The sequence below is a fragment of the Gorilla gorilla genome, chromosome 12 (assembly GCF_029281585.2).
Source record: "Gorilla gorilla gorilla isolate KB3781 chromosome 12, NHGRI_mGorGor1-v2.1_pri, whole genome shotgun sequence".
In the NCBI taxonomy this organism is placed as follows: domain Eukaryota; kingdom Metazoa; phylum Chordata; class Mammalia; order Primates; family Hominidae; genus Gorilla; species Gorilla gorilla.
Window position 1 is genome coordinate 123,634,969 of NC_073236.2, and position 144,179 is coordinate 123,779,147.

Consider the following 144,179-nt stretch of genomic DNA (forward strand, 5'->3'; position numbering starts at 1 on the left):
TGCTGGACCAGTCCAGCCAGTCCCCTGACCTCTGTCTAGGGGAAATAGCCCCAGAATCCCTAAGGGGCCACTAATCTAGAACACATTTTACAGAGACTGAACTTTTGGGGCCATCTTTTAGAACAGCAGTGATGAAAAGACAGATATTACCTACAAGCGTGGGGGGAAACTGACTCCCATCCCTTCACATCCAATACTCAACTATTCATTCATGGGTTTCTGTGCCTCTACCCACACCTGTGCCAGGAATGCTCGCTGAATGCTCCCTGCCATTACAACTTGCTGATAATGCTGCACCCTCATTCAACACCCAGCCTGGCTCCTATTATGCAGTCAGAGAAATGATCCCTGAGGAGGAGTCTGTCATGCACATCTGCGCTGCTGCAACACATCACTCACAGTGGGCTGTTTATGGGGGTCATGAAGGGTACAGATGCTGGACTGCTGGGCTCCCACTCTGATTCACCACCTGCTAGCTCGCGTAGCCATAGGCAAGCAATTTCATCCTCCAGGACTTCTGTTTCCTCCATGATTAATTGAAGATAATGGTGGTCTACTTTACAACCCATGTAACATACTTATAGTAGCTAGTTTGTAGCACTTAATAAATTTTAATGAAGATTATCGGTGTTTCTTGTATGCATTCATTTGACATTTGTAGTTTGCCTACTACGTGCAGAAGCCATTGAGATCCTTCAACCTCAGGAACAAGAGCTGTGGCTTCCACACTGGAGGACTGAGGAGGAAACAAGACAGGCCAGTGTAGACACTAAGCGAAGGTGACCCGCTCCTTCTCCCTTATCCCTGTCAGAATGCTTCTCAGACTTTCAGTGCTCCACATATGGGGAACATTTGTGAGGTCATCGTAGTTTGTCCTTGGCATTCTCCAGAATCTCCTCTCTGTGCCAACTGCTTCCTCTATTCCCGAAGACACAGAGTCCTCCTGAACCTGCCATGACCAATCTCGTTCTTTGTTCTAGAAAGAATTCTCTTTTATTTCTATCTTGATTTTTTGGGGAAAAAAAAAAAAGAAGGTCTGCCTCAGCTTCCCAAAGTGCTGGGATTATAGGTATGGGTGTGAGCCACCGCACCCAGCTGAATTCTCCTCTTGATTCATGCTTTCAAAAACCCTTAGAGTGTCCCCACTGCATGACAATAGCATGGTAGGTTTTGGAGAAGAAATAGAGATGGCTGACACAGGATCCCTGCCCTTGCCCTTGAAAAGCCAACATCTTACCATACGTTCTTTTCTTTTTTTTTTTTTTTTTGAGATGGAGCCTCACTCTGTCTCCAGGCTGGAGTGCAGTGGCATTACCTCGGCTCATTGCAACCTCCGCCTCCTGGGTTCAAGCGATTCTCATGCCTCAGCCTCCCGAGTAACTGGTATTACAGGCATGCACCACCATGCCCGGCTAATTTTTGTATTTTTAGTAGAGACAGAGTTTCACTATGTTGAGCAGGCTGGTCTTGAACTCCTGACCTCAACTGATCCACCCACCTTGGCCTCTCAAAGTGCTGGGATTACAGGTGTGAGCCACTGTGCCTGGCCCTGCTATACATCCTTTTTTCTCAAAAGGTATTTATTGGACACTTACTAGGTGTCAGGCACATGCATAGTTGTGAACAAGATGGACGGAGTGTCTTTCCTCCTGAAGCTTGCAATCAAGTGGGGAACAATCTGTAAGCAAAGCATGCAATTGTAGTGAGACCAGAATGCAGGGCTTCATGGGAGTGCACAGGAGACAACAGATAATAATGACAAAGAGAGATTAAAGTTGCGGAGAAGGGAGGATGGAGGCTGCTGGAACACGTAGCAAGAGGACAGCTCTTGTTGAGGCCAGGGCTCAGGAAAGCTTCAGAGATAAAAAGAAACAACAAAGCATAGCTGTCAAAATCACAGATCCTAGAATCAGGCATCTGGCTTCAAATACCAGGTTGGACACTCACCTGGCTGATAGAGTTAACTTGGGCAAGGATTTGACCTTTCTAAGCCTCTGTTTTCACATCTGCTAAAATGGGAATAACACCAGTCCTTAAAGTACAGCACTGAGGTGGGGACTGGAGGAGCTGATCCATGGGGAATAAGCAGCACTATGCCTGTTGACACATAGATGGGCTCGATTTGAGTTTGTCCTTGTTGCTCTCACTGAGTGAGATGTGAGCTGGAATTAGGGATTGCCTCGAGGTGATTATGGAGAAAAGCATCTTGTGCTCTGCCCTGAGTGGAGGCCCTGGACATGGACAAGTCATTTCCTTTCCCTGGGCCTTAATTTTCCCATCTATGAAATAAATGGGTCCGATGACTTATCACTGAGTTTTCTTTCCACTGTAAAATGCTATGACTGGGCCAGATGTGACGGCTCATGCCTGTAATCCAGCACTTTGGAAGGCCAAGGTGGGCAGATCACTTGAGGTCAGGAGTTTGAGACCAGCCTGGCCAACATGGTGAAGCCCCGTCTCTACTAAAAATACAAGTTAGCTGAGCATAGTGGTGGGCGCCTGTAATCCCAGCTACTCGGGAGGCTGAGGCAGGAGAATCACTTGAACTCAGGAAGCAGAGGCTTCAGTGAGCCGAAATCACACCACAGCACTCCAGCCTGGGGGGACAGAGGAAGACTCCGTCTCAAAAAAAAAAAAAAAAGAAAAAGAAATGCTATGACTGTTTTGCTCTGACCTTTTGAAGTCTATGACCACATAGAATAATCACCCTTTTACATAGCATCTTAATACCTATATTCAGGCAGACCATGGACAAAACCACATCCTTGGTAATGGCAAGGATGCCAATGTAAAGATGTGACGCAACTTGGAGGTGGTGCTGTATTCTGCATAAGCCAGTCCCCGATGCTGGTGAACTCTCTTGTCTATTTATGTTCAGTCTCAGTCTGAATCTTCACAGCCAACTCATTCACCACTACAACTACAGGTGCCCAACAGAAGTGAAGACAGACTGTCATAACATGTATTCTGATTCAAGAGGCATGTGGTTTCAATATGCCCCATTGTGTTCATGACATTGTGGTTGATACTTTATTGTCTGCCTTTCAACAGAATCCTTTCTCTGGAGTTTGAGCCAAGTGGCCAAAACCACACAAATTCGACTGGATGTTGAATTTTTGCCCTCTGGCTTCTGCATGGTTTTAGGAAAAGGCTTTTCTTTTGTTTTCTATCTTGTTAAATAGCATCAATATCTACCTAAGACAGAACCTGGGAGTCATTCTAGACTTCTGGTCCTCATGTTCAATAGTTAGGCAATAACCTAACACAATAAACTCTACCTCCACGTCATCTTTCAGATGAGTCTAGTGAGTTTTAGCCTCGTTGCTACATCCTGGCTGAGACACTCATCATGTCCTTGCTCAGATTTTTGCAATAAAGTTGATTTACTATTCTCCACTGACTCCAGTGTCTCTCCCTTTTCAGGCAAGAACTTCCTAAAATGCATGTGAATGACCATTTCACTCCACTACCTAACACTTTTCATTTATATTTTTTATTTTTTTTATGAGATGGAGTCTCACTCTGTCTCCCAGGCTGGAGTGCAGTGGCATGATCTCAGCTCACTGCAACCTCTGCCTCCTGGGTTCAAGTGATTCTCCTGCCTCAGCCTCCCGAGTACCTGGGATTACAGGCGTGCACCAAAATATAAATATTTTTTGTATTTTTAGTAGAGATGAGGTTTTGCCATGTTGGCCAGGCTGGTCTTGAACTCTTGACCTCAAGTGATCTGCCCACCTCAGCCTCCCAAAGTGCTGGGATTATAGGCGTGAGCCACCGCGCCCAGCCCTAACACTTTTCAACTAGCTCCGCATGCCCTACACCAGTGGTTTCCAAACTGGAGCGTGCATCAGAGCCATGTGGAGGACTGGTTAAAACACAGATTGGTGAGCCTTACACCCAGAGTTTCTGACTCAGTCAGTCTAGGACGGGGTCTGGAAGTTTGCATTTGTAACAAGTTGCTGGGTGATGCTGATACTGCTTTTCCAGGGACCACCCTTTAAGAACTACTGCACTACCCTACAAGACATAAACCCCTTGGCCTGGCGTGCAAGATTCTTGACAATCTTTACCCAGTAGAATTTTTTTATGTTATTTTAAGTTATGTCACACACTTATGCATCTAATATCTGTGGCTAACAAAGCCAAAAATCCGTGTAGAACAGAGACTTTCTAGTTTGAGCAGAGAATCTAGACTGTAGCTGTAAAGCTCACACCCTTACGAGGCAAGTGGCAGAGATCAGGCAGAATTCAACGGGCAGCCCAGGACTCATCCACCCAGCCAGAGTCTGGCAAGCATTGGCACACAAGTTTTGTAACTGTGCTTCGATGTAGATGCCATCCAAAATGCTGTCTTCATCTGATGCCTTGAATCCATGTGGCAAAATACACACCACAGCCAACTCATGATTTAAGCCAAACATAAACAAGATCTAAAACAAAATAGGGTGGACAGAAGCCACATGGAAAGGTAGTTTAAGGTTATGAAACCTGGCTTGAAAACCACATGTTGTCTGAACTTGTAAACATCAAAGAGCCAGACTGGAAAACTGTAATAATAGAATAATAATTAATAATAATAAAATCATGCCTTCCTCACTGTTACCCCAGGATATAAAACCATTAAAAAAATTAAGATGTGATAGGCCTATTAAGCCATTTACTCTGTCCCCTGCTAGAGAAGATTGGCTCCATTTGTAGGATCTTAAAAACCTTCTGTTCCAGGGAGGACTCCAGATGCCTAGAAGTCTGGGGAAACCTCAGAAAAGGTAACATTACAAAAACCCAGCTAACTGGCTATAGAGCAGCCTTCATTTCTCCTGCTTTGGAATTCTGGGCTGCTGTTATACAAAAACAAGGCCTTTTCCCATCTCCTTGGAAGGAAAAGGGAAGCGCTGATCTCCACCCTTACAGAGTTGTCTTCAGCTGCCACCTCCAGGGGAATTTTGTGGAGGATGGTGACTGTGATCCTGATGACCACACATGGGTTCCCAGAGCAGGACCCCTGAGATGGAGTTGCTAACACTGACCGTCCTTAAAGAATTGACCAGAATTTATCTTGACCATTTGGCCAACTTGTGCGCACTTGCCTGTTTCTTTAAGCGCTCATAATGAAAACAACTTGAAAATTCAGAGTTAATCATGAAATAAATTATTCTTGTATAATCAACGTGATGGCAATACTCAAATCATTCATTCTTTTGAGGCAAATTTTTTAAAAATTGGGTAAATATTAATTTATCTTTATCCTTCTTAGGAATAACTTCCTTCCTGCCCCCCAGAACAACAACAAAAACCATCTGGCAGATGGAATCATTCAATAATGCTTTGGAATAAAGCTGATTTTATAATATTTATTTGATATAAATGTCTATCTTTTCTGCTGTCATAATATGTATTTTCCTATATCATCCCGTGTATCATAGAATGAGCTCTTTGCTGACTCAATCAGTGCTCTGCTGACTTGTGAGAAGGGTTTCTTGCAACTTATATCTTAATCATCTTCACACTTTTTGAGTAGCTATTGGTCAAAGGGATTTATAGCATTTTAAGTTTCTCAGGGAATCATTGTAATTTCTTTTTAGAGCTGTGCCATCCAATATGGTAGTCACTAGCCACACATGGCAATTTAAGCTTAAGTGTAAGTAAAATTAAATAAAGCAAGAAAGGAAATCCCTTAGTCACACACCTAGGGAGATACTAAATATTTCAAAGCCACATGTAGTTAGTGACTACCATATTGGATATTGCAGATGTAGAAAATATTTATTATCACAGAAAGTTATATTCCTCAGCTGTGTTTCAAAAGTTTACCTTCTTCACAAAAGTCATTTTGTTTTTTTACTTAAAAATAAATTTGGTTCATGCCTGTAATCTCAGCACTTTGGGAGGCCGAGGCGGGCGGATCACCTGAGGTCAGGAGTTCGAGACCAGCCTGGCCAACATGGTGAAAACCCCATCTCTACTAAAAATACAAAAATTAGCTGGGCGTAGTGGCGTGCATCTGTAATCCCAGCTACTCGGGAGGCTGAGGCAGGAGAATCACTTGAGCCGAGGAGGCGGAGGTTGCAGTGAGCTGAGATTGTGCCGCTGGACTCCAGCCTGCCGACAGAGCAAGACTCCACCTCAAAAAATAATAATAAATAAATAAATAAATAAATAAATTTGGGTCAGTCACAGTGGCTAATACCTGTAATCTTGGCACTTTGGGAGGCTGAGGCAAGAGAATCACTTGAGCCCATGGGTTCAAGACCAGCCTGGGATATGTGGCAAAACCATCTCTACAAAAAATTTAAAAATTAGTCAGGCATGGTGGCACACACCTGTAATCCCAGCTACTCAGGAGGCTGAGGTGGGAGGATCACTTGAGTCCAGGAAGTCATGGCTGTAGTAAGCCAAGATTGCACCACTGCACTCCAGCCTGGGTGACAGAGTGAGACCCTATCTCAACAACAAAACAAAACAAAACATTTTGTTCTAGTCTGAGGTTTATCCCATGATCCTTGCCTCTCCCATCCCACATCTTTGCTGTCAGAACCCACCTTCCCTATCAACTTCTCATCCTCTCCTCAACAAATACAGCTACTTCTTCACTTACGCCTGTAGACCTGGGCCTATCCAATCCTGAGAACTATCCCTATCCTGGCAATCATACAAAACAGTTGCTAAAATCAATTAACAATTCAGAACCAGACTCAAATTCCAACACTGTAATGATTGGTGTCTTGATCCCATTAATGTTTTTGAACATTTTCTTTCCTTTGTCCTTGGATGCTTTTCTGTCCCCTACTTACCAGAATTTCTATCACCCTGCCTGCTCTGACCTCAAATAGCTCCCAGCTGCAAATCTTTGAGAACTGCTCTATCCTTTAGGCCCATTCTTGGTGTCTGTTGGCCTATGGCTGACCGTGGGTTCAGTGTCACATAGGAAGGTCTGGAAAACGCATATCCAGGCTATGAGTGCTCACTAGTTTTCATCTCAAAGGTCCTATGTCTGCTCAAATTAGAAGATGGCAAAGTAGAAAGGACACTACTTTGGGGTAGAAAAATGGAATTCTGACCCCATTTTTCCATTTCTAGCTCTGTGAATCTGGGGCAAGCTACAAAACATCTCTGAGCCTCCTTGACCTCACCTGGGGGATAATAATAGCAACCATGGGCTTAATTGAGGATTATATGACATAGGATAATAAACAGCCAGCTCAGCGGTGAGTTTATATAAATCTAGATACTCAATAAAATCATTCCCTTTCAATGTTTCTCTTTAAAAATATATGAATTAGTGGTAATAGAATAATGCAGCGGGTAGTTGGTGTTTTCTTTAAGCTGTTAAAAGACACAGCTCTTAAAAGTAACTATTTAATTAACATCTTGCTTTTGTTCATATTACTACAAAAGTCTGTGTTAGCCATGCTCTGCATGGAAAACAATCCTTTAAAAGGCCAGCACTTTCAGAGCTAACTTCAAATTAGTGAGGCACATATACTCTCTGTCCACTCTAAGTTTCTAATCACTAAGGTTATTCCTGTCCCAAACTTCTCCACGAACACAAAAGCAGAACAGGCAGCATGGCGTGGTGAGGAACGAGCCAACTGCCTGAGGCGAAATCTTGACTTGAGCCCTTCCTGGTTGCAGATTAAATAAAATAATACTCTAGAATGGCATCTGGCATCAGGCAGTGCTTTCCTCCCTAAATCTGTGTATGAAATTATTCTCATACTCCAAAGACCATGGGAAACTCACCTGAAATATTGTGATCACCGGGAAAAATATTCAGACACAGGCTTTTGGCAATTCTTACCAATAATGGTAGGGATATATTGATCAGTTGTTTGGGCCAGGCCCTGTGCAAAGTGCTTTAGCTGCATCCTTCCATTTCTTTAAGCTTCAACCTATGAGCCCTTGGGCAAATTCCCCAATGAGCCCAGAGCAAAACCAGAATTCAGTACAGGAAAATCTGACTCTAAAACCCAGACTCTTAACTTTGCAGTGTGTTTCTGCCTCTCCCAGTAGGCACGTGCCGTGCGGAGGCCTCCTGACCTAGGAGTGTTGCTGAAGCCTCACATACTGGGTTCAGTTCTGGTTCCACAGCTTGCTATCTCTGTCAGCTTGCAATTTCATCTGAGTAATCTGTTTCCTAATATGTAAAATAAGGATGATACTACAATGTTGGGGGGGTCCTATGACAATGCAGTGAAATGAAGTGTGCAAAGCACCTAGCCACACAGTAGGCACACAGCAAATAGAAACCGTCTGAACAAAGAACTAGCGTGCCCATGATCTGCAGAGGAAAGTAAATTACTTTTTCACCCCAGGAGCTGACAATGGTCTAAGTTCTCATTGGAGCAGTTAAGTGGGTAATTGCTTTAGCAAAAGGGGGAACTAATTATAAAAGTGGAAGTCCTGGGAAAAGCAGGCTTTGTATGTTGCTGCCTGGCTTGGTGTCATCAGTTGTCTCTGGGCCTCCAGTTTCCAACCTGCTGGGTTCTCTCTGGAGGTTCTGAGGCATTTAAGAGAAAGAGAGGCCATACATGTTTTAAAACTGCTCTTTGTGAACTGCAACTTTTGCAACAACTCAAGTCCCTGAAAATCTTTGTGCTGATATTCCTTGAGGTTGCCTGTTTTGCCAGGATGCCTGCTCTTAAAAGTAAAGTCCCACAAAATGATTTTTATGCTTTCGGCCATATTTTCACTTCCTGGGCTCTGTAATTACTCCAAGTGGTGCCTGAATCTACTCAAAAGGATGCCATAGACCAGGAGACACACCAGAATGTTCCCACCCTACAAGCTGCTCTCCCTCCCTTGGACTTCCACCCTCCAATGTAACTTCCAGAGAAATAGCTCCAGTGATCTTTCCAGACAATCAAATGCCATAAACCCATTGCTTAAGTGGTTCTCCATTGTCTATAGGGTCTATAGTACAGGGTCCAGCTCTTTACATAATCTGGCCCTAACCATGACCTCTCCCACTGATATGGCTCTCAACCCCTCTAGACCTCTTATAATGAACTTCTGTAGTTTCTGAAAAGTTTCATGTTTTCTGCCTGTGTGCTTTGGCCCACAGTCTTCTCTTTGCCTGGACACTCTCCCTTCCCCATTTGCTTCTTGCTAAGTCCAAACAATTAATGCCTTGACTCTCAGCTCAGTACCACCCTGAGGTAGATTGGAGCTTCCTCCTCGGTGATCCCACAGTGACTTGTCCCCTTTTTTATAGCTCTAATGGCACCAACTGTGAATTGATTCTGCCTCCCCAATGAGACTACAAGACCCTCAAAGTTAGGAATCCTGTGTCATATCATAAGTGTAGGGTCATGTGCAGAAAAGGTGCCCAATAAATATTTGGAGAAGGAATGAAGGGAAAGGGAAAGGAGAGGAAGAGAGAGGCGAGGAGGAGGGTGAAGAGAGGAGATGCAAAATATTAATTACAAACAGAAGTCAAAGACTCAACTCTGACATCTTTGGCTTGAGCAGCCCCTCCTGGCTCCTCCTGGCACCAGATGTTTTGGAGCATGGACCCCCAGGACTCACCTGGCGCACATGCAGGTCAGGTTTCCAACTTGACAAGCACAGTCTGGATTCCACTATCTTACCTGTGCTCATACAGCTTTCTGCCTTTTGAAACAAAGTCATGGCTAGAACATCAGCATCCAAATTCCTGGCAACCTGCTCACACCAAGCACAACCGCAGTGGGAGGGGTCACAAGACTGCTGCACCTGTAATCCCATGGACAGCTGGCATTGTCTTCTGAATCTATGGGGTTGAAAATATTCAGGCACCCCAGAAACTTCTTACTGGTTAGTCCTCAATAGACCTTCCCTAAGGATTTACCCTTGCTCTTGTTGCTTTTATTAAGCGCTATCTCTACTCTTTCTCACTCTGTTCCCTGGTGTTCATATCCATTTATCCCCCAAGAATGGCTGTAGATAAGGCCATCTCACCAATTCCATGTTTCCCAGTGTCTCCAAAAAGCCCATGGAATCCTTGTCTTTTGGGAGAATATTAAAGGATGCCTGGCATAGGAAAAAATCGTTAGCTTAGTTGTCAGTAGAACCTGGGTTTGCTTTTGAACTCCCGCAGGTACTGGGCAAGTAACTTGATTGCTCTGAGTCAGTTTCCTTGTGTATAACATGGGAGGGCAGGAGTGTTAAGAGTGCCTCTTTCATAGAACTGCTGTAACGATTGGGTATCATCTGAGCAGAGCTTTTCACACATGGTAGGTACTCAACCAACTGTAGCTAAAACAATAATAATTGTTTAAAATTTTAACCTGAAATAATTTAAAATAATAATTAAATAATTAAGCCCCACTGTACAAACCATAACTAACAAAAATAACCAATGTGAAGAAGTTACAAAGATTCAACAACTCTGACAGTCTGTTTGTAATCACTAGTCTCAAATTTGTCACTACTCCCCAAGAAGGTTTTGAATGCTCTCTTAGCTTGCTATGGTCCTCCTAGATCTTCATCCTCAAATCTCATCAAACCTTCCATCCTCAGTCTCTTATACTTCATTAGGGTTGAAGAACCGCTTCATCCATAGAACTCCCTCTTTCTTGCATATAGTGCTTTAAGATACCACTGAATATATATTTATGCACATACACTCCATTGAGTAAGCTTTTATGTAATTGATATTTGATTTTGCAATAATATTCAAGTCTCTAGTAAATTATAGTGGACCAGATGTTAAAAGCCATATGACGTCTACAGAAAGGGCAAAAGTAAAATGGGGAAGGGAGTAGTATTGTAAGGATATTGAGAAAATCAAAGTTTTTTTTCTATTGTTTCACCCAACAATCAACACAGAATATTTCTCCTCCAGACACCAAATGTGTGGAGATTTCTCCCCACCAGCAACCAATCAATCAATTGTGCAGCAGACGCCAGCCAGGTGTCCTCTAACTCAGTTCAATCCTGACTCTGTTTACCTGGAGATAGCATCAGATCTCACAGCTTGAGGGCTCAATCTCACAAGACCATCCCCCACTTCCAATGACAATTGTAAGACTCAGGTAAGACTCACATTGTGACCTGTGCTTCTGACCGACTGGCTATAATTGAGACTCCCACCCCTTCCTCTTCTTCAATTAATTTGCTAGAGCACAGAACTCAGAGAAACACTTACTTATATATGCTGGTGTAATATAAAGATACAGGTGAAGACACAGATAGGGTGAGGTACGGGAAGGAACTGGGAGCTTCCATGCCCTCCCTAGACACATCACCTGTAAGAGACCTCCTATCAGCTATCAGGAAGTTCTCAAAACCCAATCGTTTTGGGTTCTTATGGAGGCCTGAATTGTGTAGTCTAGATTGATTAAACCATGGCCATCGGCCAATGAATCTCTAGTCTCTCTCCCTTCCCTAGTGGTTGGGGGGTGTGACTGAAAGTCCCAATGCTCTAATCCTGCCTTGGTCTTACCAGTAACCAACCTCTATCCTGAAGCTACCTAGGGGCTGCCACCACCAATCAACTTATTAGCGTACAAAAAGACACTATCACTTTGGAGAGTCGAAGGATTTTAGGAGTTTTAGGCCAGGAAACTGGATGAAGACAAAATAGATATTTTACAATGTCCCAAGAACATAACCACCAAGAAGGCCAGCCAACATTCAGAAAGGAGGGAGGTGAAACACCAGCTATGGAGATAGCACTCTGGAGCCATTTAGCACCAGGGCAAGAGGCAAGACCCCCTCCACACTCACATACCCACACACCACCACCACAAAGATAACAGTAACAGTATACAGCAGCCCAGTGAAATAATTGATGTGTGTGACAACTACCAGGCAGGTGTGGCACATGGCACGTCCAGGCTAATGAGGGTCCTTTGAGTTTCTCAAGTCCAAACTTTCATTGTTCAGTGAACAGATTAAGACCCAGGAAGGTTAACAGACTCTCGTTTTTTCCTTCCAAAAGTAAAATCCCCTAGAAAATGGTAAACTTGGTTTAATTATCTTGCTTATTGTGTATAAGGATGATTGTGATAACATCTACATGTGTTAACTGCTTGCTATAGGCCAGGCTTTGTTCTACTTGCATTAACTTATTTCATATTCAAAATAACCCTTAGAGGTAGGGATGATTATCAGTTCCAGGGAGTGAAACTGTGGCAGAGAGAAGTCAAACAACTCCCCCAAGGTAACATGTCTAATAAGGGATGGCACGTGGAGAGGATGTGTGTTATTGATCCTTAGAATAACTTCTATTAAAAATCTTAAAACATAGATAATATTTGCACTTTTGTTATCTGAAAAATCAATTTATATGATACATCAGTTTCCCTAAAGATAATAATGATATGCTGATCTATTATCCTTCTCTATATTTGATTGATAATCCCTCTCATCAAACCAAACATGTGTTGCTTCTCTGCAGGAGTGAGCCTTCTTGCTCTGCCTAACTCTGCCTGAGCAGCAGTAATTCAGTTTCAATCTGAAATTATTTCCATCCTGTTTAATTCAATAGCCATTAATTCCCTGACTTCACTCCCTAACCCCTGAACATCTGCTTCTTCAAATGCCTGTTTTTAGCTCATTGGTGGGTTTGATGGCCTCTGTTAAGCACTTACTTCTCACATACTTGGCTAAAATCTTTAAAGCAAATGATGATCAGAGGTTTTTTTTTTTTTTCTGAAATCTTAAGACATATTCTCAGCTCACTGGAAAATAGATAACAGGATTTCACTTTAAACTTTTAAGCCAAGAGATAAGGCTGGAGGTTACAAATTTTGATTATTCAATATTCACACCCTTTTGCTGGCTGCCTAATATTCTCTCTTCATCTTTAAAGACTCATTCTGAAAGAGTCACCTCTAATAGGAGGCATCCCAGACTGCCCATTCTGGGTCAGGAGTTCCTCCTTGACTCTTCCACACCCTGTGCCTTATTTTCTGCTATACAGTGGTCTCCCTGTATCCTTGAGAGATGGGTTCTATGACCCCCAGCAGATACCCAAAACCAAAGATGCTCAACTCCCAGATAGAAAGTGGCATAACATTTGCAAAGAAACTAACGCAATGCTCCCCTGTACTTTGTCATCTCTAGATTACTTATAATACCTAAAACATTGTAAATGCTATATAAATAGTTGTCATACTATATTTTTTATTTGTTTTATTTGTGGTCTTATTGTTATTTTTTTTCTAATATTTTCTATCTGCGGTTGGTTGGATTCATGGATGCAGCACCCAGGGAAGGTCTACTGCACTTTTTTTTTTTAAGACCAAACAAGATCGGGCATGGTGGCTCACGCCTGTAATCTCAGCACTTTGTGATGCCAAGACGAGTGGATCGCTTGAGTCCAGGAGTTTAACGCCAGCCTGGGAAACATGATGAAACCCCATCTCTACAAAAAAACATAAAACTTAGCCGGGCAAGGTGGTGCATGCTTGTAGTCCCAGCTACGCAGGAGGCTGAGGTGGGAGGATCAATTAAGCACAGGAGGTCAAGGCTGCAGTGAGCCATGATTGTACTGCATTCTAACCCGGGCAACAAAGTGAGTCAAGTCTCAAAACAAAACAAAACTAAAGACCAAATAGGATCACGACTTACTTATTATTTCACAACTTAATTTTTTAAAATAATCTCAACTTTCATTTTCGATTCGGGGAGTACATATGCAGTTTGTTACCTGGGTATATTGTATGGTTTGGGGACAAGGGTTGAAAAACTACCTATCAGGTACTATGCTCAGTACTTGAGTGTTGGGATCAACCACATGGGATTTACCACACAATTAAATTTTCTTTTTCTTTCTTTTTTTTTTTTTTCTTTTTTTTTGAGACACACTTTTGCTCTTGTCGCCCAGGCTGGAGTGCAATGGTGCAATCTTGGTTCACTACAACCTCTGCCTCCCAGGTACAAGCAATTCTCCTGGCTCAGCCTCCCAAGTAGCTGGGATTACAGGCATGCACCACCACCCCCAGCTAATTTTTGTATTTTTAGTAGAGATAGGGTTTCACCATCTTGGCCAGGCTGGTCTCGAACTCCTGACCTCAAGTGATCCGCCCACCTTGGCCTCCCAAAGTGCTGAGACTACAGGCGTGAGCCACCACACCTGGCTACACTGTTAAATTTTCAATGCGTCTCCCTTGCTAGACTTTAAGCCTCTTAATGACAATGATTATCTATTTTTTTACCTCTTTTTCTCCCAGGCTTAACAAGTGTCTGGCATACAGTTAATATTAAATGTTTATGAGATTTCATGAATTAATAAACTTCAAATTTCAGGAACATAGAATTTGGGTCATAAGCTCCAACTATCCTTCCTGGTTTCCAGCTTCCACCTCTAAATTGTGCATAGTAAGATGCATCATGCAGGCATTGTGGGATATAAGTGCAATCACAAGTATAAAATGCCTTGTAAATGATAAGTTCCATAAAGTAATAACTATTAATGTTAACAGTATTATTTATTGCTCAACAGACTGTGATTGATTAACTGAATTAATTGATTGATCAATTAGTAACTAATTTATTAGAAAACACATGATTTTTACACGTTGGTACCATTTAACCCATTCCCGTGCTTTTCCTTTAAAGTATCCAAGTGAAAGCAAGAAAGTTCCAGCATCCGGAGGTTTCCAAATATCCAAGTGCTGGGCAGTATAAGCCTGTAGGGTTTGGATGTTTGGCTAGGAGCCTCATCTGTCTCTAGGAGGTTTTCCTCCATCTCATCTTGGTTTTTGTAAAGCAGTAGGTTGAGATGCAGAGACAGAGCAAAACTCTGCACATCTGAACACGAGGGTGCAGGCACAGCCCTGTCCTCAGGCAGGAGGGACTCTGAGAAGACTAGATAGCCCAGAGCACCGGCCTGGTTTGACTGCAGCTCCAAAGAAATGGCAGTCACAAGATTGCAGCTCATGGATTTGAAATATGTCTTTGATGTGATCTCACCACAGCCCCTTGCACACCCCCCCTTTAGACTCAGAGTCAGGAAGCAACCACGAAGATACAGGGAGGAACTGGAAGTGTGGAAAGAGCCAGGAGATTTGCATCTTGGGATAACTCTGGCACTCCACGCTGGCATATGTGTAAGCAAGCCATTCCCCTTTCCTCCTTTTTCATCTATAAAATGAGAGCGTGACTCTCTCACCTACAAATGAGAGATCAGAGGTGGCGATGACCAGCATGCATGTATGCTTCCCCTGCTGAGGCCTCTGGGGATAATGGCCAATTCACCTCTCTATTCTTTTCCACTGGCTTTGAGATGTTGGCCTCAGAGTATTCTTCAACACCAAATTCCAGGCAACTGCTCAATCCAGCAAAGTTGTCTTGGGAGATGAAACCTATTGGTCACCTCTGGTCACTAGAAGACTTCTAAGTTTCTTCGAGTTGTAGGATTCAGAGCCTTCTCACGGATAAACATCTAAACCAATCTGTAACGTGTAAAGGTCGTGCAACCTCCTCATGCTTCTTTGTGAGCATAGATGAACCCCATGTCAATCAAATGCTTTCTCTAAGTATTAATATTATGTGCCTTGAAATGCTTACTTGGCAAATCTGCTCTTCCAGGACCCTGGAAACAAGGCCCCCAAATCAATCTCTTGAATGTACCTAGAAATGGGTTTACTTGTGCTTTGTTCTGTGAACACACTCAAAAACAACTACCACTGTAGCAAAGGCTTGGATAGAAAAGGCTATTCCAATTGCCCTGTGTACAGTCGACTCTAAACTTCTTCTAAAAATTTAGTTTGTTAAAAAAAAAAAAAAAATCTGTAAAGACAAATATTTTTCCTAAGAGGAAATATAGAAAACTGATAAACACAAGGACAAAATGTTTTTCTCACTAATAATCAAAGAAAGCAAATTAAAGTTACCCATGAGATATTTCATTACCAAAAAAAGTTACTAAAATTTTTAAGAACTTGATAACCCCCAATGCTGACAAAATTAGGTGAAACTAGTAAACATATACTAGTATTGACATTATAAATTGACTCAACCCTTTTGGAAATAGCATGTAGCAAAAATCACAGAGGTAGTCATGTCTTTTATGACATTTTTTCTTTTCTGAAAGTGTATAGTAAAGATACAATTTATTAAAATTTAGCTACCTTTGGGAAAATAGCAAATATTTTAAATATTTCCCAAACAGAAGTTGGTTATCCATATATATGGATATTGTGAAGCCATCAAAAATAGTAATTTTTAAGCAATCTTAAAGTATTCCTAGTGTAATACTAAGAATAAAAATCAACTCACAAAATGTCACATTTATCATGATTAGAGTTTTGTAAAGGTATGCATATGTATGAACAGAAACCAACATTTTCAAGAAAAATAAAAAATGATTGGGTTAGAGTGGGATTTGTTCTTTTTCTTTTAAAACCCGTTCTTCTATTTTTTTTTTCATTTTTTAACCAAAAAGGTCAGCTAGCTCTATTTGATGTTGCTATGCACTCTCTCCTCTGTCTAAGTGGGGATTGTGAACATCACTGTGAAAGATGCCATCGTGGGAAGCCAAGGATCAGGGTTTCATGCACATGATTGCTGGATGCCTGGACGGAAAGTCTCTGGGTTCGCCTTCAGATGCTTTTTTGCTGTTCAGGGAATTGTGAAGCAAATACCAAAAGTTGCAACACGCCAAGCTGCAAGATAAATATTGTTTTGGACTTGGGGGAAAAAAAAGGGGGGAGGGCAGAAATAATCTTATTTTAGATCTTGTCGGTTCTCAAGGTAACACACAATTGATACACACTTGGCCAGCGGAGAACAGAACACTCATTAAACCTCCACATTTTGGCGCCATCATAAGGCTGGTTTTGACCACCTCGGAGCAAGAGCCTCAGCATTCACAGCAGATAATTCTGACTTGAGGACGGGGTTCTAGACACTCTTTGATTCAAAAACAATAAATAGCAATTAACTGAAGCAATTAATTTGCCAATCTTCCGACCAACTGGAAACTGCGATTTAGAGAGCAATTTGGTATTTCGGTGCAAGTTAACCTTTCGGAGGTGTTTGCCTCCGCCTAACTACTGACCACCCCTCCTTAAAATTCAACTGCATCTCAGGAAACGGGGAACTTTCCAAGCACAGAACTTCCCCCTGGACTCTTATTCACTAGCTTGTCAATCAGATGTTCAACCTTCCTTTAAAGTTTAAGCCTTATTAACCTACACACTGGATTTGACTGGTGATAGGCCATTGCAGACAAAAAGAAACCCCTCTCAGGTTCCAAATCCTGTCGTCCTGGTTCAGCTCCCCACAAATTCCCTGGAAGGGATGAAAGGATCACTCACATGTCTGATCCCTCAAACACAAGCAATGAGAGGACGGTGTTAGAAAAAAAAAGTTTGCGGAGGCCCTGCTGATTGAGACATCTTGGAGAAAAAACAGCTCTGCTCGTAACCAAATTCTGCCCGGAGCAAACGGGAGTACCCAGCCTCAGTCTTCACAGACCCTGTTGCAAGCATGCTGTGCACACCATATGCAAGATCCGAACCAAACATATAGTTGGCAAAGGTACTGGTTTCAGAGACGGGCATGCCAGGGTTGCCCAGATACTGGTACAAAGTCAGCTCCAGAGTTGGGAGTGTCTAGTCGAGAAGATTCTAACTGAAAAGTCAGTAGAATTATTCATGGAGGCAGCTTGGATGTCAAAAATATGGTCTCTATGACTGGGGCAAAGGAAAAGGCAATCGGGGACCTCTCTCATCCTGCCACCATCCCCAGGGATTTCACATCCTTTGATTTCTTTCTCTTTGTTCCATCACAGCAGAACGTTACCTTGGTTCTGAACAGTTTTTTTCATGCATTTCCATAAGGCTTGGCACCTCTGTCACTTTCCACACTCACCAGCTTAAAAACAAAACAATATGCATGTCCCTAATGAGTGGAAACTAACTGGAAGACATTGAAATGTGTGGTGTTATAGACAGGGAAATACAGAAATAAGGATCCATTTGTCACTTTCAGAGCCCTGCTCCTCCCCAAGGCCAGGTGCAGCAAGTGGAGAGGAAGGGCACTCAGACTTTAACTATGTTGTCATGATATTTATTTTACCCGCCTTTTAGAATTTCAGAACCAACTACATTCCTGGGATTCCTAGTTATCCTAGGAATAGGCATGAACTTGGAGGGAGCTATTGGAAGCCTATTCTTGCCACAGACCTACTCACTGGGTCACAGGCACTGGAGCTCTCAGTTGGCAGGCTTGGATGCTCTTCCAGGCAGATGGAACAATGGACGGACCCCTTCTCCCTGAAGGACTTCCAAGGCCTCAGAACTCCACCCCCATGCCAAACCCAGGGCAGGAGGACAGGGGAAAACAGAGCCGCTTGCATTTTATTCTATTCTATTTGTTCCTTCTCTTTGACTCTATTTTAAGTCACATTTATTGGGCAACTACAATTTTTCTTTCTTTTTTTTTTTTTTTTGGACACAGAGTCTTGCTCCGTCACCCAGGCTGGAGTGCAGTCACATGATCTCAGCTCACTGCAACCTCAGCCTCCAGGGTTCAAGCAATCCTCCTGCCTCAGCCTCCTGAGTAGCTGGGACTACAGGCACGTGCCACTGCATCTGGTTAATTTTTGTACTTTTAGTAGGGACAAGGTTTCATTCTTTTGGCCAGGCTGGTCTTGAACTCCTGATCTCAGGTGATCCGCTTGCCTTGGCCTCCAAAAGTGCTCAGATTACAGGCATGAGCCACCTTGACCGGCTCAAAATTTTTTTTAAAAGGTGGCAGTGGCTGGGAGGTGTCAAAAACAAATTCGTGCTGCTGCATCTCCTAACCAGTAGCCTATGAGCATGAATGGCAGCCCGAACCTGATCACACTAAATAGCATCTGTAGCCCTGATGAGCAAGCTGAGGGTACCATGGTGGGAGAGGCCAAGGGCAGCCAAGATGCCCCAGTCTGACAGCACCAGTTATTAACATTGAAATGCCTCAGTACTGAATGGCAATAAATGATGTTGCCCTGGGCCTCCCAAGTCTCTTGATTGGTGGGCGCTAGGTGACACAGATAGTAAAAGATGTATTATATTACTGCTAGTCAAACCTACAGGATCCATCAACTCCCCTAGTTTAGGCCCTGTTTGTTCCTCTCCCCATATAACCAAGGCCCAAGATGCCAAGATAGGGGAGCTTCCTGTGGTTTATGACTGGAAGAAAATCTCCACAATTGCTGGTAATTAACTCTGGAATTGCATGGTGAATCTTTGTTAAACACCCCTCTTCCAAAAGTCAGGAGGTTGAATAAATATTAAACCATTATACTTTTATCAGGCATAAAAAGCAGACTTCATTCTTGTAACCTCTATTGAAGGTGCCATAGTGATTTATTTTTAAGGGGAAAAAAACAACAAAAAACAAGTCACGTTTTCTGTTGCAAGAAACACGGCTTTCAGATAGACTATTAATTAGTTACTCTATAGTCCCTCCCTTTAGTTTTTAAAGTAAATAGTGAAAATGAGCCACAACAAAAGAAAGACTATTATGATTTATTTAGTGCTCATTGAAGGCACAACAGAAATCATGGATTTTTTTTTTCAAAGAGAAGTTTATAAAAAAAGAGGAAGAAAAAATTTTCATTCTAAGGTTGCACATGTCACTAGCTTATGATGTCATTTCCAGACCATGGGGTCACACGAGAATTATTTGTATGGATGATTGGAAAGCCATTAGAGAGAACACAAAGACCAAAGACTTTAAGTAGTTTTTTTCAAAAAGCCCCTGGCACAGCCCCACTTTCTCGCCCGCCCATTCGATGTCCTTTTGAGGTAGCCAAGTCCAAGGAGGCATGAAGGAAAATGATTCCCTAGCTCTGGTGACTCCTCCTGTCCAAAGCCCAGAGCTTGGCATGGTGGGTTGGCATGAGAGCTGCAAGGGCAGTAGGAGCACTGGTGGGAATTACACAGAGCATGTGAAGGTCAAGGCCGCAGCTGTCCTTCCACTCTGCAGGCTCCGTGTTATCAGGGTAATTTACCAGCAGGTGAAATTTCTCACTCTCATCCGGAGCCAGCCATGTTCCTCCAAGGACACCTTTGCAGGAAAGTGTACTGAGTTATGAGCACTCAGGGTCAACACAGGGGAGGTGCTGACATGGCAGAGATGAACTGAGGAGATTAGGTGTGACTTTCTAGGATTAGCTGTTAGTCACTCTCATCGGGAATCTACCCCTGGCGGTATGACCTCTCAGCTTCCACAGTTATATAAACCAACTGCTCAATAGAACAAACTGGGTAATTCAAAATATTGTTGGATAAAGGAGGCAGCCTGATTTAGCAGGAAAAGCAAAAGGTTTTGAAGTCAAACTTAAAAGTCATGAGCTGTCTGACTTTAGATTCTATGAACTTTATTTTATTTACCTGCATAACAGGGACAGTACCTCCCTGAGTGAATAGCTCTGTAACTTTAGAGGTGGACAAGGCCTTTGTAATCACAAAATCAAAGCACTGAAACATAAATGGAAGATGAAGGTGACTGTGCAGTCTTCAAAAAATGTAAAGAAATTAAAAGAAAATGCCAAATTAGAAAAATGTTTGGCAACTTCATATGTACATAATGGATTCATATTTTCAATATAGAGATCACTTGTAAGTCAATAATAAAAACAATAAGCAACAAAAAGTTTCAATGAGCAACAGACATAAAAACACATTCATAAAAGATATATAAATGACCAATAAGCATGTGAGAAAAGTTCAACCTTGCTAAGTATCAAAATATTATAAATTATACCAAAGTAAGAGTCCATATTTGGCCTATCAAATTTAAAAAAAATGTTTTAAATACCAAGGTTAGGCTGGGGTGGAAGAAAATGTATATTATCCTGTACTGTAGGTGGAAGTGTAAATTGGCATAACCTTACTGGGAACTATTTGAAAGTTCTAGAGATGCTCATACTCTTTAACCAAACAGTTCCACTCTTGAGGATTGATCTTAAGGAAATAATTACGGATGTGTTAATGATTTAGCTAAAAGGATGTTTGCTGCAGTGCTGTTTGTAATAGCAAATATTTAGAAACACAACCTAACTATTCAGCATTCATTCAAGTAAGTCATTCAACAAATATTTACCAAGTACTTAGTAAACTGTGGTAGACCAAGTAAACCAAGTAAATCATGGCACTTCAATGTAATAAAATACTCTATAGCATTAAAATGAGATAGAATATTTAATGACAGAAGAAAAGGTGGCCATAATATATTGTTAGCAAAATAAGGTTAAAAAAGGATATATAATATAATTGCATTTGGGGAGAAATATTAATCTATATTTTCATAACACTTTGGAAATAATAATAAGGATTTTTAAAGTGGTTATTGCTGGGTGATGGGATATGGTTGTTTAAATTTCCTGAATTTTACTTTCTCTGCATTACAACTTTTTCTCTTACCATGAATTGTTTTATGATTTTTTTAAAGTCACTAATTTATTAAAAGCATGTACCTTGTGTTTTAAAGATCAAATAAGAAAAGTGTCTGGTACATAATGAGTGCCCCTGCAAACATTTAATTTGTCTATCTATTTATGGATTATTCCAGTACCTTCAGTGACTAACCTGGGAACTAGCTCATTTGGGTCTTAGCTCAAGCTTCCAGTGAGGAATTAGATCTTTGTGAATGACATCCTTGAATACACAGTCTGTGGAGTCATTCAAGCAGTTCACAAATATGCCAGTTCTCTCATTTGTGAAGGACTGCCCTGCTTTGCTGCTCTTTTTGTTCCATTCTTTGTTTTATTGCTAGTGTACTTGTATCTCTGTAATAGCTTTACCTTTTCTCTGTTTCTTTCTTGAGTTCTGCCAGCTTGTTTTTAATCTCCTTGTGTTGACTTTAATCTAGTCTTTCAACTCTCAAGTTTCTTCTTTGAGCTTTAAAAAAATAATAATAAAATGAATATTGTGTATAATGTTTTGGTAACTTTAGGGAGTTGTTTGAACTTTGTTTCCTTAGATCATATGTGTTCTCCATGTGCCTTTTCTGGTACCCTTATCCTCCTTTCTCTTTGCAGTATTTATGCAAGGGTTGTATGTTGGGCTCTTTCTTCACGTCCTTTATCTTTAAATATGGCCAAATACTGACTAAGAGTTTGTGAGAGCGCAATGGAAGTGAACTAAATCAATATGCAGTTTTGCATTAGATTTGCTACCTCTCCATCTGTTCACGAAATCTATGACTTCCTTTACTTTTGGAGAGTCTCTGCCCACGACGTTGGTGCTTAGGAGGTTGGTTCAGCTCACCTAAATGCCCTTTAGGATAGTCCTTCTCAAGGTATAAAATGCATACTAGTCCCCTGGAGACCTTGCTAAGACGTGGGTTCTGATTCATCGGGTCTGAGGTGTGGTCTGAAGTTCTGCATTTCTAACAAGCTCCCAGGCAGGGCTAATGCTGTGGTTCCTCAAAGCACACTTTGAATTAGCAAGGTGTTGACATAGGAATGCGTGCAACTTTAGCTCCTTGGCCTCCGGCATCTGCCTCATCTAGGAGACTGGTAAGAGAGAACGGATTTGCTGTGTCTCTATAGTGTCTTCTTCAGACTCACTTGCCCTGAAGTTTCTAGAGGGATATGTTCCTTGCTCTAGAGGTCTGCCCACTGTCTTAGGCCATGTGGCTGTCATCAGAGAACCACTGGATAAGACTCTTAAGGCCCTGATTGTTACTTCTAGAAAAATGTGTTCTATGCTCATGGTCTGAAAAGAAATGTGAGCATGTCAGATTTGTACCTCATTTTGGTGCAGATTTCACAGTATTTGGCTAGCACACTTCACAGCTTGTGGTTTGCGGTTATAGCTGGGTTTTTTGGGTTTTTTTTTTTGTTTTGTTTTGTTTTTTTGGTCTCAGTGAAAATAAAGTTTTATTTGTTAATTTTTCTGTTTTTCATTCTCTCTTCTGGATTTCAAGGAAGGAAAGGGGGAAAAAAGAAGATTCTGCATCTTTAAGTGGAAATCAGACTGCAACTTTTGGTGAATTTCCCCAGGTAATCAGTTTCATGGAGCCTTGCCAGAAGGCGGCTCTGGAGGGAAGAGTTGAACTAGGCAGGCCTCCCCCTCAGCTGGTCCTTCAGCTGTGCCTGCCAATCCTGTTCTCTGCTTCCCAGCCCCCTCTCCTATTCTTCTCAGCAACTTTCCAACTGTATTGCTTTCCCCAGGCCTCCTCCACCCTTTCTGCATCTTCTCAGAAGACCTTGACTTTTATTTCAAAGAGAAAATGTAGCCTCTCCAGCCCCCACAAGGTCTCTCAATTTTCATTCCCTTCGTGATAAACTTAAACACAGTTGATTCTCATGATTCACAAATTTTATATTTGTAAATTCACCTACTCAGTAAGATTTATTTGTAACCCCTCCAAATAAATACTCACAGTGCTTTTGCAGTCATCCCTGGACACACACAAAGTGGTAAAAAGAATTTGAGTCTCCAACACTCATGTCCACCGCCCCCGCCAGGTGGAGTGACATGGTACTCTGCCTTCTCAAGTGGCTCAGGTTGATGCAAAAGTAATTGCAGTTTCAGACTGTGAGTTTTAAATCATTATAACTAGGCTCAAGCACATCTTTATTAATCAAAATAGGAACCATGACAATCAGCACATTTTTGCCAATGAGAAATAAGTTTGTTTATTCCTGTAGCATAAAAATCTATGCTTCGGGATTCAACAAACACTTGGAAAGCATTTTCTGCATCCTGCTGGTTGTGGAAGTGTTTTCCCTGCAAAAAGTTGTCAAGATGCTTGAAGAAGTGGTAGTCAATTGGCAAGAGGTCAGGTAAATATGGCAGATGAGGCAAAACTTGTACCCCAATTCATTCAACTTTTGAAGCGTTGGTTGAGAGACGTGTGGTCAGGTGTTGTCATGGGGAAGAATTGGGCCCTTTTGGTTGACCAATGCTGGCCGTAGGCATTGCAGTTTTCAGTGTATCTCATCAATTTGCTTAGCATACTTCTCAGATGTAATGGTTTCACCAGGATTCAAAAAGCTACAGTGGATCAGACTGGCAGCAGACCACCAAACAGTGATGATGACTTTTTTTGGTGCAAATTTGCCTTTGGGAAGTGTTTCGGAGCTTCTTCTCTGTCCAGCCACTGAGCTCGTCGTCAACGATTGTTGTATAAAGTCCACTTTTTGTTGCACGTCACGATCTGATTGAGAAATGGTTCACTGTTGCTTAGAATAAGAGAAGATGACACTTCAAAATGAGGATGTTTTTCATTTTTGCTCTGCTTATGAGGCACCCACTTATCAAGCTTTTTCTCCATTTCAATTTGCTTCAAATGTCAAATGATCATAGAAGAGTTGATGTTGAGTTCTTCAGCAACTTCTCACGTAGTTGTGAGAGGATCAGCGTTGATGATTGCTCTCAATTGGTTGTTGTCAACTTCCAATGGTCAGCCACTACACTCCTCATCTTCAAGGCTCTCATATCTTTTGCAAAACTTCTTGAACCATCACCACACTGTACATTCATTAGCAGTTCCTGGACCAAATGCATTATTGATGTTGCAAGTTGTCGCCACTGTTTTACAACCCATTTTGAACTCAAATAAGAAAATGACTCAAATTTGCTTTTTGTCTAACACCATTCCATAGTCTAAAATAAATATAAAATATACAGCAAGTAATAAGTCATTAGTAAAAAAAAAAAGAGAGAATTGCACATTAAAATGATGTATAACATAACCACATTTATTTAAGAATGTATTCCAATAACAAATGGCAAATTTCAGTAATGCAAAAACTGCAATTACATTTACACCCACCTAACACTATAAACACGTGTCGATTTTGTGGGTCATTTAGTATCATGTTTTTTACATTTTTTGTGCTCTTTTTTGGAGATTTCACTGTTTAGAATGGCCTCCAAATACAATGCTGAAGTGTCATCTACTATTTCTAAGCACAAGGGGGCTACCATGTGCCTTATGGAGAAAATGCATGTGTTAGGTAAGTTCATTCAGGCATGAGTCATAGTGCTGTTGGCCCTGAGTTTGATGTTAGCAAATCAACAATATATATTAAATACGGCATCTTTAAACAGCAGCACACATAAAATAAGATTACATATTAATTGATTAACAAAAATGCTGTGACAGAGGCTCATGGGAACCTAATCCTGTGTTTCTCCTAGGAGCAATGATTGCAGTATTTACTAAGTCAGTGTTCTTCAAGGTGACTGTAGAACAAAACTGCTGCAAATAATGAGAATCAGTGATACAGCTTTGACCATTCTCACTTTTTCTCATCTCAAGACTCAGAACCATCCTCTCGCCTGTGTCCTCAACCCCATCCCTTCCTCAAGCCTTCACTCCATCAGTTATCTCCATGTTCCATGTTTTTCACTTCCCTCTCCCCTGTTTCCATCAACTTACATGTCAACTGAAGAATGATGAGGTTCAGGAATTTGGAAAGGAGAGTTTTATTTCTCACAAACAATTGCAGCCTGTAGTGTGGCCATTCTGACAGGCTGGGAAATGTAGCCTCCGGCCAGAAACCAGAAACAATTCAAGGGTAGGAAGAATAAAAAAGGGATTTATGCGGAGTAAAGTGGTCAAATATATATACATATTCAATAAGCTATGGGAGGAGTCATGAGTATTTATGAGAGGAGAAACATGCTCATGCGCAATTGAGCCTCATGCCTCTCCCTCGGGCCCATGTTCAAAAAATGGTGGCACCAGCATGATCTGAGGATAGAGTTTTCAGCCCTCTGATGTCAAAAAGTGAAGCAGAGGACACAAAATCCTCCTTGCACATCCTCCATAGACTGGCCAGACCCACTTCATGGTCATGGTCGGTGGTCTCTTTTCAGGAAGGGATGCTGGGTGTTGTGCTGAAAGGGAGGGGCAGCATCAGGAAGTCAATTGCTATCAGGGGTAGAGTCTTTCCAAAGATTTGATTTCTTTTCCTCCCTTAGGGAAGAACACCTAATGGTGATTAGCCAGGGAGGGAGCATAATGAGGCAGGTTCAACCTCTTTTCCTGTCGCCGCCGGGAACTCAGTTTTTAAAATTTCTCTGGGGTCCCTTCCCTTGGTCAAGAAGGGGTCCATTCAGTCAGTTTGAGGGGGGTAGAATTTTATTCTTATTTCTCACACATATAGGCTGAAGTTCCTCCTATGCTAAAAAACAGTCATTATCAACTTTTATTAACTGTACCCTGCCTTTGACACTGAGCTAAGTGCTTTACATGCTTGATGTCTTTGACTCCTCAGACCCACTCTATAAGGGGAAGATGCAATACCTACTTTACAAAGACAATAAAGTGTGAAGATGTTAAGTAAAAGGTCCAAGGTCGTAGAGCTTTGTAAGTATTGAAGGACACATCCTCCTTTAGTGACTATCCAGATTTCTCTTGTCCTTTTCAAGCAAACTCTATAAAAATAAAATATAATTCATGGCTCTATGTCATTGCCTGACATTCATTTGCCCTCACCACTCTCCTGGAACAGCTCTCACCCATTAGCCAAGACAATCCCTTCCAACAGGTCTCCTTATCTTCGCCAGTCTGGCCCTTGCATTTGATCCTACTGTCATAGCACCACCTTGAAACCATTTCTTTGGTTCCCAGGACACTAGCCTCTTCCTTCTCTCTGCCTATGTTAGAGGTTCCCCTTGTGTCACCATTATGGCCAACATGTCCCAGTATGTCACCTTGTTCACAAGAGTTCCACCCCAGGCCCATTGCTCTTTTTGCCCTATAAAACTGTACCTGGCACAGGCTTCTGCACCTCAGAGAAGGAAAGGTTGAGAGCCCCAGTCTCCACCTGCTGATGAGGAATTTGCAATCTAGCTGGGAAGGCAAGACCCCTGTGGCTGAAAGTGCACTGTTGTAGCCTGCATCAGATTCAGCCCTGACTCCACCTGCTACAGATACCCAGGGGAGGGAGAGATCCCTGAAGACCAGAGCAGCATGGGAAGGCTTCCTGGAAGGGGCATCATGGGCCTTGAAGGATTTGGCTTCACAGAGAATTTGGCTATGAAGATACAAGAAGAGACACACTCCACGAGGAACAGAGAAATTTCAACTCCTTCACTGACATATTCCCCTCCTATGCCACAGTGATGCCTCTCACATCTGAGCCATGGCAGTGTTGGTCACCTGCACCTAATTTGCATGTTGACCCCACAACCTCACTTTATCTTGTACTGCTGTGGCCTGGCACATGGGCCCTGCTCCAGGGGATGGTGAGCACCCTGGGGTGGGGGCAGGGAGCGGGGAACTGGTAGTGTTGGTGTGTGGTTGGCACAAGCCAGAAAGCCAAGAGGGCCTGGTTTTGCATTCCAGTGTGACCACTTAGCAATCTGTGACCAGGAGCCAATTACCTCTCTCAGCCTGTTTCCTCACTCATTTAAAAGTAGCTTTCATAGGGCTCTTGTGAGGACCACATAAGGTAAAGCAAGTCACACATGGTGGCTGATGTGCAAGTCCATGCTGGAGAAATGTCTGACATCATTATTCATCTCTGGATCCGCCCTACATGGACCTCATCTCAGGCCTAGCATATGGAAGTGAATGTGTCTTTTCTTTTGAAACTTGGATTCCCCAATCAGACTATGTCTCACAAGGATGAGGCCACATATTTATCTCAGGATCCCCCACCATGTTAGTACAGCAATCTTCAGAGAGTAAAGGGCAGAGGATAATCAGAGAAATGAGAACTATTTGTGCAGATTGGCTTTGGGCGGTCTTTGTGACTAAATATACTTCTCAAAAGTGTCAAGTGCTTGAGAAATATCTGCCCAGAAGGAAGGGCTTGGAGGAATGCAAGTAGCCTCGGCCCAGCCCAGGGCGGAGCTTTGCAGAATGAAAGAAGGTGCCGGCGGTGGCCCGGGGGCCTCCAACCACAGCACCCTGTGGCTCCAGGAGGCCCATGTCCTCCGCAATGAGCATAAGTAGGATGCCACCAGCGCTGAGGGCCCAGACAGGAGGCACGCCACGTTCTTTCCCAATCAATGGCTTTCAACCCCATTTCATTCTAGGGATTTCTAAGAATGCAGGGGCCCTACCATCATTATTAGCCTGTAAGCAAAAGGGTAAAAGGGAAGAGAAGAAAGAAAAGAACTCCTCAAGAAAATGTTTCCCCTGGAGTATTTTAAAATCTGGTGGAAACACTTTTCTCCAGATGCGTTTTCCCGGCAGGGTGACCCTCCGTGGCGGCAGGCAGTGACGGAGAGGAGTCTTCCCATAGCTCAGCACACAAAGCTGGTGTTGTTGAAATGAGAGCCGTGTAATCAGCTAAAGAATTCCTGAGCAGAACCAAGGGCAGCAGATACCCAAACCTTGAACTTCTTTACCTCCCTGCATTTTTCAAGTGCTTCCTGGAGAAAGGAGCACCCAGGGGCCTGGATTCTCTTCTAACTTAATTAGGGGCATGCAGAAATGGGGCTGACCCTGAGAATTGTCTCTGGAGGCCCAGGGCTCTGAATATTCCTGCTTGGAGACAGCAAGAGCCTTGGTAGGTGTTTGTGTTAAAGGGATGTCATGGACTTTTCCAGTGCCCTGACTCCGGAATGATGGGGAAATGGCAATCTCCTCCCCAACAGGCTATCTGGAGGCCCTCTCCACAGGTTCTCCACAAGAGGCTGACATTTCTCCACTAGTGACTACACCCTCATGGCCCATGGAAATAAATGAAGAGTCAGGAATCAGCATTCATTTTTCAGCTCCTGCCATGTGCCAGGCCCCAGCTGGGGGCTCCGAGTGCAGACAGAGGCAACAAGCACATGCTCTGACACCTGACTGCCTGTGTGGGTCTGAATCCTGGCTCTGCCACTAGCTATGTGGCCTTGGACCCGTCACTTAGCCTCTCTGTGCCTCAGTTTCTTTATTCATACAGTGGGGATAGTAATAATAGCTACTCATAGAAATGTGGTGACAATTACAATGTGATATTTCTAACGTGCTTAGGACAGTACCCAGCAATTAGAAAGTGCCCAGGGAAGGTCAGCTGTTATTATGAATACTTTATTATGGGAGGCAGAGCCCTGAAGAAACAGGTCCACAATCCCACAGGAAATAACTCATGACACTTGTGTTTTAAGCCCACAGGCTCTAGTGCTGTGAAATGGGACACCCTTGGACCTACCTGTGAAGCAAAATTTGATTCAGTTAAATAAATACTGTATAAGATACTACTTAGTCTGTGCCAGACCCGCAGGAGATGGGAGGGGCTCCAGGACCAGACTGGTCCCTGCTCTCTAGCTGCTTTGGGTCTGTGGCAGAGGCTGATGTGTAAATAAGAAACCACAAAACAATGTAACTAGTGATGCAGCTACAGGAATCAAGTCAAGAGAAAGTGAGAGGCTCAGAGAAACTCATCACCCCTGGTTTGTAGCATTTTCCTAGATGAGGCAAGAGGGTTGGAAAGCATGCATTTTTATACTTTATGAACAGGAATTGCTGCTTTGCAAGAGCTCAGGCAGGTTGGCCAATAAATACTTATTGGATTTGTTTTTATAGAATTCCATTTTCCATTGGTACCATTCTCTGGCCGTGTGCTCATCCACCTCAAGAGCTCCCCTGCCATTCCCACTGCTGAGAGTTCTGCCCTTGGGGACTCCTGGGTCTGAACCAGGCTGGCATGGCTCTGCTCTCTGCCTGTCATTCCCTGCGCACTCCTGGTGTCCACGTCTCTGTATGTCTGCGCAGCACGTCACATGGGTAGGGCTCGCTGGGGGGTTGCAGCCTTTTTATGAGGAGTCACCATAGGCAGCTGTTGCTGTAGGTCAATGGCATACACCCTACAAGTAACTGAATTTGAGGACTTGCAGCTCCTTGGAGATAATTACCTCCACGCCCACAACGTAACGGAAAAAACTGAGGCTCAACATGGGAAATAGACCTCTCCAAAGTGGCATCTCAGCAAGTGCCCAGGGGAGCTGGAACTGGAGCCCTGGAATCCTGACACAGCCCCTGCTCCCTCAGTGGCCGGGCTGTCATGTGTCGATGCATCCAGAACACGTAGCCTGTCTATTTCACTGACCCTTGCCTGTCCCTGCCTGGCTCTTCCTGGGGGTCCTCAGGACCCCCTCCACCTCACCTCCACTCTGAAGGGAGTCTCAGATTCTGTCTCCAGGTGTTGCTGTGGGCTGGCTCTGAGGCTGGCCAGGCTGGGCAGGCCAGGGGCAAAGGGAGCTCAAACCAATAAGTCTGAGGCTTGAAGACAGCTGGCCTCCACCTCTGCTTCTGCCTCCAGTGCAGCTGGGGTGCTGAAGGAAGGCTAGTGGAAACCCTGAGTTCCAGCACTGCCCAGACATCACAGACCGAGAGACTCTGGGCCTCAGTTTCTCCACCCATAAGATGAGCAGGCTAGCCGAGCTGCTGGGAGCACTCTCCCAGCTGTGAACATCTGGATCCCCACCTCCCGTAACGACCGCACCCCCCAAAACACACACTCAGTAGCAGTCACAACAACGCATTCCCCTCTCCAAGGTGGATGGGGAAGAGAATATGCAAACATGCCTCATTAGAGCTGGAAGTCAAAACAGCTTCTCTGTGTGATTCACCCAATCCCACAGCATTCTGCGGAAAGCGAAGCAAAGGTAGCTTTCATCGCGTGCCAGATTGAAGCGTGGGCAGCTGAGGTAAAAGAACAATTTCTCTAGTTCCAAACATGTTTTGGGGGTGCCGGCATCCCCTGTCAGCTCACCTTACCGTCTCCCTCCCCATCTCCAGGCACTCGATTACCCCTGCCCCCAGAAGCATTCCTAGTCTTGAACTTTCTAATCATGGCCTGCCTTTGTCTGAGCACTTGGGATCATATGGCATCAATTGAGAACGTAACCCGACTCAGGTTTGGTATTTAACATACCTGCTGCAGAGGAAGTGTCTTTGAAGGCGAGGCCCTGTGCGGTGGCCCCCGACCCTCCCTTCTGCAAGGCCCAACCCTGCACCTCTTAATCAGTCTCCTGAACTCACCACGGAGGTCTCACAATGGAAGGGCAATTATGAGGGCGAGCAGATGAAAGAGGCAGCCCCAATGGTCCAAAAGGTTCTTTTGCTTTTAAATTATCCATGATTTACCTGAATAAAAGGAGAGGAAGTGCCTGAAGATTATTCTAATTGAGCCAGACTTTTCAAATCATGGAAATACCAGCATTTCCAAGGGGAAATCCAATCCGTTCAAATTGCCCCCGTGAGTAACTCATACAAACAGAAGGAAAGAGGGGGCTTTCATTTGCCAATGTGGGTCTGATCAGTGTAAATTGGATAAATGGTGAGGGCCAGAAGGGCATGAAGCTCCCAGAGTCCTCTGCCCATGTTTTCTTAGCCAGGTTTGTAAAAGGGATCATTCTGGAGCAGAGGGCGTTTGAGGAAATTCCTCCATTTCGGCACCAAGCCTCCTCCTCCTGTTATTGAAAACAGGCCAGGCAGAGGGTGTTTTCTCCTGGCTGATGCATGTCCTTCCAACTTCCAGCTTCTCTGCCCTGAAGGTCTGCAGATAACAGGCATCTTTAAAGGGCGGACACGGATTGTCTATGCCTGTATTTCACTTAAAGAGTTCAAGACAAGAAGAAGACAAAAACTTGGCATGACTGCATGGCCTCCCTCCTGGGAGAGGCTGAAAGCCTCTGTATGAATGGACACCTCTGTGAATGGGACAAGCTGAAGAGGAGGAATTTGAGGCAGAGAAATTAAGTACCTTCCATAAGGTCAGAGTTCGAGTCCCTGGGAAAGCTAGGGCAAGACCTTCCTGCTTTTGGGTTCCCTGCTCGCCCCAAGTTGAGACAATGGGCCTTTTCTTCGGAGCACTCAAAGCCATGTATGTTTAGGAACATTTGTATTAAAACTCCATGTGTGTTCACAGGGGCTGCCTATATATTTGAAACTTTGGTTCAAAAATTTCCCTGGGCATCGGAATAAGTACTATTTAGAAATAAGTGGAATATGTATATTCCATGTTGGTAGTTCTCAGTATGCCAAAAGAAGCCTACTTCTATGAGTTCATATATATATAAAATGTGAGTGTGTGTGTTTATATATAAAGCCACATATATTACATATCTATGCATCAGGATCACATTTACCATAATTTAAAAATAAATTGCAGATAACAGCTCTTGATACACAAGGCCACATTTTAGGGTAGAGAGTTCTACTTGTTAAACAATAAAACCTGCCTTTGCTAAGCTAGGATGCTAGAGTATTTTTGTTTTTGCAAAAAAAAAAAAAAAAAAGATATAACCTTAGCTTTGCTCGACCCCGTGACTAAGACTTCTGTTAAACAAACAAAACAAACTGTATGGCACCTTGAAACTCCCAGGGTGCTTTCACACACCTTGTCCAATTATGCAACCTTCACAGCAATGCTGAGAGGAAGTCGGGGTGTTGTTTCTACTCCCATGTTGTAGAGGAAGAAACAGAGCCAGGGAGCTGGGGGAGCCATACCTGCAGACAGCCTCCCAGATCCTCAGCCAGCACTTTGTGATGAAGGTGCTCAAAGTGGCCCAGAATCCCACAGTGAGGCGATTCCAAACCCACCCAGTTTCTCCACCTCCACATCTCCACCCATGCATTGGTGGCTATCTGCAGAGCAAGATGAGCTAGCCAAAGTAGAACTTATTCTCATGCACTTAAGCATGAGAAGCTGAGGTCAAGGATTCTTTGAACTATTTCCAAAACCTCAAGAACATTAAGAAGTGACTCCACAAAGACATGTTGAGATGGTTAAATTTAGCAGTCATGAAAGTCTAGGGATTCAAAGTTTATTTAAAACAGCAGCAACATGTTAGTGGTAGCCCCAGCTCTGCTGTTGGGATGGATATTTATAGGATGTAAATAACTTCTGTCTCCAAGAACATTAATGGAGCTGCTCATGCTCATGCCCATTTGTGTAAGGAGCAACTGCAACAGCTCTGCAAAATCTAGGACACATATCTGTACCCCCTTCTTTTCATGCCAGTTAATTTTATGGAATCCCTCTTTGGGAGTGGAAAGGGAGTGGAAAGAGCTTCACAAGGCACCATTTTGGCTCAATATTTGAGACATGAAGATAAACTGAAAAGAGGCTCAACACACTTAGAGTTGTGGCCTCTGTTTTCAACTTCGCGTCCACTGGGCATCAGTCTTGGGCTGCTCACATCACCTGAGCCCCAGTTTCCATTATCTCATTCCCTTAGGTGAGTGTAATCCCTTCCCAGGCTGCCTCCCACAGCTCCACAAAGATCTAAAGACAGCGTAGCGATGCCCATATGGAGGGACGCCAGCAGGTAAGTCCCATCCACTGATTAAGGGGGCTTCTGTGGGAGAATAGGAAGGGCTCCAAGGGCAGAGTATTTCAGGCTTCCCTCTCATTACCAATATCAATTTGCAGATTCCATCACTGCAAATTCATGTCCTTGGTAAAATGCATCTGTAACCACAACATTAATACCTGCAGCTCTTTCCCTGCTATTTGTGGACACGGGAAGAGCAGTGAAGCAGTTGGGTCACTCATTCAAAGCTGAGGTCAAAAGAGGCCCTACTGTGCCTTCTTTCATTTTTCAAGTTTTTATTTTTTTATTTTTAATAGAGATGGGGGTCTCACTATGTTCCCTAGGCTGGTCTTAAACTCCAGGGCTCAAGTGATCCTCCCACCTCAGCCTTCCAAAGTGCTGGGATTACAGGTGCAAGCCACCATGCCTGGCCCTGATCTGCCTTCTTGTTTCAGCTCTCATGCTATAAACAAGTGTCCCTTTTGCAGTTTATTTAGTGTTACATTTTCCATGTTTTTACACTTTTTGTGGGTGATTTCACTGCTTAAAAATGGCCCCCAAGGAAAGGGCTGAAATGCTGTCTCATTTTCCTCTGTGCAAGACTGTGATGTGCCTTACGGAGAAAACATGTGTTAGGTAAGCTTCGTGTGGACATGAGTTCCAGTGCTGTTGGCAATGAGTTCAATGTGAATGAATCAGTAACATATATTACATAAGGTGTCTTCCAACAGAAACACACAACACACACAATACAAGATTCTGTATTGATAGGCTGACTAAAACATCACGGCCAGAGGCTCACAGGAACCTAAACCTGTGTTTCCTCTAGGAGCCATGGTTCAGCATTGGCTAATTCAATGTTTTCAGTGCCTTTATAGAACATAACTGCCTCAAATAACATGAATCCACTGTACTCATCAAGCGTCTCAATCCTGACAAGAAAGACCAAAATCCCTCAGGCAGGCAGACGAGGTTCTGCCGACCTTGCTCTTGTGCTCTTACTGATGTAGGTGCTGCTGCATGTCTGGTGTACCTGGCCCCAGGTGCCAGGACCTCAGAACCACCCCTGACACCAGCCCTCCCCCTTCCCTGGAGAGGCTTTCCCATGTCTCAGGCTTCAAGCCCCAGCTCCTGGCCACCCTCTCTAAACTCCTCCCAGTCCCTGCAGCCAAACCAATGTCCCCTTCTCTGTGCTCTGGTGTCCCCATATTGTGCCACCATACAATGCTAGATGGCATGTCTCCCAGAAGGCAGAGAGCAGAGTGAGTAGGTGCGCCGTGGTGAGGGTAGTGACTGCACTTGCCCATGAGGGCTGCAGTGACAGTGAACCAGTGTGGGACCCACACAGCATTTAGAACAGTGCTTGTCCTACAGTTAGCACTGAGTTAGTCATATTTTAACCATCTGCTTCCTCCCATAGCCTCCAGGATTCTTGAGGACAAGAATCTCCCCTTCTTACCCTTATGTGCCCAGTAGGTAAGTGTCAGTGAATGAACTAAGTCACTGTCTCCTTCATTATGACGATGGAAAATGTGGGGATTTAAGAAAACAAAAACAGAAAGACACTTTTCTGCAGTGAAGATGCTGAAACATTTCAGAAGTCAGGCTCCGCAGGCAGTAGGGGACACAGTGGAGAGTGATGAAAGGCTTCTTTGACGTTGGTGATGCTTGCAAAATTCACATACGTTGTTGGTTCCCCTGTTTCTGGGACCCCCTCAGGCTGGTAGGTGATAGCGAAGGAAGGGGTGAATTTGGATGGAATGGCAAATAGGCCACAGAAGAGAAGGCTGGAGGGGAAGAAGGAGTGAAGGGAGTTAGAACAGGGACTGTGGATCTGTGGGGAGAAGACTCATCAAGGCAGAGGGCACAGAGGAGAGTGCGTGCCCTAGACTCAGAGGCTGGCTCTGGATGCTCTTGCTGCCTCGCTGGACTGCGGCCTATGGGCAGCTATTCCCACTCCAGGCCACAGCTTATACATCTGGGACAGAGGTCATAATTTCCACCCTTACAATGCTGCCTAGATCAAATGAGATAAGGAGCATGAAGGTCTAAGAGATTTCTGGCACAGACCAGGAGCTCATTACCACTAGTTCCCTTCTTTTCATGGGCTCAGCATTGGTTGAAGAAAGGTGTTTCCTTGGGGTCCCCACAGCTGCCTTGCTGGGAGGTTTCCATAACACTGACAGTGCTGCCTGCCATCAGAGAGAACAGGACCTCCAAACCTCAGCGCCCCCAAGGACACGGGGCCCCCTGTGTTAAGACAGATGGACAGGACAGCAACTCCACTGAATCTCTCCCCTGCTTGGCCTGGCCCAGGCCCCAAAGCAGGACCTCTAGCCCTTCTGACTTGCTCAAGGCATCAGAAGCTCAAGGTAGAAACAGAATCTGAAAGCAGTCAGGCACTGTAAGGCCTTGTAGGCTGCAGTACTCACCTCCCTGGTCCAGTGACCTTTTGGTGTCCCCCGTGGTAACAACACCCTATGATTTTACAGCAACTTTCCCAAAGGAGCTCAAAGTCCGGGGAGATACATGACCTCATTAGTTCTCACTCTGGTGGGGATAAGGCAGTCAGTTCCAGCAGGTCTCATTCATGGTAGGGAAGGTGAGGCCCCATGAGTCACTGGCAGGAGCAGACACAGATTTCTCAGGACCAGAAGCTGCTGAGACCCTTCTCCTCCTCCTTGCCCTTCTCCCACCAGGCCCACGGAGATTTGCTACCAGGTATTCCTGCAGCACCACGTGTGCCCAGTCCTGCCCTGGGGCACCTGGGCTTTAGTTCCAAGTTCTGCTACCACATGCTCCCCAACTTGCTCTGAGCTTGTCCTTTTGGGGTTGAAAATAATTTTCCTTATCCAAACCTGACCTTGCTCTGTTCAAATCAAGGTCTTTTCTCATGGTCAAACCAGATAGACTGTTCTAGACAGCATAGCATTCCTGGAGGCAGGACCTATGGTGATAGGCAAAATAAGAGCGATTTATTACCTGAGAGCTGAAGAAGGTGCTAAGAATAAAAATAAACTAGATCCCTTTTCCAAAATGAAGCACACGCCTTCATAATGGACTGGTTTTCACATCGGGTTTTAAAGATGTGTTTCCATAGTACTCTCACATTCCATGCAAACCCATACCACACAGACGCGTCTGTTCTCTTTACGTGGACACAAACACATGTGTGTACATCCACAGCTTCCCTAATGTGTATTTGCTGACACAGAAGCCCACAGCATGAGCACTCCTGATGCACACCTATGCACTCTGGCCACATGGATGTGTTTGCATGCACTCCCGTGTCACCTGGGGAGACACATACAGACACACGCACTCGCGGGGGACAAGCCATCCCCTCACATCCTCTCTTGCTTAAGTTGCATCTCCCTCTTGCAGACATCTAGAGTAGAGTACATTCCCTGCTCCAAAAATTAACTTCAAGGGTGGTCCTTTCTGGACCCCTGGCCTCTGTTTCCCCAACACAAGACCCCAGCCCCCAATATGTGAGAAAGTGGAGTCTCCTCTGACTCTAAGCCCAGGACTCCCCCATCTGGGACCTCACAGCCCCCTTCTATCTGTCCAGCCAAGCAGCTCCTTGATTCAAGGCCATTGCATTTTCTGAGTATGGCCTGACTGTCCAGCCAGGGCTGCTCTGGACCAGCAGGCACTGTGGACATCATGGCAATAGAGTTCCACCTTGCATGGCAGCCCACTGTGTTGACCAGACAGCCAAGAAAAGAGGGTCACGCTGTCAGGGAAATTAAAGATATAGAATGACAGAAACAGCCCTGGACTGAGAGGCAGAGGCCCCCATCCACTCTCCTGTTCTTTCACACAACCCTGGAGAATTTTCTCCAGTTCCTTAATCTCTTTGGGCTTGTTTTCTTATCTTTAAAGCTATGACAATTATAACAGCCTCAAGAGACTTCTGTGCTGGAAGGATGAAGTGTAGTGTAAGCAAAACCCCTAGCCCTATGTGTGGTCTGTGGAAGGCACCTGACAAATAGAATCCTTTTTCTTCCCTTATAACCAAATCCCCTGCACAGCCAGTGTGGTTGGATCTGTAGGTCTTTGGTCTGTAAAGCCAGAAGAGACAGGGCTTCCAGGTCATATTGTCCAACCTGTTATCCTTCAGATGTGGAAATGAGGGAGGAAGAAGGGCTCATAAGCAAGAAAGAAGGCTCACCAAGGTCACATTGCTGTGAATTTACTGGACTCAATTTGAGATCAAGCTCCAAGTAACAGGCTGGAAACGGTCTTAGAAGCCATTTCTTCACAAGGTTGACAAGATGTTCTGCAAAGCTCAGCTTTGCTTTGTGGGACCCCTTAGGGAGCAAGGGGTGGACTAGCAAGAGATCTCAGCTCTCTACCCCTACCGCAACCATTTCAACACTTCCTAGGAAATGGTGAAATATTGCTGAAGTTGTCCACATCTCTCATGTTATAGCTGAGTAAACCAACATCCATAGAGGGCAAGTGAGGACTCATCACAAACTCGGGTTTCTTGACTACTAGACCAGGGTACTCTTCTGTCTCTATCTTACTAAATAGAACCGGCTCATTACCCACTCCTTGTGAACAGAATTGAGCCACCCTAAAAGCTTGGTTAAGACTTTGTAAACAGAGTAGAATGTGTCTCATCATAATGTAATACACCCACATTCCTATCATTGGTCTGTTCCTGATGTTAACTTTTAAAATACAGTTCAAACACCACCTCCTCCTTGAAGCCTTTTTTAACCACCCCCAGCCAGAGAGAACGGGTGATTTCCTTCATTGTGCCTTGCCCCCTGCTACTCAGATTTTTTCCAGGGTGCCTATAACTCTGCTTTGCACCAAGTCCCTTGCACACTCATCTTCTCTACCAAAATCTTGTGGCTCTTTGTTCCCTGAGAAATGGAGAAACACAAGACCTGGCACAGAATGGAAGTTAGTAAATGTTTGAATGAGTGAACCAATCAATTAAACAATGAATGAATCTGCTCTCCTAATGCATGACCCCCCACCACACCCATCATCTGTCCGGAGTAACCTCTCATCACTCAGCAGCTAAACACAGGGAAGTCATTACTGTCCAGTGCCATTCAGTGCCAACAGGTCCCAAAAAGAACCAGTGCCAAGCCCGGCACCAGTGCTCTGAGCAGTCTGACACTCTCCCCTAGGGTATCCCATGGAATCCCAATACCACCCACACAGAATGAAGAGGGTGCAAATTCTTTGCCCCCATTAATAATGGGCCCATTTCTCATCTGGCTTCAGAGCCTGTGAAGCCAATCCAGGCACAGAAACTTCAAAGGGAGCTTGGAGCTGGAATTGGCCCCAGAGGGCATAGAGCAAGACAAAACACAAGCCACAGTTTTTATACTGTAGTTGGTATATAGGAAGTCATTGTTACCAAGAGCTCGCCCTGCCAAGCCTACCAGATTGAAGGAGCTGAATATCTCCCATCTCTGCATAGCTTAGCAGTTAGTGCACAAACTATTTTGGCTCCAAGGCCCACCAGACTGAAATGGGAATTGCAATGTGGGGTTTTATTCTCTCATGGAAAACTCCTTCCACACCTAAAAAAGAATCAGACTCTAAAATCAAGTCTACCCAACGTGACCTTAAAAACAATGTAGTAAGCCAGAGTTATTTAAAACAAACTAGAATAATCCTAACTGGGTAAGAACCTGCTCCCTCTGGGCTGAGAAGGCCTGATCCCAGAAAGGGACCCCTCCTCCTCCCTAGGCCTTTTGGCCCCATGCTCCAATGGTCTCCTACAAGCCTTGATTTCAATATGAGCAAAGCCAGGTGGAAACTATGAGTTTGAATGAATCTCCCCACTAGACTGTAAGCAACTTGCAGAAAGCACTTTTTTCATCTCCTTACTCCTTTAACACCTTGCAAAGTGCCTGACTCAACACTGTTTAAAATTATCTTTCTTATTTATTGGTTTACTTGTCTATTATCTGTCTTCCCTACCACTAGACTTAAAGAACCATGAAATAAGAAACATGTTCTATTTTGCTTGTCACTATATCCCCAAAGGCTGGAGAAGAGACTAAAACATAGTCAGCACTAATAAATATTTGAAGAACAACTGTCGAATGCTTGGCATATGATCAGGATGGTCTTCAACCAATCCAGTTCTCCCCTGTTTTAGAATGCACTGAGAATCAGCCTGGGCAACATAGCAAGACCCTGTCTCTACAGAAACTTAAAAAAAAAATTAGCCAGGCATGGTGTGCATACCTGTAGTCTCAGCTACCTTGGAGGCGAGGTGGGAGGATTGCGTTAGCCTGGGAGGTCAAGGCTGCAGTGAGCCATCATTGCACCACAGCACTCCAGTCAGGGCAACAGAGTGAGGCCTTATCTCAAAAAAAAAAAAAAATTTAGAATGTGCTGAGAATGCCACATCCTTGAGATAGAGAGGAGCTGGCCGGAATAGCCAGAGCTCTGTCCCAGTCTCCCTCAGAAACAAGATTCCATCAGTGCTTCAGCCCCGCATGTCATGTGACCTTAGGGTATAAAACCCATGGAATGCTGCTTTCCAGGGTCCCTCTGCAGTGCTGCAAATGAAGCGTGTGCAGTTGAAGCTCTATCCACCCCGGGCAGCTTCCCTGAGTCTTGGGGGATGGGTTTACAACAGGCCCTCGGCATCTCTTGTCCCTTGCTATCTATCTGTAAGTAATAAACCCTCTTTATGTAACCTGTGATATGCATGGGTGTTCTGCCTCATGAGACTAGACAAGCTGGTAACTAGTGCATGGTGAACCAGCTGCACAGTATGCACACATGAGTGAAACAGTGAGTGAGTGACCAAATGAAGTGTCCATCCATGTGGATGATACAGATTATGGGAGAATTTGATAAATGGAAAGAAAACCAAATCCAGGTTATTCAGAAAGAAGGGGGGATATTCTGACCAATAAACCTAGGACAAGTGGGAACAGGTTGTTTTCAAAATCCGTGAGGGTCTCCCTGGGGAAAGAGGAATGGGATGTCATGGGCTGCAGGATCTAGAGCAAGACTATGGTTGCAGGTAGTAGAGGAGTGGAGGAAGAGAAGGAACTAACAGTAAAATGTGAGACCTCAGTGGCAGTCCAAGATGACCATCAATCAGCATGGTCCTTAAAAATCATTGCAGCATTTGGGTTTCTTAGCAATGCCCCTATTAACCTATAGGGAACCTTTGTGCAAATTAGGAAAAGGTGTCCCCTTGCATGGATGCAGCCCTAGAGGCACACTCCACAGGTTGGGGGAGTCACACAGAGAAAAAGGAGTCTTTCCCTTGGAGCTTGGACTGGATTTCAGCCCCCATGTGCCTCCTCAGGTGTGTGCAATGCCAAAACTGCACCATTCTGGGTTGCTGCCCTGTTGGAGAGACCAGTGACTGCAGGGGTCCCCAGACATGCTGCCATAGAGATCTGGGAAGATTCTTCGTAAATACAGTCTCCTCCAGAAATGTGGATTCACTTACTCACTCGCTCATTCATTCATTCATTCATTCATTCATTCTGCTGCTGCTGCTGCTGTTGTGGCTTGTTGTTGTTGCTCTGTCTCTGATGCCCACATGATTCCAGTGATCGGTCAGATCTGGGAATGGCTGGGCTGAATGACCTCTGTGAATGCTTTCAATTTCAACATCTTGATTGTTGTTGACACATTGTGGGGACCTCACAGCTCCTCAGAAAGAGGATTTCATTTAGAATCTGACACATCGCTTCTTCTTTTAGCAAAAGTCAATAAAAGCTTTTCAAAGAAAAACTCTCCAAAGCAATACAATTTGAGAGACAAAAACAAAAAAGAGAGAGCTCATTGATTTAAACCAACTTGGAACCCTAGCAAAGATCAGTTCACGGCAAATCAAATCAATTGTTGACTGAATGATGCCAAATACTCATATTTTTAGGGTCTTTTAGATAAAAAGGAAAAGACATTACTTAGACACTTAGTAACTTCTTGTCATATATCCAAAGTCCAACAGGTAAGGAGAGATCTTGATGAATGGCTGCTTTCTTCCCATGTACTCTGCAAATGTACAAGGCTCATAACATACAACTGTAGCCAGGGAATGTTACCACTCTGCAAACCAAAACCTAGTTCTAGAGACAGGGGTGGGGGCACAGGCCTGTAATCTCAGCTACTCTGGAGGCTGAGGCAGTAGAATCACCTGGGCAACATAGCAAACCTCAACTCTGGAAAAAAAAAATTAGTGAAACTTATCTCTGGAAAAAAAAAAAAAGGAAAAGGAAAAAGAATTTTTTTTTAATGAAGTGAAAGTTGATTCTCACCTCCAACTATTTTTTTAAGCCATCTTTGTTCAAGGCCAGCGTCCAAGAGGACAGGCAAGACATTCCCCAGGAATGAAAGGAGAGGGAAGAAGGAGGACAAAAAAAGGAGGTAAATCCAAGTTCCTAGAAGGCCTGCGTTTGATCACACGATACCTATTTTCAGTAACCTTGGGGGCTGCAGACTCCTCAGCCAGGCTGCCTGCCCTCGGGAATTCGACCTGCTCCCGCGAGCTCACCTTCTTCTGCTCTGGTCATGCCAACACCCTCACTCACTGCCTTGGCCCCATGGGATGGCCATTCACCCCTACCTGTGGAGCTTGTTTATAAAGGGCTTAGGAGGTTTAAATATTACCTCTGCCTATTACTAGCCATACCATCCTTTGCTTACATTTTTCTCATCTGTATAATGGGGATCATAAATGTTCCTATTTCAAAGAGAGATAATAAATGTGAGAATTAAATGGGCAAATGCAAGCAAAGCATGAGAACAGGACAGTGTGCATAGTGAGTGTGAGGCGAATGCATGCTCTGGTTATTTTAAATCGCATGATGTTCATGTTTGAAGCCACCCTCCCCACGCTGGCTTTTTTCATCACATGTCTCACTGCGTGGGAATTTTTCCATGACTGTTGCCTGCTCTAGGTGATGTGTTCCCTGTGGGAAGGGTCCACTTAAATATAAATCCCCAGAACTAACACAAGGGTTGGCCCAAAGAGCACTTAACAAATGTTGAGGGAATAAATGAATCAACAGAAAGTCAGTGGTTTAAGGCATTTAGACAACTATGTGAATCTCACAACTACTCCGCGAGATTAGATAAGCAATTATTATCCTTCCCATTTTATGGTTTGAGCAACTAAGGCCCTGAGAGATTAAATGATCTGTTTAAGGCCGGGCAAGGTGGCTGATGCTTGTAATCCCAGCACTTTGGGAAACCGAGACAGGCGGATCACTTGAGCCCAGGAGTTTGAGACCAGCCTGGGCAATATGACTAAACCCCATCTCTACTAAAAATACAAAAATTAGCCAGGTGTCATGGCACATGCCTGTAGTCCCAGCTACTTGGGAGGCTGAGATGGGAGAATCGCTTGAGCCTGGGAGCCAGAGGTGGCAGTGAGCCTCAATCATGCCACTGCACTCAGCCTGAATAACAGAGCCAGACCCTGTTTCAAAAAAAGAGAAAGATCTCTTTAAAGTCCCATGGGTAATAAAGGGGAAATAAGCTTCCTGTGCATTGTCTGACACCATGAGGTTTTTTGCAGGTCTGACTCCATATTCTTACTGGTGGGGAGATATGGATAGTCTTAGAAAGAAGTGCTTTAACTAACTCTTAATGTTAGTGAAGCATTTTCTAGATGGAGAACATAAATAATGATACTCTAGGTAAAGGATGCTGTATGGTCATAGGCAATGGCAAGCATGCAGGGGGAATACAACACTTTTCTACTAGATTCCAAGTTTCTTGAGGCCAGGGGCTTCATTGTTCCCCCAATGATTACCACCACAGAGCTCAAGTGTCTGGCACAGAGCAAGCAAGCAATTGCCTGTTGAGAGAATGGATGGATGGGTGGATGGATGGATGGATGGATAGATGGATGGATGGTTAAATGGGAGGATGGATGAATGGATGGATAGATGGATAAATGGGAGGATAGATGGATGGATGAATGAATGGATGGATGGATGAGTTGGTGGATAAATAGAGGAGAAAATTAGAGAAAAAGAAGCTCCTCTGCTTACAGAAAAGTTGGTTCCTAGAGTGTTCTTAAGTCCAAAGTGGTATTTTACAAGCACCTTCTCATGCCATCTGTTGGTAGTGGTGAGAGTTGATGCATTTAATTCTGGTGCATGACTGTTTTCACTTTATTTTTGTTTTTGTTTGTTTGTTTTTTCTTTTTGAGACAGGGTCTTGCTCTGTCACCCAGGCTGGAGTGCAGTGACATAATCACAGCTCACTGCAGCCTCAACCTCCCAGGCTCAAGTGATCCTCCCACCTCAGCCTCCCAAGTAGCTGGGATTACAGATGTGCACCACCATGCCTGGCTAATTGTTTGAAATTATTTTTTGTAAAGATGGGGTCTCACTATGTTACCCAGGCTGGTCTCAAACTCCTGGGCTCTAGCAATCCTCCCACCTTGGCCTCCCAAAGTGCTAGGATTACAGGAGTGAGCCAACACATCTAACCTGTTTTCATTTTAACTCAAAAGTACACAACAGAAGAAAACTTATACTGGAAAATGAAGCAAGAAAGAAACAATGATCAGCTTATTGAGGGCTTTATGATATTGTGCTTGGACATTAAATCTGGAGGTAGCGAAACCCCAGAGTGTTGGAAGCTAGATTCTGCCTGTGTCTCTCTGGTCCAGAATGATCTCTTAGGTTGCAGTGGAGAGGGTGAACTGTGAGGGAACAGATTAAAGACAGGGGCCCAGGTAAGAAACAGCTGTCATGGAGTAAGATATAGGTGGAAATTGAGTCCTAATATCTTTTCAACCATCTGGGACACCTAGTCTCTCGTATCAGTTTCTACAAAGATGTACAATAGAGGTTGGGTGATGTGATGTCATTTAGGTCCTCTGACAAGCCTTCTCAAGAGCCTGGGAGGTGAGTTGCTCCCATACACATTCTCATCAAGTCATCTTTCTCTCCATCTACCCCCAAGAATGGGAGTTAGACAGCAACAGACAATTCAAACAATGTGAGTATCCAAAATTGACAAAGCAGATTTTTTGGAAGTTTAGCAATTGCCAAGTGAAAAACTTGATGGTTCATTTAATACTTTAAAGCAATGTACCTAATGCCAATTCATGTAGGAAGATTGGAAGTGGATTTTTATGCAAAAATGCCTGGAATGACTTGCATCTGGCCTATGAAACACCATCAACGTCCTCTATCTCCTCACCCCCAAGACTGCTGGTAGCTTCTATTTTTGGCAAAGCAGACCAACCTGCTTCAAGGTGTCCTTTATTTTCCTGGGATTTGGAAGGTTGTGCCATAGCATTTGTGGACAGAACATATTCACAGTAGCAAGACACTGAGAGGAAAGAGGGCATCCGCTGGTATTGCTGACAGTTTTCTGGGAGCTCTCTCACAAGCAGGCAGCCTTGAGATGTCCAGGGTTCGACAGCAACAGATCAGTGACACATTGCTTAGAACCTGCTATTAATTAAAAAGTGATATTACAGGGGGAGGAACCAAGATGGCCGAATAGGAACAGCTCCGGTCTACAGCTCCCAGCGTGAGCGACGCAGAAGACGGGTGATTTCTGCATTTCCATCTGAGGTACCGGGTTCATCTCACTAGGGAGTGCCAGACAGTGGGCGCAGGTCAGTGGGTGCGCGCACCGTGCGCGAGCCAAAGCAGGGTGAGGCATTGCCTCACTTGGGAAGCACAAGGGGTCAGGGAGTTCCCTTTCCTAGTCAAAGAAAGTGGTGACAGAGGGCACCTGGAAAATCGGGTCACTCCCACCCAAATACTGCGCTTTTCCGACGGGCTTAAAAAACCGCGCAGCATGAGATTATATCCTGCACCTGGCTCGGAGGGTCCTACGCCCACGGAGTCTCCCTGATTGCTAGCACAGCAGTCTGAGATCAAACTGCAAGGAGGCAGCGAGGCTGGGGGAGGGGCGCCCGCCATTGCCCAGGCTCCCTTAGGTAAACAAAGCAGCCGGGAAGCTCGAACTGGGTGGAGCCCACCACAGCTCAAGGAGGCCTGCCTGCCTCTGTAGGCTCCACTTCTGTGGGCAGGGCACAGACAAACAAAAAGACAGCAGTAACCTCTGCAGACTTAAATGTCCCTGTCTGACAGCTTTGAAGAGAGCAGTGGTTCTCCCAGTACGCAGCTGGAGATCTGAGAACGGGCAGACTGCCTCCTCAAGTGGGTCCCTGACCCCTGACCCCCGAGCAGCCTAACTGGGAGTCACCCCCCAGCAGGGGCACACTGACACCTCACACGGCAGGGTACTCCATCAGACCTGCAGCTGAGGGTCCTGTCTGTTAGAAGGAAAACTAATAAACAGAAAGGACATCCACACCAAAAACCCATCTGTACATCACCATCATCAAAGACCAAAAGTAGATAAAACCACAAAGATGGGGAAAAAACAGAACAGAAAAACTGGAAACTCTAAAAAGCAGAGCGCCTCTCCTCCTCCAAAGGAACACAGTTCCTCACCAGCAATGGAACAAAGCTGGACGGAGAACGACTTTGCCGAGCTGAGAGAAGAAGGCTTCAGACGATCAAATTACTCTGAGCTACGGGAGGACATTCAAACCACAGGCAAAGAAGTTGAAAACTTTGAAAAAAATTTAGAAGCATGTATAACTAGAATAACCAATACAGAGAAGTGCTTAAAGGAGCTGATGGAGCTGAAAACCAAGGCTCAAGAACTACGTGAACAGTGCAGAAGCCTCAGGAGCTAAAGCGATCAACTGAAAGAAAGGGTATCAGCAATGGAAGATGAAATGAATGAAATGAAGCGAGAAGGGAAGTTTAGAGAAAAAAGAATAAAAAGAAATGAGCAAAGCCTCCAAGAAATATGGGACTATGTGAAAAGACCAAATCTACGTCTGACTGGTGTACCTGAAAGTGACGGGGAGAATGGAACCAAGTTGGAAAACACTCTGCAGGATATTATCCAGGAGAACTTCCCCAATCTAACAAGGCAGGCCAATGTTCAGATTCAGGAAATACAGAGAACGCCACAAAGATACTCCTCGAGAAGAGCAACTCCAAGACACATAACTGTCAGATTCACCAAAGTTGAAATGAAGGAAAAAATGTTAAGGGCAGCCAGAGAGAAAGGTCGGGTTACCCTCAAAGGGAAGCCCATCAGACTAACAGCGGATCTCTCGGCAGAAACCCTACAAGCCAGAAGAGAGTGGGGGCCAATATTCAACATTCTTAAAGAAAAGAATTTTCAACCCAGAATTTCATATCCAGCCAAACTAAGCTTCATAAGTGAAGGAGAAATAAAATACTTTACAGACAAGCAAATGCTGAGAGATTTTGTCACCACCAGGCCTGCCCTAAAAGAGCTCCTGAAGGAAGCGCTAAACATGGAAAGGAACAACTGGTACCAGCCGCTGCAAAATCATGCCAAAATGTAAAGACCATCGAGACTAGGAAGAAACTGCATCAACTAACGAGCAAAATAACCAGCTAACATCATAATGACAGGATCAAATTCACACATAACAATATTAACTTTAAATGTAAATGGACTAAATGCTCCAATTAAAAGACATAGACTGGCAAATTGGATAAAGAGTCAAGACCCATCAGTGTGCTGTATTCAGGAAACCCATCTCATGTGCAGAGACACATATAGGCTCAAAATAAAAGGATGGAGGAAGATCTACCAAGCAAATGGAAAACAAAAAAAGGCAGGGGTTGCAATCCTAGTCTCTGATAACACAGACTTTAAACCAACAAAGATCAAAAGAGACAAATAAGGCCATTACATAATGGTAAAGGGATCAATTCAACAAGAAGAGCTAACTATCCTAAATATATATGCACCCAATACAGGAGCAACCAGATTCATAAAGCAAGTCCTGAGTGACCTACAAAGAGACTTAGACTCCCACACATTAATAATGGGAGACTTTAACACCCCACTGTCAACATTAGACAGATCAACGAGACAGAAAGTCAACAAGGATACCCAGGAATTGAACTCAGCTCAGCACCAAGTGGACCTAATAGACATCTACAGAACTCTCCACCCCAAATCAACAGAATATACATTTTTTTCAGCACCACACCACACCTATTCCAAAATTGACCACATACTTGGAAGTAAAGCTCTCCTCAGCAAATGTAAAAGAACAGAAATTATAACAAACTATCTCTCAGACCACAGTGCAATCAAACTAGAACTCAGGATTAAGAATCTCACTCAAAACCGCTCAACTACATGGAAACTGAACAACCTGCTCCTGAATGACTACTGGGTACATAACGAAATGAAGGCAGAAATACAGATGTTCTTTAAAACCAACGAGAACACAGACACAACATACCAGAATCTCTGGGACACATTCAAAGCAGTGTGTAGAGGGAAATTTATAGCACTAAATGCCCACAAGAGAAAGCAGGAAAGATCCAAAACTGACACCCTAACATCACAATTAAAAGAACTAGAAAAGCAAGAGCAAACACATTCAAAAGCTAGCAGAAGGCAAGAAACAACTAAAATCAGAGCAGAACTGAAGGAAATAGAGACACAAAAAACCCTTCAAAACATTAATGAATCCAGGAGCTGGTTTTTTGAAAGATCAACAAAATTGATAGACCGCTAGCAAGACTAATAAAGAAAAAAAGAGAGAAGAATCAAATAGATGCAATAAAAAATGATAAAGGGGATATCACCACCGATCCCACAGAAATACAAACTACCATCAGAGAATACTACAAACACCTCTACGCAAATAAACTAGAAAATCTAGAAGAAATGCATAAATTCCTCGACACATACACTCTCCCAAGACTAAACCAGGAAGAAGTTGAATCTCTGAATAGACCAATAACAGGATCTGAAATTGTGGCAATAATCAATACCTTACCAACCAAAAAGAGTCCAGGACCGGATGGATTCACAGCCGAATTCTACCAGAGGTACAAGGAGGAACTGGTATCATTCCTTCTGAAACTATTCCAATCAATAGAAAAAGAGGGAATCCTCCCTAACTCATTTTAGGAGGCCAGCATCATTCTGATACCAAAGCCTGGCAGAGACACAACCAAAAAAGAGAATTTTAGACCAATATCCTTGATGAACATTGATGCAAAAATCCTCAATAAAATATTGGCAAAACGAATCCAGCAGCACATCAAAAAGCTTATCCACCATGATCAAGTGGGCTTCATCCCTGGGATGCAAGGCTGGTTCAATATATGCAAATCAATAAATGTAATCCAGCATATAAACAGAGCCAAAGACAAAAACCACATGATTATCTCAATAGATGCAGAAAAGGCCTTTGACAAAATTCAACAACCCTTCATGCTAAAAACTCTCAATAAATTAGGTATTGATGGGACATATTTCAAAATAATAAGAGCTATCTATGACAAACCCACAGCCAATATCATACTGAATGGGCAAAAACTGGAAGCATTCCCTTTGAAAAGTGGCACAAGACAGGGATGCCCTCTCTCACCACTCCTATTCAACATAGTGTTGGAAGTTCTGGCCAGGGCAATTAGGCAGGAGAAGGAAATAAAGGGTATTCAATTAGGAAAAGAGGAAGTCAAATTGTCCCTCTTTGCAGATGACATGATTGTATATCTAGAAAACACCATTGTCTCAGCCCAAAATCAAAGCTGATAAGCAACTTCAGCAAAGTCTCAGGATACAAAATCAATGCACAAAAATCACAAGCATTCTTATACACCAATAACAGGCAAACAGAGAGCCAAATCATGAGTGAACTCCCATTCACAATTGCTTCAAAGAGAATAAAATACCTAGGAATCCAACTTACAAGGGATGTGAAGGACCTCTTCAAGGAGAACTACAAACCACTGCTCAATGAAATAAAAGAGGATACAAACAAATGGAAGAACATTCCATGCTCATGGGTAGGAAGAATCAATATCGTGAAAATGGCCATACTGCCCAAGGTAATTTACAGATTCAATGCCATCCCCATCAAACTACCAATGCCTTTCTTCACAGAATTGGAAAAAACTACTTTAAAGTTCATATGGAACCGAAAAAGAGCCCGCATTGCCAAGTCAATCCTAAGCCAAAAGAACAAAGCTGGAGGCATCACACTACCTGACTTCAAACTATACTACAAGGCTACAGTAACCAAAACAGCATGGTACTGGTACCAAAACAGAGATATAGATCAATGGAACAGAACAGAGCCCTCAGAAATAACGCCGCATATCTACAACTATCTGATCTTTGACAAACCTGAGAAAAACAAGCAATGGGGAAAGGATTCCCTATTTAATAAATGGTGCTGGGAAAACTGGCTAGCCATATGTAGAAAGCTGAAACTGGATCCCTTCCTTACACCTTATACAAAAATCAATTCAAGGTGGATTAAAGACTTAAACGTTAGACCTAAAACCATAAAAACCCTAGAAGAAAACCTAGGCAATACCATTCAGGACATAGGCATGGGCAAGGACTTCATGTCTAAAACACCAAAAGCAATGGCAACAAAAGACAAAATTGACAAATGGGATCTAATTAAACTAAAGAGCTTCTGTACAGCAAAAGAAACTACCATCAGAGTGAACAGGCAACCTACAAAATGGGAGAAAATTTTCGCAACCTACTCATCTGACAAAGGGCTAATATCCAGAATCTACAATGAACTCAAACAAATTTACAAGAAAAAAACAAACAACCCCATCAAAAAGTGGGCAAAGGACATGAACAGACACTTCTCAAAAGAAGACATTTATGCAGCCAAAAAACACATGAAAAAATGCTCATCATCACTGGCCATCAGAGAAATGCAAATCAAAACCACAGTGAGATACCATCTCACACCTGTTAGAATGGCAATCATTAAAAAGTCAGGAAACAATAGGTGCTGGAGAGGATGTGGAGAAATAGGAACACTTTTACACTGTTGGTGGGACTGTAAACTAGTTCAACCACTGTGGAAGTCAGTGTGGCGATTCCTCAGGGATCTAGAACTAGAAATACCATTTGACCCAGCCATCCCATTACTGGGTATATACCCAAACGACTATAAATCATGCTGCTATAAAGACACATGCACACGTATGTTTATTGCGGCACTATTCACAATAGCAAAGACTTGGAACCAACCCAAATGTCCAACAATGATAGATTGGATTAAGAAAATGTGGCACATATACACCATGGAATAGTATGCAGCCATAAAAAATGATGAGTTCATGTCCTTTGTAGGGACATGGATGAAATTGGAAATCATCATTCTCAGTAAACTATCGCAAGAACAAAAAACCAAACACTGCATATTCTCACTCATACGTGGGAATTGAACAATGAGATCACATGGACATAGGAAGGGGAACATCACACTCTGGGGACTGTTGTGGGGTGGGGGGAGGGGGGAGGGATAGCATTGGGAGATATACCTAATGCTAGATGATGAGTCAGTGGGTGCAGCGCACCAGCATGGCACATGTATACATATGTAACTAACCTGCACAATGTGCACATGTACCCTAAAACTTAAAGTATAATAATGAAAGAAAAAAAAGAAAAAAAAAGTGATATTACAGCTATACAAGCCAAAACGACTAAGCTTTATACGTAGAATGGCCATTGTCCAAGCCAGAACACTTTTGAGGTGAAAGAACACACTATTAATAATTGTGGTGGGAAGAGAGAAGTTTACAAGAGAAGTAAACCTGAACTATCCCCTGCGAACAAGGAAAGGTTGTCATATGGCCCTGTCTCACTGCTCTGTTCACCTGTAAAATGAAACACTTCACATAGGTAACTTTTCCAGGTAACTGAAATTTACCTTATATAAGCTTTTATTTGCTTTCCTTTTTGCTATTGTTAATGAAAGCTTTTCTAAAAAGTTAAACTACTAATCAATAACCAATATATTTTATCTTTTTCTCAATGGTTTAGAATCACCTTTTTCCTGACACAGTTGACTTGCAGAGTAGTTGAATGAATCACTAAATTATTATAAACAATTATTATGGTGTACTGTACAATATACCACAAGCACTCACAGGGAATTTGAGTAAGTTATTTTTGCCTTTCTTGACCCAGCTTTCTTATATCTAAAATTGAGAGCTAAAGAGAGAAGGGTCTTGCAGGTCCCTTCAAATTCTAATAGTCTATGTTTGAATTTATTAATTTGCTCCCAGAAGTGATCGTCATTTTAATGAAGCTACCTGTGAAAAATATTTTAAAGTGGAACAGAAGACACAACATGTAATTTGTGAGGAGTCCACGTTGCTCTAAAGTAGCCATTTTCCATTTGGAAAGGACTTAGTTACACTCTTGTGCCTAAAGTAGTGACTTAACAATGAAAAAGAGACAGCATTTTCCCACCTCTGTGGTTCCCTTGCTTTCTCGTGCATCCAACAGTCACTTCCTGCTCACCTGCTTCCTGAGGGGATGCCAGTGTGAATCCACCAAGTCCTGCAGCCCCAAAACGACAGGTTCTAGAAGTGGAGAACCAACATGGATACACACGGCTTTCATCCAAGAGAGAAAGAGTAGCGTCAGAAGAGGAGGCAAAGGATTGCTGTGGGAGTTTGGAGGCTGCGATCAGTTCCAGCTTGGTGGGGTGAGGCGGAGAACTGGGAGAGGCTTCATGAAGGAGGCCTCACTGCAGCTGTGGACAGTTAATAAAAGTGCATGTTCAGAAATGCAGACAGTGTCTTCCAGGTGGAGAAAGTAGTGTATGCAAAAGCATGGAGGTGGAAAAATGTTTCAGCAAGAACAACCAGTCAGATGTATCTGGGATATGCAGTCCTCAAAAGCAAAGACTGCGTCGTATTTATCTACCTTTTTGTCTCCAGAACCTATTGTCTAATAAATCCTCAAAGATGACTGATTGATTGTATGAACGAATGAATGGAAGAAAAGTAATAGGAGTAAGTTTGGGATGGTTGTACTTCGCTTGGTGGAGTGCCTGTCTATCACATGCATACGAGAGGATGCAGAAGAGCTTGACAGGTCTTGAATGCTGGACTAAAAAGCCAGGCTGGATCCGTAGGTAATGGGAGCCACTGAAGATTTCTTTCCAGCAAGGAGACTGTTAAGATGTTAGGATACCTGGAGTGGAGAAAGTCAATGAGCCAGTATGCAAGACACAGAAGGGAGAAAACTGACAGCGGAGCGGGGGGTGGGGCGGGGGGGCTTTTTTTACTCTTAGGCTGAAGAATTTTAAAGTATTTCTCGCAAACATGCTGTGGTAATAAAATGAAAACGATGTACAAAGTGAGGATTTAAAGATTTCATTAGCGGCTACAAAAATTGTTTACCTCGGACACCAAACGTGGCTCTACCTTTTACGTTCTGCCTCAGAAAGTGTGTTGTGGTACATCCGGATTTCTTGAACCGGAAGTTATCGGGCTCAAGTGCTGGTAAGGGAGGAGAACAACATGGGGTGGGGTGGGGCGGGGCGGGGCGGGGGACCCAGGAAGGAGGACTGTCAGTGAGGCACGAACTGAGAGGTGCTGGCGTGTCCCATACCTCTCTCACCTTCAGAACTCCCTGAGGCCTCGTGTTCTTTCTGTCTGTCATCAGAGGCTGAGCAGTACAGCAGTTGAGAGAAGAGGCTCAGGAACCAGGTGACCCGCGTACAAATCTTGGCTCCACCACTTAACTGCATGAGTTTGGAAAAGTTTCTTGTCACCCATTGGCGTCAGGGATCCTGCTTGTGCACTGACGTCGTGACTGCCCCCAGCTCTGTGTTCAGGGACCTCCCATGGGAAGCTGGTACTCGAGTGTGGTAGGAGTGTGGACACCACAGAAAGTGGCAAATGCTGCAATGCTCAGGGCTGGTTTTTTTATATTTTTCCAGAGAGCAATTGTTAACACGGACAGCTCACCACTGTTTATACATACGTTTGCCATCATTAAAGCAGGAATATAAGAATAACAATAATACAGACCTCATGAGGTTATTAGAATCATTAAATTAGTTGATGTGAAGCAAATGCTTAGAACAGTGCCTGCCGCATAGTTGGCACTCAATAAATATTACCCGCCATTATCCCAGGTTTTTGCATAGGTGTCTGTGTTCTGGAAAACAGAGAAGGACTCTGATGCATGTCTCTTAAAGGAGCTGGCTGTTCATCTCCACCTCACCAACCAGCACGCAGCCCAATGCCCAGGCGCAGGAAGTGTGGGCCCAGTTGAAATCATCCCCCCAAAAGGAGGTGAATTTGAGAAGCACCAACGTCCCCTGCAGGGATCAGCATTAGCATTAGGGGACCTTGCTCCTTTAATTAACAAACCAGGCGTAACTTTTACTCCGCAGCCTGTCCTCTCCTGCCTCTCCTTTCTTTTAACTCCAGTTCTTTAACAAATCCCTCTTTTCAGGAATGGGAAGCTGATCTGTTTGGGGACGTGCCAGTGAAGCGGTGTGCGTTGGCACCACCAGCGGCTGTCATTCTCAGGAGACAATGGGATTGGAGCGCCAAGGGGGAGAGTTCTCCATGCAGAATTTCCCTGCTTAATCCGCTCTTGTGCGCTGGCACCAAGTCAACAAAGGAAAGGAACCAAATTACCCGGGCGGCTTTGGCAGGCTGCACCACTGTCAGCGGGCCAGAAGTTAATTCCCTCATCTTCCCCCGTGCCACCAACTCAGGGGGCAGGTCTGGCCAGGCTGGCTTTCTGTGTAAGGCTGTCAGGTGGCGTGAAGGGGAAAGAACAGGCGGGCAGAGGGTGGTCCAATCGCCGGTGCAGCTTCACAGACAGACGGACGGACAGATGTCCTGTAGCAGCCCTGCCCCTCTCCCTGCCCCCAAAGCTTCAGTACCGGGTTCTGTCTGATGCACCAGGGGAAGGAGGAGGAGGGTACCTGATGCACAGCGTCTACCGTCCCCATATAAAAATGGGGAGTGGACCTTAACTTCAGTGGAGACAGGGCATAGGGACCTCAAATAGAGCAATGGGCAGTTCAGCCTGGCACCAAGATGGGCTGTCATGGGGGTAATGGTACCCCATCACTGGGGAAGAGGGGGGACTGGCACCTGGGCTGCCCACCATGAAACACTCCTTCTCCACCACAGTTTGGGTGGGGAAAGGGGTCAGGGAGTGAGTATTTAGTGAGCCTGCTCGGTGCACCAACCCACTTCATATGCTTCATCTCCTGGGACCCTCACAGAGGTCCCGTCAGGCCTGTGACATTAGCCTCACCTAACAGATGTGGAAGCTGAGGTTCAAGAGTGAGCAACTTAGCCAGGGGCCTGGACCAGCCATTTGAACCCCGTTCTGCCCGAGCACAGGGCTGAGTCTATTTCGGAGACTGAAATACCACAGCAGAATTTCCAACATTAATAACCATACAATAAAAATTATTTTGTGTAATATTGCACTATAGGTCTACATATACAAAAGTTTACTAAAATGATGTGCACCTTGCATTGTGCAATGCACTTCATTTTCTATTCTATTGTATACTCCTCTATTTATTTTTTTAATTTAATTTTGTTGGGGATGGAGTCTCACTCTGTCTCCCAGGCTAGAGTGCAATGGCACAATTTCAGCTCACTGCAACCTCTGCCTCCTGGGTTCAGGTGATTCTCCTGCCTCAGCCTCCTGAGTAGCTAGGATTACAGGTGCCTGACACCAAGCCTGGTTAATTTTTGTATTTTTAGTAGAGACGGGGTTTCACCTTTTTGCCCAGGCTGGTCTCGAACTCCTGACCTCAAGTGATCCACCTGCCTTGGCCTCCCAAAGTGCTGGGATTGCAGGTGTGAGCCACCACGCCTGGCCACTCCTCTATATTTTTAAACGCAGAGGTTAATATATCAACTTGACATCAGGACCCACTAATGAGTTACACCCATAGTTGGAAAAACACTATGCTACCAGCCCAGGATATATCCTCTATGGAGGGATACTCTCCCAGCCAGCACTGCAGCCTGGCCCTCTTCTGGCAGGCAGGGTGAGGGCACTCACTGTAATGTAACTGGGTGGCCACTTGTAGGGCTGTATCTAATATCTGAGCCTTGGTAGTGCCTAAAAGCCCTTTCCTTCCCTTTCGCCTGACTTCTCAGGCCCACATGGAGTCCTCCAGCTTCCTCTGATGCTCCTGTTCCCATCAATCCTGCTTTCAGGAAGGATTTGCTGTTCTGTGTGCTCCCCACACATACACCCCTCCAGGGACACTGCCTGCCCCAGATCACTCATGGGGATCTAGAGGTATGTTGTTTGGGGAGCTACCATGTACCCGCCTTAGTCCTGCTTTAATTCTGAACACCAGGCTGTGGCTTGCTGGTAACTGCCCGGGGTAAGTGGAGCGGCACAGGCAAGTTCAAAGGGGCCCCTTTGCATAGACTCCCCTGACAGATAGCCTAGGGGGCGCCATTAAGGTAGAAGGTAGAGCAGGTGCTGACATGCAGCCACCCTGGGTGAAGGAGGATGAGGCTAACTAGACCCCCAGGGAGATCAGCTGGGACCGCACCATCCCCAGAAGTGTGGATCCACCCGAGGGCCACGTGGATCCTCAAGGAGTGAGGAGTAGACCTGAGCCACGTGGGCTTCCAGCAGTTCCCTGGCCCTGCTGGCACCAAGCTGGGCTGTCGTGGGGGTAATGGTACCCCATCACTGGGGAAGGGGGGGACTGGCACCTGGGCTGCCCACCATGAAACACTCCTTCCCCACCACAGCTTGCGTGGGGAAAGGGGTCAGGGAGTGAATATTTGGTGAGCCTGCTTGGTGCACTAACCCACTTCATGTGCTTCATCTCCTGGGACCCTCACAGAGGTCCCGTCAGGCCTGTGACAGGGAGCCCATCTTGGTGCCAGCAGGCCCAGGGAACTGCTAGAAGCCCACGTGGCTCAGGGTCTACTCTCCACTCCTTGAGGATCCACGTGACCCTCGGGTGGATCCACACTTCTGGGGATGGTGCGGTCCCTGCTGATCTCCATGGCTTCCAGCAGTTCCCTAGTTGCCGTGGTCTGGAGAAGGTATTACAGGCTTACAGGTGTGCATTTCTACAGGGGCCAAGGGCAGGGCCAAGGGTCTTGGCAGAAGAGCTCAGCTTCAAGAAAAGGTCAGCCAGGACTTGCTTCAGAGCCCTGCCATAAGCGAGGCTCCCCGGCTGCCTGAAGGATCCCCTGGGAACTCCGCCATCGGTCAGAGCCTCCCATTCACCACCCCAGCACCAAAGACACAAAACCCAGGTGCATTCCTCTCAGAACAGAAGCTACGCTGTGCAGGGCAAGCCCTGAGGCTCTGCCACTCTGGTTGTGTGAGCCTGGGTGAGTCGGCTTTGCCCTTTGAGCCTGTCTCCTCATCTTTTAAATGAGGAGGTTAAATTGATCCCTGTCACTTTAGGATGGGATTAGCACACAGATGCTTTATAAACCCTTGCTTACTATTCGAGCAATTTAAGGCGAGGCTAATACAGAGCAGTGACTGGATAGCAGACATTGTGCTGATTCTCCTTTAATCCCCATAACCCCCATTAATATTCGGATGTGATTGAAGCCCAGAGAGGTAGATGACTCGCCCAGGTCACCAAGCCAACAGCAGCAGGGTGGGACGTAATCCCAGGAGGCTCAGCTCCAGAGCCACAGCCTCTCCCTGCTGTGCGGCTCTGCCTCTGGGCAGCTGTCTGTCTGCACTAGTCACCCTGCCTTATAGCTCTGGTTTCTGTGTCTGTCTCCTTCCCTGGACTCTAAATATCTTAAGGACAATGTCTTATTCATCTTCAAAGGAAGGAGCAGTCGGAGTTGAGCAGTGCATGGCATGTAAGAGGAGCCACCAGCATTTGCTAAATGCCACTGAATTCTTGATGTGCCACTGAATGGTTCATTCAAAAGGAATAATTTTGCCCAGAGATATGAAATATCTTACCAATTTCCCTGCTTTTCTGGAATTTGCTGCTCCCTGAAGAGGTCTCTGTCATTCCTCAGGGACGGGGCTCCTCAACAGGGCCACCATGGAATTCCAGTTTTGTGGACACGTTCTCAAGGAACCTGAGCTGATGCAGCCACACCACTCCACCCCAGAGAGTCCTAGTCTCCCCTCTGCCTGTCAGAAAACAGCCTTCCCTGCCTAGCATATTTGCCTTTCAGAAGCCTTCCAGGAGCAGCTCAGCCCACTCAGACCTCCCCTCTGTTGGAGCCCAGAGCCCTTAATGTCCGTGACTCACTGGGTGAGGACTGCCCTTGCCTGGCACCTCTGCAAGACAGCATGCCCTCCTAGGAGGGACTGCCCTGCCAGGATAGACTGTGGACTGTGGACTGTGATGGAGCGTGACCTGCACAGGCCCCAGATATCTGGACCATCCCGCCCCATGGAGATGTCACATCTGGAGTCTGCCTCCAGATTTTCACTCTCGTTCCCTTCCATGGCCTCTGTCGTCCCCAGCAGGATGACGGGCTCACCCTCTGTTCAGACATCGGGCCTCGTCTCTTCCCCAGGGACTGCTCTGACAATTCCTCCCCCAGACACAAACCTTCTTTCAGCAGCACTGAGACTCTAAGCCCCTCTCCCCTTCAGCCAAGAGCCATTGTATCAGCTGTGATTTATGTAAAGGCTTTTGTTGGACTCCTGGTTTTGACAGTCTCTGTGTTTTCGAATGGTAATAATTACGGGGCCTTTCATCCTTTATTTACGGGATTGCTCTGGGGGCAGAGAGGCCTGGTGTTGGGGGAGGGAGGCTGGGGAGGGCAGACTCGTTTTCTGAGCCTCAGAAGCAAAGGAGTAGGGGTCCTTTGGAAGTTATAAATAGCAGTTCCCAAGAATAAAGAAGTCACCTCTCCAGGCTAAGGGAGCTCACAGAGGACAAAGGATGCCGAGAGCTGGGAACACCAGGCTTCTTCAAGACTGACAGGGCTAAACGGGAGTTTCCAGGGCCCGGCCTCTTGTTTTCAAGAAGCTGATTTTTGTCTGAACTCAAGTCTCTGGCTGAGGTGAAGGGAAGCAACTTAATTTCCATCGGCTAGCCAGTTGTGAGTCTCTTCCTCCATCACGAACTCTGATTGTTAGGAAGGGCTTCCTAAAATCGAGTGGAAGCCGACCTCTCATCCGGGTGCTCATCCAAGGCCCGGATGCTCCTCAATGTTTCCCAGCCTCCCTTGCAGCTGGGATGGGTTGTGTGGCTGGTTCTGGATAATGGGATGGGTGGAAGTGACACGTGCCACTTCCAGGTCTGGCTTAACATCATCCCATGTGTTTCTCCAGCTATCTCTTCCCTTCACTGGGAAGGGAGGAAGCCATTTCTGATGGCAATGCTTAAAGCAACATGACTGAGGCTAACTGCATGACCATCGCCCAACTTTAACATGAGCAACAAATGAACCTGCTTTGTGCTTAGCCATCAGGATTTCCGGGTTTATTCGTTCCTGCAGCAGAGCTAGTCCTGTCTGATTAGCCCCAGCTATTGTTCTGAGGTTCCTGGACACATGGATGACTAAGACTGGCTTTTGCCCTCAATGGGCTCACAGTCTGACAGAGGAGACAGTCACATGACTTAGTAGTCCAGAGGCTGCCATTGCCAGAGGCCAGGACCGTACCGGCACAGAGAAGGGTCCTTACCTGACTTGGAGGGCCCAGGGGTGCTTCCTGGAAAGAGGCAGCATGTGGAATGCCTTGGGGAATGGTGCAGGTCTTGGCCAGCAGAGCAGAGCTGGGGAAGATTTTGGGCAGGGGAACAGCACAGAAAAGGCAGGGAGGGGAGACGCACCAGTGTCATGGAAGATGCTGTTCACTGCTCAGTGTTGGTCCTCCCTAGAGCAGGGTAAAATCCAGTCTCAACTGCCCACAGGCTTTGTCGAGAGAAGAAACAGCTACCCTCCCTACCATGATCAGAGCAGGCTTTTGTGGGGAGCTAGAGTTTAGATTACAAGGAGGACTTCGATCATAGGAAAGATGTGCACCACAGGGTGGATGTGGATCACAAGGAGGATGTGGATCATGGGGAGGATGTGGATCATGGGGTAAATGTGGGTCACAGGGAGGATGTAGATCACGGGGAGGATGTGGATCATGGGGAAGATGTGGATCATAGGGAAGATGTGGATCATGGGGTGGATGTGGATCACACGGAGGATATGGATCATGGGGAGAATGTGGATCATAGGATTGATGTGGACCATGGGATGGACATGGGGAATAGGGTGGATGTGGATCACGGGGTGGACTTGGATCACAGGGAGGATGTGGATCATAGGGAGGATGTGGATCATGGGGAAGATGTAAATCATGGGGTGGATGTGGACCACGAGGTGGATATGGATCACGGGGAGAATGTGGATCATGGGGAGGATGTGGATCATGGGGTGGACGTGGATCACGGGGTGGATGTGGATCACGGATTGGACATGGGGCACAGGGAGGAGGTGGAGCATGGAGAGGATGTGGATCATGGAATAGATGTGGATCACTGGTGATTGTGGATCATGGGGAGGATGTTGAGCAAAACATGGATGTAGGTCACAGGGACAACATGGACCACAGGATGGGCAAGGATCATGGAGAGGAGATGGATCACAGGGAGGATGAGGATCACAGGGAGGATGAGGATCATGGAGAGGACATGGATCACAGGGAGGATGTGGATCATGGGGATGTGAGGACCACAGGGTGCATGAGGGTCTCAGGGTAGGCATGGATTTTGGGAAGAATGTGCAGCACAGGGAGGAAGTGGGTCTCAGCAAGGGCCTGAGAGCCCCTCCTGGTGATGGACAATGGGCCCTGAGGGCCTCTGCTGGTGGTGGACTATGAGGTGGCTCCAGGAAACTGACTTTTGCTAACATGGGTTTCAGGACCTCGTTCAGGAAGTCTAATGATAAAACAAATCATTCGATGCACCTAAGGATCAGAGACTACGGCTTTTCATCCTACCCCCAGCCTTGTGCTCTTTTTTCTTCTTTACCTAGGAAAGCCGGTGCAGATTTACAAAAGAGCATGAGGCTGGAAGAAAGCCAGACCTGGATGAAGTTCCCAGCTGTGCCCCGCGTGAGCTCTTTAGCTTCTGAAGTCACTTAGCATCTTGTTTGGAGCCTTCAAGTCCTCTCTGTGAAATGGGGCCAATAAACTCTACCTTAAAAGTTTGTTGGCCAGACACAGTGGCTCACACCTGTAATCCCAGCACTTTGGGAGGCTGAGACAGGAAGATTGTTTCATCCCAGGAGTTTGAAACCAGCTTGGGCAACATAGTGAGACTCCATCTCTTCAAAAAATAAAAAAATTAGCTGGCCGGGCGCGGTGGCTCACACCTGTAATCCCAGCACTTTGGGAGGCCAAGGCCGGTAGATCACGAGGTCAGGAGATCGAGACCAGCCTGGCTAACATGGTGAAACCCCGTTTCTACTAAAAATACAAAAAAATTAGCCGGGCGTGGTGGCAGGCCCCTGTAGTCCCAGCTACTCAGGAGGCTGAGGCAGGATTATGGCATGAACCCAGGAGGCGAAGCTTGCAGTGAGCCGAGATCGCGCCACTGCACTCCAGCCTGGGCGACACAGCGAGACTCCGTCTCAAAAAAACAAAAAAGAAAAAAAAATTAGCTGAGTATGGTGGCACAAACCTGTAGTCCCACCTACTCAGGAGGCTGAGGTGGGAGGATAACTTGAGCCTGGGAGATCAAGGCTGCAGGGAGCTGTGATGGCACCACTGCACTCCATTCTGGGTGACAGGGCAAGACCTTGTCTCAAAAAAAAAAATAAAAATGGAAAAGGAAGAAAGTTTATTGCAAGCCACCTTGCATCCTGTCAGGCAGTGACAGGTTTAGCACAGTACCTGGCAGGTGGGATCCTCAACATTTGTTGGTCACTATTATTACTGTCATCTTTGTTATTATTTATTTTATTTTATTTTTATTTTTGAGACAGAGTCTTGCTCTGTCACCCAGGCTGGAGCACAGTGTCGCAATCTCAGCTCACTGCAACCTCCACCTCCTGGGTTCAAGCAATTCTCCTGCCTCAGCCTCCCAAGTAGCTGGGACTACAGGTGCCAGTCACCACGCCTGGCTAATTTTTTTTTTTTTTGTATTTTTAGTAGAGACAGGATTTCACTATGTGTGCCAGGCTGGTCTCGAACTCCTGACCTCACGATCTGCCCGCCCCAGCCTCCCAAAGTGCTGGGATTACAGGCATGAACCACCACACCCAGCCATCTTTGTTATTATTGAGCACATAACTCACAGGGCTGATACGAAATGCCCATAAGAGAAAAGGGCTTATCTGGAAAGTGTTATCTAAAGATACAGTCTTAGCCCATAGATGCCCCCACCAGCAGGCCAGTTGGCACCTGGGTACTGGGTAAGCCCCACAGACCCATGGCCCTCCTGGGCGGTGGTAGAGTTACAGAAGACAGGCAGCAAAGACACTGCGGCCTAGGGGCATGACTCCCGGTGAAAGCACAAGTGATGCTTGTCGGGACATTAACAAGCTGCTGCTTGTTCTGTGTAGCGGGCATTGAGCCTCTGGACAGGGGAGAGAAGGCAGTGCCCATGACTTGCCATGCCCTGAACTTAGATTATCTCGTTTACTCCTCACAACAAACCTGTGAGAAAGTGTCAGTATCCCCATCTTACCAATGGGGAAGCTTAGACCCAGAGAGGGCAAGCAATTTGCTCACAATCACACAGCTGGTATGGATTTAAACTCCCACCTTAGCCTTAGCATGCCTCCAGGACCCCTGCAATTCCCTCTTACCCTGAACATGGTCCTGGGGGACCCCATCTTAGCATGTGCAAAACTGAACAGGGTGAGAGCCCTGCCACACTTGACCTTGCATTTAATAATAACAATGAGGGGGGAGGGAGAAGGAGGGAGGGGGAGGAACAGAAGGAGGAGGGAGAACATTACCAACATTTAGCACTCACCGGTCCTGGTACTTGCTCAGGACTTTAATTGAGCAAGTAAAGGACCCATCCCCGCACCACCACCACCCCAAGAGGGTCTTGGGTCTGAGGAGCTGACCGATCCCCTCATTCAATCCTCACAGCCCTACCGAGAAGCACTCTCATTATCCCTCCCGTACAGGTGAGGAAACAGAGGCTCAGAGACATTAAGTAACTTTCCCCAGATTTAGCATCTAGCTGAGGAGCAAAGCTGGATTTGAGCCAATGTGTGCCTGACACTACAGAGCTCCAGCTTTTATCCACTCCTACCTCTGAACTGCCTAAGGAAAAGGCCAAATGCACCAGTATACTCTAGAGAGAAAACTTGCTGGGGGCAAACCAGGGAAGACTAGTAAATGTACGGCAGGAGGACAGCCTGAAGAGGGCGCAGGGCTCCCCGAGGCTCCCTGCTGGCTGGGCTGCTGGTGAGTAGATGGAGAAAGCTGTGGGCCAATATGGCCTAGGCGAATCCAGGGACTCTGGAGAAAGCCCTAGGCCACTTCAGATCCTTTATATACCCACTGAGTTCCTCACACAAGCACCACGAGTTACAACTCTGTGAAGTGCAAGTTGTGACTATTCCATGTTAAAGATGAGGACCAAAATTACTTAAATGACTTACTCAAGGTCAGGCAGAGATAGTTGCTCTCTCTCCTCTGTTCCCAAAGCTCCTTGTGTACATTTCTATCATTCTTTTTCTTTTCTTTTCTTTTTCTTTCTTTCTTTTTTTTTTTTTTTTGAGTCAGAATCTCAGCTCTGTCACCTAGGCTGGGGTGCAGTGGCACCCTCACTGCAGCCTCGAACTCCTGCCTCAGACTCCCAAGTAGCTGGGACTACAGGCATGTGCCACCATGCTTGGCTGATTTTTTAAATTTTTTTTGTAGAGATGGGTGTCTGGTTTTGTTGCCCAGGATGGTCTCAAACTGCTAGCCTCAAGCCATCCTCCCTCCTCAGCCTCCCAAGTCACTGAGATTACGGGCATGAGTCACTGCACCTGCCTGGTTTCATACATTTTTTTCTTTTTTTTGACATGGAGTTTTGCTCTTGTTGCCCAGGCTGGAGTGCAATGGGGCAATCTCGGCTCACTGCAACCTCTGCCTCCCAGGTTCAAGCAATTCTCCTGTCTCAGCCTCCCGAGTAGCTGGGATTACAGGCACATGCCTCCAAGCCCGGCTAATTTTTGTATTTTTAGCAGAGATGGGGTTTCATCATATTGGTTGGTCTCGAACTCCTGATCTCAGGTGATCTGCCTGCTTCGGCCTCCCAAAGTGCTGGGACTACAGGCATGAACCACCGCCTGGCCCTGGTTTCATACTTCATTGTCTATTTTCTCTAGAAGACTGTGAGCCCCTCAAGAAGGAGGCCAGTATCTTTGTCATCGCTGAGTTCTCACCTCTGAACACAACGCTAGAAACATAGTAGATAAGTAAATGAAGGAATGGAGTGAAAATTGAACTCTGATCCTCCCTCTTCTGTCCTCCCTCCCTCCCCTTGACCAAGGTATCAAACATACAGGTTTCACTCCCAGAAGAATTACTGCTTTCGTGGTACAGGCACCACTGTTAATAAAAGGTATCTAGTGTTCAGGAGAGTTCTGCCTTCTCGTTTTACATGTGGGGCAACGGGGACTTGGAGAGAGGAAAGGAGTTGCCTCAAAAGCTAGTGGTCCAGCTGGATTATGGAGACATCTCTGACCCTGCCACACTACTTGTGTGACCCTGTATCAATGGCCTACCTTCTCTGTGTCTTGGTAGCTCCCCCTGTAAAATGGGCTCGACCTTCCTCACTGCGGCAGTAGGGAAGTGTCATTGAGGTCCTTTTGGAGCAGAACCATGCCGATTTCCTGGAGTCAGCTAACTCTGGGCAGAGCCCACCCTTCTGGGTCCCAGGGACTCCATCTGTGTGTATTACCCTCATTTCTCTTTGGCACTGAGAAGCTGGGACTGTCTCAGGGCATGGAGGCCTCTGAGCTCCTTGGTAGAAGAAAGATGAAGCATGCCCAGCTCTCCTGGCGTATTTCTTTCCTTGAAATTCAAATAATGCTATTTCCCCCCCTCCTTTTCCTCCAAGGTGACTTGGTGATTGGACTGTGAATATGGATTTTCTATGATGTTTAAGATTTACCATAAAAATCTACATGAATTGGAGATACTATTATTAGACTAAAAGCAAAGAGGCTCATTTCTTTCTGTCAGAGGGAGCGAGATCAGAGGCTTTTCTGCTCTCTAGGTTAAAAGGTACACCTTCCCAGAAAGATGAGAGCCAGCGATGGTTCCAACAAACGTCTCCTATGAATTTACTAAAAAAACAAATTATCCATCTTGAAGGAATGAAGGGATCATTTGAATGCACTCCTGCTTCTGAGGCTGGAGAAATTTTTCCTGCCTCGTGTCTGTGCACCGTCGTCGTCTCTGATGGGGCAGCCTCTGTCTGTGAGATCAGAATTAATTAAACTGTGCTTAGTTCACGCTTTTCGTGCCGTTAGAGTCGGAGAGCTGTTTGAAATAGGATTCCTGCTGATGAATGGGTCTGTACAATTATCGGTGACAATATGGTGCATACCCTGAGTCCTGGGCTGAGCGTGGAGGCCCTTCCCGGCAGGGAGGTGAGCCAGGCTTTGGGACAGAAACCTGTGTTCTCCCCAAAGACGGCATGGTTATTTTCTAAAAGACAAGCCCTTTTATGATTTTTTTTTAATAGCAGGAAAGATGGCTGCAGCTCTCTGTTGGTAGGAAAGACGGTGAGTGAGTGTGGTGTTCTGAGAGCCAGCCTTGTAGTCACACCGACCTGGGCTCAGATCCTGCCTTTCTAAGAATAGAGCTATGAGCCGCCTCACAGCCTTTCTGAGCCTCAGTTTCCTTTTCTGTAAAATGATAATGGCACCCACGGTGCAGATTGGCCCTAGGACCAGTCATTATCGGGGAGGGGAGGCATCCAGCACCATGGCCGAGGATTAGAGGGCGCTCAGTCAGGTCTCCATTGCGTATTTTGACATCTCTAATTTGAAGTTGCCGAGGTTTGAGTGTGGCTGCCCCATGACATCAGACTGCAGAAGCAGTTCTGAAAACTCCCTTCCTGCTTAATGAATGAAGACAGATTCTAACAGCTGGGGCCAGACAAAGGAACATGTGTCAGGCTCCGGAAGCTAGTCTCCAAAAGCACCCAGGGAGCAGGGAGGAATCTGGGTGAAGGGCAGGGCGGAGCGGCCAGACTGCGTGGGCCTACGCTGCTGCTTCCGCTTCCCAGAATTCCTAGGCCTGCATCAGTTCTGCCCGATTCCGCCTTCTTCCAGAGCAGTTATGAGCCCAAACAGAAGAATCTACAAGCCTTCTTTATAAGCAGAGAAAGAGACTCCTAGCTTCATGAACAGCTTTCTTCACATGACTCTCCATCACTGGAAGGGGTGATAGCACCGCTTCAGATATTCTACTCGGAGACGGTCAACTCTTGATGCTACAATCACACTTAGCAATACAGCAAGGATGTTCAAAATATCAATATGGAAGAGAATAATAGCTTTCTCAGAAACTATTGCTTGTGATATCCAAAAGACGATTAAAGATGTATAAAATGCCCACGCCTCTTCAACAGAGAAAATCGGAAATTCAAACCAGCAATATCAGAATACCCTGCCAGGTTCTTAAGGCACACAAGAATTGTCCTCACTTACTAGCTGTATGTTTATGAAAAAAAAAAAAAAACTTAGCTTCTCTGAGTTGTAGTTCTCACATCTCTAAAATGAGCCCTTGTGAGGATAAAATGCAAATAAATACAGTTATGTATCAGTTGACTATGGGGATACATTCTGAAATACGCATCCTTAGGCAATTTTATCATTGTGCAAATATCATGGAATATACTTACACAAACCTAGATGGTAAATATCATTGCTACACACCTAAACTATATGGCATAGCCGTTGTTCCTAGGCCACAAACCTGTGCAACATGCAACTATATTGAATACTGTAGGCAATCATAACACAATGCTAAATATTGTGTGTATCTAAATGTGTCTAAATATAGAAAAGGTAGAGTTGAAATACGGTGTGATAATCTTATGGTACCACTGTCATATAGTCGGACCACTGTTGACCAAAACAACGCTATGTACTGCATGGCTGTATGTAAAATGACCAGCACTCTCTGCTGGATACAGCCTTCTTTAAATGTGCTCCTGGTGACGGAATTCACCTTTGCCATCAACGACAAACACTTGTAGCATTTATGAATTGGAGGTTTTCAATTCTGTTATGTAAAGTCTAACCAAGCAAAAGAGATTTGTAGAGGCAGCAAGAGGGGCAGTAAAGAATGGTAGACATGGCGTCCACCTAACAACTCCACATGGACTCTTAGTCCAGTGAATTTTTGAAGAGGGGGATGCATCTTAAGCATCTATTTTTTGTGGAATCAATATAAGTGGCACAATTTGTTCACCAAGATAGACAAAGGTATATAAAGATGTTGCTGGTTTTGTTTGTTTTTCTGTCTGGACAAGTGTCTAGGCAAGACATGCTCCCTACTTTGCCACAAAATGAAAATGTGGGGCCCCTTGTTCAAAAAGAAAGAACTTCAAGACAGTAACAAGAAAGCATTAAGTAAAATAGGGTTCTCTTCTCCAAGGACAAGGCCTTTGTGAGCTTAGGGCCCTGTGACATCACTGGTTTACTGGTTTACTCTTATAAAGCCAGTCCTGAGTGTGGGACTTGGAGGAGGTGACAGTGCTGTAAGGAGAAAAAAAAACCTGCTCAGAGGCCATCTCTGAACCACTCAGTCCAGAGAAGTGTGGTCACATCACCCAAAGTCACCATCTTAATCAAACTTACCACTCTTGGACATGCTATAATATTTATTTGTTTACTGACTATACTCTGGAATGTAAAAGACTTTGCTGCCTTATACAGCATGGCATAATACATTACATGTATAGGTGTACCTAACATATAATAGGTGCTCAATAAACTTTTGTCGCATGATAATGTAAAAGCAAAGATCAAGCCTGAAACATTTCACCTAGTGCAGGATGCTAGCACCTCTTTGGGGTTCTGATGCTGATGTTCTCTGACAGAGCAATGAGTAGCAGGCAGAAAGTATACCAGTTTGGGAAATGGGAAAACCTCATTTGAAAACCTCAAGGTGAAAAGATGCAACCTACAGACACAAGCCACAGTTGAGGTTTTCCCATTTCCCAAACTGAGTGAGTCACAATCTCACTTCATTCTATTTCTCTGAATACTGTATCTGTGCTGGTACCATGTCTAATCAAAATTAGATTTTCTCTGAGTCACAAAGACCTGAAAAATAGCACCTGAAAAAATAGACATTAATCTGCTCAGGGGAACTATAAACAGTAAACAATAGACATTAAAATCAAAAGGATGATCCATAAAATAAAAATTGACAAATTGGACTTCATCAAAGATAAAAACTTTTGCTCTGCAAGCCAGGTGTGGTGGCTCACGCCTGTAATCCCAAAGGCGAGGTGGGTGGATCACTTGAGGCCAGGAGTTCAAGACCAGCCTGGCCAACAGGGTGAAACCCTGCCTCTACTAAAAATACAAAAATTAGCCAGGTGTGGTGGTGCATGCTTGTAGTCCCAGCTACTTGGGCAGCTGAGGTGCAAGAACCGCTTGAACCTTGGAGGCAGAGCTTGCAGTGAGCCAAGATCGTGCCACTGTACTCCAGGGTGGGAAACAGAGCGAGACCCTATCTCAAAAACATAAAATAAAATAAAATAATAAACAACAACAAAAAAACACACAAAAGTTTTGCTCTGTGACAGAAACTATTACAAAAATGAAAGGCAAGTAATAGACAGGGAGAAAATATTTTTAAATCATGTATCTAACAAATGAGTTGTATTTAGACTATATAAAAAATTCTCAAAACTCAAAGTAAGAAAACAATCTAATTTTAAAATGTGCAAAAGAGCTAAACGGACATTCCACTAAAGATATATGGATGGCAAATAAGCACATGAAAAGATAATCTTCATTATTAGCCACCAGGAAAATGCAAATTAAAACCACGATGAGGTAACATACCTACCCACTAGAATGGATAAAATGCAAAATTCTGACAATATCAAAACCGACGAGGAGGCAAAGCAAATGGTTCTCTCATTCATTGCCAGCTGGGGTGTAAAATGATACAGGCGCTCTGGAAAACAGTTTCACAGTTTCTTATAAAGTTAAACATACACTTACCATGTGAACCAACAGTCCCATTCCTGGGTACTTACCCTAGAGAAATAAAAATGCAAATTCAGGCAAAAGTCTTTGAATGTCTCTAGTAGCTCTATTTATAATTGCCAAAAACCGTAAACAATTCAAATGTCCTTCAACATTTGAATGGAAAAACAAACTGTTGTACCTCCCTGCAATGGAATACTACTCAGGAATGAAAGGAGCAAGCTATTGATTGACACAGCAACATGTATGAATGTTAAATGTTAATTTTGCTGAGTGAAAGCAGCCGGTCTCAAAAGTTATATAGTATATGATTCCATTTCTATTACATTCTCAAAATGACAAAGCTATACTGGTGGAGAACAGAATAGTAGTAAGTTATTTTGAAAATAAAATTTAAAATGAAATATAAATATAAAAGTTTACTTTTCTCCTGATATGGTTTGGCTGTGCCCCACCAAATCTCATCTTGAATTGCAGTTCCCATAATCCCTAGGTATTGTGGGAGGGGCCCAGTCGAGGTAATTGAATCATGGGGGCAGTTACCCCTATGCTGCTGTTCTTGTGAAAGTGAGTTCTCATGAGATCTAGCAGTTTTATAAGGGGCTTTTCCCCCTTTTGCTCGGCATTTCTCCTTGCTGCCACCATGTGAAGAAGGACGTGTTTGCTTCCCCTTCCATCATAATTGTAAGTTTCCTAAGGCCTCCCCAGTCGTGCTGAACTATAAATCAATTAAACCTCTTTCCTCTATAAATTACCTGGTCTCAAATATGTCTTTATTAGCAGCATGAGGACAGACTAAAGCATCTCCCATATGAAAGAAGTCCAGGTATAAGTATCTGAGCTGAGTATAGAGGTAACACAATTATCAAGTAGATAGATTTTCTCAGTTATCCACCTTCACCATCTCTAAGAAATGGCCCTGCAGAGGCTCAGAACTCAATACCCCAAAATATGGCACATTGGCAATTGAGAAAAGTGCAGAAGCAAGGTCACTCTGCCCTTCTCCAGCCTTTCTCCCCTGAAGCATAGTTATAAAGAAATTCTCTGAAGTACCTCCCCTGAAAGTAGGGCATACCTCCCCTTATTCTAGAGGGGTTTTGCCCAACATCCAGAGGCAAATAATGTCATACAAAGACACAGGAAAGGTCTAAACAAACAGGCCTTGCTGAAGTTTACCCAGTTTATTACCATTAGGTTATACCTTTTTCTGTCCAATCATGTTTCTCCATAACTATACATTTCTTTCATCAGACTTATCATGAAATTACCCAGTTTTCCCTGGGTCTTTGAGTCCTCATTCCTGAAGATTCCTATGTCACTTAAAACTTTAGTTAAATAAATTTGTTATGCTTTTCTCTTATTAATCTGTCTTTTTGTTACAGGGATGTCAGCCATGACCCTTGCAATGGGTGATGACAAGCTATTACTTTTTCTCCCCTACAGCCCGCATCCTCCTGATACAAGAATATTGACAGAGCACCACTCATCACAGCCACATTCCAAACATCGGGATGGAGGAAGGGGAAACACAGGGAGCCAGCTCTGTTTCCAGGAGTATTCCCTGTGATTATGTTTCATTTGCCAAAACACGGCCACACCTAGCTGCAAGAGAGCCTGAGGGATGCAAACTATTATCTGAGTGGAATTCTTATTAGTAAGAAAATGGGAAAATGAATATTGAAAAGCAAATTGCCTTCCAACTACAGAGTCCCAATTCCTTTCTCCAGCTCAAGCCAGTCTTCTAAGCTTTTGGCTCATATATCAATAGCCCACTTGACCTTTCCCCTAGGAGAGCTAACAGTGATCTCAAATTCACATATTTCTAAACCAAAAAATTTTATTGTCTCTTCCTCCATCACCAAGCCTGTTCTTCCTCCAGTCTCTCATTTTTAATCAAAGCCCCACCATTCACCCAGCTACTCAAGCCAAAAAGACTTCCCAGGGAGTGGTGGGCTTGAGACAATCAGAATTTCTTCCAGAAGCTAATTACTATCCCATTACAATTTGGCATGGACCCAAACATTTCCCTGCTCATAAACAAATCAACAAATCAGAAAACACTGAGCATCTACAAGGTGCTCAGCCCCGGGTAAGAAATTATAAGGACACCATCAGCAGAGGAGACATGGGGCCTGGCCCAGGAGCTTACAGTGGAGTGGCAGGAGAAGGACACACACACAACCGGAGAGGGAGCAAAGTCAGATAAACACATTAAGCGCCAAAGGACTCTGCAGACCACCGGTGTCAGGACAGCTAGAGTAGCATCAAGGATGTCCCTTGATATAAGCAAAATAACACCACACCCAAAGTCCAGTTAGAAAAAGCAACTGATAAAGCTATGTTGCAGGGGCAGGCAGGATATCTCATGCCTTTAATCCTAGAAATTTGGGAGGTTGTGTGGGATGATTGCTTGAGGCCGAAGTTCGACACCAGCCTGGGAAACATAGCAAAACCTCATCTCTACAAAAAATTTTAAAAGTTAGTCAGGCATGGTGGTGCACACCTCTAGTTCCAGCTACTAGGGAGGCTGAGGTGAGAGGATCAATTGAGCCCAAGAGTTCGAGGTTGCAGTAAGCTATGATCATACCACTGCACCCTAGTTATGAAGAGGGGAGGCAAAAAACAACAACCCACACTTTCCCAATACTTCAGGACAATGGTAGAAGAGAAACCCCAAAGGCTCCATGATGAATTCATTATGCAGACTGACAATAAGGATCTTGGAGATCAGGGAAGTTTCTAGAAGATGAGATCTGAGCTGGACTATGACAGTCAGGTAAGATTCTGCTACCTGGAGAAAGAGAAATCCTTTGAAAGAAGACTTTGGGGACACGTGCCCCAGCTTCTCCCGGGGGTTATTGACACAGACAAACATGGCACAAGGGAGCAGTGGTGTGTCTGACATCTCTCCAATCAATGGAAAGCAGAACTGGGATCAAGGAGGAAGGAAGCACAAATACTGCCAGACAAATTTAGATAATCCCTAGAGTGTAGGGGTGGCAGTGTGGTTATGGGCAGTAAGTTTGAGAGGGTAACTGTGGGTGGTGGATCCTGAATACAGAGGTGATGTGTTGGATATTTTTCTCTCTAAGTCAAGGTCACAAACCCACTGCCTCCTGCAGGCTGAATCTGATCCATAGCAATTATCATCTGGTATCCAAAAGAAAGTGAATGCCTTTAGGGTGTTATTTAGTTAAATGAAGTCCTCACCCCTTACTGTGATCCTACTGTGGCCACTTCACACCTTTGTGATGACTCCATAGCCCAAAGGCATTTGAGTTTTTAAGCTTTGTAGGAAATTTCATGGTACTTTCAGCAAATTAAGGAGTGGCATGCTTATAACCAAATTTCTAGTGCAATGATCCAACTGCCTGTGCAAGAAAGAGTGTAGGAAAGGAGAAACCTCGAATGGGGCCCGGAACTTATACCATAATATATGTCTTGGACTTGCAAATGATGAGCCTTGATAATTCAGCTTCCTTAGCTTGGGGGTAACTTGTCCTCTGAGCTTTACTGAAAGACAAATTGGTCATTACAGGCTTAGCTCTGAGAAGACCTCCTGAAGGGCCTGAGAAAATGGTGTGGCTCCAGCTGTTTCAGCTCCCAATGTTTGAGTCTTTACAGCTCAGGCACCACACAAGTGAGGGACAGAACCTTCAGGTGATTCTGGTTCCTGTTACTACTGATGGTGACTGTAGTAGACCCAGACGTGAGCCCAGTCAGCTCTCAGCAATGCAAGAAGTAGCAATCAAAAGAACTGTTTTTTTCAACTGAGTTTTGAGATGGTTCTATAAGCAGGGAGAGACAATTGGTACCCCAGGTCTCCTGACCCCCAGTGATTCCTACTGCATCTCCATTTCTGAGGGCACACACATGAGCAGGTCCCAGAGGGCCTAGAACCACCCCAACTGCTCTGAGGCCCCAGAACGAGGCACAGGGCAGGGGAAGAAGCAGAAAACCATATCTGCAGAATGGGTGGCAGCAAGTTCTGGTGACATCTTGACCAGTGGGGTTGTTAGAGAAACCCTTTGGAAGAAGCACGTGAAGACACAAGCCCCAGCTTCTCCTAGAAGGTAACTGACACGGGGGAACACGGCATAAGGGAGCCCTGGGGTGTTTGACATCTCTCCCATCAGACCACAAAGTCTGGTCATCAGCTGAACTTCTCAGGTCCTGCCATCTTAAGAACTTGAATTAAATCAAGTTGCCTTGCTCAAAAACTATCAATGGCTCTATTCTTTATAGGAAGAATTCTTAAGTCTCCTGCCTGCACATTAAGTGTTGCAGCTCTTCCACTGCTGTAGTTCACCAAGTTCCAAGTTCTTGTCCTACAACTGATAAGAATGGGGTATGGATACACTGGACAGAGAGTAAGGCAGAGTAGAATTTATTGAGCAACAGAAAAGCTCTGGATAGTGAGAGGGGACCCAAAGGTGGGTAGCCTGCCACAAGGCTGAGTCTAGGAGTTTTATGGACTTGAAATGGGGAAGTGCATGCTGATTGGTCTGTGGATGTGCTTGAAAAAGCACCATTCAGAAATAGGCACAAAAATGTAGAGGATAAATTGGGGAAGGGTAGGTATATGTAAAATAGGTAAAGGATAAGGACCAATCAGGAGACAGCATGCCAAATGGGAATGGGAGTTCTCAATCTGGCCCACGGATTTATCCAGAGCTCACAGCTTGGGTTTCAGGCTTTAGATTATCCTTTGCTCGAAGGTTGAATTTCACTGGGGACCTAGCCCTGTCTGCCTAAGAATTTACCTGCCTCCTGTTGCTATCACCAGTAGGGCTCTAATAAACTCTTCCCATTTTGTCTCCCATGGCCATGTCTCCTTTTGAAACCAGCTTTGCCAAAGTTACAGCTGAGGAAATTATGGCAGTGAGATAAACTGACATGGCTGACTCCATCTTGTCTCTAGCATCACAGGTTGGTTGTGTTTTCTCAATCCTGGGCATGGGCTAAGCTAACTTTGAAACAAATTTAGTTTATAGTTTAAATAATAGTCCTTCCCCAAAGCTAAACTGTTCTTGTAAAACTAATTAAAGGCCACCAAGTTAGGATGAGAGGGGCTTAAGTTCTAAATAACCACCAGCCATTATTCTGGAGGTCATAAGATTTTCAACTTCTCCCAATTACTCTTGAAGATAACATCACTTTTGAAGAACCTAAGACTGGCCTTTTGAGATATCTTTTCAAGATTTTGCATTTCTGACAACCGGATGGCCCCACCTGGACCTGCCAACCAGTCCTGTGGCCCCCACCCAGGGAACTAACTCAGCACAAGAGGACAGCTTTGACTCCCTATGATTTCATCTTCTAGCAAAACAATCAGCACTCTCGACTCACTAGCCCCATACCCACTAAATTAACCTTAAAAACTCCAGTCCCCAAATTCTCAGGGAGACTAATTTGAATAATAATAAAACTCAAGTCTCCTGTACAGCCAGCTCTGCATGAATTAAACTCTTTCTCTATGACAATTCCCTTGTCTTGATAAATTGGCTCTCTCTAGGCAGTGGATAAGGAGAACTTATTGGGCAGTTACACTTTCCTCCTTCTAGACACACCTTACACAAACTGTTTCGGTGCCTTAGTTCATGACATTTCCCATAGGTAGAATATTCCCCTCCTCTCCCTCTTCTGTCTACCCTATTCTTAGATCCTGCTGGAGCTCAGATCCGCTCTCCTATGGAAGGTCTTTCATGGCCACACTACTCAGTTGCCTCTGTACTCCACAGTACACTAGTGCCTAGTGTTCATCCATGCATTGCTGAATCAGAGAAGGTCCCTGATGTAGGAGTTTACAGCACAGTGAGAAGAGAGGAGACAGAAAGACCACAACAATACATCTGCAGCATCAGAAATTCCTTCCAACAAAGAAAGCTATTTTTGTTTATGTGTGTGTGTGTGGGTTTTCTTGCCTTGTATTTTGTGGAAAAGGTAAATAAATGACTCTAAGAAATACTATTTATTAATAATTTTCTTTTTAAAATCATACACATCACACTACTGGCATCTGGCACCTCTTTGTGTTTAGTTTTTCTGTGCAATATTGTATCACAGAGGAACCAGCAACTTTTGTTTTTCCTTGCAACATCCATGAAACTTTTGCTATTCTGTAGGATGCCTATGTGACAGAGATCACTGATTTGATTAAAAAAAAAAAAATAGGAAGGAAGGTAGGGAAAGGATAAAACCTAAACTCCTTAGTATGTCTCACCAAGTCTTTCTGAGCTGTCCTTCTTCACTTGGCCAGTCCCACCTTCCCACACTCCCACGTGCCCTCTTCATTCATGGCATATGCCACCCACAGGGCAGAAGCTTCTGTGTGCTTTCATTCTTCTCTGTTCCCATTTCCTCCTTTACCTGTGGTCCCCAGCCCCAAATGTCTCCATGGTTAGCCCATAACCCAGCTCCCACTCCATCCAACTGTGGAAACTCTCATTCAGTGCTGCCAGTGAAATGTAATTGACAACACACCATGTGTATTAGTTTCCTAGGACTGCTGTAACAAATGACCACAAACATGATGGCTGAAAACAACAGGCACATATTCTCTCGCAGTTCAGGAGGCCAGAAGTCAGAAAACAGGGTGTCCTGAGGGTCTGTACCTTCCGGAGGCTTCAAGGGAGAATCTGCTCCCTGCATCTCCCCTGCGGTGGGGCCAGCAATCCTCAGCTTGCAGCTACATCACTCCAACCCCTGCCTCTGTCTTCACATGGCCTTCTTATGAGGACCACGGTGGTTGGACTTAGGGCCCACCCTAGTCTAGGGTGACCTTATCTAACAAGTTACACCTGCAACAACCCTATTTCCAAATAAGGTCACATTCTGATGTTCTGGGTGGACATGAATTTGGGATGGCACTATTCAACCCAGTACTCTACCATAGACTCTTTACCGTACTCTAGAAATAAATCACTGTTGTTGTTGGTTCAAGTGCTTACAGTGTAGCGTATGTACCTCATGTGTAGCTCTTTCATAATGCTAACCACAGATGTTTGCATTCATCTATCTATTAATTTGTCCCCAACATGGGCAGAGACCACCTCCTCTTTCTTTTTGTTTTTTCAGCTCCTTGTGCAGGGCCTGCCACTCAGCTGACTTCCTAAGTAAATTGCCAGCTGAAAATGCAGGAAAGCCAGTTACAGGGTCTGGGGCCGTAAGGACCAGTTCTCACAAAATCCCTGCCTGTGGACAGTCAGTTTTGCTCACCAGGAAAGCCTTGCAGCCCAGGGGGTCTCTATGCAAGTATTAGTTCTGGATCTGAAATTGAGGGTTGCTTTGTGCCAGGCAGGCTCATTTTGAGATCTGAGATTCGAGGCCCCATGCCAGATGTGAAAACAACATCACAAAATCACATCTCTGGCCACTGCCCACTTCTAAAGCTTAGGGTAGCAGAGAACATCAGGTACAACCAGGATATCACATTCTCTCCATTTGGGTGACATATTTCTGGAAACCCTGAAAGCAAACCAGCCCTAACTCAATAAGGGTAGTCACAATGCCAGACTCACAACCAATTTGCAGGATATTTTAAAACATGTAATTATGGGTTATTGATAAGGAGGTGCCAGGAGGAAGGTAAGACCATGGTTTTGCCCAAACCAGGAGTCAGCCCCTGTGCTGCATACCCACTGCAGCCTGGACATATGTGGCCCTCCAGGCATCTTCTTTGGAGGGAATGCATGTCTTTTTTTCAGCATAAGGATTTGGACTTCTTTTTAAATAGGAATGTGTTGTTCTTCAAACAAAAATTACACAACTCAAAGAATATGTGTGGCTTTTAGGGAGCGGCAACAGCTGAGAAACCTACACTGGTTCTGGAGGAAATTCAATACGGGCCAACCTAATCGCCATGACGGGGAATTTGGAATGAGTCTGAAATGCCTTCGCATTATTGGACAAACAGCTCTCCCTCCTTCCTAAGCAGGCTGGGGCGTTCCTGGTGAAAGCCCTTTGATAAGAAGAAGCAGCTCCTGGGAGGCGAGCCACCCACCACTTTCTTAGGCACTATTGTCCTGAGCTGGGGGATTGTGACGTGGGCTCCCGGTCTACACAATGCCGCACCTCCTGCAATGGGCCATTCATCGGCCCCAAGGTTCCCTGATGGGAGGGAGCCCATTGACCCCGGGATAATAGATGAAAGTGTTTTCTCACTTGCCTTCCCCTCCTGACCCCTTGCCACCATTTTTCATGCACTGTCTCCTCTTCAGCCAGACGGAGGAATTCTTCCTCTGATGATGAAGGCCCAATGACCCTCTCCCGCATCCCGTAAGCTGGCTGCTTGCGGAGGATTGCCCAAAGGGGTCCCTGCGTAATGCAACTAAACCAAGCAAGGGTCACTTCCTTTCCACCCCCGCTTCTGCTTGTGCACACATCAACACACACCCCAAAGCACAGGAGCAGTGCTTGTAAAAAATTCAAATTAGTGCATTTATTCATTTGCTTGTTTGTTTGCTTGTTCAGTGTGTTTGACTTCTTGGTGAATCCACCCAAGACAAAATGAGTTCCCAATTCAATGCCCAAAGTCTTCCCCATCCCCACTGTCTTCTCAAAAGGGCCAGGTCACCAAGCACATGGGGGCAGCAGGGCAAGCTGCAAAGTCTATCCAGTGGATGGCACAACTGCAAGGACCATGGATCATCCAGCAAAGCCCAGGTACTCAGTGGATGGTCTCCTGGGAGATGGCACTGACCAAGGCCACTGACCAGTTAGTGGCTCCCCTGCAACCAGCACCCAGCTCCCCAGCTCCATGCCAGGGCTCCGACCCCTTCAAAATGCCTCCAGAGGAGGTACATTCTCATTAGCAGTGACAAGCAGACAACAATCCGGCCTTGACAAGGGTGTTTTATTATGTCTGAAAATCTATGAACTGCCATATATTTCTTTTTGCAGCCCATAAGTGGCAGGTAATGGTACTTGGAAAGAAGCAAGCTGATCAGAACTCAGCTGAGGGAAAGGGAAAGATGGCCAGGCCTGGGGTCTGGGGTGACTTTGGGTTCTTGAGCCGCTGAAGGATCCTGGTGTGAGAAGGTGGCCCTCTGTGTGCCTCTTGCTGCTTCTTCACCTCGTGTGCATGGGCTGCAGGTGGGGGGATGGCCAGAGGCAGGGCTGGGGACCCTGATGCTTGACTATCTGGGAGTGCTCAGGGACCTGCAGTTTGTGTGTAGGGCCTCAGCACCAAGGCCAAGCTCGGGGCACACCCTCACCATCTTAGAGAGGGACTGTGGAGGACCAGCATCGGGAGCACACCCCGGCTCCCAGGGATGATTCCACAGAGAAGTTAATGGACCTTGGGCGTCGGGCCCCTGATAGCGTGGGGTCTTTCCAAGGCCCTGTGTCAGGCAGCATTCTTCTGAGAAACAGATGCAACAAGATGCGTGTGCGTGCAGAGAAAAAGAGAGAGAGAGACAGAGAGAAAAAGAGAGAGAGAGATTATCAGAGAGTAAGGGAGAAAAAGAGAGATGGGGAGAGAGGCAGAGAAATAGAGAGAAAGACACACACACACAGAGCACAGAGAGAGATGACCATACAGAAAGACAGAGATGGAGAGAGGGAGAGAGATAAAGATGGAGAGAGAGATAAAGAGAGACAGAGACACAGAGAGAAAGAGAAGGAGGCAGAGGGACAGAGAAAAAGAGACAGACAGGGAGAAGAGAGACAGAGATAGATGGAGGGAGAAAGAGAGAGACATAGAGAAAAAGAGACAGACAGAAAGAGATTTTAAGGAACTGGCCCATATGACTGTGGAGGCTTGGGAGTACAAACTCCGCAGGGTGTGGCAGCGGGCTGGAGACCCACAGAAGAGCTGCAGTTCAAGTCTGAAGGCTGCCTGCTGGCAGAGCTTCTTCCTCCTCGGGAGTGGCCAGGCCTTCAGCTAATTGGGTGAGGTCCACCCACATTATGGAGGGCAATCTGCATTACTCAGAGTTCACCAGTTTAAATGTTAATCTCATTCACAAAACACCTTCACAGGAAAAGCCAGAATAATGGTTGACCAAATATCTGGGCACTGTGGCCCAGCCAAGTTGACACATACAATTAACCAGCACAGCTCTTACCTAGTTGGGCATTTATAAATTATGTTCTGCCTTTTTTTTTTCTTTTTTAAGAAAAAACTTCCCAAATGCAAAAGCTTCAGGCCCTACAAAGCCTCTTCACACAGCAATGTCCAGGCCTTGCTAGGGTTAGAATCCAAGGCCCCTGCCTGCCTTGGATGCTCTGCCCAGGCCTTCACAGGAGGATCCCAGATCTTCAGGGACCAGATACGGAGAGGGATGCCCAGAAACAGCCTGGCTGCTCGGGAGGGGCTGAATGCTTATGCCCCCACTCCCCCGAGATAGCCATTGCCATCAGAAAATCCACTTTCCCGCAAGGGAAATTGTGTGAGAATCCCTATCATCTCCCAGAATATTTCTAATGAACAATCTGAAGCCCAGAGAGGCAGGCTGAGGGTAGAATAATCCAAGGCTCTTTAGCCATCCAGGTTCTTACCAACTTAGAGATGCTGTCAGATCTCGTTGTTAGAAGGGAAGTCCCTGGGCAAGCAGGGGCAAGTGCAGCAGGCCTGATGTGACACCTGTGCCGTGGAGCTGCCAGCCAGTGCCTGGTGAGGGCAACCTTTGCTCCAGGGATCCTGTAAGGATAGACACACCCACAGAAGGAGCTGCCTGGTGAGCCAGCGTCTGAGGTGGGAGTGCACTGACTGGTCTGCCTGGTGGGGACGGAGCAAGTGAAGGTATTTCAGCGAGTGGCACCTGGAAAGACTTGTGTGGGCACTCTTCCAACACCCTGCAAGGCCCACAGAGACTTTTCCATGCTACTCTGGGCCCAAAGAGGAAAAGTGACCTCACCCTGATCAGAGCTGGTGGCTGGGACACACATTGGTTGCTTACTCGATAGTCATTCCCTGCCAATGCCTTGCTGACAGGAGCCCAACTCCATTCAGTGTTCACAGGAAGAGGGTCCTGGCCCAGGGCCAAATGACAATTGGTCTAATCCCTCACAGTGAGCCCGTCCTTCTTTGCCAGTGATTGGTTTGGGGCTGGGCACGAAACTCGGTTCTAGTCAGTATGACATAAGTTTCCCTGGGGAACTCTGGCCGAGGGTTTCAGGAACACATCCTACCCCGGTGATAGATGAGATGATTGTTCAGAGAGTATTGATGCTCCTATTCCCCTCCCCTCCCCTCAGGGTACGAGGCACATGCCAGCCCACCATCATGTCCTATTGGCCAAGCAAGGCATCTGCCCATGTCTGGGCAGCAGCATGTGAGCAGACATGAAACAGACTTTCGATGTTCTCACAGGCTTGGTCTTACCATTTGCTCCCTGAATCTGTCATGCAATCAACATGCTGGGTTGCTGGTGAGTACAAGAAAATTAGGATGACTGCGGAACAGACCTGAACCTGACCTGAAGCCTCAGAGACAAGCTCAGCCTCACCTCAGCCTGAAGCAGAACAGTCCTGGCTGACCCACAGGTAGACTGCAGAGAAAGAAAAATAAATGGTCTGTTGCATTTGTTATAGGTCACTGAGTTTGGGGTGGTTTGTTACTCAGTGCTTTCGTGACAGCAGCTCACTGATACACCCCCTACTGCTGTTCAGTGAAGCTGTGTGGGTGTGGAGCTTGAAGCTACGCAGCCATCTCCCAACCACACGGGAAAGCCAGCGGGATCACAGAGAAGTAACCACGGAGATGCTAAACTGACATCCCTAGAGGTCAGGTTCCATTTCTGCAGAGTGACATCTCAAATTTGCCAACACAGAGACGGCCTCTTTGCCTCGTGGAGGAAATGTTTTCCCCTGTTTCTGTCCACGGGTGCCACTGCCTTCCTGTCACCAACCTCCTCGACATGTGGCCTCTCATGAATTCTAAAAGCCTCTTTAAAGTGTGCATTCATTTGTCTGTCATTTTATTCACTGGGTCTTTGCTGAACTGGGCTTTTAGAGCAATTAAGCACAGTCTCTTCCCTCTAGGGGTGTTCTTTTGGGGAACAATGGTGGTTTTGCTGTGGCTGAAGCAAGTCTCTGGCACGGCCTGAGGGAAGGAGGCATCCAGATGAGGCAGAGCTGTCCCTGGAGTTAGGCTGTGGAGGGCCGGGAAAGTCAGGCCCAGGGGATAAGGCCAGAGCTGATGGGCAGTGAGAGGCTGTCAGAGGCTGAGTCAAGGGGAAGAGTCTCTCTAGCCATGAAAGTGGTTTCTGTATGTGACCAGGACTGAGTGACAGTGTGAAGAAAATGTGGCTGGGTGGGGTGAGAATGAGAGATCCTAATATTGCATAATACTGCATATTTTTCCCTGGGTCACATAGTTATCCAGCAATATAAATAATCCACTACACCCAACAAACAACAAAACACCTCATCCAACATGCTTTATAAAGCTGCCTCTAGAAACTCTATAAATGTATGAGGCAGAACTCTGCAGATAGATGAAAACCACGCCCTGCCAGAAGATGAGTGAGCTGAACATTCATTGAACAACCCTCTCATGATGTCCTAGAGAGGTGAGACAAGTGTAAAAGAACATCCAGCTTCACAGACTCATGACCAGATAGAGGAAATCAATATGCTCCCTCTGCTATCATAGAATCACAGAATGCTGTAGACTGAAGGGCAGAAACCACAGACATTTAGCCCCTACGGTTCTGAAGGCTGCGGGGATGGTGGCGGGGGCAGGGAGGGAGGGAGATATCTTGCACCTCTTTCTCTTTTTATAAGGCCATTTGTCCCATCATGACCTAATCTAACCCTAATTTCTTCCAAAGGCCCCACCTCCAAATACTATTACACAGAGGTTTAGGGCTTCAACATGAATTCTGAGGGGGCGCATTCAGTCCATAGCATGAGGCCCACCAGAAACAGCTGGGACCTGCCCAAAGCCACAGGAAGCTGTTGGCTACTCAACCATCTCCCAGTTCCCAACGTGGTGGAGTTTGACATGTTCTTCAACACAGGGTTTCTCAATCTCAGCGCGATTGACTTTTGGGCCGGATCCTTCCTTACTGTACGGGCTGCCCTGTGCATTTTAGGAGGTACAGCAGCATCCCTGGCCTCCATCCATGAGATACTAGTAGCACCACCCTCACCACCAAGTCACGACAATCAAAAATGTCCCCTGACATTGATAAATGTTTCCAGGGGGCAAAATTACCCTCAGTTGAGAACTACTGGACTAACTTCTGGATTAAATTCAAGGAAAACTCAATTGAACTGCTTGATAGCAGTTCAAGACTCAAGCCAAATGTGGCCTTTTTTTCTGTACAGCTTCCCCCAACTCTCTTTCCCAGGTCAGAGTAGTTGACCTTATATCTTACGACCTCCTCTGACCTTATGTCCATCATAGATAGGATAGATCCTGTCACATCCTTACAATTCTTTAGTGTTTTATGTGCCACAATAAACTGTAGGCTCTTTGAGGACAGGATTGTGATTTTTTTTTTTTTTTTTTTTGAGATGGAGTCTGGCTCTGTCACCTAGGCTGGTGTTCAGTGGTGCAATCTCGGCTCACTGCAACCTCTGCCTCCCAGGTTCAAGCAATTCTTCTGACTCAGCCTCCCAAGTAGCTGGGATTACAGGTGTGTGCCACCACGCCTGGCTAATTTTTGTACTTTTGGTAGAGATGAGATTTCACCCTGTTGGCCAGGCTGGTCTTGAATTCCTGACCTCAAGTGATCCACCCGCCTCGGCTTCCCAAAGTGCTGGGATTACAGGCATGAACCACCATGCCTGGCTGTGAATTATTTCTTTCTTTATTTTATTTTAATTTTTTTGGTATCATAATATTTATTCTTATATGTATCGAAACTCATACTGAACAATGTGCTCTGGGTTGCAAAAGAGGATTTATTTCTCGAACCTATCTGTAAGTCTGGTTGTGGATTATTTCTCTTTGGAATCCTCAGTGCATGGAACAGCACCTGGAACACGAGGAAGGTGTGAGTGGGTGGATTGATTCCACACCCACAAGACCCTCCTAGCCTGGACACAGTACGTGTTTCATTTCATGCCGCCTGACCCCATAGCCTCCCAAAGGCCCGACCCACCAGCCATCCCTGAAGGCCTACCGTTCACCAAATATGCCTTGGCCTTGCCCAGTCTACATCTTGCTAGTACCTTCCTTTTCTTGAAATTTCCTTCATACTCACTTCACCCTGTCCAATTCCTAAAATCCTCACATTCTCCAAGGCCCATCTCCAGTGCTTCTTCTCCCAGGAAGAATCTTCCAAACCTTCTAATTAAAAATAATCAACCATCCATGCCTCCCCCATTACCCCAGCCCCTGCTCCCAAAGTGCTTTTTAATTCTGTTATAACCATTTCCGGATACATTCTGTGTCCCTTACTAGACAGCGAACTCCCCAAAGGCAAGAACTGTCATGATCTATTTCCATATCTTCCACGGAGCCTAGCAGAGGCCTGGCACACAACAAACATCACTCAAATCTAATTCAGGTCTCCGAGAGAGGCCAGGCCAGCGGGCGATGGTAAACGTGTGCTTGACTGATTCCTCCTTCAGTGCCTTCAAGAGAAAGATAGTCATTACTGGAAAACATGGTTCATAATACTGTTTGCAAAAGGAAACTGCCCTACAAAATCATTATTCTTGATGGAAAAATGGGTCTGTTTTTTTTCTTGAGAATAGATATCAATCCTAAGTGAAGGTTTTAGCCAGAAGGTGAGAGGGAGTCCTCTGAGGCCTGTGAGACCAACACTGGGGCCACACAAGACTACATATGTCCAAGGAGACACAATCTTCAGTTCTTAAGAATTTAAAGTCAAGTGTTGCAGTCTCTTCTGACAGCAAGCTCATTCCGGCCTTCTGGAAAACAAATGCTGGCAATCACATCCATCGTTAATAATTCATAATTAGAAATATTATTAATAATTGGGGCTGTTATTTCAGTAGCTCTTCTAAAGGAGAAATGCCTAAGAGTCTGGATTTTGAGGCAATTCTTAGTATTGACTATTACACTGGACTTTAGAAATGATAAAGCATTCACTACCTAGCAAATTCCCTGACTCCCTCTTACAGCCATATGAGACAGGCAGACAGAATGGGGAGGCCCTCAACAAGTGCCCAGTGTCACTCAAAGGCTGGCTGAGACTCTGCCACCATCCCTGTGTGGGTGAGCTGCTCCCAGCCCTCCCTACGAGGGAGGGGGAAAGAGGAGGCCTGTTCACACCACAGCCTTGATGGCAGCTGCTGGAAAGGTGGGCTGAGTACTTGGTGAGAATAAGCCCAGGAGGGACAAAGCCTGCCCTTCTTTCTTTAGACAAATGAGCTCCAGAAAGTCCTGAGGCTACAGGAGGAAAGTCACTGGAACCAAGAGATCAGCAGCAAGTTTTATGGGGCTTGGAGGCCACTCATCTCCAGTAGGGTGACTGGCTGGGCCCGGAAAGAAGCAGCCGTTCCAGTAGCAGCCGTGGCCAGTCTGCAGGGCCTCAGGAGTCTACTGCTCATGAGTGGGGAAGTGGTGGGGGCGACAGGGAGATAACGGGGACCCCAGAGCCAGATGCGGCCTGGACACAGCTGCAGGTTGGCCTTGGACAGCTGAGCAGGTTATGCACTGAACAAGGGGCCCTGGCAGCATGGGAAGGGGTAACCCGAGCCTTGGTTTCTCACTGGCAAAAAAAAATGTGTAATGTGAACCAGTGGAGGCCCTGGCATGGGTGGGGTAGCTGATGCAACCACACAGTGAGGTGTCCCGGGTTCCTGCCCTCCCACACGCACAAACAAACCTCTCCCTTAGTGACTCAGGTGCCAAAAATGATAATTTGGCCCTCTTTTTGGAGTAAGGCATGAAGCCCCTTATTAAAAGGCAAAAGCCATTGTCAGTCATTACCACCTTATGGATTAACCAGCGAGGAACAGAGAAGGGTGGCTGGGCACCGGAAGGGCTATGAGGAGAAAGGAGTAGTGGGAAAGCCAGCTCCAGAAAGAGGATAGAGGTGAACGGGCATCGCTCATTTGTGCCACTCCTACAACTCAGAAGGTACATAACATACATCCACTCTTCATTCTCACAGCAACCCTCAGGGAAGGCTCTGTTACACTGTTTGATGGAAGTTCAGAAAGACCAAGGTCGCCCAGCGAATACAGGGCAGAATCCACTTCCTACTCAGATTGTTCAGATCCAAGCTCCATGACCTCTGCACTGTGCTGTTTCCCGGCAGGGCCTCTGCATCAGAGGCGATGGAGTTGAAAGGCACAAGGCTGATAACCATGTTTATTAGGGTATTCCTGGGGCAGCCCATAGGTGACAAGGACTCTGCTGGGGATAGCCTGATGCTGTAGACACCATTCAGATCCCTGTTTCCCCAGATGAGAGAACAGAATTTAAGCCACACAATTTAAGCAACACACCCAAGATCTCCCCAGCACGCAGGCCGTGGAATGGGGATTTGAACCCATGGTGTGAATCAACAATTATCTCAACATTGAAAAGTTTAATTAAAAAATAAACAAAGGCTGGGTGCAGTGGCTCACACCTGTAATCCCAGCACTTTGGGAAGCTGAGGCGGGCAGGTCATGAGGTCAAGAGATCAAGACCATCCTGGCTAACACGGTGAAACCCCATTTCTACTAAAAATACAAAAAATTAGCCTGGCATGGTGGCACACACCTGTAGTCCCAGTTATTTGGGAGGCTGAGGCAGGAGAATCGTTTGAACCCAGGAGGCGGAGGTTGCAGTGAGCGAAGATCGCACCACTGTACTCCAGCCTAGGCGACAGAGCGAGACTCCATCTCAAAAAAAATAATAAAATAAAATAAACAAAGTACAACTGCACCCTTTAAAATCAAGGCCTCACTCTGACCAGCCCCCTTGCTAAATCCATACCCTGGAATGACAGAAGGGACCCAATGCACAGTAATCTGTGCAGCTCAGATTCCATCCTTCCTTCACTCCATAAATACTTTTTGAGCATTTCCTGTGTGCCAAGGTATTTTCTAGTGTAACAAAATCCTACAAATGGCAGATCAGAAGGCTGGGTGGGAGGGACCGTTTATGAATTAAGGACAATCAGCCCTGGGTGTAACTGGCAGTCTCCACCACCTACCAGGGGAAGGGCAGAGGGCAGGCTGGGAAGAAGAGGGGCTATGCAGTCAAGCAGGCCTGCAGAGAGCATGTCAATGTGGTTCCTTACTTCCCGTGTGTTCTCTTGTGCATGTTCCTTCATTTCTTCAAGTCTCAGTTCCCTCATCTGCAAAACACGGACCACAGTTCTTGCACACAAGGTGTTATGGGGATCCCATCAGATGCCCGCCTGTGTGTACATGGGCGAGTGGGAGGAGGCACAGACGTAAGATGTCATTACTGTTAGGATCCCACAGGAGAACTCCAACTGGGGCCCAGGGCAGTCTCTGGCACCCCCCAACACACACCCCCCAACACATCCTCTCCAGAAGGATGCCAGGTCAATGCTTCTGAAAGAAACACCTGACCCTTCAGTGACTGCCCTTCCAGACTCTTTGCACAATGCCTAAGGCCCTTCAACTGCTCACTATTCCCAGATGCACCATACTTTCTTTGCACATCTCAGCCTTGGCTGTTTCTCCAACAGTCTCTTCTTCAGAAAGCCTTTTCTCATCCTGAATCTTGGTTGGGGCCACCCCATTCTGTGCCTCCATACTTCCTGAGCGTATCGTGTTATGCTGTCATTGTAGGTTTCATCTCTTGTCCCCTGGACTCTATATGGGCTCCATGAGGAAAGCAGCCATATGCTGTCCATTATTTGTACCCTCGGGGCCAAAAGTTGTGCTAGGCAGTGGGAGATGCAGGTAAGTCCAGTGAAGAGGGCACTTTCATTCTCTGTTCTGTACAACTTTTAAAGCAACGTTGTCTTTGGTAGTTGGTTTATTTTTTTTTAGAGTTGGGATCTTGCTCTGTCACTCAGACTGGAGTGCAGTGGCGTAATCATGGCTCCCTGAAGCCTCTAATTCCTGGGCTCAAGTGATTCTTTCACCTCAGCCTCCAGAGTAGCTGGGATTCCAGGCCCCCATTCCCATGGCCAGCCTGTAGTTCTTATGTCAACGTCATAAAATTGGGGGAACATTTTCAGTGTTCCAATAGCATCCGTAAAATCCACGATGAGGTCCTTTCTATTCCCTGTATTTCAGCTTCCTGATTTGTAATCATGGTGGCTTCATCTCAAAGCCTCTTCTAGCCAGACATTCTGGGATTCTGGGATCTCATGAGAGGCCAAAACTTTGGCCTTCAAAGAAGTCAAAGTGTTTTGAAGGCCAGGGTGGTTGATTGCGCGCTCCCTGCCTACAGGAGAACTGAGCAGCCCCACCCCCTACCACATGCCTTGCAGAGCGCCTTCGTGAGTAATATCCACCCCACTCACACCCGCATCAGGCTTGGTCACATGACCTGCTTTGCCAGTGGAACATGAGCAGAAGTGATGTTATCACATCTAACAGAGGTTGCGAGATTCACTGCCTGGTTTGGCCATTTCTTTGTTTTCCCCTCTGCCACAAAATCAAGATCAGGGGCTATACTTTCAGCCTCAGAATGAGAAAGTACTGGATCAGAGCCTCAGCTGACTTGATGACCTAAAAAAAAATAATAAAAAATTTGTTTTCATTTTGTATTTATTTATTTATTTTACAGACAGGGTCTCACACTGTTACCCAGGCTAGATTGCAGTGGCAAGATCAGAGCTCACTGCAACCTCAAACTCCTGGGCTTAAGTGATCCTCTTGCCTTAACCTCCCAAAGAATAGCTGGGACTACAGGCATGTAGCATCATGCCCAGCTAGTGTTTTCTCTTATTGTTTGTAGAGGCAGGGGTCTCCTTATGTTCCCTAGGCTGGTCTTGAACTCCTGGCTTCAAGAGATCTCCCTCCTCAGCCTCTCAAAGCTCTGAGATTTCAGGCATGAGCCCCTGCACCCTGCATATATTTTTTTTATAGTCCGCTGACATTTTGATGGTATTTGTTACTAACGATAGTCTAACAAAAGCTGACTGATACAGCTTTAATTTGCATTGCTTAAAGAAAATACCACTGGTACTAAAATGAAATGTAATCATAGTTTGAACCTTTAGGTTCACGTCAAGGTTGGGATATAATAATGACTAAGCAAATCCTCCAATCATTCCAAGGCTTTGTGTCATGTGATGCTCAGCACTGTGGATACAGATATGAAAAGTCTCCCTGCCCTCTCTCATGTGTCTCTCAGTGTGAGTTATGGCTAATCATTTGATCAATTTATTCCACAATTTTTTTTTTTTGAGATGGAGTTTCGTTCTTGTTGCCCAGGCTGGAATGCAGTGGCACAATCTCAGCTCACTGCAATCTCCACCTCCTGGGTTCAAGTGATTCTTCTGTGTCAGCCTCCCAAGTAGCTGGGATTACAGGCACCCGCCACCACGGCAGGCTAATTTTTGTATTTTTAGTAGAGATGGGGTTTCACCATATTGGTCAGGCTGATCTCAAACTCCTGACCTCAGGTGATCCACCTGCCTCAGCCTCCCAAAGTTATGGGATTACAGGCGTGAGCCACCGTGAGTGGCCTATTCCATAAATATTTATTGAGCATATACTACAGGCTTAACATTGTTTTAGATGCTAGGGCTGCAGCAGTAAACAAGGCAAAGTGTCTGCCCCATTGGAGCTTATGAGTTGGGGATGCTTACACTCAAGGAGGCACATTTAGGAGGTCACGATCACTAAGTACTGTCTAAGGTCTAAGCCAAAAATTATTTTCCCCCCACTTCCCTGAAGGAAATAAGGAAACATCTCAAAAGTTGATAACATTTTTCCAGATTGAGATTGCAGCCACATACCTGCTAGAGGGAGGTTCTCTGCTTCCCTTCGCAATCCAGGAGGTCTATCAACAATCCCTCCCTTATGTGCTGCATTGTAGAGTTTATTAATTGCTTTTGCCTTCATCACCTCTTTTAATTCCTTCAATACTCTGCAGGTAGACAAGTTAGGATTTTTCATCCCCATTCTACAGAATAGGAAATTGAGGCTGAGAGAGGGAAAGGAATAGTTCAAGTTGAAACAGCCAATTAGAGCTGATGCCCTAATTCTCAGTACAGTATCCTTTTGCACTATCTTCCTGACTGCTCAAATATTTTCATAAGAATGTGATATGTGTTTAAGAGCAGTTTTCATTGACATATAAAGGATTTTAGAGGAATTTCTAAAGCAAATTGTTCTTCATTTTTCTGTTCCATGTATAATAAGTCTCTCTAGCTACAGTGTAATAATCAATATAAGATTGAGGAAGAAACCTTGAGTCAAGCCAAAGTGGATTTGGGTCCATTTCCCCCTGCATAGAAACTGAATCCCAAGCTCAAGGTGAGAGAATTCATATCTACCCAGAGGTAGTAGAATGAACACAGGCTTTTGCCAGGCATGGTGGCTCATGCCTGTAATCCCAGCACTTCGGGAGGCCGAGGCAAGTGGATCTCTTGAGGTCAGGAGTTCAAGACCAGCCTAGCCAATATGGTGAAACCCCGCCTCTACAAAAGAATACAAAAATTAGCCAGGCGTGGTGTCATGCACCTGTAGTCCCAGCTACTTGGGAGATGGAGGTGGGAGAATGGCTTGAACCTGGGAGGCGGAGGTTGCAGTATGCAGAGATCACGCCACTGCCCTCCAGCCTGGGTGACAGAGTGAAACCCCGTCTCAAAAAGAAAAAAAAAAAAAGAATGGGCCAGGCGTGGTGGCTCATGTCTGTAATCCCAGCATTTTGGGAAGCAAAGGAGGGTGGATCACTGAGGTCAGGAGTTCGAGGAGTTCAAGACCAGCCTGGCCAACATAGTGAAACGCTGTCTCTACTAAAAATACAAAAATTAGCCAGGCGTGGTGGTAGGTGTCTGTATTCCCAACTACTTGGGAGGCTGAGGCAGGAGAATCACTTGAACCCAGGAGGCAGAGGTTGCAGTGAGCAGAGATCACGCCACTGCACTCCAGCCTGGGTGACAGAGCAAAACTCCAACTCAAAAACAAAAAGAAAGAAAGAAAGAAAAAAGAATGAACACAGGCTATGGAGTAAAACAAACTTGGGCTGGAACTGTAGCTTCATTACTTAATAGCTGTGAGACCATGGGCAAGTCATCCTCCGCCCTGAGCCTCAGTTCTCTCCTCCTGGGAAATGGGAGTGGCAATACCTCCCCAGCAAGTGGTTACGAGATTTTCTGCGGGAAGTGCCGGTCCATAGCTAGCCCTCGCTAGATGCTCAGTGTTAACTTTGATTGCGTGGCTGCTATATTCAAGGCATCATGTCAGACTTTTTGTACATACTGTATCCTCTTTCTTATTTTTATGACACTGAAATAAAGCTATTGTCATTTTACAGATAAATGATACATTTTAGGGGTAAAGTGTCAAGCCTGCAACCTACCTTCAAATAGTTCAGAAAAAAATGTATACATACAGAAAGCACCCCCCGCCGACACATACACACACACACAACGCATATAGAGGAAAAGTAAAACAAATACAGGAAGATGTTAACAATTGCTGGATCTAGATAAAGAGTATACAAGTGGCCAGGTGCAGTGGCTCACACCTGTAATCCCAGCATTTTGGGAGGCCAAGGCGGGCAAATCACCTGAGGTCAGGAGTTCAAGACCAGCCTGGCCAACATAGTGAAACCCTGTCTTTACTAAAAATACAAAAATCAGCCAGGTGTGGTGGCATGCGCCTGTAGTCCCAGCTACTTGGGAGGCTAAGGCAGGAGAATTGCTTGAACCTGGGAGGCGGAGGTTGCAGTGAGCAGAGATCACACCACTGCACTCCAGCCTGAGAGACAGAGCGAGACTGTCTAAAAAAAACAAAAAAGCATACAAGTACTCATGGTACTATTTTTTCAACTCCTATGTGGTATAACATTTGTCAATCTAAAAATTTGGTAGAAAAAAACTCCAATTTGAACAAATAAACTATCTGGCCACCCTCCCCAGCTTTCTCGTTCCTTCTGAGCACTCTGCCCTCACACCGCTGTTCCCTCTGCCTGGAACACCCTTCCCGGCCTTGCTTAGCTGGGGAACTCCAGCCATCAGGACTCTGCTGCAAAGTCATTACTCTGGGGAGTCCTTCAGACCCAGGGCCTGACTTCCTCAGGTCTCAGAGCCCCTCTCCCTTGCTTCAGGTTCCCCTTGAGCACACTGTAGCCTGCAGGTAGATCCCGCACTTCTCTTTCTGGAGACTAACGTGCTGAGAGTGGGAGCTGCATTATTTCTGTCCTCATCCCCAGCCCAGGATGCAAAGTCATCCAAGGTTAAAAGAAAAATCTCACCTAAAATCAAATATGTTTTTCCAAAGCTTTCCAAGCCTGAGAAATGCCAGTGAAACACATTTTTCTGACCTGTCTCCAGCAGGCACTCAGAAGAAGCTGGTGAACAAGTGAATCAATGAACTCTACCTCTGATCCCAACTTCCAAACCTTTTCTATAGGCAATGGCATAGATTCAGATGCTTCATCCCAATCTCAGCTCTGGACAACAGGAGGTGAGCCAGTGGTGCCTGCCTGATAGAACCTGGGGTAGAGTGAAAGAGGCCAGGTCCTTGAACTGGCATTGGAACTGTCAGAGGTTCACATCCTCACTCTACCAACTACTAGTTTAATGCAAACTGGTGCCTGTCACTTAACCTTTCTGTAGCTCAGGTTTTCCCCTCACTGAAAAGGGAGAAGACACCTGGTTTTTTTTGTTTTGTTTTTGTTTTTTTTGAGACAGAGTCTCTCACTGTTGCCCGGGCTGGAGTGCAATGGCACGATCTCGGCTCACTGCAACCTCCACCTCCCAGGTTCACGAGATTCTCCTGCCTCAGCCTCCCAAGTAGCTGGTAGCTGGGATTATAGGTGTCCACCACCACACCCAGCTAATTTTTTGTGTTTTTAGTAGAGATGGGGTTTCACTACATTGGCCAGACTGGTCTCGAACTCCTGACCTCATGATCCGCCCTCCTTGGCCTCCCAAATTGCTGGGATTACAGGCGTGAGCCACCACCCCCAGCCTGGCATCTTTTTATGTCACATAATATTATGAACTTAGGTACTGGGCATATAAAGTGGCACTCAGCACTCAGTGGCTTACTCCACAGAAGCCACTTGAACACTGTCCTTTGACCAAGTCACTGGGCTTTCCCAGGGGAACCCACATGGTCACGAGAAAGGAGTAAAGACAGGGCAAGGTCCATGCAGCCAAGTATGTAGGTATGTGTGCATGTGTGTGCATGCCTGTGTAAGAGTGTGTTTGGGAAGGTGAGAAGAGCCACTGTCTGTCCTCTGATGCACTCTGAAAGGTCACCTGGATCAACCCAGCCTGCCCTAACCACCTGAACCATCAGACAGGAGGCTTGCTGGCTCCCAACAGGATTATAAATCATTTATTTCATTATGAGTGTGAGGAGCCGCTGTGTGTTTGAAGTGGGATTTGAAGCAAAAGAAATGGGCAGATTAATGGAGCTTGAAGAAAGCTAAGTATCACTTGCCATTCCTGCCAGAGCACACAGGAGCTGGCAGCTGAGCAACATTTGAAAAACATGTCTCTCAATTAAAAGCATTTTCTCCTGGGTGCTTCATGCTGGAGCTCACTTGAATTAATTGCATGGACATCAGAATCCACCCACCAATGTTCTGTGTTGCAAAGTGGTTCATGAAGGTCCAGGTCTCTCCCAGTACAGAGCCAAGTGCTTTGAGTGGCATCTAAGTCCCGCCTCTCCATCCTGCATCTCCTGTAACTTCCACCCGCCACCAGTCACCAGGAGCCACCTGAACACACGTGTCCCTTGTCTCCTGTACATGCTGCTCCTTCTGCCTGGGGTGTTCTCATGCCCCTTCCCTGCCAGGAAAATTTCTGCTCATCCTCTGAGAAACAGTTCAGCAAATATCTACTCTGTGAAGCCTGACACCCCCTGAAGAGATAAGTAGATGCTCCCTCTCTCGTGGCACCTGTTATCAGAGCACTCATCCACTCTGTTCACCATCCTGTCACCACCTAAATGCTGAGTTCTTTGAGAGCAGAGACTATATTATCTGTGTAGCCTGCAACTAACTGCTAGTCAATCAATGTTTGTTGTGAATAAATAAAGATTTATGGTCTCAAGGCTGATGCGTTAAAGGAAAAATCTCACCTAAAAATGAATGCTTTTTTCCAAAGTTTTCAAAGCCTGAGAAATACTAGTGAAACATATTTCTCTGACCTCTCTCCCAAATCACTTCATCTTGAATTTCTGAGCACTGCCCCGCTGCTAAACACAGAGCACTGTGACATTGTTCTCACCTCCACCCTCCACATTCTGTCAGAATCCCAGACTGTCACAATGTCAGCCCTCTTCTTTCCCCGAGAAGGGGAAGATTCCTTCTCTCCCAACTGAATCAGGCCAGATCCGGGAAGGACCAGGAAGCCACACAGAGAATTTCATACATGATCCCAAGGAGAGAGAGAATGTTGGGGGCAGGGATCCAAACTAAGAAAATGAAGAATCATTTAAGGAACTGGGAGAGGGCTGGAGAAGAGGAGGGCTCTGAGCCAGCAAGACAATGGTCTTCAGATGTCAGAAGGGCTGATGTGTGGACCCAAAGCCAGACAAGCACTCAGGATGTGGTGTGTAGGTTGCTTCCTTGTGTCCCTGTTTGCAGGGTACAGGCCCCGTTTCTGCCTGTCCCTGAAACATAATTATTGTGAGTCCCCGTTCACTCTCAGCAGTGTCCTGGTTTAAGCAGTAATCACACAGACCCTTTAGTTACAGGGACATCTTTTCCAGTTCAGTAAAGGCCGAGTTTTCTGGCAGACAGAGCTGTTCAAGGCCACAGGTCCCCAGCAGGAGGAACTGTGATGCATTCATCCTTATGGCCCAGTACTGAGCACAGGGTCTGGACCTCACATGGGGCCTGTGCCTGTTTGTCAACTGAATGAATGACTGATTGTCTTCAAAGGAAGGGATTCCTCATCTCTGGGAGTATGTCCATGCAGGAGGCCTTGCAGGAGATTCGAGCATCACAAGGGAAGTACGACCAGAAGATCTCTCAGCCCTTTCTTTTCCACAGGGGTTATATGTGAGTCAAGTTCAGGGATCAAGAGCAAAGCACTGAGGAAGCAGACAGCTTGGGCTGGACCCCTGGTCCATCACCCACCAGATTTACAAGATCTGGTGAAATTGTAAGATCTTGAGCAAGTTACTTAAACTATCTGTGCCTCAGTTTCATGATCAGTAAAGTGGGTGTAAAAATATCTACCTCAAAGAATAGTCCAGAGAAGTCTTTAAAAATGTCATATATGTAAAATTCTTGGCCCACAGTGAGCACTTTTTAAACTATTTTCTATTATTTCTAGGATATTGAAGGTGATGGAGCTGATGCTGGACTTTGTCCTTTAAACCCTGGGGCGGTGACTGCCAGTGTTGGATCAGGGACTCACTTCTTCACAGTGGTGGCTGTGGAAGGTTAATCACATGGCGAACCCAGTAACCAAGATTAGGAGAAAGAAAATCCCTCCAACCGCCTTTGAATTTCAGTTATGTGTAAGTTTGCTTTGAACTGGTGATTCAACTCTTTCTCTTGGAGAGAGAACAAAGCAAGTGATGTGGAACTCAAATCTCATTTACAACTTAATTTTAAAACTGAGGAGATTTGCAACATTGGAGTGAGCAGGAAATAAACTTTAGAGTAATTGCTCGGTTGCCTTTTAAACATAAGGCATTGCATTGCTATTTTTATTGATGGTATTCAAATGAGAGGATGCCACAGCTGCGGAGGAACCTAGGAGATCATTGACAGTAACTCCTTCACTGAGTGAGGAAGAAATCACAGGCCAGAGACCGGAGGGTCTCACAGTAAGTTAGAGACAAGACCAGAATCAGATGGTGCAGATCCTCGGGCTCCTAGACAGGTCTCGGTAGAAGCCCAAGAGTGAAGTAATAGCCTCAAACAGCAACCTCACTGCCCATCTGTAAGAGAAGAGGTGGAAGGATGATATTCTGATCACTGTGTTTACAAAAACACAAAGACACCCTCAAGAAGTAGGCTGATCACCTTCCCCAAAGAGTTTGTGACAGACAGGGAAGCAGCCTTTATGCATCACTTCTTAAAGTTTATGAGCCCAGGAAGTCACATATTGTTTTATGTTCATTATACAGGCAAGTAAATTGAGGCAGGAGGGCAACTTTTGTTTTCAACCACAGAAATCCCCAGTCCTAAAGCCCATGTTTGCAGGTGTTGGAACATTAGAATAGGAGAGCTATGCTGTCAGAAGCCCAAAACCAGCAGCCCAGATAAAACCCCTGGTTTTGCTACACCTAAGGGTGCTCTAAAGAACTAGTTTTTGTGTTTGTTTGTTTGTTTGTTTGTTTGTTTGTTTGTTTTGAGACAGGGTCTCACTCAGTGGCCCAGGCTGGAATGCAGTGGCATGATCATGGCTCACTACAGCCTCTACCTCCTGGGCTCAAGCAATCCTCCCACCTCAGCCTCCCGAGTAGCTGGGACTACAGGTGAGTGCCGCCATGCCCGGCTAATTTTTTTTTTTGTAGAGGTGGGGGTCTCACTATGTTGCCCAGACTGGTCTTGAACTCCTGGGCTCAAGCTAAAGCATTACTTTTCAAGCTGTGCTCCTCATCAAAGGTGGAGCACGAGAGATGTTGCCGCTACCCCATTTTTGTCTCCTATGGAAGCAGCCCTGTTCTTATTTGGTTTTTATTTGGGGAAGTCAGTATAAGATTTTACAGCAAAGCACCCTGGTGTTTTAAAAAAGCATTGCCTGAGATCATTCAGATGATTTATCCACAACATCTTTCGTTCCTGGCAGTCAACTGTGGCACGTCACGTTGGCGGATGTGCTTCTACAGAGTCTGGCTGCGGTGCTAAGCTGTCTTTCATAGGGTCACAGGGTCCCTTCCCTACAGCCCCCAGCCAGGTGCTCCAGCTGCATCTGCACCCACCAGAGGCAGCCAGTGGTTCAGGAGCACTGTGGAAACAGAGACCAACATGCAGGCCCAGGCGAGGCCCACCATGCTTCCTGATGTTCGCCCTGGCTGGGCCCGATGGAATATGGTCTGTCCTTGGCTGGCGGCTCCCGCTCACCCAGCAGCAGCCAGGGCCATTTCGATTAACCCTTCACAGCCACTCCACTTTGGACATGCATGTGCTCTGTTCTTTTTGCTGATTTAATTAACATAATATAATGGAAATAAAATAATTGAAGGGGCTGCCACTTCAGAAAAGATCATCGCTGGGCTGCTCGGGAAGCATTGTTGCACGGTCTCCAGGCAACGCTGAGGAGGCCCGAGAGGGGCTGGCGGTCCCCAAAGCAGCCAGCTGGCCAGGCCTCATCCCACAGCCCCAGCCCAGCCTGCCTAGGCCCAGATACATGGGCCACGGGCACAGGGATATTCCTTCAGACCCTTCCTTCTTCACCACTTTGTGCCTTTGAGTCCTGAACTGTAATTTCCCAGTTTGAAATAACTAAGAAAAATCAAACAGAGCAAAATAAACACATTGGAAATTCAATCATACACATTGCACCCCACAAGACATTTTTAGTAATACTATTTGTAAGGCCGGGATCACACCGTGCTTTCTGGAAGTGATCCTTGAACCAAAAATTAGTATTACATGGAGATCGCTGTGAGTGGACCCTCTCAACATTTATTTTCAAGCGATAGTTTTTGAGCCGAAGGAGATCTGGGTTCTCCCCAAGGATCTGTCTCTAATTGTCAGGAGATCTCACACTGGTCTCTTTCCTCTCTGGGACTCAGTTTCACCCCCTCCATCACTGCCATGATGTTCAACAGGAGTGATGAGGGAGCGTGGCTGAGACTCAATTGTGGATTTTTTTCAGACTATGATGAGCAGGCAGCTATGCCAGGTTCTGATCCCCTCCTCATGGAGACCTGTGCCTGGCTGCAACCATTCTGCAGATGGAGCAGGATGCAGAGAGAGGCATCTCTTGACCGGATGCTCCGTAAGGGCAGCTGATCTGCAAGGGAAAGTTCCTTCCCTGTTCCCCAGCGCAATGGGAGGCCACAATGGAAGGCGGCAGGGCAGCAGATTGACAAAGAGTCTGGCAACCTGCGGGGACACATTCTTGTCCCCCCTACACCGTCCTGTAGATCCTCCATGACAAATACCTTTCAAAGTGATCCAGCCCCAAGGAAAAGACCCTTATTTTAGGAATTTTCCAGTGGAGGAGCATTTTCATGCCAGTGACACCAAATTATAGGCATGCTATAAAATAAAATACTATATGGTTTTATCTGATTTTGCCAGGTTACAAAGCAGAAGCAAAAAACAAACCAAAACGCTCTGACCTTGCTTCATGAAAAACAGAGTTTTCAGGCATGTTGTTGTTATTGGTGGTGCTGCTGGTGGTGGCCTTTCCCCCTTAGTGATAGAAATGCAAGGGAATGAGTACTAATTGTTGAAGGTTTTAAATGTGCTGTACCTTGTTAATGTTTCTAACGTATTGATTCCTATTAATTAATCTAGTGTAATGGAAAAGTCAATTATGCCATATTAACACCACTTGTTGTAGAAAAGACTAAATTACTGAATGCAGATGGAGAGCAGATGTGTTATGATAAACATTTAATACATTCCTCTGCCCGTCTCCAGTTAATCTGGCTTGAGGTATCCAAAACATGGCCCATCTCCCTATGGGGAAGAAGAAGCCAATTACAGGTTGGAGAAGAGTATGGAGATCAGATTTTTATTTAAAAAAAAAAAAAAGAAAAGGAGAGTGAAGTTGAAAAAATAAGTTATCTCACTGGCTTGATTCTTCTCCTTCCACACTGCATCTGATTCTAAGGAACAAGCATGGAAACAGGAGTAGGGAGACTTGGGCTCTAGTTCTGATTCTGACACAAACTCACAGCTTATGTCTCCTCCCAGGACTCTCCATCAAGGTTTATTTATTTATTTATTTACTTATTTATTTATTTATTTATTTTGGGACAAGGTCTCATTCTGTCACCACCCAAGCTACAGTGCAGTGGCAGGATCATGATTCACTGCAGCCTCAAACTCCTGGGTTCAGGTGATCCTCCCACCTCAGCCTCCCCAGTAGCTGGGACTACAGGCATGCACCACCACTCCCAGCTAATTTTTTTTTTTTTTAGACAGAATTTTGCTCCTGTTGCCCAGGAGTACAATAGCGCGATTTCGGCTCACTGCAACCTCCACCTCCCGGGTTCAAGCGATTCTCCTGCCTCAGCCTCCCAAGTAGCTGGGATTATAGGTGCCCACCACCACACCCAGCTAATTTTTATATTTTTAGTAGAGACAGGGTTTCACTACATTGGCCAGGCTGGTCTTGAACTCCTGACTTCAGGGGATCTGCCCACCTCAGCCTCCCAAAGTGCTGGGACTACAGGCGTGAGCCACTGCTCCCAGCACTAATTTTTAACTTTATTTTTTATAGAGACATGGTGTCCCCATGTTGCCCAGGCTGGTCTCGAACTCCTGGGCTCAAGCAATCCTCCCGCCTCAGCCTCCCAAAGTGCCGGGATTATGGGCACAAGCCACTGCATTGGCCTTTGGTGAGATTTAAATCAAAATATCCATTCATTCTTTCAGTAAACACTCTTGGCTGCATATAATGACTGAGGTTCAGATGTTATCCCTAACTCTTTCTCAAACATCTCAGCTGGGGTTTTTTGCAGGCATGTTCAATGCAGTACAGCATGCCTTCCTTCTGAGCCTCCTGAATCATCTGAGGCTCCCACCATCTCCCCAGTGTCCAACACAGAAACCTACAAGTCATCTTGGGCTTCCTTTTCCCTCCCTACATCCTTGGCTCCACCAACTTGAGGTTGTTAAGGTCTATTGAGCTACCATCTAGATATTTACATTATAACATCCATAAAATTAAAAAGCAAATAGGAATCTGAAAAAAAAAGTCCACAACTATAAAGGGTTATCATGTTGAACATATTATACAATGCCTTTTTCTAAATAAATAAGAAAAATTATCCCATAAAATTTGGGCGAAGGAAGAGAACCATTTGCAGAAGAAATACATAATAAGGTAAATAAATATCTGAAAATGTTTTCCCTTCAAAAATCAAGGAAAGTCTAATTTTAACTAAATACTTTTTTTCCCCTCTCAAAATATCTACTTCTTCATAAAATCATCAGTCTCATTGATCATGAGGATACAATGAGACAGGCATTATAGTGTCCTGCCGAGTAGAGAACATGAAACGTGTGGAACATTTTGAGGAAGCAATTCAACAACACGTATTAACACCTTTAAAAGTGTCCATATCTCTTTATCCAGGAATTTTCCTTCTAAAAATCCATTGTAGGAAAATAGAGATGCAAATTAAAGATATATGTATAGGGTGTTTATTACCACATTATTTTTACTGCTAAAATGTGAAAACAGGTTAGGCACAGTGGCTCACTCCTGCAACCCCAGCACTTTGGGAGGCTGAGGCAGGCGGATCACTTGAGGTCAGGAGTTTGAGACCAGCCTAGCCAACATGGCAAAATCCCATCTAATACAAAAATTAGCTGGGCGTACCTATAGTCCCAACTACTCAGGAGGCTGAGGCAGGAGAATCACTTGAACCCAGGAGGCAGAGGATGAAGTGGGCCGAGATCACACCACTGAACTCCAGCCTGGATGACAGAGTGAGACTCCATCTCAAAAAAAAAAAAAAAAAAGGGAAAACAACTTAAATATCAAAAACTAGAAAAACAGTAAACACTCTTTGACACATCTGTTTTAGAGACAATTACGCAGTCACAGAAATGTGCATGAAGGATTTTCAGATTGTGTGAAATGCTCACAAGGTCATGGTGAATGGAAAAAACGGGGCTAGAAAGCCAAATACAGCTAGAGCCTCATTTTCCTCCCCCCGCCTCCAGTTGTATTTTACATGCAATATTATAACAGGAAAAAACAAAACAAAACACAAAAAACATCTTTCAGGGCTCCTCACTGACGTGAACTTCAGTGATCACACGAGACCCTTTGGGGTCCACTCCTGGTACCTCTGCCTCCTGAGTCCTCTCCACACCTCCCACCTCCCCACCCTCGGATTTCGGCTCCCGCATTCTTGGCGCTCCTTCACCAGGCTTGGCTGCTGGCTTTATGCTTTTGCCCCATTTTTCTGCCAGGGAGCGCCTTGCTTCCCACTCTGCCTCCCCAGTGCGTCACTTGCTGCTGACATAAACATCCACCTTCAGGACTCAGAGGACCTTCAGGACTCAGCCTGCACGTGGCCTACTCAAGAGCGCCTTCCCCGGAGGGATTTGTCATTATTCCACCTTGAGACCCCACCACATCCGCAGACCATGGTGCTGTCAGGGGATTTCAGCAGGAGAATGGCACGTTCTGCAATTTCAGAAGAGGCCTCTGGCAACCACATCTGCAGCAGGCGTGATGCTGGTATGGGAGAACTAGACAGGAAGCTCTCAGAGGCCAGGGAAGACTTTGACTGGGACAAGGGGGTGGAGCGCTGGGACTCTACCCACTCCTGGTCAGAATTGCCAACCTGCCCTGTGGCTGTCCTGGGCCCCATCTGGATGGTGCTTCTCTTGCTGCCCAACTGCCCCCAGCATTGTTCCCTTCAGTCCCAGCCCTCCACAAAAGAGCTCCCATCCCTGCTAGCCCTGCTTGAGATTCTCCTTGGCCTGAGTTCTACCATACCCCAGACCCCAAGAGTACTCTCCCTTCTCCCTTCCCTCAGACCACAACATGAGAGAGAAGCCTGAAGCATCCTCCGTCATCAGGAATGCCGACATTCAGAACACAGACGGACTGTCTTCAGCCAGACCACGCCTGGCTTCCCGGCCGTGGCAGCTACGTGCGAGAATCAGGATCCTGCAGACGCTGACACCTGGGAACAACCTCAGACAGGCTGGAGTCCAAGGCCTGCCACTGATCACCAATAGACAGTGATCCACAGCAACAGAGTGCCCGGAAGGCCACCTCAACTGGCAAGTTCCTGAGCACCTCTCTATGCCAGGCACTGGGCAGCATGCCTGCAGTGCTCTTGGAAAGCTCAGATTAGTGGCAGTGACAACAAATAAAGGAAAATGAACAGGAGTGTGTGCAGCTGGGATGTGGTGTGAGCAGGTCTCCTACACTGCCTGGAAGTCTTTGCAGAATGCTTCTGAAAGGCGGGCCTTTGTCCACGAGTCCTTAGAAAGAGAAGGCAGGGGAGGACTTTCTGCAGGAAAAACAGAGTATGCGAAGCCTAAAAACATCCAAGTAAGGAAACATGTTCCCTGTGCCTCAGTTCCCGTTTGGAAATCCTGCTGGGAGATCATGGTGCAAACTCACATCAAAGAACCCGAGATCCAGGCTCAGACCCACCACTCGCCAACCCCATCACTTTGCACACATCGTGCCTTGTTCAGAATTCTCCAAAATGGCACCACGGATGCTAAACCAATCGTTTGGCAGTTATTTTGGGGTTTAGACCACTATCATGCTGAAGAGGGCCAGACCATGGTGGGGACTTAATAAATGTTTCTAGACCTTCTTGCTTTTCCAACAAGAGAGAGAATCAAGGGCAAAAGCTGTGCCTTATATCTCCTCGTACCTTGGTTAGGACCAAGGACCTCTTCACACCCAGCAAGGCCCTGCTGATGGATTCATTTGCTGGGGCTGTCTCGTCTTTCTCATCTCATCCTCCACCAGAGCGAACTCTTTGACAGCTTTAGTAGCAATTTTCAAATTTCAAAGGCCCCTGCAGGGCTGAGGAAGGTACCCTAGGTAACAAGGTGGAAGAGCCTGACTTATCATCAGGCAGGCAGGAATCATTTGTCTGGAAAATTCACTTGGAGATCACAGAAGCAGCTGTCTACTGTGTCTCAAGCCCCTTGCAGAAGGCTGGCTCCCAGGCAGGAGGAGCAATTGCTTCCCCACAGCCTGGAAATTCTGCCCGAGACAAGCTCCTACAGGAACAGCAAACACACTTGCCCTTCGCTGCCTCCCCTGCCCCCACCTCACTTCCTCTCCTGCCTTGCTCAGACCCCCTCCCACACCTCTCCCTGGAGTCCGGAATGAGATCAGCACCTCCGGACAGGTGTGTGCCAAGTGACCTGCTTAAACTCATTTGCTCCTGGGACATAATTCCCAAGGAAGTACATTTTAATTAAACTTTCCGGTAAACACGTCTTTTGCTCTGTAATAACTCCATTAAAAAGAGATCACTATAAAGAAGCTGTTCTATCCCATAAACATTGAAAACAGACAAACAGGCTCCTGAGCCAGGCTGGCAGCACTGGAGCTGCTCCACTCCACAGCCTCAGCCTCCCTGCAGGTGCCTGCCTGGGTCCTCCTGCTTCCAGACTTTTTCTCCAGGGGTTTCTCCCCACCTGGAATGCTCAGAGAGCCTCTCTGCCCTCCTCCAGGAACCTTCCCTGATCAGCCTTCACCCATCTGAAGTTTTCTTATAGCCCCAGCTACCCACCCACATGCCATAAAACAACCTTGCTTGTCACTATCTGCTGTCACCAAGCAGGTCATGAGTGAGGACAAGGAGCAGGCCACATGCTTCTTGGTCTTCCCCAAAGACCCCTTACAGAGAGCTTTGTGCAGGGTAGAAACACAGGGCCACCTAAAATGTCCAACTGCTGACAAATAGTACCTGACAAAAAAAGGATGTCTTATAAGTCATTCAGCTATCTAGAAGAAGTTTTGTCTGATTACTATCTAGAAAAAAGAAGGATGTGGTTGTTGATTGGTTCTCCTAAATTATTTTAAGAAATGTGCCTGGCTCTCCAAAATACAAGCCGACAATTCCTCACGTACAATTTGAAAGTCCAAAAAGCCCTTTAAAAAAGCAGGAGGCCGGGCGAGGTGGCTCACGCCTGTAATCCCAGCACTTTGGGGGACTGAGACGGGTGGGTCACTTGAAGTCAGCAGTTCAAGACCAGCCTGGCCAACATGGTGAAACCCTGTCTCTACTAAAAATACAAAAATTAGCTGGGCGTGGTGGTATGTGCTTGTAATCCCAGCTACTCGGGAGGCTGAGGCAGGAGAATCACTTGAACCTGGGAGGCAGAGGTTGCAGTGAGCTGACATCATGCCACTGCACTCCAGCCTGGGCAACAGAGCAAGACTCTGTCTAAATAAATAAATAAATAAATAAATAAATAAATAAATAAATATTTAAAAGCTGGAGACCTTGTAATCCCAGTACTTTGGGAGGTGGAAGCATGCGTATCGCTTGAGCCCAAGAGCTTGAGATCAGCCTGCGCAACATGATGAAAACCCGTTTCTAGTCCCAACTACTGGGGAGGCTGAGGTGGGAGGATCAGTTGAGCCCAGGAGGTCAAGTCTGCAGGGAGCCTTGATCATGCCACTGCATTCCAGCCTGAGTGACAGAGCGAGACCTTGTCTCAAAAAAAAAAAAAAAAAAGAGGAAAATGTAACCCCAGCGTTTTGGAAGGCCAAGGCAGGAGGATCCCTTGGGCCCAGGAGTTCAAGACCAGCTTAGACAAGATAGTGAGACAAACCCCTCCCACCACCACCAATCTCCACCAAAACAAAAAATTAGCCAGGCGTGGTGGCACACGCCTGTGGTCCCAGTTACGCAGGAGCACGAGGCAGCAGGGTCTCTTTAGCCCAGTAGGTCAAGGCTGCAATGAGCCATGCTCGCACCACTGTACTCCAGCCTAGGCAACAGGTGAGGCTCTGTCCAAAAAAAAAAAAAAAAATCAGGGGAAGAAGAATTTTTTTTGTTGCTTTTTAAGCTTATTTGGCAGCAAGATCTGACTTGATCTAAATGTACTTTTACAATTTTAGCAGCAAAATTTTACTTAGTGGAGAGTTGTCTGTTTTGCTGCAAAAAATAATAATGTATTAATTACAAGATACTGGCCTGGATCCCGCTGGGAGTGTTATACTATATATTATACGTATGGACTATATTTCTCTTCTAAAAATAAAAAAAAAAAAATTGAACTACGAAGCCATCTGACCCCAGCAGTTTCAGAAAACGGATTATAGAGCTAGATGCGCAATGTTCAAAAGTTCCCTGCAGATATTTGTACTCTGAATTCTAGTTTTCTGATCCATGTTTTATAATTTCTAGGGCATCTATAGTAGATTTTATTATTGTTCCCAAATATCTGTTTCTCTCTCCCCTGTAAGAGATGTTTCATTCTTGCCATTGCCTGAGGGGTTTTCAGTAATTCCCTTAGGGAGGAGAATAGCCAATGCCTCATTGACCTCAGACTTTGCCAGTGCGGTGAGAGCAGATACACTATATACCACCTCTGAGTGAAGTTTTAAAGTCATTGTATGTGTCAGTTTTTTGTCTTTTTCCTCTGTCATGAGAATGGCATGTCCCAGATAGAAGATGCCCCTTTCACTTGGATCCTGAACTAAAGAAGATAAATGACTTCATACCACATAGAAAACTTAAACTTAATAAATCAATGGGCTAAATATCAGGGCTAAAACAATAAAACTCTTAGAAGGAAACATAGGGGTAAATCTTTATCACCCTGAATTTGGCAATAGATTCCTACATAGGACACAAAATGAATGAACAACAAAAGAAAATAATAGGTAAATTGAACTTCATCAAACTTAAAAACTTTTGTGTATCAAAGGACATTATCAAAAAATACACAAAGGACATTATCAAGAAAGTGAAAAGAAAATCTTCAAAATGAGAGAAAATATTTACAAATTATATATCTGTTAAGGGCCTAGTATCCAGCACATATAAAGAATCTTTGGGCTGGGCGTGGCGGCTTATGCCTGCAATCCCAGCACTTTGAGAGGCAGAGACGGGTAGATCACTTGAGGTTAGGAGTTCCAGACCAGCCCGGCCAACATGGTAAAACCCCGTGTCTACTAAAAATACAAAAACCAGCCAGACATGGTGGTGGGCATCTGTAAACCCAGCTACTTGGAAGGCTGAGGCAGGAGAACTTCTTGATGCCAGGAGGTGGGGATTGCAGTCAGCCGAGATCATGCCACTGCACTCCAGCCGAGGCGACAGCGAGACTCCGTCTCAAAAGAAAAACCCACATCTTTACAACTAAACAACAAAAAGACATGCAATCCACTTTAAAAATAGGCAAAGGACATGAATTGGTATTTCTCCAAAAAGGATATACAAACAGCCAACAAGCACATGAAACATTGTTCATTGTCATAGAAAAATGCAAATCAAAACCTCAATGAGATACTACTTCACATTCACTAGGATGGCTGTAATTAAAAAAATAGAAAATAAAGCCTGGGAATGGTGGCTCACGCTTGTAATCCCAGCACTTTGGGAGGCCGAGGTGGGCAGATCACCTGAGGTCAGGAGTTCGAGACCAGCCTGGCCAACATGGTGAAACCTCGTCTCTATTAAAAATACAAAAAAATTAGCCAGGTGTGGTGGTGCAGCCTGTAATCCCAGCTACTGGGGAGAGTGAAGCAGGAGAATCGCTTGAACCTGGGAGGCGGAGGTTGCAGTGAGCTGAGATCGCGCCATTGCACTCCAACTTGGGCAACAAGAGCGAAATTCTTTCTCAAAAAAAATAAATAAGTAAAATAAAAAATAGAAAGTGTTAGTAAGGATGTGGAAAGATTGGAACACTGGTATATTGGTGGTGAAGTTATAAACTGATATAGCCACTGTGAAAAATAATTTTGTGATTCCTCAAAAAAATTAATGTAGACTTATCCTATGACCTAGCAGTTCCACCAGGACATCCCTGGTCCAAATATTAAAAACTAGTACTAAAACAAATACATATACACACATGCTTATAGCAGCACTATTTACAATAGCCAAAAGGTAGAAACAGCAGATATGTTCACCAATGAATGGATGGATAAACAAATAATACACATGTAATGGAGTATTATTTAGCCATAAAAGAAAGGAAGTACTGATATGTGCTACAAAGTGAATGAATCTCAAAACTAATGTTAAAAGAAAGAAGCCAAACACAAAAGATCATGTATTGTATGATTTCTTTTATGTGAAATATTCAGAATAGGGAAATCCACAGAGACAGATCACAGATCAGTGGCTGCCAGGGGGTGAGGGAAGAAGGGAATAGGGATCAACTATTAATGGGTATGGGGTTTTTCTTTTGTTATGATGAAAATGTTCTCCAACTAGATAGAGGTGGTGGTTGTATAGCACTGTGAATGTATTAAATGCCACTACATTGTTCACTTTAATATTTAACATATATATATAATATAACATTATGTTATATAAATGTCTTTTTTTATTTTTATTTTTTTTTATGTAGAGACAGGGTCTCACTATGTTGCCCAGGTTGGTCTTGAACTCCTGGCCTGAAGGTTCTCCCACCTCAGACTCCCAAAATGCTGGGATTACAGATGTGAGCCACTGCACGTGGCCATATATTATAGAATGTCATCTCAATTTTAAAAAGGAGAGGTGAGAAAGAGGAGCAGTGAAGACCCAGAATGATTACTGATGTGAAAACATATCAGTCTTTTTTTATTTCTCAGAGCCAAAGGCCAAAGATGGCTGGAGCCACCTGCCATTCCCTCTGGCCTGCCAAACCTAGAATGTATCCCTAAGGTCATGTGATAGGATCACTGTCCTGTGAGTCAAGATATGGGAAGGCGGGGGACACTGTTTTTCGTGTCTCCTCCCTCACCTCCACTGAAGTCATCCCTAGTGCCAGGACTGAGGGGGTCCTGCACAGTGTGCTCACCAGGGAGCTAGCTCTGACATCTGTTATGGCCAGCAGGGTCCTGGCAACCGGAGGAGATATGGCAGAGGTCTTGAGAGCCCCAGAGGATCCTCTTTGGCCTTGATCCTCTGTGTGATGCTTGGCCTGGAGACTCTATGCCAGACAATGCAGCATCCCCAAGGAGGCTGTATGGGAGATGACAGCTTTTATCATCATAATGGGAGTTCCTATGCTTAAAACTTTGAGTTTCTATGCTAGGGGAGACAAAGAACTGGCCACTGGAGTCTCTGTCCTTTCAGAAGAAAGACATCATATTTTTGAAAGGTTTTGCCACATTGCAAGAGAATTTGGAGACCTTAAATCCACTATCCTAGATGTCAGACTCAAGAACAAACTATCATAAATAGCAAATGTGAAAACCACGAATAAAGAGTTGGAAAGCTCTAACTCTCTACTTGGTCTTAGAATAGATTATTACAGAGAAACATGAAAAAGAACAGAAATCTACATGTTTACAGGAAGTTCAGCTGATGACTGAGATTACAAGCAAGTCCCAGTCCTTAGAAGACTCAACTAAGCAAATCTAACAAGTGGCTACAAGCAAAACATTCTTCAAAATCCCTCAGAAGTATGGAGAACAGCTTCAGGAGCACTAACAGAGACTTTGGAGGAAAATTCCAGTCTTCAAAGACGCATGAAGCTGCTTTCACAAGAATCTCAAAAATGGAGTGAACAAAGTTACTAAAGAGAAAAAAAAATCTCGGAAAACTCTAGACTGAGCTGGGAGCGGTGGCTCAAGCCTATAATCCCAGCACTTTGGGAGGCCGAAGTGGGAGGATCACCTGATCTCAGGAGTTTAAGACCAGGCTGGGCAACATGGCAAGATCTCAACTCTACAAAAAATAGAAAAATTAGCCAGGTGTGGTGGTACACACCTGTGGTCCCAGCTGCCTGGGAGGCTGAGGTCGGGGAATCACTTAAGCCTGGGATGTCAAAGCTGAAGTGAGCTGAAATCATGCCACTGCACTCCAGCCTGGGCAGCAGAGTGAGAACTTGTCCCCCAAAAAATTAAAAAAAAAAAAAAATTCAATTTTAAAAAATCTCTAGACTGCCTGTGGAGCAAGTTCTTAACAAAAAGAATCATGTCAAGATTCTAAGTGAACACTTGCTAATGATAAACAAATGGGCTGCTGTTCTTGAGCAAGACAACACAGATCATGAGAACCTGGAATTGAATATATGAATGGCATCTAATGGTGATCTCTTACAAGATAATTCTAGAAGTGTTTCGAAGGAACAAATTTATGGGGTGGAGTATATATACTTATTTTTAAACTCTGCAAAACAAAATAAACAAAATGTACATGAAATTAACTAAAGAAATCAAAATAATCAATGCACTTAAAGAGCACACGCAAAGTCCCAAACCAAGAAAGCTTCAGTGCAGCCAGTAAACAGTCAGAAAAGGGGACACAAAAGCTCCTGCAAAAACATCTGTTTCTTTCTAAATCTCATTGAGAAAAAGAAATGTTTACCCCATATCCAATCTATAGAGAATTTGCCCTGTAAAAATAGAAAAGAATCTTTCCGATGCAGAAGAAAACATTAGAATGCATCTGAAGAGTTACGTACCTATAAAATTCAAGCCAACATTATTTCAGAAAAATTTGGAAGAATAACTATTATGAAAACCTTCTTATTTCCCAAGAAAGAAAAGTTCATGATTTGGGGATGAGAGCTTTGTTAGCTGAAAAACCACAATAACATAAGAAAAGAAAATAGGCCAGGCGCGGTGGCTCACGCCTGTTATCCCATCACTTTGGAAGGCCGAGGCGGGCGGATCACAAGGTCAGGAGATAGAGACCATCCTGGCTAACACGGTGAAACCCGGTCTCTACTAAAAATACAAAAAATTAGCCGGGCGCGGTGGCAGGTGCCTGTAGTCCCAGCTACTCGGGAGGCTGAAGCAGGAGAATGGCGTGAACCCGGGAGGCATAGCTTGCAGTGAGCCAAGATCCCGCCACTGCACTCCGGCCTGGGTGAAGGAGCGAGACTCCGTCTCAAAAATAAATAAATAAATAAATAAATAAAGATATATCACAAAGGAATCGATTGAGGCCGGGTGTGGCTGCTCACATCTGTAATCCCAGCACTTTGGGAGGCCGAGGCAGGTGGATCATCTGAGGTCAGGAGTTCAAGACCAGCCTGGCCAATGTGGCAAAACCCCGTCTCTACTAAAAATACAAAAAATTAACTGGGCGTGGTAGTGCATGCTTGTAATCCCAGCTACTGGGGAGGTTGAGGCATGAGAATCACTTGAACCCGGGAGGTGGAGGTTGCAGTGAGCCGAGATTGCACTACTGCCCTCCAGCCTAAGCAACAGAGCAAGACTCCATCTCAAAAAAAAAAAAAAAAAAAAATGAAAGAAAGAAATTGATCGAGCAAGAATATAAATGTCTGTAAAAGTATCCTTCCATCCTTGAAATTACCAATGAGGCATTTAGCAGAGGCCCAAGGGCACACTACACACTACTTGCCATGGCGAGATCCCTGGTAAAGGACAGCATCAGGCTGTGATGTGGAACACGTGGTCTGGTGCCCAGTGCTGACCACTTGCCACCCTTTGGGGTCTCTCAACAAGCAGGTTCTCAGCTTGTCATGGTGCTCCCTGTACAGGCAGAAGCTCAACTGCTGCTCTTGATTCAACCACCTTACATGTGAGGGGAGCAGCCGGGCTCTGATCTTCCATGAGGTTCCAGAGAGAAGTTCCTCAGATAAGGACAACCAGTGCTTCCCCTTCTTCTAATAGCAAAGACAAAGATCCCCCAAAGTTTCCTCTACAAAGGGTCCTTTCCGGCCTGGCACTAGTATCCCATGGCAACCAGCAACACCTCAGCAGCAGCTGCTAGCTTCCATCTTGTGTCCACACCACCTGGAAACAGAAGCGGCTCCCAATCCAAGTTGATCCACCTTCCATTGTGTCCACTTTGAAGATCCAGGACAACTGCAAGATGTTTTTTGTCTCTCTCCACAAAAATTTGTGTTTATTGTGTATTTTTAGTATTATTCTATTAAGAGATTATACAATGGCTCAATTAGAAACATGATAGGCTATAATTGTTAGTATAATATGTTAGAAGTGTAGAGTATAAAATATGAATCTTATAAGTTAACTGCTTCCATTTTATTTAATTTGTAGGTAGTGTACTTAGTGTAAAATATAGTAATCTGGAAGCACAGTAGATTGGTTCTTGCTATTTAACATGTCACCTGGAACATCAACTGTAATAGGAGTTTCCCATGAGAAGTTTCACCAGTGGCGGCAACATTTAAAACTCAAGGTTGATTTCTATATAACAAGTGATCAATACCTGCTGGTTGTAAGATTAATATTTTTACCATTGTAAAATTTGGTCAATAAAAAAAGCAGAAAGCTTTTTTTTAAAGGTACATGGAGCAAAGTAGAATTCTAGCAAACCTGTTGCCCACAGTAAATATGAGTGAGCAATAAGTCTTAGCTGGTGTGAGCTCTTGGGATTTAGGGAGGGGCAGTGTTTGTCTCCACTGCCTAACCTAGGGAAAGCCAACAGCTAAACATGCTGAATATCAAAGGGAAAGGAATCTTCAAAACAAACCTAGTGAAACATTTTAAAATTTTAATAGAGATGGTCCTCCCTCTTCTTGTCCTCTCCCAACGCTCGTACAGCCTAGACCCACCTCATCTTAGTCAGGAATGGGCACAAAGTCCTTCTTTCTTCAGTGATTCCACCTGCAATTCTAGAGCATGGGGTGGGAGCCGGGGAAGATGAGATACTCTATTTCCCCTTGCAGCAGCATTTGAGAGCCACTCAAATCCTGAGTGTCCTTGGGAAAGTTGGGAAAGTCTTCTTTAAGAGATCTCAACTGAGAGAAGTCCATTTTTTTCAGCTAATCTTCTCTGCTGGATACTGCCCTTTCTCCCACTTTCCTCCTTACTACTTGGTCAAGGAATTTTTTTAAATAACTAACATTCATTTTGAGGGTGCCAGGCACTCTACTAAGATCCTTACTTGTGTTATCTCTACACCCTTCCTGCAGTCGTGAAGGAAATGCTGTTAGTAGCTCACTGCACAGTTGAAGAGACTGGGGCACAGGAGACTCAGTACTAGTTAAGTGGTGGGGCCAGATTCAGATCCACAGACACCTGCACGAGCACTTGTGCTGAGGATGAGATAGCCACACTGCCTGTTCCACACGTTGCTCTTGTTTTAGTGAGCACCCCGCAGAGCTTTCAGAAACACCAGCTCACTTGTCCTCTCCTGAGGCATTGGTATTCTTATCGTAGGAAACCGAGCCCAAAGTAGTTCTGGGTCTCCCACTCAGGGCCTCAGCTAGAGGGGTGCAATGAGATGCTGGTTCTGATACAGTTCATTTCCCCTTCCCCTAGCCACATGGTTGCCTGTTTCAGGAGGATCCCAGCCTTGAATTCCTGTGAGAGCAAATCCAGGGCCTCCCGGAGCAGCTGTGAGGCTGTTCTCCTCTACCTGGGAAGGACAGACATTCCTGGCAAGGGACCCTCAGAGTGAGGCTGAACCATCCAAGTCCTTGTGTTCACTTCCAAGAGGGAGGGATTCTGAAGTGAGGGAAACGTGCTTCACATGAAGTTGCCCAACTCTCTTTCCTCCATGATCTTAAATACTGATAGGCATGCCGGGTCTAATTCTGACAGTTAAAGAAGGAAAGGAGGGAGGAAATTAGAAAGGAGCAGGAAGGGAAAGGAAGAGGAGGAAAGGAAAGGGAAGAGCAGGGAAGAAAAAAAAAAGAATAATCCAAATTTATTTATTTATTTATTATTTATTTTATTTATTTTGAGACAAAGTTTCGCTCTTGTTGCCCAGGGTAGAGTGCGATGGCGGGATCTCGGCTCACCACAACCTCTGCCTCCTGGGTTCAAGCGATTCTCCTGCCTCAGCCTCCCCAGTAGCTGGTATTACAGGCATGCGCCACCACACTGGCTAATTTTGCATTTTTATTAGAGACGGGGTTTCTCCATGTTGGTCAGGCTGGTCTTGAACTCCCGACCTCAGGTGATCTGCCCGCCTTGGCCTCCCAAAGTGCTGGGATTACAGGCATGAGCCACCGCGCCCAGCCGATAATCCAAATTTAAAAAGACAAGTGAAAACTAGATATAAAAGCTGATATTATTCCGGGATGCATGAGACACCAAATGCCTGTATACCTGCATAGGTCTGTAGAGAGATGAGGATTTCCCACGTTCATCACTCAGGTTGCCACTGCATTTCTTATTTCAACACCTGCCACGTGCTTATATTTAAGATAGTATGAGATTTTAAAACCACTAATGACTCTGTAAATGAAAATCACTTTTAATTTTCACTGGGCTCAATTTCATACAAGGACTTGGGCTCTATAAATCCTCATTACTAAATATTTTTAAAATTACTTTCACATAAAAATAGAAAAATAAACATGATATCTCACATTTGAAAAAATGCACTTACAGTTTGAAAACCAATTTTGCAATGATTATTTTACTCAATTTTCTTGTGGGGAGGCAGGATCGAGCAGAATTCATTCACACGTGTATTTATGAAGCACCTACTGTATGCCATACAAGATGGAGATGTAGAAAATCCATTGTGTGAACTGTGTCATCCACAAGATGTCAACTAACTACGTTATCCAGGAAACAAGGCATTCAAGGCCGTGTAGGAGACCTGAAACTGAGTATCACAGTGATTCTTCCAAAACCACCAGGAAGTTGTTGGCAGACTTGAACCCAGAGCCCCTGACAGAGTCTAAAGCTCTCTCACCACCTCATCTCTTTGGACGCAAGTACATGTTGAGTGTACAAGGTCGTGATTCAGAGGTAGCTTCAGACAAACTACATTTTAAAAGTGTATGGTTTTTCATATGTTCCCAGGAAGTGAGCAAATTCGATCTCTTCCTGCTCACGGGATCCCACCTTAATCACCTACTAGATTGAATTCTACAAGCTGTTTCAAGAAAGTTGCAAATAGTGCTGCCAAAGCCCCTGGTATTCCTCTCATCAAAAGCCTAGAAAGAAAGAAAAAAAGAGAGAAAGAGAAAAGAAAGAAAAAAACGGAAGTAAATAAACTTTAAAAGGAAAGAAGGAAGGAAGGAAGGAATTATTTTATAGAAGATGAAGTTTACATATGTTCAAACATCTGCAAATCCAAACTTCTTATTTGTCCCGTGTGTTTGGGTAGTGGGCAGATATTCAGCAGCCCAAGCTTTCATCGTTTCTATTGGAGAATGTGGGGTGAGTTTATTGGGTTAAAATCGGCTTTGTTTGGGTTTGCACCGCCCTTGTTCCCCGGGAGCCCCACATGGGGCGCCAACATGGCCTGGAAGAGGGGCATGTCAAGTGCCCCCCATCATGCATTGTTGCTGCGCAGTGAACTGGAGTCTCAGAGGGGAAGGGAAAAAAAGTAATTCCTCATTTTCATCCTGACCAGGATTCCCCTTTTCTTTGGCGGCCCCCAGCCGCAGTAATCCGCATTCACGGCGCCCAGCCCCGGGTTCCTCTCGGAGTTCTCCCGCTCCTGTCATTGTCTTCTTATCTGGGCCGCTTCTTCCAATGGTGCTCCTTGAAAGCGCTTTCACCGACAAAAAAGGACCAGCCCCATAATGGCCAACTTGGCCCCTTTCTTCTCTCTCTCTCTCCCTCTCAGTCTTTTTTTTTTAAGCTTTCCGACGGAGCCGGGCTATTTAATCTTCTTGAGGCGTTCAAGATGTCACTTACCTCTGATGGTGGAGACAATGGGGAAATACTTCCAGCCTGAATGCCGAGCAGTGCTGAATGCCTCTGGCTGCTTTGAAGAGGGTTCTTGGAAGTCTCTGTTTCAGCCGTGGTGGCCCCAGTGCAGGTCTTTTTGTGCAATCTATGCATGCCTCCAGGTCAGCCTCACCAGAGGCGCTTTAGCATAAAGCACAGTGAATGGCTTTGTCATCACACAGAACCTGGTTCAAATCCCAGCTCAGGCTTGGGCCGATCAGTCATTTAATTATCCCAGGCCTCAGTTTACCTATCTGCGAAAACAGAAGTGAGAATAGCAGGGCCTCAGTTTCCCCTCTCTGTGAAATGTAAGCAAGAGTGATTCCTGCATGAGTCTGCTGCAAAAATTGAATGATAATGAAAAGTACATACCCTCTGCTTCCCACCCTGAAAGTATATGTGTGTGTGTGATTAATTAATGGATTGATTATATAATTTCCTGGCAACTGAAGAGCCAGCGTGCGGAATGCTCGCATTCCTTTCTGATGGAAAGGAGTAAAAGGAGTTTCATTAATTAATGAATTGGTGCAGAAGGAACCAAAGGCGCACAACCTTAGTCACCTTTGACCTCTCTCTCCCCACATCCATGAGTCACAGACCTTGCTGACCCTGCCTTTTGCAGGCTACTCCCGCCCCACTGCACTGCCCCAGGCAAGCCAGCTTGAGTCAAATGGCACTCCCTTGCTCCAGAACATTTCATCTCTCCCTATTGCTTACAGAGTGAAAGGCAAACTCTTCATCTTCGCTTTCTAGACCCCCGATGATTGGCCTGTTTTTCCAGCCTCAACTCCTACCTTTCCCTTCCACGAACCCCACACTCCAGCCGAAGGATTCTCTGCAGCACAGTTTCCCAGCTTTGTGGTGCTGTGGCTTCAGCTTGGAATAATGTCCTCCCCTGCATATCAACCTCTCAAATCCCAACATCCTTCAAGGCCCATGGGAAGGCTTCGTTCAGCTTGCACCACACCTCTGCCCCACAGCACATGCCTCACTTCCACTAAACAAGCACTTGATCAAGCTGCTTCTCTGAGCCCAGAAATTAGAGACTCCACAGTGACTAAGCCACAGCCCCTGACACCGAAAAGCTTACAACAGTCTGTGGAGCGCCGGTCTGTCTCTTCTTGCTCAGAAGCCCCAGCGCGTGCCCTGCAAAAGCAGAGTTGCTCCACCCTCGTCACCCAGCAGTGCTTGGTGCTTAGAAAATGCTCAGTCTCTAAAGTACTGGATGAGGGAATATGGCTCTTTTTTTCTATTGAGTACCCAGCATTTGCCAGGGGCCAAACTGATTAAGTCACGTATGTCTATGAGGAGTAGGCTCCATCCCCATTTTATAGCTGACAAAACTGAGGTGCAGACAGATTAGCTGACTGGACCAAGGCCGTATCTAATGTGAGGCCAAGCTAATATCTAATGCAGTTTTCACTTACAAAGAAATACTCCTGTCTCATCCAAGAACAAAGTTTGATAATTTTTACTGAGGTTATCAGGTGAGATTTTTTTTTCAGAAAACTCAGAAGAGGGAAATTTGACTGGTCAGAGACCAGTACCATAGAAAGAAAATGACCCAGGGACAATCTGATGCTCAGAGCTGCCCCCATCCCTGTGCTAACCTGGGTGGCACACAGGCCACTAATGTCGTGTGTATGAAATATACATTATGTACCTTCTCCGAGGCCCCGCGTGCAGTGAGGGCGAGGAGAGCCGTCCCCGAGCCGTGTACAACTTTTCATTTCCCATATCAATCATGAGAACAAGTTGAAGTTCAGATAATGGCAGCTTGGTTTCCCCTAATTGTTCAGGATTTAGACTGACTGTTTGCACTGCAGACTGCGGCCACTGGGTTCCCGGCGGGGGGCTGTGGCCGGCTCTTTCTCTAACAAACCCGTGTTCATGCATCCATTCAGATCCATCACCCTGAGATAAACTGTGAATATTGCCCTTTGTCGCCGCTGCATTCTTCCCGGCATTGTGGGGGCACTATTTACGGATTTAAAGGTTCATTTGCACAATTCTTTTGTCAGCAGCCCAGGCGCAGAATGGCAAAGTGAGGGCTGCCTCTTCTTTCTGGGTTACTGCCCCGAGCTCTCCCTGAGCAGAAGGGACATGCCTGCCCTCGGACTTAGCATGAAGAATGTCAATGCGAAAATTACATTTTTTAAATGACCTGTCTGCTTCCGTGGCCAGAGAGGCCACCGGTTCACAGAGGGCGGGGTTTACGTGTTGCCCCTCCAGCCCTTTGGCAGTGTTCGCAGACACGCAGCCTTTGAAAAGCAGCCCAGGGTACAACATGGCACGATTACACTAAGCAGCATTGTGATCATGTCCCATAATGAGGGCCTCAGGTTCCAGGCACAGTGCAAAGTGCTCTGTATGCATCAGCCTCCTTAGTCCCATTTTACAGAGGGGGAAAATGAGGCACTAAGAATTTAATTAATTGTTTGAGATCACAGGGCAAGAAAACGGCAGAGCTGAACTTCCAACCCACAACTTTCTGGCTCCAAAGCCTGTGCTCCTTCAAGTGTATGCTGCAAAGTTTTGATCAGAGAACTCGGAGCTGGGCTTCTGAATGAAGTGGTAAGGATGTGTGCCACAAACAATGTGGCACAGAGATGCATGTGGCCAGATATCAAAGAACAGGAATGCATTACTGTCTCTTGTGTATGGCGCAGCCTCGGGGACCTTCCGCAGGAGCCTCCTCCTCCTCCTCTCACCCTGCTGTCAGCCCTCTGACAGCATCCTGCCTCATTTGAGGTAATTCTTAACTATGAGCCTTACCCACTTCCCACAAGGTTGCAGGCTCCCTGAGGGTAGGGACTGATCTTTCCTATCCGTCTCTCCAGTGCCAGGCATGGGCCCTGGCTGATAACACACACATACTAAACATTCCGGAAAGAATGAGTAGATGAATGACTTTTCTGCAATATGGAGGATGCATCTTTTGGAAATTTTACTGGGCAAAATAATTATTCTGCATGCAACTACAAGTCCTGCAGCTCTGCTGGGAAGAGATGAGAATGAAGCAGAGGACAATTTTGTGGGTTCACTTTGCTGGGGATGGAAAGGAAAAACAAAGGGAAAAAAAAAAGCTGTCATCCAGAGCCCCACAGAATGCTAATCTGTTTTACAGTAAAGATCTATTTGTATCTCTTTTGTGAAATAATACTAAACTTTCTGTTAGTCAGAACGCAACCAAATGTCTTTGGCCCTTGGGGGTCCACACTTTGTCGCAGTGGATGGAAGAAAAGGAAGAGATAAAAAAATAAAAGGAAGAGTGAGGAAGTATCGGGGTTTGCAAGTGGCAAGGAGAAAGAGAAATCATTTCTTAAAAGACAGAAGCAAAAAAACTATATTTTTAGCATTGTTATAATCAGTTAGTGTAATACATCTTCCAATAGTCCCAGTGAATATCAAAATGAATAATCTCAGATTTGCATAATCTGGTAATGAATTTGATAGTAACCAAATACAAAGGATTTTTTAGAATATCATGATTACTCTTAGAGGTTAAAAATAGATATTACTCTTGAAGGACGGTTTAAATTTGCTTTGCAAATAGATCTTGGGTTCATGCTCTGGCTTAAAATACAGCATGTGCTTCGTGCCCCAGTAGCACGACTGGTGTCTTATACAGAAAAAGTTTAAAATACATTACGTCCTTTGTTCTTATAATTCCACTTCGAGAATATTCCCAGCCTGAAATACAGACATGGTATTATGCAAAAAGATGTTCATTGCAGTGTTTTTTATGAGCAAAAATACACACACACATAAATTGAAAGGAGATTGCATAAGTCCATTAATGGTTCTGTAAATATATCAGTGTTCTGTAAATATATCAGTGTTAATGATGTCAATTTTTAAAAACCCAGAATACAAAATTTTTGTTGTTGTTGTTTGAAATGGAATTTCACTCTTTTCTCCCAGGCTAGAGGGCAATGGTGCAATCTAGGCTCACTGCAACCTCTGCCTCCCAGGTTCAAGCTGTTCTCCTGCCTCAGCCTCCCGAGTAGCTGGGATTACAGGTGCCCACCACCAAGCCCAGCTAATTTTTGTATTTTTAGTAGAGACCAGGTGTTATCATTCTGGCCAGGTTGGTCTCGAACTCCTGACCTCAGGTGATCTGCCTGCCTCTGCCTCCCAAAGTGCTGGAATTACAAGCATGAGCCACCTTGCCCGGCCCCAGAATAAAAAATTATGTATGCGTTATAAGCCCAATCATGCAAAAATAAATATTCACAGAATAAAAGGACTGGAATAAATTTGAGGACATTGTTGTCATTGATGACTAGGCTAGAGACATGACAAGGGAAGGGTTTGCTGTTTATACATTTCGATAATCTATAGATTTTATATATTGCTTTGATTGGTTTTTCAATGCTTTTTTAATGAGCACCTATAATGTTTCAAATGCTGCAAGCTAAAGGCACAGCCATAAAAAAGGCAGGAGTGGCCCTGCCCTCTCCGAGCTTGCATTCCATGATGTGGGTGGGGGAAATACAGACATCACAGTAATTTCACAATCAATTACCCACAACAGTGGTGGTAGGTATTGCAAAGGGGCAGATCAGGGAGGTCTGTCAGTATATAATAGAGGTCCAGTGTGTAACTGGTGATGGGAGGGAGGGTTGAGAATAGCTCAGGGAAGATTTCCCTGAGTAAGCAATGTTTGTGCTGAATTTTGAACAATGAGTAGGAGTTACCTAGATAAAAAGGAGAAGGAGGTCAGTCCAGGAGCACTGAACACTGTGACTTCCCCACCATTCCTTCTACCCCATCCACAAGGCTGGAGAAACCAGGTGGTTGACTTTCGTGTGTGGTGATAGAGGAAGAGAAAAGGGATTCACCTTATCCCTCAGTCCAGGAGTGGATGCTGGTTATTTTTAATTCAATCAGGATAACCTTATTCTCCATGCACCAGCCATTCATTCAGATAATTTAGGCCCAATGTAATTGATTCATGACTTTTCCTCAGCCAGGGTATTCGTTCAGGAATTGGTGATACGTGCCAACGAGACCTAAAGGGAGATTTGCCATAGTTTCTTGAGAAGGAGAAGAGGAGACTGAAGTCAATACTCTTCTTTTTTTTTTTGAGATGGACTCTCACTCTGTTTCCCAGGCTGGAGTGCATTGGCGTGATCTCGGCTCACTGCAAACTCCATCTCCCAGATTCAAGTGATTCTCCTGTCTCAGCCTCCTGAGTAGCTGGGATTAAAGGCACACTGAGTAGCCTAATTATTCTATTTTTAGTAAAGACAGAGTTTCACCCTGTTAGTTAGGCTGGTCTCGAACTCCTGACCTTGTGATCCGCTCGCCTCAGCCTCTCAAAGTGCTGGGATTACAGGTGTGAGCCACCGTGCCCAGCCAGTCAATACTTTTTTAAGGGAGCTACTAAAAGCCACTATCGCTCTCCTGCTGGACAGACTGCTAGGTGGATATAAAGCCTAAAAGACCTGTGCAGCCATTTGACACCATGAGGAAGCCAGCATTGGGAAGAAAAGCAGAGAGGTGGAAGGAAACTGGATGAGCTTAAGAGGACAGATTAGGAAGGTCTCATAGGATATGTAAAGAATTTGATGCTACTCTAAACATGAACCATCACTGAAGGGAGTTGGGCAGAGGAGTGACTTGAAAATATCTGTGTTCTTAAGAGATCGCTCTGGCTAATTACGTACAAAATGGATTTGGAGGTGGGAGGGCAGGAGACGGCTAAAAATAATTTGAATAAAAGTGATGGTAGGGAAGTTAGAGGTAAGAAGGCAAATTCCAGAGATAAGAAAGAAGTCAAGGCCAGGTGCAGTGGCTCATGCTTATAATCCCAGCACTTTGGGAGGCCAAGGTAAGAGAATTGCTTGAGCCCAGGAGTTTGAGACCAGCCTCGGCAACATAGTGAGGCCCTGTCTCTACATGAAATAAATAAAGAAAAAAAAATTAGCCATGTTCAGTGGTGCATGCCTGTAGTCCCAGCTACTTGGGAGGCTGAGGTGGAAGGATCACTTAAGCCCGGGAGATCAAGGTAGCAGTTAGCTATGATGGCACCACCGCACTCCAGCCTAAGGAACAGAGTGAGACCCTGTCTCACAAAAAAAAAAAAAGAGAGAGAGAGAGAGATCAAGATAATGACACTTTCCAACTGTATGAAAAAAATGGAGAGAAGGAAGTAAGCAAAGATATTGGAAATGAACTTAAGGTTTAAGGCTTTCAAATTTAAATGGATGATGAAGACATTCACTGAGGTAGTAAACCCCCAAGGAAGACCAGAGTTAAGGAAAACATTGCTGAGTTTGGTGTTGCATATGTTGAGTTTGAGGAGCTTTTGTGGCACCCCAGTGGAGGTGTCACATGAGTAGCTGAACAAACGGGTCTTGAAACCTGAGGACTTGTCATGTCTAGATGGCTCCTGGAGTCAGGGGTGTGGAGGAGATGACCTAGTAGGAAGATGAAAAGAGAGACCCAGGGATTAAGCCAAGGAGCTCAACATTTAAGAACAAGGTCTGAAGACATCATGGAAGAATGCTTAGACAGGTAAGGAAGCCCAGGAAAGAGAGGGCTTCGAAAAGGTGGTTGTGGTTAATGATGTTAAAACGTCTAGTAAGAAGATGACCAAAAATGTGCTTTGGAATAATGATTTGAATGAGTTGGAAGCATGATGGAGGTTGAGACCAGACTGGACCAAGTTGGCAAGTGAGTGGGCAGGGAGGGTAGTATCAAACATGGACAAATATGAATAGAGTTCTGGTATTTGGCCAAAGATGGAGAAGCTATTCTGGGAACAAACTCCAGTGAGCTGGCAGCAATGAGTTCCACTCCTATAGAGGGCTGTGTCATACTCCATGATTCTCCAGTTTCTCAACCTAGGAATATCACTCAGCAGTGACTCTTCTTTCAGCCCACTGGACACGGGGATCTACAGACAGATGGGTCCTTCCTTCTTTGTTTACTCATTCATTTTTTGTGGATTAAATGGGTTGCCTAGAAGAGTCAATCCAGCCAGTGGTAGGATTTATCCCTAAATTTTTATTTCTAGATATGTTCATTTTCTAGGGCTGCTGTAAAACTGGGTGGTTTGAAACAACAGTAATTTATTGTCTCATAGTTCTTTTAGCCTTCTGTCTGAAGGCTAAAAGTCCAAATCAAGGTCTTTATTCCTTTCAGAGCCTCTAGGGAAGGATTCTTCCTTGCCCCTTCCAGCTTTTGGTGGCCCAGACATTCCTTGGTTTAGGCAGCATAACTCCAATTTTTGTTCTGTCTTCACAGAACCATCCTCCCTGTGTATTTCCGGGCTCAAATGTTCCTCTTCTTAGGCGGACAGCAGTCACATTGCATTAGGGACCACCCTGCTCCAGTATGACCTTATGTTAATGTAAGTAAATGACATTTGCAATAACTTATTTCCAAATAGCATTGTATTCTGAGGTCCTGGGGTTTGGGGCTTCAACATATCTTTCTGGGGACACACATCAACCCATAACAATAGGTATGAATTTTCATCATACCTAGTGTTTCACCATACCTAGGATTTGCAGGCTGGGGACATAACCACCAAGCTCCTAGGATTTGCAAGCTGGCAACATAACCAACAAGCTAAGGAGCCATGCCTAGGGCTTGCCATACCTAGGATTTGCAAGGAGCTTGGTGCTACAGCTTGTAAATCCTAGACATGGACACCACCTTTATCAGGAGCCACATTTGGTGCACTCACCATTTGGCAAAGGGAAGAATGATTTTCGTCCAGGCTAAGATGTCAATGGAGAATACAATGTTTATTGAAGTGGCTCATTAAGGGCTATCCTCACAGGGTTATCTCGCCCACACTGGGGCTCTCTACCAATTCAAATGAGGTCCATTCTTAAAGAAATGACAAGAACCACATGCTCCTTTCTGATTTTCAAAGAAATTAGAAACAGGATAAAATGTCATCCAGTCATTCCACAACCATACCATATGCTTACCCATGTCGGCCTCTGGGGATAGACAGGCTGTGGGACCGCCCTGGATATTCAGCACAGCCCCTGGCACTGGGAATTCCTTGCCTAGTAAGAGAAATAGAATGGACACAGCAAGAGCCGAATGTTTGCTGAGCAGGTAGTATTAGAAAAGCTGTGATGGTAGAAAGAGGATTTGCTCTTCTTCATCCTAATCCATAATTACGAGTTTTGTTGGTTGGTTGGTTGGTTGAGTTTTTTAGAGACAGAGTCTCATTCTGTTACCCAGGCTGGAGTGCAGTAGCATGATCATAGTTCACTGCAGCCTCGAACTCCTTGGCTCAAGCAATCCTCCCACCTTGGCCTCCCAAATAGCTGGGATTACAATTCTGAGTATTATTCTAACCCCCAAAATTACTAAGAGTGAGTGGCATACACCAACTGAGCCAGCCAGGAGAGTGGCTGCCTTGTCACTTTTGAAAAGTTTTTGTCCTTATGGTTTGTTTGTATTATGAGCTTTTGATGGTCCTCTCACAGATACTACAGTTACATTTTATCTATACACATATTCCTCCATTAATGAGTACTAACTGATCCATGTGCTAGGAAAGAAAGGCACCGGCTGCCCGGCTGCCATTTGCTGCACAGTGCAGTGGAAGAGCCCCGCCCTGGAATGACACTCGAGTCAATGTGCCATCCATGGGTCTGTTAAGAATTGCAAATCCTTATACACATTAGTAAGCTTCTCTGAGACTCAGTTTACTCCACTGTGCCCAGTGAGCTGACACTACCTAGCATTGTTGGAGGATTACAGTTAAGGAAGATCAGAGAGGCCTCAGTATAGTAGATGCTCCACAAATATGCCTTGTCTTCACTCCTACGTTTGCCCATGTTTCACTGAGTCACAAATATTTACTGAACACCTCACACTAGACTCTGTTTTAAGTAATGGTGACAGCAAAGTGAATAAAATATTCTTGCTTTTTCAGAGCTTACATTCTTGTGGGAGCAAAACAGACAATGAAAAGCTATTTTTCTTTCTTTTTTTTTTTTCTTTTTGAGATGGAGGCTCACTCAGTCACCCAGGCTGGAGTGCAGTGGCACGATCTCGGCTCACTGCAACCCCTGCCTCCTGGGTTTACGCAATTTACCTGTCTCAGCCTCCCGAGTAGCTGAGACTACAGGTGCCTGCAACCACGACTGGCTAATTTTTGTATTTTAAGTAGAGACAGGGTTTCACCATTTTGGTCAGACTGGTCTCGAACTCCTGACCTCAGGAGATCCACCCGCCTTGGCCTCCCAAAGTGCTGGGATTATAGGCATGAGCCACTGCACCAGGCAGAAGATATTCTTCAAAAGGAGATCTGTGCTGGATGGCAGGAAAGGACAGGTTAATCTGACAAGAGTGCCTGGGACAAGAAGAGACAAGGGGATGCCTCTGATAGTGTGGCCACTCTGAGAAGGCTGCACAGATCTGAAGGATCAGGAGGACCCAGACTTACAGAGACCTACGGATAGGTCATATAAGGCCAATGCAGGTGCTGGGCAGGATGAGACGGTGTGCCCAGGAGCAGCAAGCCAGCCAGCAGCCAGAGTGCAGTGAGTCCGGAGTCAAGAGTTGTCCGGAGCAACAGGGAAAGCAGGTGGGCTCTATAGGAGGCTGCTCCATTTCCTGGCGTCTTAGTCCATTCAGGCAGCTATAGCAAAATGCCATAGACTGGGTGGCTTATGAACAACAGGAATTTACTTCTCACAGTTACAAAGTCTGGGAATTCCAAGATCAAGGCACTGGTGGATTCAGTGTGTGGTAATGGACTATTTCCTGGCTCACAGTGGCTGCCTTCCTGCCTTGTCCTCACATGGTGTAAGAGGCCTCCTTTGTAAGGGCACTAATCCCATTTATAAGGACTACACTCTCATGACTTACTCACCTCCCCAAAGACCCCACCTTCTCATTCCATCACCTTGGGGGCTAGAATTTCAACATCTGAATTTTGGGGGGACATAAATATTCAGACTGTAGCACTTGGTCAAGAGACAGTGGAGATTTAGACCAAATGGACGTGGTGAGAAGTGGGTAGATATGAAGATCTTTTGAAAGATAGATTTGAGGAGAAGTCAAAAACTCAAGTTAGAGTGCTGGGGACATTATCTTCTGCACTTTCAGGAGCAACACACTTTAGTTAGGGAATGAGACTTATCCAAGTGTAGCAAGAACTTGGTAGGTACCAATAACTATGATCATAGTAAGAAAACAGCTAAAATGTACACTTCGCAGAATACAAGTCTTCACATGTCTTACTTCAAATCAATAAAAATCCACACAGCAATGGAATTCTGGATAGTTTCTCCCTTGATCAAATATACCGAATCACACATTCATTACATAGCCTTTGAGTCCTACTGTTGATACATACTCACTTCTTTTTATTATCTACATTTTTAGATAATACTCACTTCTTTTTATTCTCTACATTTTCATAACATGATGCCATAACACGTAATGCCACTTATTTATTCATTTTTAATACTAACAATAGGTTTTCTCTGTGAAAAACTGCTTTATTAAAAGTTTCAGAAACAAGACAATTGAGTTAGGAATTTTGCTTAGATGTGTTATATTTATATGCCTAATTTTTTAAAAACTGTTAGTAGCATCTGCAAGCTATTCCAAAGAGATTAAAGGACTTATAAACATTGGAAAATGTAATTTAATATATAAGTAATAATATAAGGATTTTTTAAAAGTCTTAACATACTATTTTTGAACCTTGATTATGCACGAAGTACCTTATAAAACACACTCAGCTGTACCCAACAATACAAACATATACACCCCTCTCCATTTACAATGATGGGTAAAGTGGGGAAAACTATAAAATGAATATGGAACTATAAATTAGAAGACACTGTTTGGAACTTGCCAAGCCTCACCCTGCCTCTGATTCTTCCCCTATAAAAAAAATAGGCTAGGCACTGTGGCTCACGCCTGTAATCCCAACACTTTTGGAGGCCGAGGCAGGTGGATTACTTGAGGTCAGGAGTTCGAGACCAGCCTGGCCAACATGGTGAAACCCCATCTCTACTAAAAATACAAAAATTAGCCAAGCGTGGTGGTGTGTGCCTGTAATCCCAGTTACTCAGGAGGCTAAAGCAAGAGAATTGCTTGAGCTCGGGAGGCAGAGGTTGCAGTGAGCTGAGATTGCACCACTGCACTCCAACCCTGGCAGGAGAGCAAGACTCCATCTGGAAAAATAATAATAATAATAATAATATTTGTGAAAAATTTATTCACCCTGTTTACTTCACAGGTGTATTTTAAGGATGAAACAAGATAAATATATGCAAAAGTATTTCCTAAATGTTAAAGTATTATACAAATATATTATTTTTTAGAGAAAAAAGCTAAAAAAACAATTAAAATGCAAAACTATTAGCCTTAAAGTCAAATTATTTACTTGCCATTCTACTCTTTTTTTTGTATTTTTTTCTGCTTGTTTACCTAGTCTTTGGGAAAGGTTTCAAATATCCTTTAACAAACATTTTCATTGTTTGGCAGGAGGAATAAAAAAAGAAATGGTAGAGTGAATCACATTCAGAATTAACTTGTGACACACATTATCATGTAGCTTTTATGTAAGTAATTAAACTGCATATTATGCTTATTTATTCTAGACATTACGTGTCAAAATTTCATTTGTGCCTGTTTTCCGTTGTTGACAGAAATAGCTGTAATGAAGGTTGTATATTTTACTACTTTTTCACTAATCACTAGAAATAACTAATGAAATAAATGATTAAGAAAAGATGCTTTTAAACATTTTCAGACTTGATCTTTTAACTTTCTACTGGTATTGTGCATCCAGATTCATTATTAGATCAAATAGGAACATAGGATGTCCAAAGGATCTATAAATGTCTTGTGAAACTAGAATGCAGTTCACTGATCATGGTAGAGAAGTCTTAAGCCAACATCTTTAATTCTTTCACCAAAGAAGCACATTCTTAAACCAAAGGAGTTGACACACTTGTTGGAATGAGCTCTGGACAAGAAACCAGAAAGTCCGTAAGTCCCAGCTTTGCCACTGACTGTGTGTCCTTAGGCAAGTTGTTTTACCTCTCTGATCCTCACTTCGCCCATTCAGTGATCATAGCATTTTTGTCTGTGCACCACACAGCCTTGTTGTAAAGATCAAGTGAGCTGTCAAGTTTGCAAGCACTTCGAAAACAGTGACATGCTAAGCTAAAGCAAGTGTTTCCTCCTGTGCCTTTGGAGTTACTATCTGACAGTGCCTGCTCTGGACTGTAACTTCACACAAAGTTAGCACAGGCTTCATGCTCAAGAGCAGCACCAGTGACTTCCTGCCAACATCCTCTCGGGAAATGATGCCTGCGGGACTGAGCAAGCTTGCTGGACCCTCCCGAGTCCAGGAGGCAACCTGCAGGGGCACCAAACTCCCCTTGCCATGGCACGTTTTCAAGGTTTTGCGATTAAGAAGTTTGGGGACCAGAGGAGTGTGAAAAGTTAGCACCTTAATTGTTGAAAACTCTCAAAGATTCCAAACTTGTAAATCATGAAAGGCCACTGTTTAGCAGGCTGGAATGCTTTTGAAAAAGGCCAGCTATCAGAGATTGGCCTCGTTAATAACCACAGTAAAACTAGCTCTTGAAGCTCAAAGACACAGCTAATTAGGGCAGAAAAATTCAACCTCAAATTAAGAGAGAGAGAGTGTGTGTGTGTGTGCGCGCGCGTGTGTGTATGTGTTTCTGAAGTGTAAAAGCTTTTCTCCCAGAGAAGTATGTCTAAGTATATATTGGACATGTTCCAAGACCCACTGTAAGACAAAGCCAGGACTGCAAAAATGTCAAGGTGGGGTTAATCAACTCCCAGAGCGTCTGTGTGCCCATCTGTCCAGTAAAAAGGAATCACCAACTTCCTTACCTAGAAACTGTCTAATCCTAAACTTTCAAAACAGAGACTCAATAGACAGAAATTCACAGAGGATATGTTATAATGTTTTCCTGGATTTTTTTTAAAGTAATAACATATGTATGTGGCCCAGCACAGTGGGTATTTGAGAATTTATTGAGTACATCTACATGTTCTAGATAATGGGGATTTAGATATAAGTATCAGCTGGTTCCTGCCCACAAGAATCTTGTGTCTGCTGCTACTCAGAGCCTGGTACCAAGAAGATCCTCAACATATGTCTAGGTCTTCCATGTTATGAGAAGAGACTTTTCCCTAAGTAAAGGTCAGCTGCAATGGACTCAGAATTTGCCAGTTATAAAGACTATACAAAGGCTTAAAGCCCAGAGTCTATTTGTCAGCTGTCTTCTCAGTTTAAACTTAGAGTGTCCCAACAGCCTGAAAGCATAGCCTTGTCAATATCACTGTAAGATTATATTCGTTAGTGAAATGTCCCAGTAGAAAAGAAATAGAGAATTAAGATTCAGCTCAGCTGGGCAACCCAATGCCCTCCATCTCGTTACTGATACCGCCTACATGGTACAAACTGTCAATGATATTTTTAAAAGACATAAATTCAGAGGCACTCTGAGTCCAATTCAGTGTGAGCCATGATCACAGGTCACTTCATGCAAGCAGTATGTGACCAGTGCCCTCCGAGGGGAGCCAGTCCTTGGCTTGGGTGTGCAGGGAAAACATGGTACTTCTGACTGCAGACATTAGATGGGTTTCAAGGGTACAGGGATCTTTGCCCCGTATTTTAATAGATGGCTTGGTTTCTGATGTATGGAAATGGTGACAGAGGGTGGCCCTTGTTATTGACAATGTGGCCCATGGAGCAGAGCATGGGCATCACCTGGAAGTTTGTGAGAAATGCAGAATCTCAGGCACCATCTTACGGAATTAGAATTTGCAATTGAGGTCCCTGGGGAATTAGTCAGTACATCGAAGTTGAGAAGCGCTCTTCTTGACTAGACCACATGGATTTTATTGTGCAGAACATAACGCAGGATAGTTACAGAGAGAAAATGGGATACCTCTGTCATGTGGTCAAATTCTCCAGCTCCTCCCATCATAGTGATGGTATAACAGAAAAATACTTATATCTCTCTGAATCTTGGTGTCTTCATCTGTAAAACTGACTGATAAACTATAGTCTGCCTAATTCACAAGTCTGTTTTGAGAGGCAGTGAGATAACAAATGTGAAAATACTTTAGGTCTGAATACCCATTTTTGCTGACAAATGGCCAAGACTTTTCTCTTTCAAAGTACTCTTGTTGAAAATGAGGCTTTCGGATGTGACCACAGCTCCCCACATTAACTCTGGTAGTCATGTCTGGTAGAAACACCAGAAAAGCTTCCAGAGAATGACCTCCTGCATGGGAGCAAACTCCAGGATAATGATGGGCATGAGCAGAACAGAACCTAAAAAGTGCACAGGATTGGGAGCCAGGCCATCTGACAATATCTGGATGTCTAGGGGATGCACAGACTAACTAAGAAAGCAGAGAGCCTGCCCTCAGGAAGCCCACAATCTAATAAAATTTGTTCTACAGTAGGGCTTCAACAGATGTTCTAAAGTGTCCACCCAGCCAGGCACAGTGGCTTATGCCTGTAACCTCTGCACTTTGGGAGGCCAAGGTGGGAAGATTGCTTAAGGCTAGGAGTTTGAGACCAGCCTGACAACATAGTGAGACCCCCCATCTCTACAAAAAATAAAAAAAGTAGCCCGGCATAGTGGCTTGTGCCTATAGTCTTAGCTACTTGGGAGGCTGAGAAGGGAGAATTGCTTGAACCCAAGAGTTAGAGGCTGCAGTGAGCTTTGATCACAACCACTGCACCCCAGCCTGAATGACAGAGCAAGATCCTATGTCTAAAAATAAATAAAATAAAATAGTAAAAATAAATAAAGTCCCTACCCAATTCCAGGGTAGCCTCAATCTTCTTATAGATTGAGCCACACGGAAGTGGCCCAGGTAGGCCTGGAAGGGGGCAAAGGACTGATACCACCACCCCATGAGGTCCTGTGAAGGAAGACCAAGTTACAAGTAAGCAAGCCGTATAGATGTATGCTCCCCTTCACTAGCTTATCTTTTATTTTCTTTATAGCATCTAAAACTGCTTATTTTTTGTATTTGTTCATTTTCTGTCTCTATCATTAAAATGTAAAATCCTCAAAAGCAGGGACTTTGAAAGTCTTGTTCATCGTGGTATTTTCAGCACCTAGAACAGTGACTGGCACAAAGGAAGTGCTTAATGAGTCTGCCAAATGAATCAATTCCTTCTGCCCAGATATGGATCTTTCTGGAGCTAATTTAAACTGTTATGTTTGCAATTAGAGTTAAAATCCCCAGTTATCCTTACCTCCTGGTATTTACACCTTATGCTTTGAATCAAGGTGAGTCTGTGTGACCAACAGAATATGGCAGAAGTGATGGTATGTCACTTTTGAGACTAGGTTATAAACGCCTGCAATTTCCATTTTTGTTACTCTGTCACTCGGTTGCCCTTGGGATACTTGCTCTTGAGGGAAATCATTTCATGAGCAACCCTAAGGAGGGAGCCACCTAGTGAGGAGATGGAGTCCCCTGGGTCTCCTGCCTACCACCACATGGGTGAGCTTGAAATTGAGTGGATCCTCACACCCACCCAAGCCTGCAGAGACTGCAGCCCCAGCTTGACTGCAATCCCATGTGAGATCCTGAGCCAGAGGCATGTACCTGAGGCACAACCAGTTCCTGACACTCAGAAACTATGGGAAAAAATAAATTGTGGGTGTTCTAAACTGCTAAGTTTTGGGGCAATTTGTTATACAGCAATAAATAACTAATACACTGCTACTTAATGGCCACCAACCCCCAGCCGTGATCTCTGATCCCTGGCTGGAAAAAAGGGATGGCCCACCCCTCCACCCAACCACAACAGAAGCAGATGAAGAAGCAGGCCAAGATGCTGAGGATATACAAACATGTCTCTGTTCTTAGCAAAAATAGCATCCATTGCCTCTACATTTGCCATGGGAAGGAGACACTGCTAGACCCTGGCTCTTCCCTCTAGTGCAGAGATTTCACATCCCATTGGGGGGTGGTGGGGATCTTTCACTGATTTCCTAATGCTTTTTGGCATTTGGCACTCTGCTTTTAACACTCTACCAAACACAGCTGAGACCTGAATACAACAGAGAAACAACACTTTACTAAGGATTTTGGGAAGATTACAAAGAAATATAGAACACTACCCACTGACAAAATTTTGTTTCCAAAAATGACATATTTATCTTTACATTGGCTCCTTGTACCTCCCAGAGCCCAGAATCTTAGAGTACCTGTGTAGAAATCTCAATTTCCAACAATTACAATAGCTAAAAAGGCTATTTGAGTCCTATCTGCCTACATAGGCAGGTGCCTATTGCCGTCTAAGGCCCCAGGACTTCCCTCACTCAACACTGAGAAGTCAGCCATAAGGCAAGACTTCATCTCATCAGCTGTAGCTTACAATCAACCATCCTCAAACACCAGGATATCACATAAACATTCTCATCCCAATGGGATAAGATCCCAATGCTAACAGAGGATGGGGCCATTTCCCTCACAACCTCTACATCAGCTAGCTTCATCTGGGAGAAACAACACTTCATCTACATCCAAGACGTTCTCTTCCACCTTTCAGCAAAAAGAAAGGCCAAAGATTAACTGATGGTTCTAATCACATAGCTGATGGACAAGCCAGGTCTAGGATTCTTCTCCTTGGCAGACCTGAAACTCATTTCTAGTCACACGACCTGCTGGCATCTCCCAGTAATAGGTGAATTGTACGTTCTATCCCATGACTGTACAACCTCAAAACTGGGATCTCAGAAGTTGTCTAGCTCAGCCACCTACTCAGTGCTGAAACTCCCACTGCAGAACCTTCCTGGACATTCCAAGTGACAGGATGCCTACTACCTCCAGAGACCACTGATCCCATTCTAGGATGCCTCTAATATTAGAGAGCTTTGGTGCCTAATGAGCTGAAATTATCCCCCCACCTAATACATGCACCCAATGCCTTCCAATATTGGGTGCAGCTCTACCGTCTGGCCCTACCTTGTCCCTCTGCTCCATGGCAGCCCATCAAAGAAGTAGTGACAGTGCCTGGGCTACCCCAACATTATGTCTTTACCATCCATCTTCAGAAGACATTGTTGGAAGGGCTTTCATCCAGTCATTCACTCTTCTCCTCTTCTATCCTTTGGGATATGAATAATCTAAACAGAGTACCATCCTCCAGACAAGGTCCAGCCAATGCAAAATAAAGCTGGATTTTTACTTCCTCTGGTGTCATTACCATAGTTCTATTATAATAATGCAAGTTTTACACGAACTTATTTAGAAACTATATTACCCTATTGGTTCACAGTAATCTTGTGGTAAAAAAAAAAAAAAAAAAAAAAAAAAAAAAAAAAAAAAAAAGCTTCTTTTTGTATAAACTGCTGTTAAGCCAGGTACAACCACCCAATCTTTTAAAACTCACTTTGAGGACCTAATTCAAGACCACATATTTCTTTTAATTGAACAAATTTTTTTTTCTTTCTTTTTTTTTTTTTTTTTTTTTTTGAGACAGGGTCTTGCTCTTTCACCCAGGCTGGAGTGCTGGAGTTCAGTGGCACAATCTCAGTTCACTGCAACCTCTGCCTCCCGGGCTCAAGCAATCCTCCCACTTCAGCCTCCCAAGTAACTGGGACCAACCACAGGTACACACCACCACGCCCAGCTAATTTTTGTATTTTTTGTAGAGACAGGGTTTCACCATGTTGCCTAGGCTGATCTTGAACTCCTGGGCTCAAGCAATCCACCTACCTTAGCCTCCCAAAGTGCTAGGATTACAGGCATGAGCCACTGCATATGGCCCAAGAATTCTTTATACAAAGTATTAATAGATACCAACCTACAATACGCTTATACAAATAAAATAAAATCATATGTATAAAGTTGTATTCATAAAGGTAAGTATGCTAAACTGAAAGCTATACAGCAATGAGAAACATTAACAGCAAATGCAAATAAAAATAAAGCTATTTTCTGAGGTTGGGCGCAGAGGCTCATGCCTGTAATCCCAGCACTTTGGGAGGCTGAGCTGGGAGGATCGCTTGAGCTCAGGAGTTGGAGACCACCCTGGACAACATAGAGCCAACCCCTGTCTCTATGAACAATTTTAAAATTAGTCAAGTGGGATGGTATATGTCTGTACTCTGAGCTACTCAGGAGGCTGAGGTGGAAGGATCCCTTGAGCCCAGGAGGTCAAAGCTACAGTGAGCTGTGATTGTGCTGCTGTGCTCCAGCCTGCATGACACAGCGAGACCCTATCTCAAAAACAAACAAACAGGCTGGACACGGTGGCTCGTGGCTGTAATCCCAGCACTCTGGGAGGCCTAGGGAGGTGAATCACCTGAGCCCCCAATTTCAAGACCAGCTATGAGTAACGTTGTGAAACCCCGTGTCTATTAAAAATACAAAAATTAGCTTGGCATGGTAGCCTGCACCTGTAGTCCCAGCTACTTGGGAGGCTGAGGTGGGCGGATGGCGTATGCCCGGGAAGTCAAGGCTGCAGTGAGCTGTGATCGCACCACTGCATTCCAGCCTGGGCAACAGAGTGAGACCCTGTCTCAAAAAACAACAAACAGCCAGGCGCAGTGGTTCACGCCTGTAATCCCAGCACTTTGGGAGGCAGAGGTGGGCAGATCACCTGAGGTAAGGAGTTTAAGATCAGCCTGACGAACATGGCGAAACCTAATCTCTACTAAAAAACAAAAATTTAGCTAGGCATGGTGGTGCACTCCTGTGGTCCCAGCTACTCGGGAGGCTGAGGCAGGAGAATCACTTGAACCTAGGAGGCAAAGTTGCAGTGAGCCAAAATTGCGCCACTGCACTCCAGCCTGGGCGACAGAGCGAAACTCCCTCTCAAAACAAACAAACATACAAACAAAAAGATATTCTCATGTTTCATTAAGCATCCAAACTTGCCAATCTTTTAGTCCTTTCCTTCTACACTATTTTGTATCCTCATTTTCTACATCTGATTGGATTCTTGGATTTTATTTCACTTTCTGTGTGACATTCTCCACAGATACACCTCATTGACTGCTGCTGTGGGATGTCCTTATGCAGCACAGAGAAACTTCTCATTCCACACTTGCAAACAGAACTCGCCACATTACTGCCCAGGACTGTATGTTTATCTCTGTTGAATTTCACTCCATTGACTCTAACCAGTAATCCCAGTCTCCGGGGATTTTTAAAGAACTATTTCAGACATGCTCAAAAATATAGATGGCCAGGTGCGGTGGCTCATGCCTGTAATCCCAACACTTTGGGAGGCCGAGGTGGGTGGATCCCATGAGGTCAAGAGGTCAAGACCAGCCCGGCCAACATGGCAAAACCCGTCTCTACTAAAAATACAAAAAATTAACCAGGTGCAGGGGTGGGCACCTGTAATCCCAGCTACTCAGGAGGCTGAGGCTGGAGAATCCCTTGAACCTGGGAGGCGGAGGTTGCAGTGAGCCAAGATGGTGCCACGGCACTTCAGCCTGAGTGATAGAGACTCCATCCCACCCCCAAAAAATTATATATGTATAATATATATAATATATGTTTTATGTATATTATATTATATATATGTTTTATATATATTATATACAATATATGTTTTATACATAACACACATAAAAATATAAATAAATATTATAAATTATATATTATTATAGTATATATTACATAATATAGAATATATTATATATTATATTATATAGAATATATTATATATTCTACATAATATCTTATATAATATATTCTATATAATATATTATATATTGTATTATATATCATATTATACACAACATGATATATTATATATCATATTATACACAACATGATATATTATATATCATATTATACACAACATGATATATTATATATCATATTATATACAACATGATATAATATATATCATATTATATACAATATGATATATTATATATCACACTGTATACAACATGATATATTATATATTATATTGTATATTATATTGTATACAATATAATAAATATATATTATTATAAATAAAATATAATATATTATATAATATAATACATATTAAAAACAATATAATATAATTTATATTATATAAAATATATAATATATATTATATATACTTTATATTTTTGTATAAACTGCTGTTAAGCCAGGTACAACCACCCAATCTTTTAAAACTCACTTTGAGGACCTAATTCAAGACCACATATTTCTTTTAATTGAACAAATTTTTTTTTCTTTCTTTTTTTTTTTTTTTTTGAGACAGGGTCTTGCTCTTTCACCCAGGCTGGAGTGCTGGAGTTCAGTGGCACAATCTCAGTTCACTGCAACCTCTGCCTCCCGGGCTCAAGCAATCCTCCCACTTCAGCCTCCCAAGTAACTGGGACCAACCACAGGTACACACCGCCACGCCCAGCTAATTTATATTATATATATAATATAATATATATTATATATATAATATAATATAAATTATATATATATTATAATTTATATTATATATATAATATAATATATATTATATTACTATATTATATTACTATATTATATTACTATATATATAAAATATATTATCTATATAATATATTATGTATTATATATTATCTATATTATATAGATAATGTATATATTAAATATATCACATATTATACATAATATATATTGTATATATATTGTATGTCATATATATCATTATATATATTATGTATTATATATAGTATATTATAATATATAATATACAATATAATATAATTTATAGTATATATAATATATATTATATATTATATATAATATATATTATATTATATAGTATATATAATATATAATATATAATATATTATATTATATAGTTATTATATATATATAGTTATTATATATATATATATAATAACTATATATATATATATATAATAACTATATATATATATTATATATATATATAGTTATTATATAGTTATATATATAATATATATTATATATATAATATAATATATATTATATATATAATATAATATATATTATATATATAATATAATATATATTATATATACTATATAATATAATATATTATATATTATATATTATATATACTATATAATATAATATATATTATATATAATATATAATATATATTATATATACTATAAATTATATTATATTGTATATTATATATTATAATATACTATATATAATACATAATATATATAATGATATATATGACATACAATATATATACAATATATATTATGTATAATATGTGATATATTTAATATATACATTATCTATATAATATAGATAATATATAATACATAATATATTATATAGATAATATATTATCAATATTATATATAAAATAAAATATTATATATTATCTATATTATATATAATATAAAGTATTATATATATTATAAGTATTATACATAATTATTACATTATATTTTACATTATAATATATAATATATATTATATATAATTATATATTTTTATATATATAAAACTATATATATTATATAATATTTTACACTGTATATTATATAATATTTTATACTGTATATTATATAATACTTTATACTGTATATTATGTAATACTTTATACTGTATATTATGTAATACTTTATACTGTATATTATACAATACTTTATACTGTATATTATATAATACTTTATACTGTATATTATATAATACTTTATACTGTATATTATATTTTATATTGTATATTATATATTTTATATTTTATATTATATAATATTTTATACTTTATATTATATATTATATTTTATATTATATATTATATTTTATATTATATATTATATTTCATATTATATATTATATTATATTTCATATTATATATTATCTTATATTTCATATTATATATTCTCTTATATTTCATATTATATATTATATATTATATATAATATTTTATATTATATATTATATATAATATTTTATATTACATATTATATAGAATATTTTATATTATATATTATATAGAATATTTTATATTATATATTATATAGAATATTTTATATTATATATTATATAGAATATTTTATATTATATATTATATAGAATATTTTATATGATATATTATATATAATATTTTATATGATATAATATATATAATATTTTATATTATATTATATTGTATATATATACTATATATAATATTTTATATTAAATTATATTGTATATATATACTATATATAATCTATTATATATTATATATAACAGAGTATATATAATATAGAATATAATATAGAATATAATATATTATATAATATATATGATAAAATATATTATATAATAAATCTTATATAATATATTATATCATGTATATAATATAATATATTCTATAACATATATTAGAGAATACATTATATAATATATATAATATAATATATAATATATTATATTATATAATATATTATAAATAATATAGTATACATCATATATTATAATATAATATATATAGCTATATATTATATAATATATAATATATATTATATATTACATTAATTATATTATATTACATTACATATATTTTTATTATATATAATATATAATATATATAATATATTACATAATATATGTAATATATTATATACAATATTATATATTACATATATTATATATAATATTATATATTACATATATTATATATAATATATATGATATATTATATATCATAATATAATATATATTATGTATATTATATATGATATATTATAATATATATAGATTATATATATGATATATTATATTATAATATACATGATATAATATACTATATATGATATATTATAACATAATATATAATTATATATGATAGACTATATATGATATATTATAATATATAATTATATTACAATATAATATATGATATATTATAATATAATACATAATTATAATACAATATAATATAATATATATAATTATATAACTTATATAATAAAATATATTACATAATATAATTATAAAATATATTATATAATAAAATATATTATATAATATATTTTTTATTACAATATATGTAATATAATATATATTAATTTATAGAATATTGATTATATTATATTATATCATATTCATATGAATATAATAAATTAATATAATGTATTTATAATATAAATATTTATACCTTTACTACAAATATTTATAATATATTATAATATAATATTGTATAATATAGTATAATATAGTATAATATATTATAGATAAATATATACATTTATATATACATATATGTATTGTATTATATATAAATATAATATAATATGCAATATAATAAGTATAAAATAATATATTATAATATATTATATTATATTATGTTGTATTAATTATTTTATATTAATATTATATAATATAGTATACATAATATATAATCTATAATATATAATATACTATATAATATAGTATACATAATATATAATCTATAATATATAATATACTATATAATATAGTATACATAATATATAATATACTATATAATATAGTATACAGAATATATAATATATAATATATTATATAATATAGTATACAAAACATGTAATATATAATATATTATATAATATGTATACATAATATATAATATATAATATATTATATAATATAGTATACATATTATATAATATAAAATATATTATATATTTTATATTGATATTAATATATTAATATTTTAATATTCTATATTAATTTAATATTATATATTAATGTTAATATTATATATTAATGTTATGTTAATGTTAATATTGTATATTTAATATTAATATATTAATATATGATATAATGTAATATATTATGATATATTATGTACATTATGCATAACATATATATATTATTATATATTATAATATAATATATTATATATAATAATATATATAATATATAATATATTATAATATATATAACATGTATATAATTATAATATATAATATATAATATATAATATATATAATATATAATATATAATATATATAATATATATATGATAATACAATATATTATAAGATAACATTATATATTATATATCACTTGTAATATATATTATACATAATGTATAATATGTATTATACATCATATATAATATATAATACAGAATATATAATATATAATATTATATATTTTATATATAATATGAAATTAATATATAATAGTAGCATATTAATATAATATATTAATATTAATATATTATATTATATAATATATTATGTTACATAATATATTATATTATATAATATATTATGTTACATAATATATTATATTATATAATATATTATATAATATAATAAAATATATTACATAATATAATTATAAAATATATTATATAAAAAATATATTATATAATATATTTTTTATTGCAATATATGTAATATAATATATATTAATTTATATAATATTAATTATATTATATTATATTATATTCATATGAATATAATAAATTAATATAATGTATTTATAATATGAATATTTATACCTTTATTACAAAGATTTATAATATATTATAATATAATATAATATTGTATAATATAGTATAATATAATATTATATATTATAGATAAATATATACATTTATATATACATATATGTATTGTATTATATATAAATATAATATAATATGTAATATAATAAGTATAAAATAATATATTATAATATATTATATTATATTATGTTTTATTAATTATTTTATATTAATATTATATAATATAGTATACATAATATATAATCTACAATATATTATATAATATATAATATATTATATAGTAGATTATATAATATATTATATAATATATAATATATTATATAGTATATTATATAATATATTATATAATATATAATATACTATATAATATAGTATACATAATATATAATATATAATATATTATATAATATAGTATACATAATATGTAATATATAATATATTATATAATATAGTATACATAATATATAATATATAATATATTATGTAATATAGTATACATATTATATAATATAAATATATTATATATTTTATATTGATATTAATATATTATATTAATATTTTAATATTCTATATGAATTTAATATTATATATTAATGTTAATATTATATATTAATGTTATGTTAATGTTAATATTATATATTTAATATTAATATAGTAATATTAATATATTAATATATGGTATAATGTAATATATTATGATATATTATATACATTATACATAACATATATATAATAATACAATATATTACAATATAACATATTACATATTATATATAACTTGTAATATATATTATACATAATGTATTATATATTATACATCATATATAATATATATTATACATATATATATTATACGTAATATATAACATATTATATATTATTATGTATTATATTTAATAATATATAGAATATAGTGTTCTACATTATTATATAGAATATAGTTTTCTGCATTATTATATAGAATATAGTATTCTACATTATTATATAGAATATATATTATTCCAATTTCCTTTATCACAGAGAATGCTGTAATAAGCATGACTATCGATGTTTCTCTCCGTACATGGACCACAGTATCTCCAACTCTAAGTCAAAGAGGAGAATTGCTTGATCGTGGATTCCATGCGTCCCTTGCTTCACTGGATGCTGCCAACTGGTTCCCTGAAGTTATTGAGCAGGTTACACTTCCTCTGGCTGTGTAGGAGAGGTCCCGTGGCTTCACTGCTCACCCAAGGTCAGCATGTATCAGGCTTAATTATTAGCCGATCTGATGGGTGTGAAACAGTTTCTCATTTACTCCTTATTTGCCTTTAATCTTTATCTTGCCACCTCCCTTATTCATGTGGTCCATTAATTAGATACTCTTGGCTCCAAATAATGAAACACTCAAAAGCAGCTGAAACACATATAAAGAAGCCTAAAGGTAGGGTTTGTTTTATAATTGGTCAATTTAGTAGCACTAGGACCAGGTGCTTCCATTTTTCTTCTCCACCATCTTGAGCTTTGGTATTCAGCTTGTCTTCTCACGATAGCAAATTCACTGCCCCACAACTCCACACAATCTCACCCACAGGCAGGAAGGTAAGTCCTCCTCCTGTGCCTCTTCTTCAGTGAGAAATACTTCCCCCAGAGGCCCTTTGATCAGGTGTCCCTGCTTTCCTTCATACCCTTCATACTGTATTGGTCAGAACTGCATTACACGCCCATGGCTAAAGGAGTGACAAGAAAGGGGAATGGAGCTTCCCTGGTCAGTTAGATTAATCAGCATTCATCCTAGGCAACAGAACGTCCCTCTCCCCAAAGCATATGGAAGGGTGAGTGTGTGAACAAATTTAGGGCTCTACTAGGAATAAGGAGGAATGGGGACAATGGCTGTTGGGTAACGAAGATAGGTATCTGCCACTGTTGAGAAATAAAGTCCTTTAAAGCTGAATTCTAGAAACATCCTTCTTTCTGGTGATGGAGCTGCTGTTATCACAGACATGAATATCAGCAGTTTCTGATGTTCAACTCACAATGTTCACGTCCCTTACTTTTTCAACATAGAGCTCCATGAATTTTTCCCACTTCACTTTTTTCTCTTTTCTCTACCTACTCTTTTGACTCCAAGAATTTCTGTTCTTTTTTTGTTTTTTTGTTTTTTTGTTTTTTTTCCTGAAACCTTCTCTTCACTCCATACTTTAAATCACCACTGGAAATATAAGGAGTTCTGTTTCCCACTCCCACCCCCACTCTTGTACCTCTGAGGATATCTTTATGTCATACCCAGCACCTCTCTTTTCTTAGGATGTGAACTGACACAAATATTTATTACTTTAACCATCCATGGCTATTCCTAATGGCTTACGGTCTTCCACAATGAGATTTTCTGATCCAGAGTCTCAGGTTGGTATTGAAGCAAATTTTTTTGACACTTAAAAATATTAAATGTGAGTAAACTTGGTATAGAAATAAACTTGTCAAGTATCTATCTGTTTTCTGAGACCAGAACCGAAGATCCTTTAAAACTGGCACCAGAGACCAAAAGTTTTTCTGGGCGCTGATTCATTACTCATCAGCCACATCAGTGATTAAATATTTAAGTGCCAAGGAGTCTGTGATTAAATATTAATTCCCAGCCAGTCTGCTATGAAATATTTAAGGGCTTGTGAGTCTGAAGCGTGAAGCTTTCAGCCCAGAGCAGAAAAGAGCCCTGTCAAAGGCCGGATACCAGATGATGGAGCAAATGCATGAAGACGGGTTGGTGAGGAACTGTGCCAGGTTCAAGTGCGCCCAGATGCCCTCAGGTGCTCCAAATGCTGAGATCATGGACAGCACACAGGGCTGGTCCGTTTGTGAGTAACAACTCACTACCATGAGGAATGAAGACCCGAACTTATTTTGTGCATTTCAGAGATGGGAGAACTGAGGCTCAGGGAGGTGGAGGGAATCACCCCAAGTTTTAGTGTCAGCAAGGAGTGGGCCTTAACTAAGTTCCTGGACTCACCTGTGTGGAGGAATTTCTGTCTTCTCAGCCCTAAGAGCACCATAGGTGAATAATTCTTGTGTAGTCTTCGTATTAGTAAAAAATCATTTGCTCTTCAGTTTTAAATGGAGGGAATTTAGTACAGGAAATTGGTTACAAAAGGTTTGGAAGAATTGGAAGAGCAAAAAAGAGAGTCAACTGGCATTCATGAGACCAAAAGGAAGAGGTGGACATACTCAGAGGTCAGAGCCCGCTCTCACTGCTGAGTTCTGGGACGGTGTCTCAGTGGGTTCTGGATCTGCCAAAGATGCATCTTCTCAACTAGAGCTGCAGCTGCTGAAAAGGCACTGGTTCTTTCTAGCCAGGCACCCCCTCCTGCTGCCACAGCATCAGCCAGCAGCATGGCCAGCAACACCATCCTGTCTGAGTCACAGCAGAATCTTTCTCTTCCTTCCCTCTCTGGTCAATCTCCCATCTGCATCGCCTACTGGCAGAAGCAGACAGAAGCCTGCTGGCAAAGAAACCTAAGAAATGGAGTCTGCAGACTTCTAGTTCCAAGAGAATATAAAAAGAAGTGTGTAGAGCTAAGAAATAACAGATAAGTCACAAGCACTGCCCCCTTGCTACCTGAGGGAAATCACTCCAGGTTCATCAAGTGAAGCTTGGCCTCCCCTACCTTTTTCTGCTCTTTTACTATAAAATAGGACCTTCATAAGTTTGAGGAGTTTCTCCAGGATTTGACCTTACAATATGGGGGGTCAGCTACTTCTCTTTTCTTGATCAACCCTGAAACCAAAAGAATAATTAATTCGGTTAAAAGCTGCAGATTTCATTTCTGTTTGCAAGTCTCAAATTATCTCAAATTGATGTGGTTATCAAGAAAGACTTGCACAGAAAAACTTGGAAAGAGGCCAGCCCAGGTAGGATCATAAATGCTCCATCAGAGAGGCAGCTCAACCTGTCCATTTTCTGACAGAAAACCTTAGTGCCAGAAAAGAAGAGCATGGAAAGGACTTCAGGTGACTTAGCCTGGACAGCCGCAGCCCACTTTGACCATTCCGGCCTTACCTGTACTGCGTCACGCCTAACAAGTGCAAGCTTGTCTTTTAACACAGATCGTCTTTTTTCCTCACCACTTTTGCATTCCTTTTATCTTGCCAGTGAGTAAACATAAGAAAGAGAATAATTCATTTTACATGTTTTACAGTTTATAAGACATTTTTTCCATCCGTTATCTCCATTGATCCCAAAGAGAATCCTGTAAACCCTAGGCCAGGTCAGTTATTCCCATCTCCAAGTGTATGGGGCACAGCAAGTTTAAGTAACTTGTTCAAGGGCACACAGTCAAGTACCTACCATATAAGAGATGCCTAGAAACTTTTTATTGAATAAATGATCAAATAAAAAACTGAATAGGCCAGAGTCATCATTCATAAAAACCAGAGCTGAGGGAAGCGTCGGAGCTGGAGTTCAATGGGAAGAAGACTTTGTTAGGAGAGAAACCAATCATAAGGACAGGGCGGAGATGGAAGCTGGCAGGGAAATCCTGATTCCCATGCATGTGAGGGAGTAGGGAGGTGGCTCCCAGAACCCAGAGGGAACTCAACATCCATCTATTTTGAGACCTGGCAAGAGGAAGATTCTAATTACAGAAACTCCTAAAAGCAGTGTTACTTCTAGAATCCCTGACTCGTGCCCATCTTCCATGCACAGTGGTGAACTCTCTGGTGTTTGGGAACATCAGCATCAGCCCAAATGCTCAGGGGGTCCCATCGGGTTTATGATTGTTTACATTCGATCATCGTTGTCACCCCCTGCCACATATCCACCACCCCCACTATCCTGCCCTTCCCCTACCCCTGAGTCTCATGAGCTTCTGCCCTTTGCAACTCTTGCCCCCTCCTTACCCTCGATCCCTCCCCACCACCACTGCTGTTATAAAAACAGACAGAACCTACTGGCTGTATTTCCCTGATCCCTAATCCAGGGTGACATTCCAGGCAAACCACCATGTCGTTTCCCTTTCTTTCCCTGTTCAGGGGCCTGCCTTTATGCTGACTCCATTGCACTTGTTTTGAGACAAGGGGGAAGATGTGCAGTCTATTACCCTTATAAACCAGCTCCTTTCTTCCTCTCTCTGCCATTTAAAAGGGCCTTTCTATTTGACTGAACAAGAAAAGGAACTCTAAGAGGGGAATTAACATTGTCCCTATTATATTGTCCAATTAACACTTGTCCCGTCAAAGGCTGAGTAGGAAGCCAGGAGCCTTGGTCAATGAGAACTTTTAATCCCTCAGGTAAATGCAAAGTCGCATTGAACACGATCAAAGGGCAGATCTCAATATATTCTCTCCCCAAACCCCTTCCCTCCCCCCTCATGCATAGGACTGTGTGAGGCAGCTGAGTGCTGATTTGAATTAGTTTCAACCTTCCTTTGTGGCCATGTTGGGTGAAAGTGTGGGGGATGGTTGGTCAGACATTTAAAAACTCCACCAAGGTTCTTAATTCCCTTCAAGACAAAGACACAAGCAGACATGTTGAAGTAATGACGACCCAACCATCTTCTTTTTAAAAAAATCTATTTCCTCTCTGCAGGTACTAGGCTCAGCACCATTATTAAAACAAAGTAAATTATGCTAATAGTTAATCCTTTTGAGGGATGGAATTTAGAGGTCAGTTTCTTCATTCTGTAGAATGCTGCATTCATTGAGATCTGACCCATGAGAAATAGACAGACAAATAGAATAGGAACTTCAGCTGGAGGGCAGGGACTCCGAAACACTTAGAGTCCTTCCTTCTGAGCCTAACATACTTCTTTTTTTTTTTTTTTTTTTTTGAGACAGAGTTTCGCTCTTGTTGCCCAGGCTGGAGTGCGGTGGTGTGATCTCGGCTCACCGCAATCTGCCTCCCGGTTTCAAGCGATTCTCCTGCCTCAGCCTCCCCAGTAGCTGGGATTACAGGCATGTGCCATCACACCGAGCTAATTTTGTATTTTTAGTAGAGACGGGGTTTCTCCATGTTGGTCAGGCTGGTCTCGAACTCCTGACCTCAGGTGATCTGCCCGCCTCAGCCTCCTGAAGTGCTGGGATTATAGTCATGAGCCACTCAGCCTAACATACTTCTTTTGACATAGTAGGTGCTAAAAACTTATTTACAAATAAAAGTGTCTAGAAAAGTGATTTGCTTAGGGAAAAATTTAAGATCTAGACCACTTCAAGAAGGCTTAAACTGGTTTACTAAGATGAAAACCTAACACAGGAGAAAAGAAAGAGTAGAATGGTAAGTTGAAACCAAGGAAGGGTTCATTCACAGGAGTTCATGCTGGTTGTTCCTGCTCAGTTATCACCGATGAGCCTCTGGGTTGACGAGGAGCTTCCTGGCTGCCAGTGCAGAGGAGAAACACAATCAACTTTAGAGTCTATATTGTCCAGGGAACACCTACTGAAATACACCATCAGACAAGAATGCAATATTAACAAATGTAACATCCTGAAGCAAACATAAACTATGGGACTTCTCTTAAGATCTCAGCCACACTCTCTGCCTTCTGAATACACAGCCTGTTGTATGGCTTTATAAAATTATACAGAATGGTGTCGAGTGAAGATGGTGTGTCACTGAGATCTCTGCCTCGGATAGTTCTGTGGAGTGGGCTCAGCTGCACAGAGGTGGCATGGGCCTTTCTGCCCTGGGGTTCAGATCATGTGGGAACCTCCATCGCCCATAACAAGAGGTCAACAGTCCAGCCACACTGGTGTGGTTAGAAACAGGCTGACCCACGAAGCTTTGACCCAGTGCCACAGTGACCAAGAAAACCACAGGGATGTGTGAACTATCAATCATCAACCAATCAACATTCACCAAGGTCCTCGGGATGTGGGCATTCAGTGCCTGGCCTGAGGAAGACAGCCTCAGACACTCCCAATCCATGTGCACACCAGTGGCCTCTCCCTTACAAGTGACCTTGCTGTTCCTCCCTTTTTAGGGCTTTTGCACATGAAGTTCTTTAGCCTGGAATGCTTTCGCCACACCAAAGTCACTCCCTCACTTAATCAGGCCTCTGCTCAAATGTCACCTTATTAGAGAAACCAGCTCTGCCCATTCCATAAAAGACAGCACACACATTCCCATCCCTCCTGCCTCACCTCAGCCTGGTTCTCCCTTTTTCACAGTCCTTATCATCAGGAAGCTTTTATACATATATATGTGTGTGTGTGTGTGTATATCATATAAATATATATTATAAACATATAATATGTTATAATATATAATATA

At 43.5% G+C, this 144,179-nt stretch overlaps 1 pseudogene; it reads right to left on the minus strand.

Annotated features, from left to right (window-relative positions):
* Positions 1 to 81,887: 81,887 nt before the first annotated feature.
* Positions 81,888 to 81,980, minus strand: LOC115933640 (uncharacterized; annotated as a pseudogene).
* Positions 81,981 to 144,179: the final 62,199 nt, after the last annotated feature.